This window comes from Xenopus tropicalis, chromosome 7, assembly GCF_000004195.4.
Source record: "Xenopus tropicalis strain Nigerian chromosome 7, UCB_Xtro_10.0, whole genome shotgun sequence".
Lineage (NCBI taxonomy): Eukaryota > Metazoa > Chordata > Amphibia > Anura > Pipidae > Xenopus > Xenopus tropicalis.
The window spans coordinates 49,564,653-49,708,831 of NC_030683.2; the positions used below are offsets into that span (position 1 = coordinate 49,564,653).

Below are 144,179 nucleotides of genomic sequence, written 5' to 3' on the forward strand. Positions count from 1 at the left end.
GTTGGGATTTTTTTCAAGCGGAGAAGAGGCATTAAATTAAAATGTACCTTCTCCAAATGAAATACATTTTTCCATGTGGACAATGTAAGTTCAGAAGCCAGTTTTCACATGAGCTGGTGACCTTGAAGCTGCCAGCACATTTCTCTACCAGCAGTGAAGCACCCAATACCCTATCTCTTTGCCTCCTGTCAGAGACAGCAAGGAGGCTTCTATTCATGTAACCGACAGAATGAAAGGGGAGTATTCTGTAGGAGAAGCACTACTACAATTAGACTAACCAAGGAGAATTTTCATGAGCTATAGGTCTAAAGGTTAAATTTCACTATATTAAGGATGATTGACTGACGTTAATTCTTGAATACTTTTTTAATGTGTATATTGGTAAATCTAATCAACTGATGAAAACAAACATTACATCTTTACCAGCTTTACCAGAACTGAACTCTGTGAAACTTGCAAAAAGATTGTACATGTATCTGTCTTTCTTGTGGCTAGTGTGCACCACCATGCATTTTGTCAAATGTATTCCAAAAATTAAAGAAATGTGGGGCACAAGTGGATAGTCTGGTACATTCCTTCCAGTATCCAATAAACTGGAAGCTTGTGAGCAAAAAGTGAGTATTTATTCCATGAGCCTTTGTATGACACAATTCACACTGATTACAATGTTTTGGGGAGGTGTGTTACCCAATCCCTTCCTCATGTGTGGAAGGGGAAGGGATTGGGCAACACACCTCCCTTTAATGTATCAGTGTGAATTGTGTCTTGCAAAAACATTTGGTTCATAAACCACGTAGGAACTGAATACCTTAGCTTGCTACCAATGTTTTTTTTTCTCCCCGAGTGGGTTTTTACAAGTAAAAATGAAAAAATTGGTATTCGGATGCAGAAACCACACATGGCTCATGCATGCAGGAACCGAATGCTTGAGCCCAGAGACTTAATAAAGCATTAATAAATCCGCCCCAGAGAGAACATCTGTGTTGCCATCTTTTGGTTAGATGTCCAAATATTTACATTAAACTAGATCAGTATATGTGTATTTTGGCTTTGTTTCTCTTAAAACTGTATAACTACTATTAAAATGATGCTTATTGATGTTACAGCTAATCCCTGTCTGCAAAGCCAAGGTGGAGGAAGTTTCATTAGTGGTGGTGGATCAAGCTATGGAGGAGGCTGTGGGGGCCAGATTGGTGGATCAAGCTATGGAGTAGGCTGTGGAGGCCAGACCGGTGGATCCCAGATTAGTGGATCAAGCTGTGGAGGAGGCTGTGGAGGGCAGACTGGTGGATCAGGTTATGGAGGAGGCTGTGGAGGCCAGACTGGTGGCTCAGGTTATGGAGGAGGCTGTGGAGGCCAGACTGGTGGAGGTTCAGCCAAAAAGTGATCCGGGAAAAAAAATCCTCTGATTGCTAACTAAAACATTGAAAAATGAATCATTTGAATCCAGTATCTACAATAATTATTATTTTACTGTCAAACATTACCTAACTTTGATTAAACAATTAATTTGATTAAATGAATTCAGATTAAAGTAGATGTCTCAAGTGTTGTCTTTAATTCCATAGTACGGTCACAAACATTTGATGGTGTCATGGGTTTGTATTACATTATACTAATATATTATATATACTTATTATATTATTCTAAGGCCAGGAGTTATACTGCTAAGTAGGGCTGTCCCCCTTGGCCAAATAAGACCCTTCAGTCAATTTTTTTGTCAGGCAGTCATGTCATGAGCCTCATACATATATCTGTAGTGCATTTTACTTCTAGTAGTAAGCCAGGTTCATGGATGAACTTACCAACACTGCTTTATATGATTAATAAATAGACAGCACACAAATAATTCTATATAATGATAAAACTATAAAATAATATAAATAATTTATATGGTCACTATTCCCAAAGTGATATTAAAGCATCTAAGATGTCTTAAGATTATATGTACATCCTACAATATTTTAAAGCTTTTAAGGCTTGTGCCAGGCATATTCTTAAGAAATTTGCAAAATCATTCTATCATGTTACTTATTTCAGTAACTGAGAGATTCTTTGCAAATATTATCATCAACATTATAAAATACTCATTGTAGTATTGTTGGGAAAATCATAGAAGGAAAGTATATCCCTCCCAGAATTCTCTATGAAGCAGCACAAAGGGCTGTGAAATTAAGGGTCTGTGCAGCTGTGAGGACTGATTAGCCTCACCTGTACTTAAAGCCTGCTCCAAGAGTAGTGTGGGGGCTGCTCTCTCCTGGGAGAGAGGTGAGACACTGGAGCTGCAGTGTGGAACTTTTCCTGTTTGGGGAAAAGTGTGTTGGGAACTGTTTTCCTCTGAGAGCCGGAGGAATATTTATCCACAGAGGTGGATGGCCTAGTAGCAAGGACCAGCTACTGTATGCTGCTCTAAAGACTGAGGGACTGAAGTGCAGTTGCTTCTGAGGAAGCAAAGGAATACTTTTTTTTTTGAGTTTCAGCAAGACTGCTACTTTTGATTGTATTTTGGAGATCAGCTGTATGAACTTTTATTTGCTGTCAAGCCTGCTGTATTAAATAAATTCACACCAGAATTCATCTGAAATCCCTGTGTACCTGTCTCTTACCTGTGTGAAAAGACCCCTACCTAAAGAGCTAAATCCCTACAACATGCATAATACTGGTATGGGACCTGTTATCCAGAATGCTCGGGACCTGGGATTTTTCCCAGATAAGGGGTCTTTCTGCAATTTGGATTTCCTACCTTAAGTCTGCTAAAAAAAAATATTTAAACAGTAATTAAACCCAATAGGATTGTTTTGGTTCCAATAAGGATTAATTATATCTTAGTTGGGATTAAATCCAAGGTACTGTTTTATTATTACAGAAATAAAGGAAACCATTTTTAAAAATGGGAATTATTTGATTAAAATGGAGTCTATGGGAGACAACCTTTCCATAATTCAGAACTTTCTGGATAATGGGTTTACAGATAAGGTGTCTGATACCTGTAATTACAATTCTATTTACATACAGCATAATGACCACAGCAAATATGCTATACAGATTTTTTAGTCTTCTCAAAATATATAACATTATATGAATTTTTAGCAGGCAAACCAAATTTCACCGCTTGTGGCTTCTTCATTCCCATAGGTACAAAGAAAGCTAGATCTATACTTAATCTATACTTAAACAGGCATATTCTTGTGCTTCATATTTATTTATAAGTAATTAATATCCAAAAATGTAATTTGCACACTTCTATTATTATTTACATCTTTTTGGAACTATATATTTTATTTTCAAAATAAACAGGTTAAGACATTATACAGTCATTGTAGTGGTACATTATTCGTTCTTAAGTTTAATTAAGTACATTTGTTCCCGGAAATTATATTAGCTATGTGCATCAGGCAGTGGAGAGAAAAAGAAGAAAAAAGCAGAATATGTACATGTTTACTTTCGTTATTTATGGGTAATGTTGCCAAGGGTTCCGCATTTTTACTTAACACATATTCAACAGGTGGCAGTGGTCGACCTCAGGGTCTATGGTCTTGTTGATGCTACTCTGTGCCCAAGCTGTAGGTCAAATTGTATCTACATGGTTGTGTAATTGTCCATAATATGAGTCCCATAGGAACCAGTCTTCTGCGAAGGGTAGTGCCTTATCATGTAATATAGCCGTGAGATAGTCCATACTCCGTATGAATTGTATCTTTCTGATCAGTTCGGGTATGGGTGGCATTGTTATTATTTACATCTTTAAATAACAAATTACTCAACAAAATAAGTACTGCATATAAATTGCCAGTAGTGCATTTTGCTTACCAGCAATGGATTCAAAGGAAACCAGCAAGGAGCACTTATCTTTCTATGCTGCTCATTTAACTATACTACAAACAAAAGTTAATGATAGATTTCATAGACACTTGGTTATCAGTTTCTGTTTTACTAATTCAGCAGTGAATAATGCTGACATGGGTACACGTGGATGTATTTATTTTTTAATTTGTGGGATAAAATATCTACTTACATATAGAAATGATCATTAGGAAAGGCTCACCTTCCCTTTTATTAAGCCTTGATGCAGAGAAGGCTTTCGACCACCTACAATGGCCCTACTACTTCACCCTTTTAAAGCATCTTAATCTTTCAAGTCCCATTCTAACATCGTTGTATAACAATTATAACAATCCTCGAACCCATCTGAAATGACCAAGCAAAACTTAAGACCCTATTACAATTACAAATGGTACAAGACAGGGCTGCCCTTTATCTCCCCTTCTCTGCGCCTTTAGTATAGAACCCCTAGCAGCTGCCATCAGATGCGACCCCAGTATCACAGGTATCACTGTACATTCTATGCAATTCAAAATAGCTCTCTTTGCAGACGATGTTTTGTTAACACTATATAACCCAATAATTTCACTCACTAACCTGCATGCTTTATTGTACAATTATGGTTTAATTTCTGGCTACAAGGTAAAGGTAAGCAAAACAGAAGCTCTCCCATTATATATCACTGCTACAACTTTGCACGCTCTTAAAAAGACTTTCAATTATAGCTGGAAAACGGATGCACTCTCATACTTGACACAAATAACAGCAGACTACCATCAATTGTATAACTTCAACTTTAAACCCTAGATACATCATACAAAGACAACACTTCTTAAATGGTCCACACAATCCATCTCATGGTTCGGAAGGATAGCAGCAGTAAAGATGTCTATCCTCCCAAAATTCCTTTACTTATTTGAAACGCTACCAGTCAAAATTCTACCTAAAACATTCAATTTACTACAAAAAACTCTCCATAGATTTATCAGTAAAATGTCCCCACTCCAATATGGAGGGCTAGTGGTACCTGTGCTTAAATAATACTACAAAGCCCCGCACCTAAGACAGTTACTGGCCTGGTCCCATTGGACCCCACAAACTACCTGGGGCCATATAGAAAATGCCATGGCAGGGGACATTCACGTAAACTCACTTATTTGGTTTACAAATGAAAATTTTAAAATATTCTCAACTTTACTAAATTCGACACAACTGACATTGCACCTATGGAACAAGCTTCAATGACAGTATAACCTAAAATCAACGCACCCCGGAATTACAATGCATCTTAAAAATTCAGCCTTTGAACCAGGCACCGCATCCTCATTCTACAACAGGTGGTCATTGATGACTTGATACATCCACAAATGTGATCTACACTTTCCCAAAACTAAAAGAAAGCACCAACTGTTAAATTACTGTTCTTTGCATACCTTCAACTTTGAAACTTTGTAACCACATATATTAAAACAACAGCACCCATCTTATCTACAGCATTTGAAATAGTAGCAAAATGAGGCCTTCCTTTAAAAAAGCCTGATATCAATCATATATTAGATGCTAGTCCAACCACTCCTGGATCAATCCCCTCATCATTCCTATATGACCAAATGGAACTCCATACTCCAGACGCCTCTTTCCCAACCAGGCTGGGATTCCATATGGTCCAATCAAAAAATGTGCTATATATACAAGCAGAACCTGGAAAATATAAAAAGGAAAAGTCCCAATGACCCTGTAGGCCACTCTGACACTAAGGCCTATTACATCTTTATGGGGACTCCCATCTCAAATAACCATGCCCAGCAATTCAAAAAAAGATAAAAATAAATGACCCCAGCAGAAGTTTGCATGTACAGAGACAGTATTTCTATCCGTTATTTTAAAAGAGTTAGGTATAATACATCTTCTAGGCAAAGGGAGCAGCCCTCAAAGGATGTATTAGGTCAAAATCTCATGTTAACACCAACATTAAAGAAAGATGAGATTGCTGAGAGGGAGATAGTAAAGAATAAGTTGACTATTTTTAAAAGTGGTACAGAATTTTGTAATGCATTTCATTCAGAATATTCAAAATATAGAATTTTTAGATGCATGGGTCAGCCTACTCATTGGCAAGGCTACCAAAAGAGCAGATCTTCGCCTGAACTGGTCACCCAAGTGGAAGGCCAAATTGGACTAATCACATGGAGATTTATGCATATTAGTGAAGAGAGCACTGCCTGCCCAGCCTAATGCTGTCTTCACCCAACAGGATGTTCCAGTATTTCCAGATTTCCAAATTATACCTGACCAAGATCTTGTTCAGATATTGATTCAGGCAGAAAGGAAAGCTTTGACTATCAACAGACATACAGAAGTATAAATGAGACTTTTACGGCAGTGCCATCCAACTTCTGTGGTACCAAGGGCCAGAGTTTTTCCGGCCTACATGGTGGAAGGCTGATAATGGAATCCAGTTTTTACCACTACCCTATTTTAAACTGCAAACCACATCCATCTTTTAAGACCATACCCACATCAATAGTGGTAGAGCAACAAAAACCCAATGGTTGGTGCTCACTGTAGGGATATCACCCTTCATTCATATGTGAAAGAATGATATTATGTCATATAAGCCGCACCCTTAAACCCCTATGCCTACTCTCCTGTGGATAGCACACCAACCCCCAGCATATTATTACAGATCTTAGGGACCATATAATAACTATTTCCAAATGCTAACAAACTCCCAGAACAAACCCCTGCCAGGTTCACCTCCCACAGACAGCATAGGGCAGGCAGAGTATGGCACACATGGGAAACATAGGGTAGGCAGAGTATGGCACACAACACACAGGCAGTAAAGGGCAGGCAAATTATGGCACACACAGGCAGCAATGGGCAGGCAGAGTATGGCATACACAGGCAGCAATGGGCAGGCAGAGTATGGCACACACAGGGAGCATAGGGCAGGCAGAGTATGGCACACACAGGAGCATAGGGCAGGCAGAGTATGGCACACACAGACACTATAGGGCAGGCAGAGTATGGCACACACAGGCACACACAAGTATCAGTGTTTTATATAAGGTCAATTTGAAGTAAAAAAATACAAGAGGGACTTTGGCACAAGAAACAATTGGATTTATTTATAAACACTGGGCAAATTTGCACCTGGGCAGTTAGTTTTGGCAACCTATCACAATTTTGCTTTTATCCATTTACTAGCAGCTGAATGAAAAAAGCTGATCAGTGATTGGTTGCTATGAGTTACTACCCAGGTGCAAATATGCCCAGTGATAACCCCCACTACATTTTGCAGAGTAATTTCAGAGTTTGAAGCGTGTGGAGTGGAGACTTTTAACCAACAATGTGCTAGGTCAGTCAGAGAGTTCTCCCATGCTTGTAGTAGTGACACATTACTGTAAATTACAACATATGTTTCCACCTCACTATTAGAATAACTGGTATATTTTATTTGTGTCTACCTATTTCGCTACCTCTTTCTATCAGCTCCAACTTTTATCTTGCTTCATCCTTGCAATCCATATTGTATAACCTTACTTTACCTAAGCTGTTCTATATTAAATCAGTTTAAAAATATTGTTTGATATGGCTTATTATTCATATTCTCTGCCCTTCACAAAATCACTTCTTTGCTATATTAAGAAGACTATTGTAACTGTGCGTTATTCTATTTTTGAGACCGTACACTATTAACTGATGTAAGAAATGTCTTTCAGCCTTATAATAATCTGGACCTATTTATCACGCAGGATTTTTCTCTTTCTATTCAAAACATCAGTTATATGGAGATCAGATTATTATTAAGTCAGGGTCTCTATCACAAAGTTAAATGAAGCCCTCTGACTGGGTTTATCAGTCCCTAACACTTGCTATATTAATGGTGATAGATTTTAAGACATTGCCCTGATGGAATTCAATGACTATTATGTTCTTTGAAATTACAATTTACATAGACATTTACTCAGCAGAGCAGAACAGCAGAGCAGAAATAGACTGCCAGTTATACTTCACTTTAGAGTTGGCACCTTGTTTAAGCAAAGAACACCCTATACAACATATATGTCAAACACAAGGCCCGAGGGCCAAACCTGGCCCACCTGGCTGTTTTATGTGGCCCTTGGTGAGTGTGTCTGACCATCCAGCCTGATCAATTTCCATTCTCCTCACATAGTAACTAAGACTAAGGGGTATATTTAACATGATGTGTAAAAAGTAGAGTGAAGCATTACCAGTAATGTTGCCCAAGGCATAGAATCAGTAATCAGATTTCAACAGTAGCAAAGCTACTATCTATTGGCTGCTATGAGTAACATCACCGGTAATGTCTTACTCCACTTTTTACACATTGTGATAAATATACCCCTTAGTATCTTACTAAGTATATTAATAAAAAATTTGGCCCGCGGCTTAGCCTGTGTTTTAGATTTCGGCCCCCTTATGTGATTGAGTTTGACACCGCTGCTATACAATAAAGCCTGTTATAACTACTTCAGCATCTTGTAACAGTTCTATCAGATACAATATTGTTGCCAGGACAGACCATTTTATTGCTACAAATAAAAAAAGGGAAAATTTGAAATATCACTATAAATTCATGCTAAAGTTCAGGCATGGTATTACCTGAGAGCTGTTCAAATATTCTTTGTCTATTGCCAATGCAATTATTCTCATTTCAACTGACTCAGGTATTATTAGAATACAATAACCATACTACTCATTGGTATTCTGCTGAATTCTTACAGAGTTGGTAGCAATAAGGTACACCCTGAAGTTATAAATAACATAAAATGTACTGAATCATTAACCACCAATAACCTCATTATCATCATCATCATCATAATATTTGGGATTTTACAGAGATCTCATTGGTTCCTAGAATCTTGACAGTCAGACTGTAAATAGTATATAAATGCAGTACAAATGATCACTGTTAGCAGATCCATACCAACCTACTCCTTCAGTTCTTATCCAGTTTGTTGAGAAATCATGTCTGGAGTCAAAGGTGGTTGTGGTGGAGGGGGTGGATATTATGGCAGTGGAGGCAGTGGAATAGGAGGATCCTCACAACAATACATAAGTACTAACCGTAAGTATGGGTCTAACAGTCAGTGGTTTATTTTTAAATACAAAAGTACTAAAAATAAGATGTTGATGCTGATATTATTGGTCTTTAATGAATATATTTTATAAAGCTTATGAACAGGTGATGTAAGGTTGTATTTGATTTAGGTTGTGCTGCTATTCGCATATTGGAGGCAATCATGTTTGCGGTGCCTACCTCATTTCCTGCCCTTCTTTAACAAAGTTTTTAGTGTATAAGTGCAGTATATCCAATATCCCAAAATAGCAGTATTGTTCAAATTCTGTTATGAAACTAATAAAATGGGCTCAGTTTGGGTATTGTGGCATCATAGTTTTTCTTTACTTTTTTTTTATTTTTTTTATTTTGGTAATCACACCAAAGGGTCAGTAATAAATTATAGCAATAATAATGCCATGTTTAATTTAGAGCTAAAAACATTAAACCTACAGGCATGTTTTAAACAAATACTTTTTCTTCACAGCATGTGCACCAGTTCAGCAACTCCAAGGTAACCAGGGATGCGCAGGTAGGAATATTGTTTTTTGGAAAGGATTTTTTACTGTGAGAGCTGTGAAGTTGTGGAATTCCCTCCCCGAATCAGTCGTACTGGCTGATACATTATATAGCTTTAAGAAGGGGCTGGGTGGATTCTTAGCAAGTGAGGGAATACAGGGTTATGGGAGATAGCTCTTAGTACAAGTGAGGGAATACAGGGGTAGGGGAGATAGCTCTCAGTACAAGTGAGGGAATACAGGGGTAGGGGAGATAGCTCTCAGTACAAGTGAGGGAATACAGGGGTAGGGGAGATAGCTCTCAGTACAAGTGAGGGAATACAGGGTTATTGGAGATAGCTCTCAGTACAAGTGAGGGAATACAGGGGTAGGGGAGATAGCTCTCAGTACAAGTGAGGGAATACAGGGGTATGGGAGATAGCTCTCAGTACAAGTGAGGGAATACAGGGGTATGGGAGATAGCTCTCAGTACAAGTGAGGGAATACAGGGGTATGGGAGATAGCTCTCAGTACAAGTGAGGGAATACAGGGGTATGGGAGATAGCTCTCAGTACAAGTGAGGGAATACAGGGGTATGGGGGATAGCTCTCAGTACAAGTGAGGGAATACAGGGGTATGGGAGATAGCTCTTAGTACTAGTTGATCCAGGGACTGGTCTGATTGCCATCTTGGAGACAGGAAGGAATTTTTTCCCCTCTGCGGCAAATTAGAGAGGCTTCAGATGGGGTTTTTTGCCTTCCTCTGGATCAACTAGCAGTTAGGCAGGTTATATATAGGCATTATGGATGAACGTGATGGACCCTTGTCCAAAGGTGGATATCCTCTTTAATAATCATGTTTGCCATCCCAGTTCAGTCAATGTTATTATAATATTTGGGTCTAACGTTAAGCTTTGCAAGTAAATATGATCATAATTGGGAATTAACTGCATTCAGAGCATAGGTAGTTTGATATTTTTAAATACTTTTAATTTTATTTTTAAATCTTAAATTTTTTTTAACAGGCACTGTTACCACTTGCCAACAAGGTCAGGTTGGTCAGATAAGTGGAGGTTGCGCAGGAGGTGCTGGAGGAACTTATGGAGCAAGTAATATCAGCCAGATTAGTGGAACTGGCATTTGTGGAAGTGGAGCAGGTGGCATCAGCCAGATTAGTGGAAGTGGCATCAGTGGATGCGGAGCAGGTGGCATCAGCCAGATTAGTGGAAGTGGCATCAGTGGATGCGGAGCAGGTGGCATCGGCCAGATTAGTGGAAGTGGCATTGGTGGAAGCGGAGCAGGTGGCATCAGCCAGATTAGCGGAAGTGGCATTTGCGGAAGCGGAGCAGGTGGCATCAGCCAGATTAGTGGAAGCGGAGGCTGCAGCAGCAGCCAGACAAGTGGAAGCTACAATGTAGGAGGAAGCTATGGATCAGGCTGTGGAGGAGGAGTCAAAAAATGAAGATTAGAATCAAGATTAGAATTTTACATTTGATTGGAGAAATCTTGTAATTTTGCTGTTGAACATAATGTAAAGTTCATTTTTTAATCTGAATAAACAAATTGATTAAAGTAACTATGGAATCATAATGACTAATAGGGACACACACCAAAATTCATTCTATTATAACATAAAAAAAGAATCAGGCAAGTTACATTTATTTGTAAAGTAAACATTATGAACATATAAGTTAAGCTATTTGCAGATGATTACTATACAAATGGTACATTTCATAGAGTGTGGCTGAGAATGTGGTTTCATTAATTAATGGTAATATGGTTATAAAAGATCAGTGGTTAATTCAAGATATGGTACATAAGGTTTACTCAAAATTAATAACAACGCACCAGGGCCAGACTGAATACACCCCCAGGTACTGAGAGAGCATAGTTCAGTATTAGACAGGCCCCTATTTCTTTCTCAGACTTGCTTCCCTATGATATGGTGTATATGGATTGGAGGAAAGCTGATGTAATATCTACTTTACTATACTTGACCAATCCATAATGGAGAATGATATTGGGGTCCTTGTAGCTCATAAACTCGGCTGTAGCAAGCAACACCAGTCAGCAGCTCCAAGGGAAAACAAGGTTCTAAGCTGCATTAAAAGGGTCACATATTCGCAGTAGGAGGGGTTCTCCGCATCCACTTTACAGAGTGCTAGCATGTCCCATCCAGAATATGCCATGCTGGAGAAGAGGTGTTTATGGGGGAGGGATATGATAACTATGTTTAAATACATCAAGGGAACCATATAATAATCTCTCTACTGCTTTATTTACAAGTAGATACTTCCAGCAGACATGAGGGTATCCATTCCAATTAGAAGAAAGGAGGTTAAATCTATATATTCCGAAAAGGTTTTTTTTTTAGCGAGAGCTATGAGGCTGTGGAAACTTCTCTCTGAATTATTTGTAATAGAAGATACATTGGATAGCTTCAAGAATGGGTTTGATAGAGCTTTTGGAGAGGCTTTAGAGTGGTTGGGATTTTTTTTGCCTTTCTCTGGATCATTTAGCAGTTAGACAGGTTTCATACAGACATAAAAGATTAAACTTACCTCACAATGTTACTATTTAAAAAAAAAAAAAAATAGGAGGAGTGATTTGCAAATCATCTTAAACTATGAGGTGAGACTGTCGAGGTTGGGGTTGTTTTCTCTGGAAAAGAGGCGCTTGCGAGGGGACATGATTACTCTGTACAAGTACATTAGAGGGGATTATAGGCAGATGGGGGATGTCCTTTTTTCCCAACGCACCAGAGGCCATCCCTTTAGATTAGAGGAATGGAGCTTCCATTTGAAACAGCGTAGGTGGTTTTTCACAGTGAGGGCAGTGAGGTTGGGGAATGCCCTTCCTAGAGATGTGGTAATGGCAGATTTTGTTAATGCCTTTAAGAGGGGCCTGGATGAGTTCTTGAACAATCAGAATATCCAAGGCTATTGTTATACTAATATCTACAGTTAGTACTAGTGGTTGTATTTATAGTTTATGTATGTGAGTGTATAGATTGGTAGGTGTGGGTTAGGTGTGCTGGGTTTACTTGGATGGGTTGAACTTGATGGACACTGGTCTTTTTTCAACCCTATGTAACTATGTAACTATAAGAGTTAAGATCTGTTTGTCTAAAGCTGATTCTCATGCCCAGGGCTGCTGTCAGTTAGCTTTATAATATAAGGTTGATTAATAATTCATTTGGATTAATAATATATGTCAGAATAAAAATATTACATTTTGGGTGGACTCCATTTGTTGAGAATATAATTAACAATTTGTGTCTGTCAGTCATACTATAGTAACCTTGGGCTTACTAGGAAACTGTTAAATGCAGCCCAAAAATTTGGCTGAAATGGAGCACATTTTATTCTATTAAAAACCAAGTATGCTAAATACAGACTTCAAGGGATGTGGTCAGAGAGACATTACTACATAATTGGGTCCTCTTGTAATGTGTGAACTAGTGAATAAGGGACTAGCTGGTGTTAGTAACAGAATAATAATAGGTGGAGTTGCTCTAGGAGACTAAAGAGGTCATTGGTTAGGGATCAATCGAAAGGGCAAATAAAAACTCAAATACATATACCCATTCCAGCTCATCCTCCTTCTTTATACAATAGGATCTCAATCTGTCAGGTAATTCTGTTCCCACTTGTGTCCGTTCAACACAACATTTACTAACAGGAAATTGTCAGCAACTCAGGAAAAATATTAAACTTATGGAAAACCCTCTAGATTCCTCAGTTAAATATTTAAACAATAAACCCCTTTTATTTCAATAACTTCAGCACTGAGATTTAATGTGTCAATAGTTTTTGTAAGGTCAAAATCTTAACTCAGTGTTTTTATATAGCTCTAAGAAAGGAAACACTATGAAAGATGTTCTAAATAAATCAGATGGCAAAGGTTTAAAACACAGCTAACTGGAGCTCTTTGTCTGCTTTCTGGTATAGGACAGTCCCAGTCAAATACAGAGCAGTCGCCAGACTGTAGGTTTCAGGGTAATAGCATAAGGTGCCAAATACAAAGGATAGAGATTTTTTAATTGCTTTATATTGCAAATGTATTTCATTTGGTTCAAATAACACACACAAGGATAATATTTTTTTGACTATACATCCCCTTTAGCCACAAATATACATTTGTTGAAAAATTTACCGCTTTGCGTTAATTAGCGCACAAAAATAATAATAACGCATGATTCACAAACACTTAGACGCGCTAAATATCGCATTTGTCTGTGCGAAAAATAACACCTGCTTGAGGCAGGCGGTAATTATAGAAAAATACAGTTAATGAGCTTTTGGCAATAAAATATGGACTTTGCAGTGTTATTTATTCAAGTATGTGTTGGCCCTAGAGCGACTATTTGTGCGTTCCATCAAATACCGCACAAAAAGTCTTCGTGACTTAAATAACGCAAGCAGCATCGCGTCAAAATTAACGCAAATATACTTTTAGTGAATCGTGTGTTCAGACGCAAAATATTAGATGCGATAAAATTTTTAACGCATGCTATAAATAACGTACGTTTTAACGCACTTTAGTTAATCAGCCCTAATGTCTTTTATGAAAAGTCCGAAAATCATCACAAAGCTTGCACTTTGCCCCAATATGTACCCCACATTTTGTAATGTATTATTATTATTATTAGATTCTACATTCTGTGGCACTTAAAGGGTTAATATACCCTAGAAGGCACTATTTTTGCCCAATAAATGGCAGTTCTCTGATGTTTATCATTCATAGATATATCACAGCAACTAGTGAGGCAGCTTCCAGAGAGATATACTAAGGACTAATTCTATGTGGGCAGCTGTGCTCTCCTGTGTGTTCTGCATTATTGTGCACATATAGTGCAAGCTGTGTAAGAGCATGGAGCAATACAGTGGGTACAGACAGACTGCATAGGAGAGCACAGAGAGAGGGTAGAACATCTTTGCACGTGGGCAGTTACTTATGGTGACGAGCAAATCTGCAAAATGTAGTGAGGTTTATCACTGGACATATTTCTGATAGGTCACCATCAATGATGAGCCAATTTTTTCAGCAGGCAGAGAAATTCCGCATTTCGCCATTGGCTAATTAATTTGCAAAACTTCAGCTGCGTAAAAATTAGTCGCGCCTCGCAAAAACTTCGGGTGTGTGCAACAAAAAAAGACGTGGCCAACAAAAAGACGCAGGCATCAAAATAGTTGTGGGAGAAACGCTTTTCGTGGATTTTCTGCTGTTTTGCGAATTTTCCAAATGTTCCGCCAATTGGTTGAGAACCAAAATGGGCCAGATTTGCTCATCACTCATTATTAGCCATATTGTCTGCTCTTTACAAAATCATGTCTTTGCTGTGTTAAGTAGACTGTGGTAACTGTGCCATAGACTGTTTTTCAAAACCTGCATTATTCTATTTGTAAGACTGTATTCTATTAACTGATGTGATAAAAGTCTTTCAGCCTTTAATTTTTATTTGTAGTGAAGAGATTATCCAATACACCAATTATATGGATATCAAATTATTAGAAAGTCAGGGTCTCTATCACAAAGGTAAATGAAGCCCTCTGACTGGGTTTATCACACCCTAACACTTGTTATATTAATGGGGATAGATCCATGATTTTAAGATATTGCCCTGATGAAATTCAATGACTATTATGTTCTTTGAAATTACAATTTACATAGACATTTACTCCTGTAACAGCAGAGCAGAAATAGACTGCCAGTTATACTTGATTTAGAGTTTTTTCAGCATCTTGTAACAGTTTAGATTGAACATTTTTATAAAGTTTATGAACAGGTGATGTAAGGTTGTATTTGATTTAGGTTGTGCTGCTATTCGCATATTGGAGGCAATCATGTTTGCGGTGCCTACCTCATTTCCTGCCCTTCTTTAACAAAGTTTTAGTGTATAAGTGCAGTATATCCAATATCCCAAAATAGCAGTATTGTTCAAATTCTGTTATGAAACTAATAAAATGGGCTCAGTTTGGGTATTGTGGCATCATAGTTTTTCTTTACTTTAACTTTTTTTTATATATTGGTAATCACACCAAAGGGTCTGTAATAACTTATAGCAATAATAATGCCATGTTTCATTTAGAGCTAGAAACATTAAACCTACAGGCATGTTTTAAACAGCAGTACAAATGTTTTTTCTTTACAGCATGTGCACCAGTTCAGCAACTCCAAGGTAACCAGGGATGTGCAGGTAGGAATATTGGTTTGTTCTTTCCTACAGCTTTATGGAATTGTATGTAGAAAATACACTTGATAGATCTTTTATGTAGCATAGGAGTTAAACAATGAGGCTTATAATCTGCATTGACATGAATTTATGTCCACATTTTTGTACACTATATTACCATGTATGCAATGTATATATCAGTATCATGGATTTATAATAAGCATCTAATGTTTATATAAAGTGACAATGGCATTTTTCAGCGGTAAAAAATGATTTAAAAAAGCATGGTGCTTGTATGTTCTGCATAGCGTCTTTTACTTGAGAAGATATACAGAAGGTGTACAGGTTACATTTTGAAAAATATTTTGTTGTCAAGAAAATTACCACTAATGCTTTGTATTCCCAGTCCAAATATCCTCTATCTCCCTCCCCCTCCCCCCATGCAGAGGGATCACCAACCTCGCCTGAGTCAGTGTGCAGGAAATAAAAAATGAAGTGCAGGCATGAAAAACCACTGAGCATATCTCTTCCAATCAGTTGAATTTGCATATCTTTGATATGACTGGCTGAATCATGCCAGCCAATCGTATCAAAGATATGCATCTTGTACAGTAGCGTTTCATGTTTGCACTTCATTTTTTATCAGATAGGGAATGGAAGGGGGATGCAAGAAATACCAAGAAGCTGAAACATCAGCAATGTACTCCTTCACCGGTAATTATCTGGAGAGCTGAATATTTTACAAAATTAAATCAATTAAAAAATTTTTTTAGACAGGAGCTGTTTATATTCAGACTCTTGTCCAAAGGTGGATATCCTCTTTAATAATCATGCTTGCCATCCCAGTTTAGTCAATGTTATTATAATATTTGGGTCTAACGTTAAGCTTTGCAAGTAAATATGATCATAATTGGGAATTAACTGCATTCAAAAGCATAGGTAGTTCGATATTTTTTCATTTCATTTTTAAATCTTTAATTTTTCTTAACAGGCACTGTTACCACTTGCCAACAAGGTCAGGTTGGCCAGATAAGTGGAGGTTGCGCAGGAGGTGCTGGAGGAACTTATGGAGCAAGTAATATCAGCCAGATTAGTGGCATCGGTGGATGCGGAGCAGGTGGCATCAGCCAGATTAGTGGAAGTGGCATCAGTGGAAGCGGAGTAGGCATCAGCCAGATTAGTGGAAGTGGCATCAGTGGATGCGGAGCAGGTGGCATCAGCCAGATTAGTGGAAGTGGCATCAGTGGATGCGGAGCAGGTGGCATCAGCCAGATTAGTGGAAGCGGAGGCTGCTGCAGCAGCCAGACGAGTGGAAGCTACAATGTTGGAAGAAGCTATAGATCAGGCTGTGGAGGAGGAGTTAAAAAATGAAGATTAGAATCAAGATTAGAATTGTAAAGCATAATTAAAAAAATCTTTGTTAAAACAACATTGGAAAAGATTGGAAAATTCTTTCATATAGTAATTTTGCTGTTGAACATAAAGTAAAGTTCACTTTATTAATCATAATAAACATATTGATTAAAGTAACTATGGAATCATAATGATTACTAGGGACACACACTAAAATTCATTCCATTATAACAAACAAAAAAACCAGGCAAGTTACATTTATTTTTAAGGTAAACATTATGAACATATAAGGTATGCTATTTGCAGATGATTACTATACAAATGGTACATTTCATAGAGTGTGGCTGAGAATGTGGCTTCATTAAATAATGGTAATATTATGGTTATAAAAGATACAGAAAAAGCAAATGTGATAAATCTGCAAGACCCACCTTATAGGGACGCTGATGGCTCAGCTCAATCTAGTCAGTGGTTAATTCAGGATATGGTACAGAAAGGCTTAATCAAAATTAATTACAAGGCACCAGGGTCAGATTGAATACATCCCCAGGTACTGAGAAAACATAGTTCAGTATTAGACAGGCCCCTATTTCTGAATCTCAGACTTGCTTTCCTATGCTATCCATAATGGAGAAGGACATTGGGGTCCTTGTAATTCATAAACTCGGCTGTAGCAAGCAACACCAGTCAACAGCTCCAAGGGAAAACAAGGTTCTGCGCTGCATTAAAAGGGTCACAGATTCGCAGTAGGAGGGGTTCATTTTTCCACTTTACAGAGCACTAGTATGTCCCATCCAAAATATGTCAGAAAGAAAGACGGTTAAATCGAAATATTCAGAAAGGGTTTTTTACAGCGAGAGCTGTGAGGCTGTGGAAACTTCTCTCTGAATTATTTGTAATGGAAGATACGTTGGATAGCTTCAAGAAGGGGTTTGAAAGAGGTTTTGGAGAGGCTTCAGAAGGGTTGGCATTTCTGGTCACCCACGTCTTTTTTTTTTTTTGGCGCGCACGTCTTTTTTTTTCTGTCGCCTGCACGTTTTGACACAACCGCGCCCTTTTTTGACGCGACCATGCCATAGTTTTACGTGGCCACACCCTTTTTAATGAGATTGCACCAAATTTGACACGCGACAAAAAGAAATTGACGTGCAGCGAATTTTCATGGAAGTTTCGTGAAAAAAATTGGCAATGGCGAAATGCGGAAATTCGCTGCGAATCCATGCCTGCCAAAAAAAATTTGTTCATCACTACTAGTGAAAGATGGAATAGCTGGTGTTAGTAAAAGAATAATAATAATAAGTGGAGTAGCTCTAGGAGACTAAAGGGGTCATTGGTTAGGGATCAATCTAAAGAGCAAATATTAACTCAAATACATATACCCATTCCAGCATGCCCTCCTTCTTTATACAATAGGATCTCAATCTGTCAGGTAATTCTGTTCCCACTTGTGTCTGTTCAACACAACATTTACTGACAGGAAGTTGTCAGCAACTCAGGATGAATATTAAACTTTTGGAAAACCCTCTATATTCCTCAGTTAAATATTTAAACAATAAGCCCCTTTCATTTTAATAACTGCAGCACTGTGATGTAATGTTTTAATAGTTTTTGTAAACTTTTCCTCATTAGGGATGTAGCGAACCTCAAAAAAAAAGTTTGCGAACGTGTTCGTGAACTTACGCCAAAAAGCGAGAATATTTGCAAACTTTGCAAACCCAATAGACTTCAATGGGAAGGCCAACTTTAAAACCTAGAAAAGCCATTTCTCGCCAGGAAACTGATTTTAAAGTTGTTTAAAGGGTGCCACGACCTGGACAGTGACATGCAGGAGGGGGATCAAGGGCAAAAATGTCTCTTAAAAATACTTTGTTGACACATCGTTGCGTAAAAACGGGCAAACCTAGCGGAAATACGCGGCGTTTTTTGCTATTTCGCACTATTAGCACCATGGAAACCGGATTTGCTTAAACCAGTACTAGGCTGAAAAACGCCATGTGTGGTTGTGCGGCATTTTTAGGCTGAGAAAAAACGCAGCGGAAAAAAAACGCGGCGAACCCAAATTGCGAACATACGCAGAAAGTTCGCGAACTTCCGAATTTGCGAACACACGATGTTCGCGCGAATTAGTTCGCCAGCGAACAGTTCGCTACATCTCTATTCCTCATACACCCATGTTTAAAAGGGATGTAAAGTCAAAATCTTAACTGTGTTTATATATAACCCTATGATAGGAAAGCACTATGAAAGATGTTGTTCTAAATAAATCAGATGACAAAGGTTTAAAACACAGCTAACTGGAGCTCTTTGTCTCCTTTTGTTTCACTTCCTTATCTGTGCCTGACTTGATCCTATCAGCAACTGACCAATGACAATCTAGTAAAGAAACTTCTGTGCTTTCTGGTATAGGACAGTTCCATGTTTTGTTTTCTTTTTCCACTCTGATACAAAGCAGTCACCAGCTTCTTTTTTTTCCACATCAGGACGTTGTAATTATTGCCAGGAACCCAACAGAAGTGTTTAGGCCCAAATACGTTATTTGTCTACCCCCTTATAAACAAAAGCACCTAGTTAAAAAAGACATGTTCCTATAGGTGATAGCTCATATAATTCAGTTAATAGATGACAGTATAAACAGCAATGCATGGAATGATAAAAGGGTTTTTTTGATTATTACTATTCTATGAAGATTCTCATTCATCCAGGTCATGATATACAGTATCTAGTAGAATTAAGTCTAAAACAACTGGACTTTTCTGAGTTTTTCTTGAAAATGGGAGGGGAAAGGGAGGAACACAGCAGGCGAAACAACATAGTCATTCCATATGTTGCTGGAACATCAGAAAAACTTAGGAGAATTTTCAACAAACATCGCATTCCTGTGTTTTTCAAACCCAGCAACACCCTGAGACAAAAGCTGGTGCACCCTAAAGACCCTACACCCAAGCACATGAAAAGTAATGTGGTCTATGTTGTCCAGTGTAGTGAAGAGTGCTCAGACTTATACATTGGGGAGACAAAACAACCTCTCTGTAAGAGAATGGCCCAACATAGGCGGGCGAACTCCTCAGGACAAGACTCAGCAGTCTATCTACACCTCAAAGAAAAAGGTCACTCCTTTGAGGAGAGTAACGTATGCACCGAGAGGACAGATGGTTCGAAAGAGGTGTGAAAGAGGCCATTTATGCATGCTTGGAAAAACCATCCCTGAGAGGGGGCCTGAGACACCGCTTGTCACCAACATACAATGGCGCGTTGACATCCTTACCCCGGCAGTTTCACAACAGTTCACACTTCCAGTCATGTACTTTGAAGGATTAACACCTTCATCAATGAGAATCTTGGTACCATTGTGATTGGATCATACCTTCTTACACCTGTCAGTTTCAGCTAACACCTAACTGAACAAGTTCAATGGAACCATTGTGATTGGATGTCTGTGACTCTACTACCATCAAGAGTTTAAATACCGGGGAATTCCCTACCAGTTATTTGAACTGAAGAAGCCACTTGGATGAGTGGTGAAACTTTTCAAGAAAAACTCAGAAAAGTCCAGTTTTAGACTTAATTCTACTAGATATTATTACCAATTGTTTAGATTTAAGAATAATGAGTTATGATTTTGAAATGAGAAAATATATATATAATTTAGTCCATTATTTTATGGGTAATTGCTCACAGTTCTCTACCTTAGCATTGAGAGTTTTTACCTCACTTCAGTGAATAAGAGGCCCCTACATTTATATACTGAAACTTTTTTGAACTAGGAGCTGTTATCACTCAGCAGTTTCCCATTTATTACAGTTTTCTATTCACAGATGACAGTAAATACACACATGCAGGCAAGGTAGACTGTACTAGAAAGTATCTACATGTCTAACTTTTTTGGAGTAATTTTTTTCAGCAGTTATCACATTTATGCATTTACATTTTGTCCTTTATTTCTCTTTCAATTTATATGCAGAGGTGTTCTCTACTTTGTCATTTTCACATTATATAATAAACAGGTACATACTAACAACTGCTAAAATGTACTAATTCCATAGTTAACATTCCATTTTAAATAAAAGAGTGTTAAGGCTGAAACAAGTTATTTGTCTACCCCCTTATAAACACAAGCGCCTAGTTAAAAAAAAATGTGTTCCTATAGGTGATATTAATTCAGTTAATAGATGACAATATAAACAGCAATGCATGGAATGATAAAAGGGTTTTTTGATTATTACCAATTGTTTAGATTTAAGAATAATGAGTTATGATTTTGAAATTAGAAAATATAGATATAATTTAGTCCATTATTTTATGGGTAATTGCTCACAGTTCTCTACCTTACATTTATATACTGAAACTTTTTTGAACTAGGAGCTGTTATCACTCAGCAGTTTCCCATTTATTACAGTTTTCTATTCACAGATGACAGTAAATACACACATGCAGGCAAGGTAGACTGTACTAGAAAGTATCTACATGTCTAACTTTTTTGGAGTGATTTTTTTCAGCATTTACACTGTGTCCTTTATTTCTCTTTCAATTTAAATGCAGAGGTGCTCTCTACATACTAACAACTGCTAAAATTTACTAATTCCATAGTTAACATTCCATTTTAAATAAAAAGGAAATTAAAAAGATAGTTGATATTTTAGCAATCCAAATCTGCCAGTGTGAATAAAAAGCAAGACGTAGGAAAATGGCAAGCACTTGTATAGGTCTTGTCTTGGTGCCTACAGCCCACAGTACAGCAGGCCTTTGCTTGCTGGTGTATGTTTACCAGTAGAGAAACACCCATTACACCCATCACTACTGATGATCAACCTATCATTGCTGGTATCAAGCAGCTGCCATTCAGGCAGGCCAAGCTGTAACAAGGGGTAACACGTGGGGCAGATTTATTAAAGTGTGAAATTAGAGCTCACCACGATAAAATCCCTTTACTCTCTATTCATTTCTGTGGGATTTTAGAGGTTTATGGGTGAAAGTTAGAGTTTACCAATTGATATATACTGTATATGCCTCTAAAACTCCCATAAGAATAAATAATGAGTGCTGGGATTTTAATGTGATGAGCTCTATTTCACACTTTAATTAATTTCACACTTTAATAAAGTGTGCCATGAACCTAAGGCTCAAATCATATGGGTCATGTAGCCACTAGTATCTGAAATGCCTGAAATTGTTCTGGTGAATGTTATCAGGCCAAGAAACACTCACAACTGCACTTCCCAGAGAGCAATCATGGATGATTTTTATCCTCGTAGAACATGTTGGCTTATAAAATCTCCCATTGTTGGCTTAAGGCCAATGGTTATGGTTATGGTGCTAAAATAGATAAAAGTATCTTTCCATTTTAGATGAAACTATCCAACAAATGGTTAATTAACCACCTTGTGGCACTGCACTGAGCAATTGGTAAATACAAATTTGTCATAGCTCCAGGATTAAATATGACCAACCTGCATTAATAAAGCAGTCCAACAGCATTTTATTTGTGTGATCCATGCTGTCACTACTTACTATAGAATAAGAAGCCTATAGTCAGCTCACTTTTAATGGGAAAAGCAGGTTATTAAATCTTAAAGGAGAAGGAAAGGTAAAAACTAAGTAAACTTTTTCAGAAAGTTCTATGTAAATACAGCCATAAGCACTCACAGAAACGCTGCACTGAGTCCTCTATCAAAAGAAACAAGATTTCTTGTCTCCTTTCTTGTCTCTGTAATTCCTGTGCCAGAGTCTCTCCCTTCTCCTGCCCCCCCCCTGCTAAGAATACTCTCCCCTCCCTTAGGAATGAGTGATCTGAGCCAATCAGCAGAAAGCTGCTCATAGTTTTACAAACTGCTCATGTACAGGGGTCTTGGTTTTGGTGCAGGAGTAAGACATTATGGGAATTTTGTTTACAGCGCTCAGCTGTTTTTTTTTACTATAAGGCTTCTCATCTTCTGAACAGGAGAAATATGGGGAGACCTAAGGGCACTATTGAGAGAACTGAAGGTATGCCTGCAGCTTGAGATTAACTCTTTATTGGCCTTTCCTAATAGTGTTACATTGCAAAAATGAAATTCTAATAAATGCATCATTTCACAGAAACATGAAACTTTCTAAATATAATCAGTTACAAATTCTGTACTGTTCCTGAAATAATCATCTTACTCTTTACTAGCAAAATGTCTCTTCATTCCTTTTCTTGCAGAAGTTGGGGGGGGGGTCACATTTTGATTGACAGACTGGGACATCAAGGGCCTACCAGTGAACCTGATATCCAGGGCATTTACTGGGTGGTGGGGGTTGTTTAGGTAGGAAAAGTATATATTGTTTTTTTAGGAGAACCTGAGCTTTTCAAATCTGAGTTTTTTTGTGTATTTCCACTTCTGGAACAGGATTGAGAGCTCTAAATAAAAAAAAAAAAAAAAGAAAATAATGTATAGTTTTCACGATATAGGGATTTATACCAGAAACATATTTCAGGTGAATTCAAAATGGTCACCCATGTCTTTCTACTCCAAACTACCGAGTGACAATGCTTTCCAAAAATTGGCAATTTTGATGAAATACCTGAAAATTGCATCAAGCACCAAGCACATTATCTCCCACATAACATTAGGTACCAAGACACAACATTCTAAATATGAAAGCCAAGGGTCCACTGAACAGTTTGATGCTCATTGTGCATAGGATTACCAAAGTATGTGGCATACAGAGGCACCCAAATGAAAATAGTGTATATGAATTTTCATGCCTGATGCTCTGGCTGGTGCAATTTTAGCACCCAGTATGTGTATTATGTACCATAAGACCCCCTAACAATATGGAGACCTTGTAAAACCATATATTTTCCAATTGTACACATTCTGACAAAACAAAAATGGGTAAATACAGCACATCTTTCTACTTCAAACTACCAAACTACAAACCTATGCTGAACATAATGGTTTTTATGAAATGTCTGAATATCATCACAAAGCTTGCATTTTGCCCCAATATGTACCCCACATTTTGTAACATATTATTATTATTAGATTCTACATTCTTTGGCACTTAAAGGGTTAATATACCCTAGAAGCCACTATTTTTGCCCACTAAATGGCAGTTCTCTAATATTTTTTATTCATTGATATATCACAGCAACCAGTGAGGCAGAAAGATATGCTAAGGACTAATTCTATGTGGGCAGCTGTGCTCTCCTGTGTGTTCTGCATTATTGCTAGTACAAGTTGTGTAAGAGCATGGAGCAATACAGTGGGTACAGACAGACTGCATAGGAGAGCACAGAGAGAGGGTAGAACATCTTTGCATGTGGGCAGTTACTTATGGTGATGAGCGAATCTGTAAAATGTAGTGGGGTTTATCACTGGGCATATTTGTGTCACCATCAGTGATGAGCCAATTTTTTCAGCAGGCAGCGAAATTCCGCATTTCGCCATTGGCTAATTGATTTGCAAAACTTCAGCTGCGTAAAAGTTCGGGTGTGTTGACGCGGTCGCAACAAAAAAAGACGTTGCCAACAAAAAGAGGCAGGCATCAAAAAAAACAGCGAGAGACGTTTTTCATGGATTTTCTGCCGTTTTGCAAATTTTCCAAATGTTACACAACTTTTTGGTGAACCAAAATGGGCAAGATTCGCTCATCACTCATTATTAGCCATATTGTCTGCTCTTTACAAAATCATTTCTTTGCTGTGTTAAGTAGACTGTTGTAACTGTGCCAAAACCTGCATTATTCTACAAACCGGATTCCAAAAAAGTTGGGACACTAAACAAATTGTGAATAAAAACTGAACGCAATGATGTGGAGGTGCCAACTTCTAATATTTTATTCAGAATAGAACATAAATCACGGAACAAAAGTTTAAACTGAGAAAATGTACCATTTTAAGGGAAAAATATGTTGATTCAGAATTTCATGGTGTCAACAAATCCCAAAAAAGTTGGGACAAGTAGCAATAAGAGGCTGGAAAAAGTAAATTTGAGCATAACGAAGAGCTGGAAGACCAAATTAGGTCAATTGGCAACATGACTGGGTATAAAAAGAGCTTCTCAGAGTGGCAGTGTCTCTCAGAAGCCAAGATGGGTAGAGGATCACCAATTCCCACAATGTTGCGCAGAAAGATAGTGGAGCAATATCAGAAAGGTGTTACCCAGCGAAAAATTGCGAAGATTTTGCATCTATCATCATCAACTGTGCATAACATCATCCGAAGATTCAGAGAATCTGGAACAATCTCTGTGCGTAAGGGTCAAGGCCGTAAAACCATACTGGATGCCCTTAAACGACACTGCACCACAAATAGGAATGCTACTGTAAAGGAAATCACAGAATGGGCTCAGGAATACTTCCAGAAACCATTGTCAGTGAACACAATCCATCGTGCCATCCGCCGTTGCCAGCTGAAACTCTACAGTGCAAAGAAGAAGCCATTTCTAAGCAAGATCCACAAGCTCAGGCATTTTCACTCGGCCAGGGATCATTTAAAATGGAGTGTGGCAAAATGGAAGACTGTTCTGTGGTCAGATGAGTCACGATTCGAAGTTCTTTTTGGAAATCTAGGAAGCCATGTCATCCGGACCAAAAAGGACAAGGACAACCCAAGTTGTTATCAACGCTCAGTTCAGAAGCCTGCATCTCTGATGGTATGGGGTTGCATGAGTGTGTGTGGCATGGGCAGCTTGCATGTCTGGAAAGGCAGCATCAATGCAGAAAAATATATTCAGGTTCTAGAACAACATATGCTCCCATCTCTTTCAGGGAAGACCCTGCATTTTTCAACAAGATAATGCCAGACCACATTCTGCATCAGTCACAACATCATGGCTGCGTAGGAGAAGGATCCGGGTACTGAAATGGCCAGTCTGCAGTCCAGATCTTTCACCTATAGAGAACATTTGGCGCATCATAAAGAGGAAGGTGCGACAAAGAAGGCCCAAGTCGATTGAACAGTTAGAGGCCTGTATTAGACAAGAATGGGAGAGCATTCCTATTCCTAAACTTGAGAAACTGGCCTCCTCGGTCCCCAGATGTCTGTTAAGTGCTGTAAGAAGAAGGGGAGATGCCACACAGTGGTGAAAATGGCCTTGTCCCAACTTTTTTGGGATTTGTTGACACCATGAAATTCTGAATCAACATATTTTTCCCTTAATACGGTACATTTTCTCAGTTTAAACTTTTGTTCCATGATTTATGTTCTATTCTGAATAAAATATTAGAAGTTGGCACCTCCACATCATTGCGTTCAGTTTTTATTCACAATTTGTTTAGTGTCCCAACTTTTTTGGAATCCGGTTTGTATTTTTGAGACTGTACACTATTAACTGATGTGAGAAAAGTCTTTCAGCCTTTTTTTTTTTTATTTGTATGGAGGAGATTATCCAATACACCAGTTATATGGACATCACATTATTAGAAAGTCAGGGTCTCTATCACAAAGGTAAATGAAGCCCTCTGACAGGTTTTATCACACCCTAACACTTGTTATATAAATGGGGATAGATACATGATTTTAAGATATTGCCCTGATAAAATTCAATGACTATTACGTTCTTTGAAATTACAATTTACATAGACATTTACTCCTGTAACAGCAGAAAGACTGCCAGTTATACTTGATTTTAGAGTTGGCATCTTGTTTAAGCAAAGAACACCCTATACAATAAAGCCTGTTATACCTACTTCAGCATCTTGTAACAATTCAGATCAGATACAATATTGTTGTCACAAGGACAGACCATTTTTACATTTACACAGCAACAAAAAAGTAGTATATACCTGTATACATAGCTTAAAAGGTTACATTTTATTGCTATAAATAAAAAAAGAGAGAACCTTTGAAATATCTTTAGATTCTGTTTTTGCCTAATTCATAAGCTGATATATTGCACTATAAATTCTTGCCAAAATTCAGGCATGGTATTACCAGACAACTGTTCAGATATTCTTTGTCTATTACCAATGCAATTATCCTCATTTACACTGACTCAGGTATTATTAGAATATAATACCCATACTACTCATTGGTATTCTGCTGAATTCATAGAGACTTTATAGCAATAAGGTACACCCTGAAGTTATAAATAACAAAAAATGTACTGAATCATTAACCACCAATAACTTCATCATCATCATTATCATCATATTTGGAATTTTATAGAGATCTCATTGGTTCCTAAAAACTTGACAGTCAGAATGTAAATAGTATATAAATGCAGTACAATCGATCACTGTTAGCAGATCCATACCAACCTACTCCTTCAGTTCTTATCCAGTTTGTTGAGAAATCATGTCTGGAGTCAAAGGTGGTTGTGGTGGAGGAGGTGGATATTATGGCAGTGGAGGCAGTGGAATAGGAGGATCCTCACAACAATACATAAGTACTAACCGTAAGTATGGGTCTAACAGTCAGTGGTTTATTTTTAAATACAAAAGTACTAAATATAAGATGTTTAGTACTTGACATATTTATAAAGCTTATGAACAGGTGATGTAAGGTTGTATTTGATTTAGGCAATCATGTTTGCGGTGCCTACCTCATTTACTGCCCTTCTTTAACAAAGTTTTTAGTGTATAAGTACAGTATATCCAATATCCCAAAATAGCAGTATTGTTCAAATTCTGTTATGAAACTAATACAATGGGCTCAGTTTGGGTATTGTGGCATCATAGTTTTTCTTTACTTTTATTTTTTTTTTTATATTGGTAATCATACCAAAGGGTGTGTAATAGCAATAATAATGCCATGTTTAATTTAGAGCTAGAAACATTAAACCTGCAGGCATGTTTTAAACAGCAGTACAAATGTTTTTTCTTTACAGCATGTGCACCAGTTCAGCAACTCCAAGGTAACCAGGGATGTGCAGGTAGGAATATTGTTTTGTTCTTTCCTACAGCTTTATGGAATTGTATGTAGAAAATACACTTGATAGATCTTTTATGTAGCATATGAGTTAAACAATGAGGCTTATAATCTGCATTGACATGAATTTATGTCCACATTTTTGTACACTATATTACCATGTATGCAATGTATATATCAGTATCATGGATTTATAATAAGCATCTAATGTTTATATAAAGTGACAATGGCATTTTTCAGCGGTAAATAATGAATCAAACTCAGAATAACTGCTGTTGGGTATAGGGCACTGTAAGCAAATTGCATGGTGCTTGTATGTTCTGCATAGCGTCTTTTACTTGAGAAGATATACAGAAGGTGTACAGGTTACATTTTAAAAAATATTTTGTTGTCAAGAAAATTACCACTAATGCTTTGTATTCCCAGTCCAAATATCCTCTATCACCCTCCCCCCCCCCCCCCCCATCCCATGCAGAGGGATCACCAACCTCTTCCCTGTGTCAGTGTGCAGGAAATAAAAAATGAAGTGCAGGCATGGAAAACCACTGAGCATGTCTCTTCCATTCAGTTGAATTTGCATATCTTTGAAATGACTGGCTGAATCATGCCAGCCAATCGTATCAAAGATATGCATCTTGTACAGTAGCGTTTCATGTTTGCACTTCATTTTTTATCAGATAGAGAATGGATTGGGGGATGCAAGAAATACCAAGGAGCTGAAACATCAGCAATGCACTCCTTCACCGGTAATTATCTGGAGAGCTGAATATTTTACAAAATTAAAACAATTAAAAAATTTTTTTTTTAGACAGGAGCTGTTTATATTCAGACTCTTGTCCAAAGGTGGATATCCTCTTTAATAATCATGCTTGCCATCCCAGTTTAGTCAATGTTATTATAATATTTGGGTCTAATGTTAAGCTTTGCAAGTAAATATGATCACAATTGGGAATTAACTGCATTCAAAAGCATAGGTAGTTCGATATTTTTTCATTTCATTTTTAAATCTTTAATTTTTCTTAACAGGCACTGTTACCACTTGCCAACAAAGTCAGGTTGGCCAGATAAGTGGAGGTTGCGCAGGAGGTGCTGGAGGAACTTATGGAGCAAGCAATATCAGCCAGATTAGTGGCATCGGTGGATGCGGAGCAGGTGGCATCAGCCAGATTAGTGGAAGTGGCATCAGTGGAAGCGGAGTAGGCATGAGCCAGATAAGTGGAAGTGGCATCAGTGGATGCGGAGCAGGTGGCATCAGCCAGATTAGTGGAAGTGGCATCAGTGGATGCGGAGCAGGTGGCATCAGCCAGATTAGTGGAAGTGGCATCAGTGGATGCGGAGCAGGTGGCATCAGCCAGATTAGTGGAAGTGGCATTGGTGGAAGTGGAGCAGGTGGCATCAGCCAGATTAGTGGAAGTGGAGGCTGCTGCAGCAGCCAGACGAGTGGAAGCTACAATGTTGGAAGAAGCTATGGATCAGGCTGTGGAGGAGGAGTTAAAAAATGAAGATTAGAATCAAGATTAGAATTGTAAAGCATAATTAAAAAAATCTTTGTTAAAACAACATTGGAAAAGATTGGAAAATTCTTTCATATAGTAATTTTGCTGTTGAACATAAAGTAAAGTTCACTTTATTAATCTGAATAAACATATTGATTAAAATAACTATGGAATCATAATGATTACTAGGGACACACACTAAAATTCATTCCATTATAACAAACAAAAAAACCAGGCAAGTTACATTTATTTGTAAGGTAAACATTATGAACATATAAGTTAAGCTATTTGCAGATGATTACTATACAAATGGTACATTTCATAGAGTGTGGCTGAGAATGTGGTTTCATTAAATAATGGTAATATTATGGTTATAAAAGATACAGAAAAAGCAAATGTGATAAATCTGCAAGACCCACCTTATAGGGATGCTGATGGCTCAGCTCAATCTAGTCAGTGGTTAATTCAGGATATGGTACAGAAAGGCTTAATCAAAATTAATTACAAGGCACCAGGGTCAGATTGAATACACCCCCAGGTACTGAGAAAACATAGTTCAGTATTAGACAGGCCCCTATTTCTGAATCTCAGACTTGCTTTCCTATGCTATCCATTATGGAGAAGGACATTGGGGTCCTTGTAATTCATAAACTCGGCTGTAGCAAGCAACACCAGTCAACAGCTCCAAGGGAAAACAAGGTTCTGCACTGCATTAAAAGGGTCACAGATTCGCAGTAGGAGGGGTTCATTTTTCCACTTTACAGAGCGCTAGTATGTCCCATCCAAAATATGTCAGAAAGAAAGACGGTTAAATCGAAATATTCAGAAAGGGTTTTTTACAGCGAGAGCTGTGAGGCTGTGGAAACTTCTCTCTGAATTATTTGTAATGGAAGATACGTTGGATAGCTTCAAGAAGGGGTTTGAAAGAGGTTTTGGAGAGGCTTCAGAAGGGTTGGCATTTTTTGGTCACCCACGTCTTTATTTTTTTTGGTGCCCACGTCTTTTTTTTTCTGTCGCCTGCACGTTTTGACACAACCGCGCCCTTTTTTGACGCGACCGTGCCATAGTGGCCACGCCCTTTGACGTGCAGCGAATTTTCATGGAAGTTTTGTGAAAAAAATTGCCAATGGCGAAATGCGGAAATTCGCTGCGAATCCATGCCTGCCAAAAAAAATTTGTTCATCACTACTAGTGAATGAGGGAATAGCTGGTTTTAGTAAAAGAATAATAATAATAAGTGGAGTTGCTCTAGGAGACTAAAGGGGTCATTGGTTAGGGATCAATCTAAAGGGCAAATATTAACTCAAATACATATACCCATTCCAGCATGCCCTCCTTCTTTATACAATCAGGTAATTCTGTTCCCACTTGTGTCCGTTCAACACAACATTTACTGACAGGAAGTTGTCAGCAACTCAGGATGAATATTAAACTTCTGGAAAACCCTCTAGATTCCTCAGTTAAATATTTAAACAATAAACCCCTTTCATTTCAATAACTGCAGCACTGTGATGTAATGTTTTAATAGTTTTTGTAAACTTATCCTCATACACCCATGTTTAAAAGGGATGTAAAGTCAAAATCTTAACTGTGTTTATATACAGTATAACCCTATGATAGGAAAACACTATGAAAGATGCTGCTGCTAAAAAGGTTTAAAACAAAGCTAACTGGAGCTCTTTGTCTCCTTTTGTTTCACTTCCTTATCTGTGCCTGACTTGATCCTATCAGTAACTGACCAATGACAATCTACTAAACAAACTTCTGTGCTTTCTGGTATAGGACAGTTCCAGTTTTTGTTTTCTTTTTCCAGTCTGATACAAAGCAGTCACCAGCTTCTTTTTTTCAACATCAGGCGGGTCACTGTCCCAGTAGATTTCAGGGTAATAGCATATTGTGCAAATACAAAGGATAGAGATTTTTTAAATTGCTTTATATTAAAAATGTATTTAATTTGGTTCAAATAACATACACAAGGATTATATTTTTTGACTATACATCCCCTTTAACCACATGTATCGTTGATTTGTCAAAAAACACAGATATAAAATATTTATATATGTTTAGGTATGTTACCAGTATAAGGGCATCTCTGCAATGTGTCAACTGGGAAAGGCTTTTCATAGGGTTAGACACAGAAGGAAAATAGAATATCTTTAATACATTGCTTTGCAAGTATACAGATATTTATATATATACAGTATACAATATCTGTAATTGTATAGAGAACTGGCTGATGGATAGATTACAAAGAGTAGTGGTAAATGGAGCATTTTCTAATTGGGCCAGTGTTGTTAGTGGAGTACCGCAGGGGTCAGCAGGGCCGGATTTCTAAACCGGCTGCTCCTGGGCCGCCCCCAGTCGCACGCCCCCTCCCCCCGAGTGCGCATGCGCAAACAGGAGGGTTGCGTGCGCATGCGCAATGTGCGAAGAGCGCGGGGGGGTAGGGTTGCGCGCACACATGCGCGGTCGGCCAAAGTTGCATACGGAGCAGTGGGGAGATTTTAGTGCGGGGGGGCGGCAAGACGCCCCCAGGTTTCTGCCGCCCTAGGCCCGGGCCTTTGTGGCCTCTCCACAAATCCGGGCCTGGGGGTCAGTCCTTGGTCCTTTGCTTTTTAACTTGTTTATTAATGACCTGGAGGTGGGCATAGAGAGTACTGTTTCTATTTTTGCTGACAACACTAAATTGTGCAAAACTATAAGTTCCATGCAGGATGCTGCCGCTTTACACAGCGATTTGACAAACTTGGAAAACTGGGCAGCAAACTGGAAAATGAGCTTCAATGTGGACAAGTGCAAAGTTATGCATTTTGGTAAAAATAATATAAACACAAGCTATATACTGAATGGTAGTTTGTTGGGGGGATCCTTAATGGAGAAGGATCTGGGGTTTTTTGTAGATAACAAGTTGTCTAATTCCTGGCAATGTTGTTCGGTGGCTACTAAAGCAAATAAAGTGCTGTCTTGTATAAAAAATGGGCATTGACTCATGGGATGAAAACATAATTTTGCCTCCTTATAGGTCTCTGGTAAGGCCTCACCTTGAGTATGCGGTGCAGTTTTGGGCTCCAGTCCTTAAGAAGGATATTAATGAGCTGGAGAGAGTGCAGAGACGTGCAACTAAACTGATAAAGGGAGGGAAGATTTAAGCTATGAGGTTAGACTGTCAAGGTTGGGGTTGTTTTCTCTGGAAAAGAGGCACTTGCGAGGGGACATGATTACTCTGTACAAATACATTAGAGGGGATTATAGGCAGATAAGGGGTGTACTTTTTTTCCAATAAAAACAATTAACGCACCAGAAGCCACCAGAATAGTGGAACGGAGCTTCCATTTGAGTTCTTGAACAAGCATAGTATCCAAGGCTATTGTGATACTAATATCTACAGTTAGTTCTGATATTTGTGTATATATATATAGTTTATGTATGAGAGTGTATAGATTGGTAAGTATAGGTTGTGTGTGCTGGGTTTACTTGGAAGGGTTGAACTTGTGGACCCTGTTCTTTTTTAACCATGTGCAACTATGTAACTATGTAACTATTACATAGAATGTACACATTTGTTTTAAAGCCTTGCAGTGAGCACAAATGCAGTTTTGGGACAAAGTTCACTATAAAGTTGTAATTATTGCCAGGAACCCAACAGAAGTGTTTAGGCCCAAATACGTTATTTGTCTACCCCCTTATAAACAAAAGCACCTAGTTAAAAAAGACATGTTCCTATAGGTGATAGCTTATATAATTAAGTTAATAGATGACAATATAAACAGCAATCCATGGAATGATAAAAGGGTTTTTTTTATTATTACCAATTGTTTAGATTTAAGAATAATGAGTTATGATTTTGAAATGAGAAAATATAGATATAATTTAGTCCATTATTTTATGGGTAATTGCTCACAGTTCTCTACCTTACATTTATATACTGAAACTTTTTTGAACTAGGAGCTGTTATCACTCAGCAGTTTCCCATTTATTACAGTTTTCTATTCACAGATGACAGTAAATACACACATGCAGGCAAGGTAGACTGTACTAGAAAGTATCTACATGTCTAACTTTTTTGGAGTAATTTTTTTCAGCAGTTATCACATTTATGCATTTAAATTTTGTCCTTTATTTCTCTTTCAATTTATATGCAGAGGTGTTCTCTACTTTGTCATTTTCACAATATATAATAAACAGTAACATACTAACAACTGCTAAAATGTACTAATTCCATAGTTAACATTTCATTTTAAATAAAAAAGAAAGTAAAAAGATAGTTGATATTTTAGCAATCCAAATCTGCCAGTGTGAATAAAAAGCAAGACGTAGGAAAACGGCAAGCACTTGTATAGGTCTTGTCTTGGAGCCTACAGCCCACAGTACAGCAGGCCTTTGCTGCCTGGTGTATGTTTACCAGTAGAGAAACACCCATTACACCCATCACTACTGAGCATCCACCTATCATTGCTGGTATCAAGCAGCTGCCATTCAGGCAGGCCAAGGTGTAATAAGGGGCAGATTTATGTGTGAAAAGTGTGAAATTAGAACTCAATATGGTAAAATCCCTTTACTCTCTATTCATTTCTGTGGGATTTTAGAGGTTTATGGGTGAAAGTTAGAGTTTACCATTTGATATATATATGCCTCTAAAACTCCCATAAGAATAAATAATGAGTGCTGGGATTTTAATGTGATGAGCTCTGTTTCACACTTTAATAAATCTGCCTCTGGTGTGCCATGAACCTAAGGCTCAAATCATATGGGTCATGTAGCCACTTGTATCTGAAATGCCTGAAAATGCTCTGGTGAATGTTATCAGGCCAAGAAACACGCACAACTGCACTTCCCAGAGAGCAATCATGGATGATTTTTATCCTCGTAGAACATGTTGGCTTATAAAAGCTCCCATTGTTGGCTTAAGCGGTATGGTGCTAAAATAGGTAAAAGTATCTTTACATTTGAGATGAAACTATCCAACAAATGGTTAATTAACCACCTTGTGGCACTGCACTGAGCAATTGGTAAATACAAATTTGTCATAGCTCCAGGATTAAATACTGTATGACCAACCGGCATTAATATAGCAGTCCAACAGCATTTTATTTGTATGATCCATGCTGTCACTTCATACTAGGTAAGGAACTTATATAGAGTAAGAAGCTCACTTTTAACAGGAAAAGCAGATTGTTAAATCTTAAAGAAGAAAGAAAGGTAAAAACTAAGTTAAAACTAAGTAAGCTTTATCAGAAAGGTCTATGTAAATACAGCCATGAGCACTTACAGAAACGCAGCACTGAGCCCTCTATCAAAAGATTTCTTGTCTCCTTCCTTGTCTCTGTAATTCCTGTGCCAAAGTCTCTCCCCTCTCCTGCTCCCCCTGCTAAGAACGCCCCCCCCCCCCTCTTTAGGAATGAGTAATCTGAGCCAATCAGCAGAAAGCTTTCTCATTGTTTTACAAACTGCTTATGAACAGGGGTCTTGGTGCAGGAGCGAGACATAATGGGAATTTAGTTTACAGAGCTCAGCGTTTTTTTTTCCTATGAGGCTTCTCATCATCTGAACAGGAGAAATATGGGGAGACCTAAGGGCACTATTGAGAGAACTGAAGGTATGCCTGCAGCTTGAGATTAACTCTTTATTAGCCTTTCCTAATAGTGTTACATTGCAAAAATGAAATTCTAATAAATGCTTCATTTCACAGAAACATGAAACTTTCTAAATATAATCAGTTACAAATTCTGTACTGTTCCTGAAATAATCATCTTACTCTTTACTAGCAAAATGTCTCTTCATTCTTTCTTCATTCAGAAGTTGGGGGGGGGGTCACATTTTTGATTGACAGACTGGGACATCAAGGTGCTACCAATGAACCTGATATCCAGGGCATTTAGGTTGTTGTAGGAAAAGTATATATTGTTTTTTTAGGAGAACCTGAGCTTTTCAAATCTGAGTTTTTTGTGTATTTCAACTTCTGGAACAGGATTGAGAACTCTAAATAAAAAAAAGAAAAAAATTTATAGTTTTCACGATATAGGGATTTATACCAGAAACATATTTCGGGTGAATGTCTTTCTACTTCAAACTACCGAGTGACAATGCTTTCCAAAAATTGGCAATTTTGATGAAATACCTGAAAATTGCATCAAGCACCAAGCACATTATCTCCCACGTAACATTAGGTACCAAGACACAACATTCTAAATATGAAAGCCAAGGGTCCACTGAACAGTTTGATGCTCATTGTGCATAGGATTACCAAAGTATGTGGCATACAGAGGCACCCAAATGAAAATAGTGTATATGAATTTTCATTCCTGATGCTCTAGCTGGTGCAATTTTAGCACCCAGTATGCATACTATGTACTATAAGACCCCCGAACAGTATGGAGACCTTGTAAAACCATATATTTTCCAATAGTACACATTCTGACAAAATAAAAATGGGTAAATACAGTACATCTTTCTACTTCAAACTACCAAACTATAAACCTATGCTGAACATAATGGTTTTTATAAAATGTCTGAAAATTGTCACAAAGCTTGCATTTTGACCCAATATGTACCCCACATTTTGTAACATATTATTATTATTATTAGATTCTACATTTTTGGCACTTAAAGGGTTAAAATACCCTAGAAGGCGCTAGGGGGTACAGACAGACTGCATAGGAGAGCACAGAGAGAGGGTAAAACATCTTTGCACGTGGGCAGTTACTTATGGTGACGAGCGAATCTGCAAAATGTAGTGGGGTTTATCACTGCGCATATTTCTGATAGGTCACCATCAGTGATGAGCTAATTTTTTCGGCAGGCAGCGAAATTCCACATTTCGCCATTGGCGAATTGTTTTGCAAAACTTCAGCTGCATAAAAATTAGTCGCGCCTCGAAAAAAGATCGGGTGTGTTGACGTGGTCGCAACAAAAAAAGACGTGGCCAACAAAAAGACACAGGCGTCAAAATAGTTGTGCGAGAAACGCTTTTCGTGGATTTTCTGCCGTTTTGCAAATTTTCCAAATGTTCCGTCAATTTTTGGCGAACCAAAATGGGCCAGATTCACTCATCACTCAATATCAGCCATATTGTCTGCTCTTTACAAAATCATTTCTTTGCTGTGTTAAGTAGACTGTGGTAACTGTGCCATAGACTATTTTTCAAAACCTGCATTATTCTATTTTTGAGACTGTACTCTAATAAAACTGATGTGAGAAAAGTCTTTCAGACTTTTTTTTTTATTTGTAGTGAAGAGATTATCCAATACACCAATTATATGGACATCACATTATTAGAAAGTCAGGGTCTCTATCACAAAGGTAAATGAAGCCCTCTGACTGGGTTTATCACACCCTAACACTTGTTATATGAATGGGGATAGATCCATGATTTTAAGATATTGCCCTGATAAAATTCAATGACTATTATGTTCTTTGAAATTACAATTTACATAGTCATTTACTCCTGTAACAGCAGAGCAGAAATAGACTGCCAGTTATACTTGATTTAGAGTTTTTTCAGCATCTTGTAACAGTTCAGATCAGATACAATATTGTTGCCAGAAGGATAGACCATTTTTACATTTACACAGCAACAAAATGGTAATATATATATATATATAGCTTAAAAGGTTACATTTTATTGCTATAAATACAAAAAGAGAGAACCTTTGAAATATCTTTAGATTCTGTTTTTGCCTCATAAGCTAATATATTGCACTATAAATTCTTGCAAAAGTTCAGGCATGGTATTACCAGAGAGCTGTTCAGATATTCTTTGTCTATTACCAATGCAATTATTATCCTCATTTAAACTGACTCAGGTATTATTAGAATATAATACCCATACTACTCATTGGTATTCTGCTGAATTCATAGAGACTTTATAGCAATAAGGTACACCCTGAAGTTAAAAATAACAAAAAATGTACTGAATCATTAACCACCAATAACTTCATCATCATCATTATCATCATATTTGGGATTTTATAGAGATCTCATTGGCTCCTAAAATCTTGACAGTCAGAATGTAAATAGTATATAAATGCAGTACAAACGATCACTGTTAGCAGATCCATACCAACCTACTCCTTCAGTTCTTATCCAGTTTGTTGAGAAATCATGTCTGGAGTCAAAGGTGGTTGTGGTGGAGGAGGTGGATATTATGGCAGTGGAGGCAGTGGAATAGGAGGATCCTCACAACAATACATAAGTACTAACCGTAAGTATGGGTCTAACAGTCAGTGGTTTATTTTTAAATACAAAAGTACTAAAAATAAGATGTTGATGCTGATATTATTGGTCTTTAATGAACATTTTTATAAAGCTTATGAACAGGTGATGTAGGGTTATATTTGATTTAGGTTGTTCTGCTATTCGCATATTGGTAATCACACCAAAAGGGCTGTAATAAATTATAGCAATAATAATGCCATGTTTAATTTAGAGCTAGAAACATTAAACCTACAGGCATGTTTTAAACAGCAGTACAAATGTTTTTTCTTCACAGCATGTGCACCAGTTCAGCAACTCCAAGGTAACCAGGGATGTGCAGGTAGGAATATTGTTTTGTTCTTTCCTACAGCTTTATGGAATTGTATGTAGAAAATACACTTGATTGATCTTTTATGTAGCATATGAGTTAAACAATGAGGCTTATAATCTGCATTGACATGAATTTATGTCCACATTTTTGTACACTATATTACCATGTATGCAATGTATATATCAGTATCATGGATTTATAATAAGCATCTAATGTTTAAATAAAGTGACAATGGCATTTTTCAGCGGTAAATAATGAATCAAACTCAGAATAACTGCTGTTGGGTATAGGGCACTGTAAGCAAATTGCATGGTGCTTGTATGTTCTGCATAGCGTCTTTTACTTGAGAAGATATACAGAAGGTGTACAGGTTACATTTTGAAAAATATTTTGTTGTCAAGAAAATTACCACTAATGCTTTGTATTCCCAGTCCAAATATCCTCTATCACCCTCCCCCCCGCCCCCCTCCCCCATGCAGAGGGATCACCAACCTCGCCTGTGTCAGTGTGCAGGAAATAAAAAATGAAGTGCAGGCATGAAAAACCACTGAGCATGTCTCTTCCATTCAGTTGAATTTGCATATCTTTGAATCTGCCAGCCAATCGTATCAAAGATATGCATCTTGTACAGTAGCGCTTCATGTTTGCATTTCATTTTTTATCAGATAGGGAATGGATGGGGGATGCAAGAAATACCAAGAAGCTGAAACATCAGCAATGTACTCCTTCACCGGTAATTATCTGGAGAGCTGAATATTTTATAAAATGTTTTTTTAGACAGGAGATGTTCATATTCAGACTCTTGTCCAAAGGTGGATATCCTCTTTTATGATCATGCTTGCCATCCCAGTTCAGTCAATGTTATTATAATATGTGGGTCTAACGTTAAGCTTTGCAAGTAAATATGACCATAATTGGGAATTAACTGCATTCAAAAGCATAGGTAGTTCGATATTTTTAAATACTTTTTAATTTCATTTTTAAATCTTTAATTTTTCTTAACAGGCACTTGCCAACAAGGTCAGGTTGGCCAGATAAGTGGAGGTTGCGCAGGAGGTGCTGGAGGAACTTATGGAGCAAGTAATATTAGCCAGATTAGTGGCATCGGTGGAAGCGGACTAGGTGGCATCAACCAGATTAGTGGAAGTGGCATCAGTGGATGCGGAGCAGGCATCAGCCAGATTAGTGGAAGTGGCATCAGTGGATGCGGAGCAGGCATCAGCCAGATTAGTGGAAGTGGCATCAGTGGATGCGGAGCAGGTGGCATCAGCCAGATTAGTGGAAGTGGCATTGGCGGATGTGGAACAGGTGGCATCAGCCAGATTAGTGGAAGTGGCATTTGTGGAAGCGGAGCAGGTGGCATCAGCCAGATTAGTGGAAGCGGAGGCTGCTGCAGCAGCCAGACGAGTGGAAGCTACAATGTTGGAGGAAGCTATGGATCAGGCTGTGGAGGAGGAGTCAAAAAATGAAGATTAGAATCAAGATTAGAATTGTAAAGCATGATTAAAAAAATCTTTGTTAAAACAACATTGGAAAATGATTGGAAAAAGCTTTCATATAGTAATTTTGCTGTTGAACATAATGTAAAGTTCACTTTAGTAAACTGAATAAACAAATTGATTAAAGTAACTATGGAATCATAAAGATTACTAGGGACACATTATAACATAAAAAAAAACCAAGCAAGTTACATTTATTTGTAAAGTAAACATTATGAACATATAAGTTAAGCTATTTGCAGATGATTACTATACAAATGGTACATTTAATAGAGTGTGGCTGAGAATGTGGTTTCATTAAATAATGGTAATATTATGGTTATAAAAGATACAGAAAAAGCAAATGTGATAAATCTGCAAGACCCACCTTATAGGGACGCTGATGGCTCAGCTCAATCTAGTCAGCGGTTAATTCAGGATATGGTACAGAAAGGTTTAATCAAAATTAATGACAAGGCACCAGGGCCAGACTGAATACACCCCCAGGTACTGAGAAAACATAGTTCAGTATTAGACAGGCCCCTATTTCTGAATCTCAGACTTGCTTTCCTATGCTATCCATAATGGAGAAGGACATTGGGGTCCTTGTAGATCATAAACTCGGCTGTAGCAAGCAACACCAATCAACAGCTCCAAGGGAAAACAAGGTTCTGCGCTGCATTAAAAGGGTCACAGATTCGCAGTAGGAGGGGTTCTTTTTTCTACTTTACAGAGCGCTAGTATGTCCCATCCAGAATATGCCAGAAAGAAAGATGGTTAAATAGAAATATTCAGAAAGGGTTTTTTACAACGAGAGCTGTGAGGCTGTGGAAACTTCTCTCTGAATTATTTGTAATGGAAGATACATTGGATAGCTTCAAGAAGGGGTTTGAAAGAGGTTTTGGAGAGGCTTCAGAAGGGTTGGCATTTTTGGTTGCCCACGTCTTTATTTTTTTTTTGTCGCCTGCACTTTTTGACGCAACTGTGCCATAGTTTTACGTGACCGTCCCCATTTTAATGGGATCGAATCAAAACAAAATTTTACGAGCAGCGAATTTTCACGGAAGTGAAACAATTTGCCAATGGCAAAATGCAGAAATTTGCTGCGAATCCATTCCTGACGAAAAAATTTGTTCATCACTACTAGTGAATGACGGAATAGCTGGTGTTAGTAAAAGAATAATAATAAGTGGAGTTGCTCTAGGAGACTAAAGGGGTCATTGGTTAGGGATCAATCTAAAGGGCAAATATGAACTCAAATACATATACCCATTCCAGCTCATCCTCCTTCTTTATACAATAGGATCTCAATCTGTCAGGTAATTCTGTTCCCACTTGTGTCCGTTCAACACAACATTTACTGACAGGAAGTTGTCAGCAACTCAGGATGAATATTAAACTTCTGGAAAACCCTCTAGATTCCTCAGTTAAATATTTAAACAATAAACCCCTTTCATTTCAATAACTGCAGCACTGTGATGTAATGTTTTAATAGTTTTTGTAAACTTTTCCTCATACACCCATGTTTAAAAGGAATTTGCTCCCACAAACTGTCAGACTTTCTCCCAATCTCTCTGCCTTCAAGTGATCTCTAAAAACGCATTTATTTAGAGAAGCCTACCCTAATTTAGTTTAGCAATACCCTGTGCCACACCTCTCTCAACTCTGGTCATGCCCATTCCCACACCTTGTGTCTCAACCCTTTCTCCTTGTAGATTGTAAGCTCTTTTGGGCAGGGCCCTCTTCACCTCTTGTATCGGTTATTGATTGCTTTATATGTTACTCTGTATGTCCAATGTATGAAACCCACTTATTGTACAGCGCTGCGAATATGTTGGCGCTTTATAAATAAATGTTAATAATAATAATAATATAAAGTCAAAATCTTAACTCTGTGTTTATATATAACCCTATGATAGGAAAGCACTATGAAAGATGTTGTTCTAAATAAATCAGATGACAAAGGTTTAAAACACAGCTAACTGGAGCTCTTTGTCTCCTTTAGTTTTACTTCCTTATCTGTGCCTGATTTGATCCTATCAGATACTGACCAATGACAATCTACTAAACAAACTTCTGTGCCTACACTGGCCCCGTAGGTTTTCAGGGTAATAGTTTCAAGTTTTATTGTCATATACAAATAACAATGAAGCATCATTACTGTAATTAATTTTTTGACCCGTGTTCCTCCCAACTTTACATAGACAAAAAAAATAAATAAATAAAAACAAATATTAAATATAATAAAAGAGAGCAATAAAGGTACAAGTATTTACAATAAAAAAATGCAATGAAATATTTGAAATTGTCCAGTAGTTATGGGGAGTGTGTGTTAGGCAGAATGTCAGCAGTTCAGAAGCCTGATGGCTTGTGGGTAGAAACTGTCTCTGTATCTGCTGGTGCGGGTCTGGATGCTCCTGTACCGCCTGCCTGATGGTAGGAGTGTGAAAAGACTGTGGCTGGGGTCAGAGAGGATCCGCTGCATCTTCCTCCTGCAGCGCTGTCTGTACAGGTCCTGCATGGCCGGCAGTTCAATCCTGGTGATGCGCTGTGCTGATCTCACCACCCTCTGCAGAGCTTTGCGGTCAAAGCATTACAGCTGCCATACCAGGTGGTGATACAGCTGGATAGAATACTCTCAATGGTGCAGCAATAGAAGTTTGTGAGTATTCTGGAGTCCATGCCGAACCTCCTCATGTGCCGCAGAAAGAAGAGCCGCTGTCTTGCCGCTTTTGTGATCACACCAACGTGGTGAGATCAACTCAGATCCTCACTGATATTGATGCCCAGGAATCTGTAGCAGATGACTCTTTCCACTTCTGCTCCCTCAATGTGAATGGGGGTATGGCCTCCTCCCTGCAGTCTCCTGTAATCCACAATGAGCTCCTTAGTTTTGCTGACGTTGAGCAGCAGGTTGTTGTCCCGGCACCATGATGTCAGGGCTCTCACCTCTGCCCTGTATGCCGACTCATCTCCATTAGAAATGCAGCCGATGGTGGTGGTGTCATCTGCAAATTTGATGATAGTATTGGAGCTGTGTGTTGCTGTACAGTCGTGGGTGAAGAGGGTGTACAGCAGGGGGCTGAGCACACATCCCTGGGGGGCACCGGTGCTAAGTGTCAGTGTGGATTAGGGATGTAGCGAACCTAAAAAAAAAAGTTCGCTAACGCTTTCGCGAACTTACGCCAAAAAGCACGAATATTCGCGAACTTTGCGAACCCCATAGACTTCAATGGGAAGGCGAACTTTAAAACCTAGAAAAGCCATTTCTGGCCAGAAAACTGATTTTAAATTTGTTTAAAGGGTGCCACGACCTGGACAGTGGCATGCAGGAGGAAGATCAAGGGCAAAAATTTCTCTAAAAAATACTTTGTTGAAAAAGCGTTGCGTAAAAACGGGCGGTTTTTGCTATTTCGCGCTATTGGCACCATGGAAACGGGATTTGCTTACACCAGTACTAGGCTGAAAAACGCCATGTGTGGTTGTGCGGCGTTTTTTTAGGCTGAGAAAAAATGCAGCGAAAAAAAACGCGGCGAACCCAAATTGCGAAGATACGCGGAAAGTTCGCGAACTTGCGCGTTCGCGAACACCCGATGTTCGCGCGAATTAGTTCGCCGGCGAACAGTTCGCTACATCTCTAGTGTGGATGAGGTGATGTTGACGATCTATACCACCTGAGATTTGTCAGGAAGTCCAGGATCCAGCTGCACAGGGAGGAACCGATGTTCAGGTCACGGAGTTTCATGACAAGTCTGGATGGTACGACGGTGTTGAAAGCGAAGCTGTAGTCAATGAACAGCATCCGCATGTATGTGTTTCTCTGGTCCAGGTGGGAGAGGGCAGTGTGAAGTGCAATTGCTATGGCATCGTCTGTAGATCTATTTGGCCTGTAGGCAAACTGGAGCGGATCAAGTGAATAATATTGTGCAAATACAAAGGATAGAGATTTTTTAAATTGCTTTATATTGCAAATGTATTTCATTTGGTTCAAATAACACACACAAGGATTATATTTTTTGACTATACATCCCCTTTAACCACATGTAGCGTTCATTTGTCAAAAAACACAGATATAAAATATTTATATATGTTTAGGTATGTTACCAGTATAAGGCCATCTCTGCCATGTGTCAACTGGTAAAGGCTTTTCATAGGGTTAGACACAGAAGGAAAATGGAACATCTTTAAAACATTGCTTTGCAGGTATACAGATCAGTATATTCCCCTTGTAAGCAAGGAGAGGCATCGCAAAAATAGTATATGAATAAAAGTGTTAGTGTCAAGGTTAGTAATAAAAAACATGCTTTTAAAGCATTCACATTAGCTGGGACAGCTGAAACTTTCATCAGGTACAAGGAAGCAAATAAAGCATGCAAAAAAGCTATCAGGCAAGCTAAAATAGAGATGGAAAGGGATATTGCAGCTAGGAGTAAAATGAATCCAAAATTATTTTTTAATTATGTGAATAGTAAAAAAAAAAGAAGCAAGAAGGGGTGGAAAACTTATTATCAAGGGGGGGTAAGTTGGTTGATGAGAACTGGGAAAAAGCGGTAATTTTGAACTTTTATTTTTCTTCTGTCTATACATCTGAGGAGCCAGATAATGAAGGCTTCCCTTTTAATATGCCCAGTACTAGTAAATTAGCTACTGACGCATGGGTCACTCGGGAGGAAATTCAAAAGAGACTTGAACATGTAAAGGTAAACAAAGGTCCAGGACCGGATGGGATTCATCCCAGGGTATTAAATGAGCTGAGCGCTGTGATTGCCAAACCTCTTCACTTAATTTTTAAGAATTCGTTAAGGTCTGGCATGGTGCTGTCAGACTGGCAAATTGCTAATGGTGGTGCCGTTATTTAAAAAGGGATCCCATTCAGTAGTAGGAAAGCTTTAGGAAGGTGTAATAAGGGATAGGGTACTTGAATACATTGCAGTTCACAATACTATAAGTTTGTGCCAGCATGGTTTTATGTGTAACAGATCTTGCCAGACTAATTTAGTCGCCTTTTATGAGGAGGTGAGCAGGAACCTTGATGCTGGAATGGCAGTTGATGTCATCTACTTAGACTTTGCTAAAGCGTTTGATACAGTACCTAACAAAAGATTAATGATTAAACTGAGGAATATTGGCCTAGAACATAATGGGGCCGATTCACTAAAGTGCATTTTAACGTGCGCTATTTATAGCGTGCGTTAAAAATTTTATCACTTCTAAATTTTCGCGACTTAGCGCACGATTCACTATTAGCACACACGCTATTTTACGCGCGGTACTGCATGCGATAGTTTTGTCGCGATAAATAGTGGGCGCGGTATTTTTCGCATGCACGCTATTTATCGCAAGCGCTAATTGTCGTGACATTACGCACGTGACAATCGGCAGCATAAAACTGGTGACATTTTGCCCTGGGAGAGCACAGAGTGCTAGAGAGGTGCTGTATAAATGTTTATTTGCCCAAAACCCCCCCAAAAAACAATAAAAATCTAAGTAAGAAAAAAAAAGAAGTGCTAGAGATAATAAAATGGGGGGGGGGGGGGCAATTAAGAATATTTATCCAAATACTTAGGGGTCCGTTTGCTAAAGTGGCTTAAATTAAGTGGGAGATTTTAGACACAGGATAAATGGCAAATATGTTATGGGCACTTTATTAAACGGGGACAAATATAATATTGCAATTATTCTGGCAACAAAACATTGGATTGGCAGCTATCACACTCGCCAGAAAATATGCTACGTACTAATTAACGCAAGTTTTACTATTCAGCAAAATGGGCTAAAGACAAAATTGTTGGCAGAATATTTGCAAACATTTAAACCATATGGCATTTTGATGCTGTTAATTTAACAAATAAAGGGGAAAAAATAGGGAAAATAAAACTTAGGGCTTGATGCCCTTGAGTTCTCGCATGTCCCTCTTTAATTCGTCCACTTCCCCCCGGAGCTGGGCCAGCTCAGCCTTGATGTTGGCCAGGTCCTCCTGCACTGATGGTCCCTCGTGTGCAGGAGAACCTGGCGCCTGCGCTTGGCTTGGGGGGAGTCCGGGGCCTGGGGGGAGAACTCAAGGGCCTGGGGGGAAACTGGGGGAGGAATCAAGGGGCCTCGGGGGCCTCTTCAGCCTCTGGGGCCAGTGGTCGGGCCTCTGGGGCCGGTGGTGGGTCCTCTGGGTCCGGTGGCCGGGCCTCTGGGGCCGGTGGTGGGGCCTCTGGGGCCGGTGGTGGGGCCTCTGGGGCATGTGGTCGGGCGCCTCTGGGGCCGGTGGAGGTCGGGCCTCGGGGGCCGGTGGAGGTCAGGCCTCGGGGGCCGGTGGAGCCTGGTGGGCCACAGGAGCCTGGAGGGCCTGGGATTGTGCCTGGGGATGAGGTGCCAGCTGAAGTTCTGTGAGATAGTATTGCAAGATGTTATTTTGTGTAATATATTATACGTATATATATATATACGTGGTTTGTCCCTGAGGAAGAGCACAGTTGGTGCTCGAAACGTTGGATCGTTTTCATTAAAAAAAATTTTGTTTTCTAACAAAGTCCCTGTGTGTGCGGCTCATTGTCTTGCTATATACATGGTTTTTGCAAGCACCTGGGGCATTTGATTACTATTAGGGTGTGCTCTGTTCTTTTCTGTATATATATATATATATACATTCATACACCATCATAAATAACAGGGACTCTTACAACAACATTTTTTGGGCCCCCCTCCTCCCACGCCCCCAATGGCCCCTCCCCTTGTGAACCCTCACATCAATACAAAGGACACACAGACATTGTTAGCCAGGGCCCCCTAAAACATTTGTGGCCCTTCCCGAAATGACTGATACTATGGGCCGCTCCCTGCTGCTTCCCCCCTGCTTTAAAATTATTTATGCATATGTATTTGAAAATAGATGTGTATATATATATACAATACTAAGTGCTGGGAATCTGCACACCATAAGGAACAATAATACCTGGGTGCCTGTGGCAAAACAAAATCTAGACAGGCATGGGATGACGGCACACAAAGGATTTTCACAAAGAGTGAAATAATATTCAGAGGTTTATTGTGACCAACGTTTCACTTCCTCACTGGCATTATGGTTGAACGTGATGGACGTATGTCTTTTTTCAACCCAACTTACTATGTTACTATGTTACTTTCGTCATCCCTGACATTTCTTACATTTGTACCTTTAGTTCAAATTACTTGCTAAATCTTTTACTGAACATACACTGTAAAAGCATAATAAAGTACAATAATTACCTTCCGCAATTTCAGCCACCAGGTCTGAATTCCTACGCTTCAGGTCAGACCATAGGCGCTGGAGCTGGCAGAGGTCCACATCAAGGGCAAACCCGGCGAGCAAACCTTCTCTTAGCTCGCGCAGGATTGCCCTCTTCCTCTCGTGGACCCCTAAGGGCCCCAGCGGCAGGTCGTCATATCCTGAGCGCAGGAGCATGCTGATAATATAGCGCCTCTCCCCTGGTAGCAGATAAGAAACCCCAGGCATGATCCTCTCTGTAGTGTGACTGCAGGCTCAATGACACAAAATGAGATTACAAAATGAGATTACAAAATCGCTACAAAATGTCCGCAAGTCGCGACAAAAAAAAATTGCCAAAATATACATAGTAATGTATTTTGTGCGACTAAATATTTACCGCTATAGTACTGTATATTATCGCGACAACATATTCACGGCTATAGTACTGTATATTATCGCGACAACATATTCACCGCTATAGTACTGTATATTATCGCGACAACTTATTCACCGCTATAGTACTGTATATTATTGCAACAACATATTCACCGCTATAGTACTGTATATTTTGGCGACGAAATATTTACCGCTATAGTACTGTATATTAGAAGCAAAATTACATACATGCCAAGACTTTAGTAAAATTGAGTAAAAAGACACAGACTTGAATAAATAACACTGTAAGTCCATATTTTATTGCCAAAAACTCATTTACTGTATTTTTCTATAATTTTTCGCCTGCCTGTAGTAGGTGTTTGTGAATCATGCGATCGTATTCTTTTCAGCGAGGAAATTAATGCATGCGTTAAAACTACTGCATGCGAAAATGACGACTTAACACACGCGATAATACTTTGGTGAATCGCACGCTAATTTTTGCGTCTTTTTTAACGCAAAAAAGCGTGCGATAATTTTTATCGCACTATAGTGAATCGGCCCCAATGTGTGTAATTGGATAGAGAACTGGCTGACGGATAGATTACAAAGAGTGGGGGTAAATGGAACATTTTCTAATTGGGCCAGTGTGGTTAGTGGAGTACCGCAGGGTTCAGTCCTTGGTCCTTTGCTTTTTAACTTGTTTAACTCTTTTACTGCCAAGCACGTATGGCATACGTGCTGGCAGTAAAAGGGCTTAAACGCCAACGACGTGTCTCATACGTCGTTGGCGTTTAAGCGCTGCTCTCTGCAGCGGCGGCATGTGCCGCCGCTGCAGAGGGCTTCTAACAATGACAGCCCCCCTGGGCAATGTGCCAGGGGGGCTGTCATCAGGGTCCTGCGAGCCGATCGCTCGCAGGACCCTCCAGGAAGCAGCAGACGCGATCGCATCGCGTCTGCTGCTTCCTGCTTCCTCTCTCTCCCCCAGCGCCGGCGCCACTGAAGGAGGAGGAGATCGGTCTTCAGGACAGGTAAGGAGTATTATTTTTTTTTTGCATTTATACACTTACACACACTTTTACATACATTTATACACACTTACATACATTTACACACACTTACAGCACACATTTTAGCATTTTTTTATTTATTTTTTTTTTTTTTTTCATTTTTCACACTTTTATACACTTATTTACACTCATATACACACTTACACACTATCACACAACTTTTACACATGTACACACATGTATACACAAACACTTTGGGTTTTTTTTGTTTTGCTTTTTTTTTTTTTTTTTTTCATTTTACCACTTTGTTTTTATTTTCTTTTACCTAAAAACTGTTTATTTTGACAGCGTAACTATTGGATCAGATATTCTGGCCACTAATTACACTGTCATGTAACTTATTTTGTTGTTTCACTGATTTGCACAATTTTTGTGGTTTTATCACATTTTATCCCTATATAAGTGTTCCTGATCTGTTTTTAGCGTAGCTTTGCCAGGTGTAACTTTGGTGTACAAAAATAACTTTACCTATTTTGAATTCATCAGAATGTGTACTTTCCAAAAATATATGGTTTTCTGGGGGTCACTGTATAGTTAGGGGGGGTTACTGCACATAATACACTGACAGGGGGCTCTGTGTGCAAAAGCTGAGCTGGCAGGCGAGAAATCCTTATGCGCTATTTTCATTTAGGGTTCAGTACATACCGCAGACTTTGGTATATCTATGCATATTGGGCATCAAACTGTTCAGTAGGCCTCTGGTGTTCCTATTTGGGGTGACTTGCCTTTGTACGCAAGAAATTGTGTGAGATAAATGCGGCAAATTGCAACATTTTTAGGCGATTTTCTGAAATGTCATAAAAACCGATAACTTTAGGAAAGCTTTGCGGCTTGGTACTTTGGTGTAGAAAGGACTCTTTACCCTTGTTGGATTTGTCAGAATTTGTACTTTCCAAAAATATATGGTTTTGTGGGGGTCTCTGTATAGTTAGGGGAAGTTTTGGCACATAATACACTGACAGGGGGCTCTGTGTGCAAAAGCTGAGCTGGCAGGCGAGAAATCCTTATGCGCTATTTTCATTTAGGGTTCAGTACATACTGCAGACTTTGGTATATCTATGCATATTGGGCATCAAACTGTTCAGTAGGCCTCTGGTGTTCCTATTTGGGGTGACTTGCCTTTGTACGCAAGAAATTGTGTGAGATAAATGCGACAAATTGCAACATTTTTAGGCGATTTTCTGAAATGTCATAAAAACCAATAACTTTAGGAAAGCTCTGCAGATTGGTACTTTTGTGTAGAAAGGACTCTTTACCCTTGTTGGATTTGTCAGAATGTGTACTTTCCAAAAATATATGGTTTTGTGGGGGATCTGTATAGTTAGGGGAAGTTTTGGCACATAATACACTGACAGGGGGCTCTGTGTGCAAAAGCTGAGCTGGCAGGCGAGAAATCCTTATGCGCTATTTTCATTTAGGGTTCAGTACATACCGCAGACTTTGGTATATCTATGCATATTGGGCATCAATCTGTTCAGTAGGCCTCTGGTGTTCCTATTTGGGGTGACTTGCCTTTGTACGCAAGAAATTGTGTGAGATAAATGCGGCAAATTGCAACATTTTTAGGCAATTTTCTGAAATGTCATAAAAACCGATAACTTTAGGAAAGCTTTGCGGCTTGGTACTTTGGTGTAGAAAGGACTCTTTACCCTTGTTGGATTTGTCAGAATGTGTACTTTCCAAAAATATATGGTTTTGTGGGGGTCTCTGTATAGTTAGGGGAAGTTTTGGCACATAATACACTGACAGGGGGCTCTGTGTGCAAAAGCTGAGCTGGCAGGCGAGAAATCCTTATGCGCTATTTTCATTTAGGGTTCAGTACATACTGCAGACTTTGGTATATCTATGCATATTGGGCATCAAACTGTTCAGTAGGCCTCTGGTGTTCCTATTTGGGGTGACTTGCCTTTGTACGCAAGAAATTGTGTGAGATGAATGCGACAAATTGCAACATTTTTAGGCGATTTTCTGAAATGTCATAAAAACCAATAACTTTAGGAAAGCTCTGCAGATTGGTACTTTGGTGTAGAAAGGACTCTTTACCCTTGTTGGATTTGTCAGAATGTGTACTTTCCAAAAATATATGGTTTTGTGGGGGATCTGTATAGTTAGGGGAAGTTTTGGCACATAATACACTGACAGGGGGCTCTGTGTGCAAAAGCTGAGCTGGCAGGCGAGAAATCCTTATGCGCTATTTTCATTTAGGGTTCAGTACATACCGCAGACTTTGGTATATCTATGCATATTGGGCATCAAACTGTTCAGTAGACCTCTGGTGTTCCTTTTTGGGGTGATTTGTCTTTATCTGATCTTTATCAAGAAATTGTGAGAGATAAATGCGGCAAATTGCAACATTTTTATGCGATTTTCGAAATGTCATATAAATCTGCAAACTTAGGAAAGCTTTACAGCTTGGTACTTTGTAGCAATAAGAAATATTTACCCATTATAGATTCGGGGGGATGTGTATTTTCCAAAAATATATGGCTTTCTGGGGTGAATGTACTTTTTTTGTAGCATTATCCCACATATAATGATGTAAATGTGTTGATTTTGCAGGAGCTGAAATGATAGATCATATGGGGGTATGTTCCCATTGGGGCCCCTACATGCCACATACTTAGGTAAACCTATACATATTGGGCATCAAACTGTTCAGTGGACCCCTGGCGTTCAAATTTAGGGTGTTTTATCTTGGTACCTAACACTATGTGGGAGATAAGATGCTGCAAAGTGGAAGCTTTGAGGGGATTTTTGGAAATGTCATCAAAATTGCTAACTTTAGAAAAGCTGTGCGGCTTGGTACTTTGGAGTAGAAAGACATGGGTACCCATTTTAGATTCGGGGGAATGTGTACTTTCCAAAAATATATGACTTTCTGGGGTGAGCGTACTTTTTTGTAGCTTTATCCCACATATAATGATGTAAATGTGTTGATTTTGCATGAGCTGAAATGACAGAAATGACAGTATATATGGGGGTATGTTCACATTGGGGCCCCTACATGCCACATACTTAGGTAAACCTATACATATTGGGCATCAAACTGTTCAGTGGACCCCTGGCGTTCAAATTCAGGGTGTTTTATCTTGGTACCTAATGCTATGTGGGAGATAAGATGCTTCAAAATGGAAGCTTTGAGGGGATTTTTGGAAATGTCATCAAAATTGCTAACTTTAGAAAAGCTGTGCGGCTTGGTACTTTGGAGTAGAAAGACATGGGTACCCATTTTAGATTCGGGGGAATGTGTACTTTCCAAAAATATATGGCTTTCTGGGGTGAGCGTACTTTTTTGTAGCTTTATCTCACATATAATGATGTAAATGTGTTGATTTTGCAGGAGCTGAAATGACAGAAATGACAGTATATATGGGGGTATGTTCATATTCGGGCCCCTACATGCCACATACTTGGGTAAACCTATACATATTGGGCATCAAACTGTTCAGTGGACCCCTGGTGTTCAAATTCAGGGTGTTTTATCTTGGTACCTAATGCTATGTGGGAGATAAGATGCTGCAAAGTGGAAGCTTTGAGGGGATTTTTGGAAATGTCATCAAAATTGCTAACTTTAGAAAAGCTGTGCGGCTTGGTACTTTGGAGTAGAAAGACATGGGTACCCATTTTAGATTCGGGGGAATGTGTACTTTCCAAAAATATATGACTTTCTGGGGTGAGCGTACTTTTTTGTAGCTTTATCCCACATATAATGATGTAAATGTGTTGATTTTGCAGGAGCTGAAATGACAGAAATGACAGTATATATGGGGGTATGTTCACATTGGGGCCCCTACATGCCACATACTTAGGTAAACCTATAAATATTGGGCATCAAACTGTTCAGTGGACCCCTGGCATTCAAATTCAGGGTGTTTTATCTTGGTACCTAATGCTATGTGGGAGATAAGATGCTTCAAAATGGAAGCTTTGAGGGGATTTTTGGAAATGTCATCAAAATTGCTAACTTTAGAAAAGCTGTGCGGCTTGGTACTTTGGAGTAGAAAGACATGGGTACCCATTTTAGATTCGGGGGAATGTGTACTTTCCAAAAATATATGGCTTTCTGGGGTGAGCGTACTTTTTTGTAGCTTTATCTCACATATAATAATGTAAATGTGTTGATTTTGCAGGAGCTGAAATGACAGAAATGACAGTATATATGGGGGTATGTTCACATTCGGGCCCCTACATGCCACATACTTGGGTAAACCTATACATATTGGGCATCAAACTGTTCAGTGGACCCCTGGTGTTCAAATTTAGGGTGTTTTATCTTGGTACCTAACACTATGTGGGAGATAAGATGCTGCAAAGTGGAAGCTTTGAGGGGATTTTTGGAAATGTCATCAAAATTGCTAACTTTAGAAAAGCTGTGCGGCTTGGTACTTTGGAGTAGAAAGACATGGGTACCCATTTTAGATTCAGGGGAATGTGTACTTTCCAAAAATATATGACTTTCTGGGGTGAGCATACTTTTTACTAGCTTTATCCCACATATAATGATGTAAATGTGTTGATTTTGCAGAAGCTGAAATGACAGAAATGACAGTTCATATGGGGGTATGTTCACATTGGGGCCCCTACATGCCACATACTTAGGTAAACCTATACATATTGGGCATCAAACTGTTCAGTGGACCCCTGGCGTTCAAATTCAGGGTGTTTTATCTTGGTACCTAATGCTATGTGGGAGATAAGATGCTTCAAAGTGGAAGCTTTGAGGGGATTTTTGGAAATGTCATCAAAATTGCTAACTTTAGAAAAGCTGTGCGGCTTGGTACTTTGGAGTAGAAAGACATGGGTACCCATTTTAGATTCGGGGGAATGTGTACTTTCCAAAAATATATGGCTTTCTGGGGTGAGCGTACTTTTTTGTAGCTTTATCTCACATATAATAATGTAAATGTGTTGATTTTGCAGGAGCTGAAATGACAGAAATGACAGTATATATGGGGGTATGTTCACATTCGGGCCCCTACATGCCACATACTTGGGTAAACCTATACATATTGGGCATCAAACTGTTCAGTGGACCCCTGGTGTTCAAATTTAGGGTGTTTTATCTTGGTACCTAACACTATGTGGGAGATAAGATGCTGCAAAGTGGAAGCTTTGAGGGGATTTTTGGAAATGTCATCAAAATTGCTAACTTTAGAAAAGCTGTGCGGCTTGGTACTTTGGAGTAGAAAGACATGGGTACCCATTTTAGATTCAGGGGAATGTGTACTTTCCAAAAATATATGACTTTCTGGGGTGAGCATACTTTTTACTAGCTTTATCCCACATATAATGATGTAAATGTGTTGATTTTGCAGAAGCTGAAATGACAGAAATGACAGTTCATATGGGGGTATGTTCACATTGGGGCCCCTACATGCCACATACTTAGGTAAACCTATACATATTGGGCACCAAACTGTTCAGTGGACCCCTGGCGTTCAAATTCAGGGTGTTTTATCTTGGTACCTAATGCTATGTGGGAGATAAGATGCTTCAAAGTGGAAGCTTTGAGGGGATTTTTGGAAATGTCATCAAAATTGCTAACTTTAGAAAAGCTGTGCGGCTTGGTACTTTGGAGTAGAAAGACATGGGTACCCATTTTAGATTCGGGGGAATGTGTACTTTCCAAAAATATATGACTTTCTGGGGTGAGCATACTTTTTACTAGCTTTATCCCACATATAATGATGTAAATGTGTTGATTTTGCAGAAGCTGAAATGACAGAAATGACAGTTCATATGGGGTATGTTCACATTGGGGCCCCTACATGCCACATACTTAGGTAAACCTATACATATTGGGCATCAAACTGTTCAGTGGACCCCAGGCATTCATATTTAGGGTGTTTTATTTGGTTACTTTATGACCTGTAGGAGATAAGATACTATAGACTGGAAGCTTTGAAGCGATTTTTAAAAAAAATCACAAATTTTGATAAAAACCAATAACTTTAGGAAAGCATTGCGACTTGATAGTTTGGAGTAGACAGACAGTTGTGCCTATTCTGTATTCCCCAGAATCTGTTCTTTCCAAAAATGTACAATTTTCTGGGATAAACCTTCTGTTAGTGGAATTTTGGCCTTGAAATCCAAAGTATGCAGTTTTTTTGGAGCAGTGCTTTGGGAATTTGGTAGTGTACTGTTGGGAGTTTTTGACCTATACAAGTGAGAAATCTCCATAAAACTATATATATTTGGTATTGGCACGTTCAGGAGACATGGGACTTTCCAAATCAGTTGTATATTCGTGCATAAAATAATTTTTGTTTCTAGTATGTGTGATTATATTATGGAAAATTTGATTTTTTTTGCATTTTTAGACATTTAGAAGCCTATATCTTGTTACAGAATTGGAATTACACAAAAATTCTACCATATTTTGAAAGCTTAGGTTGTTCTGAAAAAAACGATATATTGTTTTCCTTGGTAAACTAAAAGTCCCCCCGAGGAAAGGCCCCTAAAGTGAAACAGTGCAAAATGTTCAAAAACTGTCTGGCAATACAAGTTCCGCTTTGACCAAAATGGCTGGCAGTAAAAGGGTTAATAATGACCTGGAGGTGGAGAAAGTACTGTTTCTATTTTTGCTGACAACACTAAATTGGGCAAAACAATAAGTTCCATGCAGGATGCTGCCACTTTACACAGCGATTTGACAAACTTGGAAAACTGGGCAGCACACTGGAAAATGAGATTCAATGTGGACAAGTGCAAAGTTATGCACTTTAGTAGAAATAATATAAACACAAGCTATCTACTGAATGGTAGTTTGTTGGGGGGATCCTTAATGGAGAAGGATATGGGGGTTTTTTGTAGATAACAAGTTATTTAATTCCTGGCAATGTTATTCGGTGGCTACTAAAGCAAATAAAGGGCTGTCTTGTATAAAAAATGGGCATTGACTCATGGGATGAAAACATAATTTTGCCCTTTATAGGTCTCTGGTAAGGCCTCACCTTGAGCATGTGATGCACTTTTGGGCTCCACTCCTCAAAAAGGATATTCATGAGCTGGAGAGAGTGCAGAGACGTGCTAAACTAAACTGGTAAAGGGGGTGGAAGATTTAAGCTATGAGGTTAGACTGTCAAGGTTGGGGTTGGGGGAAAAGAGGCACTTGCGAGCGGACATGATTACTCTGTACAAATACATTAGAGGGGATTATAGGCAGATAAGGGATGTACTTTTTTCCAATAAAAACAATTAATGCACCAGAGGCAACCCCTTTAGAATAGTGGAACGGAGCTTCTATTTGAGTTCTTGAACAAGCATAGTATCCAAGGCTATTGTGATGCTAATATCTAGAGTTAGTATTGATATTTGTATATATATGTTTATGTATGTGTTAGTATAGATTGGTAAGTACAGGTTGTGTGTGCTGGGTTTACTTGGAATGGTTGAACTTGTGGACCCTAGTCTTTTTTTTTTTTTTGTAACTTACAATTTTTATTAGGAAAATTAGGGGGGTACAGAAAGGAAAAAAGGGAGGGGGGGGGGGTTAGCATTTCACTTCCATAGGAGGGCATAGCATTGTAGAACATGTTATATCCTTAAATTATACATTTGTCGTCTGTTACAATCATATATTGAAGTGAGAGGAAAGGAAGAAAGAGGGAGAGAAAACGAGAGGTATAAAGGTGTATGAAATTTAGGTAGGGTAGAGAGGGGAGGGGGAAGAAAACAATAACTGTCAGCCTTAATAGTTTTTAAGGTATATAGTGATTGAACCAGAAAGTTTATAACTTAAGTATGTTAGCTCCATAAAGATTGTTCTATACATTGCTGAGTGGTTAGTTGGAGTGGCCCCTGAGCTCCCAAATTGACCAGATCTTTTGGAAGGCAGCAGATTTATTTTGTATAAAAGCTATCCTATCTTCAAATCGTCTGTTGCTGTTTACTCTAGCTACAATTTCAGGTATAGTGGGAGGATCTATGATTTTCCAATTGGCTGCTATAGCTATTCGAGTAGCTGTTAGAACATGGTTGGCTAAGATCTGGGAGTATTTAGGAAGTCCAGGGAATGGCCTCCCCAGCAGGTATGTGATTGGATCTTTCGGCAGAGTTTGGGTAGTTAGATTGGTTAGTAGGTTTGCAATATTGTCCCAAAGAGTCTGTATTTTCGGACAGGTCCAGAAGATGTGGTATAGGGTACCTTCCTCCCCGCAGAGTCTCCAGCAGGTGTTGGGATGGTCTGGAAAGAGAGCATGTAGTCTGTCCGGAGTGTAGTACCAGAACATTAATATTTTATAAATGTTCTCCTTTTGTCTGGTACAGGTGACCATTTTCCTGGAGTTGGCCCAGATCTCGTCCCAGTCTTCTCTCGTGGGTGGGGTTGGTAGCCAATTGGCCCATTTGTTAACATACCTGTGATTGGGTTGTTCATCTGGGGGTGGGTCTGTTAGCAATTTATATATCTTTGATATTAAGCCTTTCTGTGGTAGGCCCTGCAACGCCAGGGACTCAAAAGGCAAGGGGAGTGATGATTTTGTTTGTTGGATATATGGTTGTAGGAAATGTCGCACTTGGAAATATTCAAACTGTCTCAATTGAGCATCTGGATTTTTGTTTATTAAATCAAGGTACGGTAGGGGAGAATATGTGGGTTTGTTTAGGAGATCTCTTATCGTATGGAGGCCAGTCTTTTGCCATCTATTATGGAAGTCCTGATGTAATCCAGGTGTAAAATCTGGGTTGTTCAGATAGATTGTATTTAAAGGGTATGCTGATTTCAGCTTGAGTTTGGTTTTAAGTTTGTTCCATATGTTCAGGGTGTGTTGGGTGGTTCGGAGGAGGCATGAGATGGACATTGTAGGCTTACTGGAGGACCAAATTCGGGCGTTGAGGTGGCCTTCCAGGGACTGTGTACTTTCAATTTGACTCCATATTGTGGGGGGTTCCCAATGAGACCAGGCCAATAGTTGGCGGAGATGGGTTGCCTCGTAGTATTTCTGTAGTTGTGGGACTCCTAGGCCTCCATGTCTGGTGGATGTTGTCAAAGTAGTCTTGCCTATTCTGTGGCTTTTGTTTCCCCAAATAAACTTGTGGAACATGACTTGCATATCTTTAAGTATCTTAGGGGAGATGGGTATGGGCAATGTTTCAAACAGATATAAGAATTTTGGGAGAATGTTCATTTTGAGCGCTGCTATTTTCCCGAACCATGAAATCGTAGTCTTTGACCAGCGTTGTAGGGTCAATTTAGTCTGATTGAGTAGTGGGGTGAAGTTGTGATCATATAGTTTGTTGTATTCCGGGGAGATTTTTGTTCCCAAATAGGTGATGTAGTTTGGCTTCCAATTGTATTTGAATTTGGCTTGCAGGATGTCTGAGATGGTGGAAGGTAAATTAACTGATAGAGCCTCAGTTTTGTTGAGGTTGATCTTATAGCCTGATAGAGTACTATATTCATTTAAAGTTTTGTGCAGAGTGGGTAGGGATATCAGAGGGTTAGTTATTGTTAGTAACACATCATCAGCAAATAATGATACCTTGTACTGGTTTTCAGATATGTTGACCCCTGTGATGTCTGGGTTATTTCTGATTGCTGCTGCCAGCGGTTCGATACTGAGTGCATATAGTAAGAGGGAGAGTGGACACCCCTGCCTGGTACCATTTGAAATCGGTATGGGTTTCTGAGTTTGGCTTGGGAGTTTTAAATATGTGCGTGGGGTGCTGTATAGGCTGGTGAGTGCCTTCAGATAGGGCCCGGATAGGTTCAGGTGTTGTAGTAGGGCAAACAGGAAGGGCCAGCTTAGGCGGTCGAATGCTTTTTCGGCATCGAGTCCCAGGAGAAGTGTTGGCTGCTTTGACTTTTGGGCTATTTCTAGGAGGTTTATGACCCTTCTGGTGTTGTCCCCAGCTTGTCGGCCTAGAATGAAACCTACTTGGTCCTTATGTATCAGGCGGGGGAGGATAGGGGCTAAGCGGTTAGCTAAAATTTTTGAAAAAAGCTTCAGGTCTGAATTTAATAGGGCTATTGGCCTATAATTTGTACATAGTGTTATGTCTTTGCCTTCTTTAGGAAGTAGGGACAGGTAGGAAGTGAGGGTAGTGTCAGGGATGGGTGTCCCCTGAAGGTAACCATTAAACAGTTCCGTTAAAAATGGCGAGAGAATGTGGAGATATGTCTTATAGTACTTGTATGGAAGTCCATCAGGACCCGGGGTTTTGGCGCTAGGCATTGATTTAAGTGTAACTGCTATCTCTTCCGGGGTGATTGGATTATTAAGGGTCTGGAGATCTAAGTCCGAGAATTTAGGAAGTTTAGCTTCATTGAGAAATTTAGTTAGTGGGTCAGGTCCTGGGCCCTTGTGTAATGGTAAGCTTAAGTCAAGGTTGTAGAGTTTGTGATAATAGTCATGAAATATTTGCCCAATTTGGTTCGGATTGTGTGTTAGTTGGCCTGTGGGGGATTGGATGGATGTTATTCTGGTAGCAGCTTTCTGCTCTTTTAGTTTCCTTGCTAGTAGTGTGTGTTGCTTATCTCCTTTTTCATAGTACACTTGTTTTGTCCAAATTATGGATTTTTCGGCTTCTTTGTATTTAAGTGCTTTCAGCTTTCGCCGTAGTTGTATGATTTGAGTTAATACTGATTCCGATTGATTGGTGGTGTAAGTTTGTTCTAAGGTTCGGAGTTGGGTGCATAGGTTCCTATAGGCTGTGGAGTGTTGGGATTTATTATAGGCTGTCATTGCAATAAAGTGTCCTCTTATGGTGGCCTTATGTGCCTCCCAGAGAGTAGATAGAGCTTGCACGGAGCCTTTATTTAGCTGGAAGTAATCTATTAGGGCCTGTTCTGTTTGCTTGACTGAGTCTGGATTGTGGAGAACTGTCTCATTGAGGCGCCAGTGTGGTTCCCTGGGGGGGGGCATAGCGAGCAATATTCGTAGAGTTAAGGGTGCATGGTCTGACCATGTGATTGGATGAATATCAGTGGAGAAATCTAAAGTTAAGCATGGTTGCGAGACCAAAAAGTAATCAATACGCGTATGTAGTTTGTGAGGGTTGGAGAAGAAGGTGTATTGTTTCTCCTGGGGGTGGTTGATTCGCCATGTGTCAAATAGTGAATTTTGCCTCATAAATTGTCTGAAGCCTATGGAGTTGGTGTGTGGGGCGCGATCTGGGGTTTGATGTGAGCGGTCCATAGTTTGGGAATATACCATGTTGAAGTCACCTCCCATGATCAGGTAGGGGTGGAAGTAGGTTGATAGTTTGTTCAGTGTTTTACGTAAAAATGCGTTTTGTCGCTTATTAGGGGAGTAAATATTTAGTAGACTTACTGGAATTCCCAAAAGGGTTGCTGATAATAATAGGTAGTGGCCTTCAGGATCTGCAATGACTTGGTTTACCATAAGCGGGCAGTCTTTGTGGATTAGTGTTGCTACCCCTGCTTTTTTATGGGCATTGGATGCATAGTAGCTCGTGGGAAAGTATCTGGAGCTTAGTTTGTGGGGTCTATTTGCGTCAAAATGTGTTTCCTGGATAAAGGCTACTTCTGCTTTCTGGGCTTTTAATTCCTTTAGGGCCAAATATCTCTTAGTGATACTGTTAAGCCCTTTGACATTCAGTGATATTAACTTAATCATGATAGTCCAGGATATTTAGGGCTAGACTGAAAGAGGAGGGCGAGTCCTCTGGTTAGTTGGGGGCCTGTAGCAGGATTATGGAGCATGTGTAGTTGCATAGTACATATAGTGGTTATGATATCCCAGGTGTCCCTAGGGTCATTACTAGTGTAGAGCATACATATTAAACATTCAAATAAAACATATATTAAGGCTGAAACTGAAATTAAAATTGAAATTAAAATTGAAATTGAAATAGGGGGAATCAATAACATACATAACTGTAAAAACATTCCAGTAAGTTGAAGTGCAAAAGAGTCGCCTTTTTGGCGGCGCGACAGTCTGGAAAACTGTGGTTTCGGCTCATGTGAGCTAGTCATTCATGAGCCTGGAAGAGCCTTTAGCTCTATATTTTGGGAGGTGAGGAGCCGGTAGGGATAGCACTCACCGGTCAGGCATCTCGCCAGAGGACTTTCAAGGCAGGTCGATAAGCGAGAGATTGGTAGAAATGTTGGCGTGGTACAGATTGCAAGGTCTCCGTCAGCCTGTCGTTGGGGGAGAAGGGCTTAGTGCAAGTCGTGTTTCTCGAGCTGTTGCCGGAGTTTTGGTCCACTGGGGAGTTGGAGCTAGTTTATGTGGAGAGTTTCGTGTAGGTGGTGGACGGACTCCCGGTTGAAGGCCTAGTGCAGCCAGCAATTTATTCCCTTTAGCGGGATTGAGTAAAGTGTGGGTGGTACCCCGGTGGCTGACAATTAGTTTGAAAGGGAACCCCCAGCGATACGGAATTTTACATTCTCTCAGTTTTTCAGTTACTTGTTTGAGTTCCCTTCGTTTAGCCAGGGTGACCGGTGACAAATCAGCAAATATTTGTATTTTATGGTTATGGAAGTCTACGGCCGATGTAGATCGTGTCATTGAAAGTAGCTTCTCTTTCCCTTCATAATAGTGGAAGCGTACAATGATGTCCCTTGGTGGTTTATTGTCTGGGGGTTTTGATGTCAGGGATCTATGCGCTCTATCTAGACGCCATAGATCTATAGGAGTATTTGGGCACAAGTGGGTGAATAAGTCCAGGAGGTATTTTGGGATTTCTGAGTTTCCTATGACTTCAGGTATACCTCTGAATCTTAGATTCTGCCTTCTGGACCTGTTTTCCAGGTCTTCACATGTGTCTCTAAGGTGTGCCATTTCTTCTCTCAGGGTGTAATTTTCATCTTCTAGCGATGCTAGTCTTTGGGCTATGTCGTCAGTGAAAGTCTCAAGTTTGTCTGTGCGTTCCCCTAGATCGTTTAGGTCTCTTTGAATTTCTCTGATAGCAGTTGTTACCGCTAGAGAGACTGTTTGTGTAATGGTGGCCTGCAGTGAGTCTTGCAGCTGTGTAAGCTGCTGTGCCAAAATTTGGGCCGTGACTGGCTGTGCCAGGTCTGTGTCGGTGTCTAGGGGATCAAACTGACCTGTGCCCATAAATGGAGGACTGTCTGGGTCCGGCGGCAGGGAAGAAGGCGAAGCACTCGGTGATTCTGCTCTTTGGTGTGCAGCGTGTCTAATGGCGCCATCTTGGGATGCGGCCTGCGTTTGTGAGCGTTGCAGGTATGGAGACATCGTGGGGATCTGCTCTTTAGGTTTTCTTTTCCCCATTGTTTGCAGCGGGTTGGTCTCTCTATTATGTCAGCCCGATCGGATGTAAGAAAAAGAGGATTATGGCTTATGTTCGGGTGGATTTAGTCCTCTATAGCGCGGAGCTCTTACTCAGTGCGTGCGCTCTCCATCCAGGTCAGCCACGCCCCCCCGGACCCTAGTCTTTTTTAACCATATGTAAGTATGTAACTATTTAACTATGTTACATAGAATGTACACATTCTTTTAAAGCCTTGCAGTGAGCACAAATGCAGTTTTGGGACAAAGTTCACTATAAAGTTGTAATTATTGCCAGGAACCCAACAGAAGTTTTCAGGCCCAAATACGTTATTTGTCTACCCCCTTATAAACACAAGCACCTAGTTAAAAAAGACATGTTCCTATAGGTGATAGCTCATATAATTCAGTTAATAGATGACAATATAAACAGCAATGCACGGAATGATAATAATTCATATATAATTTAGTCCATTATTTTATGGGCAATTGCTCACAGTTCTCTACCTTAGCATTGAGAGTTTTTACCTCACTTCAGTGAATAAGAGGCCCCTATATTTATATACTGAAACTTGTTTGAACTAGGAGCTGTTATCACTCAGCAGTTTCCCATTTATTACAGTTTTCTATTCACAGATGACAGTAAATACACACATGCAGGCAAGGTAGACTGTACTAGAAAGTATCTACATGTCTAACTTTTTTGGAGCAATTTTTTTCAGCAGTTATCACATTTATGCATTTACATTTTGTCCTTTATTTCTCTTTCAATTTATATGCAGGGGTGTTCTCTGCTTTGTCATTTTCACAATATATAATAAACAGGTACATACTAACAACTGCTAAAATTTACCGGTACTAATTCCATAGTTATCATTCCATCTTAAATAAAAAGGAAATTAAAAAGATAGTAGATATTTTAGCAATCCAAATCTGCCAGTGTGAATTAAAAGCAAGACGTAGGAAAATGGCAAGCACTTGTATAGGTCTTGTCTTGGTGCCTACAGCCCACAGTACAGCAGGCCTTTGCTTGCTGGTGTATGTTTACCAGTAGAGAAACACCCATTACACCCATCACTACTGAGCATCCACCTATCATTGCTGGTATCAAGCAGCTGCCATTCAGGCAGGCCAAGCTGTAACAAGGGGTAACATGTCGGGACAGATTTATTAAAGTGTGAAATTAGAACTCACCATGGTAAAATCCCTTTACTCTCTATTCATTTTTGAGGGATTTTAGAGGTTTATGGGTGAAAGTTAGAGTTTACCATTTGATATATATATGCCTCTAAAACTCCCATAAGAATAAATAATGAGTGTTGGGGTTTTAATGTGATGAGCTCTATTTCACACTTTAATAAATCTGCATCTGGTGTGCCATGAACCTAAGGCTCAAATCATATGGGTCATGTAGCCACTTGTATCTGAAATGCCTGAAAATGCTCTGGTGAATGTTATCAGGCCAAGAAACACTCACAACTGCACTTCCCAGAGAGCAATCATGGATGATTTTTATCCTGGCAGAACATGTTGGCTTATAAAAGCTCCCATTGTTGGCTTAAGCGGTATGGTGCTAAAATAGGTAAAAGTATCTTTACATTTGAGATTAAACTATCCAACAAATGGTTAATTAACCACCTTGTGGCACTGCACTGAGCAACTGGTAAATACAAATTTGTCATAGCTCCAGGATTAAATATGACCAACCTGCATTAATATAGCAGTCCAACAGCATTTTATTTGTATGATCCATGCTGTCACTTCATACAAGATAAGGAACTTATATAGAGTAAGAAGCTCACTTTTAATGGGAAAAGCAGATTCTTAAATCTTAAAGAAGAAAGAAAGGTAAAAACTAAGTTAAAACTAAGTAAGCTTTATCAGAAAGGTCTATGTAAATACAGCCATAAGCACTTACAGAAACGCTGCACTGAGCCCTCTATCAAAAGATTTCTTGTCTCCTTCCTTGTCTCTGTAATTCCTGTGCCAAAATCTCTCCTCTCTCCTGCTCCCCCTGCTAAGAAGCCCCCCCACCCTCTTTAGGAATGAGTAATCTGAGCCAATCAGCAGAAAGCTTTCTCATTGTTTTACAAACTGCTTATGAACAGGGGTCTTAGTGCAGGAGCGAGGCATAATGGGAATTTAGTTTACAGAGCTCAGCAGTTTTTTTTCCTATGAGGCTTCTCATCATCTGAACAGGAGAAATATGGGGAGACCTAAGGGCACTATTGATAGAATTGAAGGTATGCCTGCAGCTTGAGATTAACTTTATACTAGCCTTTCCTAATAGTGTTACATTGCAAAAATGAAATTCTAATAAATGCTTCATTTCACAGAAACATGAAACTTTCTAAATATAATCAGTTACAAATTCTGTACTGTTCCTGAAATAATCATCTTACTCTTTACTAGCAATATATCTCTTCATTCTTTCTTCTTGCAGAAGTTGGGGGGGGGGGGTCACATTTTGATTGACAGACTGGGACATCAAGGTGCTACCAGTGAACCTGATATCCAGGGCATTTAGGTTGTTGTAGGAAAAGTATATATTGTTTTTTTAAGAGAACCTGAGCTTTTCAAATCTGAGTTTTTTGTGTATTTCAACTTCTGGAACAGGATTGAGAGCTCTAAATAAAAAAAAGAAAAAAATGTATAGTTTTCACAATATAGGGATTTATACCAGAAACATATTTCGGGTGAATTCAAAATGGTCACCCATGTCTTTCTACTCCAAACTACACACAAACTAGTCACAATGCTTTCCAAAAATTGGCAGTTTTGATGAAATACCTGAAAATTGCATCAAGCACCAAGCACATTATCTCCCACGTAACATTAGGTACCAAGACACAACATTCTAAATATGAAAGCCAAGGGTCCACTGAACAGTTTGATGCTCATTGTGCATAGGATTACCAAAGTATGTGGCATACAGAGGCACCCAAATGAAAATAGTGTATATGAATTTTCATTCCTGATGCTCTAGCTGGTGCAATTTTAGCACCCAGTATGTGTATTATGTACTATAAGACCCCCGAACAGTATGGAGACCTTGTAAAACCATATATTTTCCAATAGTACACATTCTGACAAAATAAAAATGGGTAAATACAGTACATCTTTCTACTTCAAACTACCAAACTACAAACCTATGCTGAACATAATGGTTTTTATAAAATGTCTGAAAATCGTCACAAAGCTTGCATTTTGACCCAATATGTACCCCACATTTTGTAATATATTATTATTATTATTATTATTAGATTCTACATTTTTGGCACTTAAAGGGTTAAAATACCCTAGAAGGCGCTAGGGGGTACAGACAGACTGCATAGGAGAGCACAGAGAGAGGGTAGAACATCTTGGCACGTGGGCAGTTACTTATCGTGACGAGTGAATCTGCAAAATGTAGTGGGGTTTATCACTGCGCATATTTCTGATAGGTCAGCATCAGTGATGAGCTAATTTTTTCGGCAGGCAGCGAAATTCCACATTTCACCATTGGCGAATTGTTTTGCAAAACTTCAGCTGCATAAAAATTAGTCGCGCCTCAAAAAAAGATCGGGTGTGTTGACGTGGTCGCAACAAAAAAAGACGTGGCCAACAAAATGAAAAACTGATGTGAGAAAAGTCTTTCAGACTTTTTTTTTATTTGTAGTGAAGAGATTACCAATACACCAGTTATATGGACATCACATTATTAGAAAGTCAGGGTCTCTATCACAAAGGTAAATGAAGCCCTCTGACTGGGTTTATCACACCCTAACACTTGTTATAGTAATGGGGATAGATCCATGATTTTAAGATATTGCCCTGATAAAATTCAATGACTATTATGTTCTTGGAAATTACAATTTACATAGACATTTACTCCTGTAACAGCAGAGCAGAAATAGACTGCCAAATACTTGATTTAGAGTTTTTTCAGCATCTTGTAACAGTTCAGATCAGATACAATATTGTTGCCAGAAGGACAGACCATTTTTACATTTACACAGCAACAAAATGGTAATATATATATATATATATATAGCTTAAAAGGTTACATTTTATTGCTATAAATACAAAAAGAGAGAACCTTTGAAATATCTTTAGATTCTGTTTTTGCCTCATAAGCTAATATATTGCACTATAAATTCTTGCAAAAGTTCAGGCATGGTATTACTAGAGAGCTGTTCAGATATTCTTTGTCTATTACCAATGCAATTATTATCCTCATTTAAACTGACTCAGGTATTATTAGAATATAATACCCATACTACTCATTGGTATTCTGCTGAATTCATAGAGACTTTATAGCAATAAGGTACACCCTGAAGTTATAAATAACAAAAAATGTACTGAATCATTAACCACCAATTACTTCATCATCATCATTATCATCATATTTAGGATTTTATAGAGATCTCATTGGCTCCTAAAATCTTGACAGTCAGAATGTAAATAGTATATAAATGCAGTACAAACGATCACTGTTAGCAGATCCATACCAACCTACTCCTTCAGTTCTTATCCAGTTTGTTGAGAAATCATGTCTGGAGTCAAAGGTGGTTGTGGTGGAGGAGGTGGATATTATGGCAGTGGAGGCAGTGGAATAGGAGGATCCTCACAACAATACATAAGTACTAACCGTAAGTATGGGTCTAACAGTCAGTGGTTTATTTTTAAATACAAAAGTACTAAAAATAAGATGTTGATGCTGATATTATTGGTCTTTAATGAACATTTTTATAAAGCTTATGAACAGGTGATGTAGGGTTATATTTGATTTAGGTTGTTCTGCTATTCGCATATTGGTAATCACACCAAAAGGGCTGTAATAAATTATAGCAATAATAATGCCATGTTTAATTTAGAGCTAGAAACATTAAACCTATAAGAATGTTTTAAACAGCAGTACAAATGTTTTTTCTTTACAGCATGTGCACCAGTTCAGCAACTCCAAGGTAACCAGGGATGTGCAGGTAGGAATATTGTTTTGTTCTTTCCTACAGCTTTATGGAATTGTATGTAGAAAATACACTTGATAGATCTTTTATGTAGCATATGAGTTAAACAATGAGGCTTATAATCTGCATTGACATGAATTTATGTCAACATTTTTGTACACTTTATTACCATGTATGCAATGTATATATCAGTATCATGGATTTATAATAAGCATCTAATGTTTATATAAAGTGACAATGGCATTTTTCAGCGGTAAATAATGAATCAAAATCAGAATAACTGCTGTTGGGTATAGGGCACTGTAAGCAAATTGCATGGTGCTTGTATGTTCTGCATAGCGTCTTTTACTTGAGAGGATATACAGAAGGTGTACAGGTTACATATTGAAAAATGTTTTGTTGTCAAGAAAATTACCACTAATGCTTTGAATTCCCAGTCCAAATATCCTCTATCACCCCCCCCCCCCATGCAGAGGGATCACCAACCTCTTCCCTGTGTCAGTGTGCAGGAAATAAAAAATCAAGTACAGGCATGAACAACCACTGAGCATGTCTCTTCCAATCAGTTGAATTTACATATCTGGCATTTGATATGACTGGCTGAATCATGCCAGCCAATTGTATCAAAGATATGCATCTTGTACAGTAGCGTTTCATGTTTGCACTTCATTTTTTATCAGATAGGGAATGGATGGGGGGATGCAAGAAATACCAAGGAGGTGAAACATCAGCAATGCACTCCTTCACCAGTAATTATCTGGAGAGCTGAATATTTTACAAAATAAAAAAAATTAAGAAAATGTTTTTTTAGACAGGAGCTGTTTATATTCAGACTCTTGTCCAAAGCAGGATATCCTCTTTAATAATCATGCTTGCCATCCCAGTTCAGTCAATGTTATTATAATATTTGGGTCTAACGTTAAGCTTTGCAAGTAAATATGATCATAATTGGGAATTAACTGCATTCAAAAGCATAGGTAGTTCGATATTTTTATACTTTTTAATTTCATTTTTAAATCTTTAAATTTTTCTTAACAGGCACTGTTACCACTTGCCAACAAGGTCAGGTTGGCCAGATAAGTGGAGGTTGCACAGGAGGTGCTGGAGGAACTTATGGAGCAAGTAATATCAGCCAGATTAGTGGCATCGGTGGAAGCGGAGTAGGCATCAGCCAGATTAGTGGAAGTGGCATCAGTGGATGCGGAGCAGGTGGCATCAGCCAGATTAGTGGAAGTGGCATCAGTGGATGCGGAGCAGGTGGCATCAGCCAGATTAGTGGAAGTGGCATTGGCGGATGCGGAACAGGTGGCATCAGCCAGATTAGTGGAAGTGGCATTGGCGGATGTGGAACAGGTGGCATCAGCCAGATTAGTGGAAGCGGAGGCTGCTGCAGCAGCCAGACGAGTGGAAGCTACAATATTGGAGGAAGCTATGGCTCAGGCTGTGGAGGAGGAGTCAAAAAATGAAGATCTCAAGATCAAGATTAGAATTGTAAAGCATAATTAAAAAAATCTTTGTTAAAACAACATTGGAAAAGATTGGAAAAATCTTTCATATAGTAATTTTGCTGTTGAACATAATGTAAAGTTCACTTTATTAATCTGAATAAACATATTGATTAAAGTAACTATGGAATCATAATGATTAATAGGGACACACACCAAAATCCATTCCATTATAACAAACAAAAAAAACCAGGCAAGTTACATTTATTTGTAAAGTAAACATTATGAACATATAAGGTAAGCTATTTGCAGATGATTACTATACAAATGGTACATTTAATAGAGTGTGGCCGAGAATGTGGTTTCATTAAATAATGGTAATATTATGGTTATAAAAGATACAGAAAAAGCAAATGTGATAAATCTGCAAGACCCACCTTATAGGGACGCTGATGGCTCAGCTCAATCTAGTCAGTGGTTAATTCAGGATATGGTACAGAAAGGCTTAATCAAAATTAATAACAAGGCACCAGGGCCAGATTGAATACACCCCCAGGTACTGAGAGAGCATAGTTCAGTATTAGACAGGCCCCTATTTCTGAATCTCAGACTTGCTTTCCTATGCTATCCATAATGGAGAAGGACATTGGGTCCTTGTAGATCATAAACTCGGCTGTAGCAAGCAACACCAGTCAACAGCTCCAAGGGAAAACAAGGTTCTGCACTGCATTAAAAGGGTCACAGATTCGCAGTAGGAGGGGTTCATTTTTCTACTTTACAGAGTGCTAGTATGTCCCATCCAGAATATGCCAGAAAGAAAGACGGTTAAATCGAAATATTCAGAAAGTGTCTTTTACAGCGAGAGCTGTGAGGCTTTGGAAACTTCTCTCTGAATTATTTGTAATGGAAGATACATTGGATAGCTTCAAGAAGGGGTTTAAAAGAGGTTTTGGAGAGGCTTCAGAAGGGTTGGCATTTTTTGGTCACCCACGTCACAGCAGAAAGGAACTTGGCTGCATTATCCTTCCTTTTCCAGCTGTTTCAGTGGAAGAATATCACAAAGGAATTTGTGGTTAATAAAAGTACTGAAGGGTTGGAAATGCAGTGTTAAGGGTAGGGATGTCAGGCGCCCAATTAGCTTTCACATGTTGTCCCAGCTAATCTCCTCGGTGCATACTATTTGCCATTCAGCATATGAATCACATCTGTTCCGCTTAGCCTTTTCTATTGCTTTTTTCGGGGCCTTCCGCATTGAGGAGTTAGTATCCTCATCCAAAAACAGGCCGGGAGGGATTCAGTTTTCTGATGTGCACATCGGTGACAGATTCTTATCTATACTGCTCAGGCAGTCAAAAACCGACCAACAGGGAAAAGGGCGAATGGTCACACTGTGTGGGACAGGGGGAGTGGCCTGCCCAGTAAGTTTAGCCCACCAATACTTGGCGTTGAAATTGGGTATTCCTGGTCTGCTACTACTCCATGCCGACGGCACCCCACTGACACAATTCCAGTTCCTAGCTATTTTCCGATTAAAACACTGGGCATAGCCCCCTTCTCCTTCCATACCCATTCCTTCCGAATAGGGGCGGCAACCGAGGCTTGCAGGCATGGGTTCAGAGAGGAAGAATTTAAGCGCATAGGCAGATGGGAGTCCAGGAGATTCCAGCTTTATGTACGCCCTCATTTGTTGTAATTTTTTACCCCCAGGTATGCCCAAAGCTACAGTGTTGATCTTGGGCCATTCTTATGTTTATTGGGCAGCAAGACGGGCATCCATGCGCAGTTACGGCAGACAGCTTGGTTTCCCTGAAAGTACAGTACGTGTTCGTTGGAGGGGCATTAGGGGTCTTTTGTGGCAACAGATCTTACTGGAATTTCTTCAGCTTCAAGAGATAACAACAGGTCCAAAGGTAATAATGATCCATGCGGGGGGGAATGATATTGGGATGGGCAAGAATGTGGACCTCATACATTCCATTAGGCAGGATCTGGAGCGTTGCTCCAATTTTTTAAGATCCTGCGTTCTGGTTTGGTCTGAGATCATATACAGCGCTGTCGATGTTGGGGCACCAATCTGGCTAGGAGTAGCCGAATTGTTGGTGGCGGATGGCAACATCTGACAGCGTAGTCTGGAGATAAATTTGGTGAGTTAAGCGGCTGGTCTGCAGCTTACGGCTGGGGCCAGCTGCAGGAGACTCCGGGTTCAATTCGTGCCTGCCGGGCCCCCCAGCAGTTGGCATATTTTGTTAATGTTGTTTTTCATATATATGTTTAATAAAAGCTGTGGCCGCTAATTTATCCTCACAAATGTTGTTGTGTCGTTATTACGAATGTTTGAGTGGCCACAGTGGCACTCCCAGCTCATTTGGCCTTTTGGCAGCCAAGGCTGCCCAGCAACCACCCAAGTGGGGGGTGGTGGGCCATGGCTGCCGGCCAGTGAGCTGAGAGCGTGCCTGGTTACTAGGCAACCCCTGAACCTATCACCATCCCTCCTCTAGTACCTCATGTCAGAAGAAAGTGATTCCTGTCAGGGAAGAAAAGCTCTACAACTTAGAAAAGTTTCCCACCCACTCTTCTTCAAGTGTTGATTTTGTTATTATTGTGATATGTTCTGTTTATGTTTATCTCATGCCTAGGTTCTTTATTGTCACAGCTTTTATTTGGTGGATGGCAACATCTGACAGCGTAGTCTGGAGACTACGTTAAGCGGCTGGTCTGCAGCTTACAGCTGGGGCCAGCTGCAGGAGACTCCTGGTACAGCGGGGTTCAAGTCGTGCCTGCCGGGCCCCCCAGCAGTTGGCATATTTTGTTAATGTTGTTTTTTCATATATATGTTTAATAAAAGCTGTGGCCGCTAATTTATCCACACAAATGTTGTTGTGTCGTTATTACAAATGTTTGAGCGGCCACAGTGACACTCCCAGCTCATCTGGCCTTTTGGCAGCCAAGGCTTTTCATAGGGTTAGACACAGAAGGAAAATGGAACATCTTTAAAACATTGCTTTGCAGGTATACACAACAGTATATTCCCCTTGTAAGCAAGGAGAGGCATCGCAAAGCAAAACCTTTATGGCTGAATAAAAGTGTTAGTGTCGAGGTTGGTAAGAAAAAACGTGCTTTTAAAGCATTCAAGTTATTTTTTAATTTTGTGAATAGTAAAAAAAAAAAGAAGCAAGAAGGGGTGGGAACCTTATTATCATGGGGGGTAAGTTGGTTGATGAGAACTGGGAAAAAGTGGTAATTTTGAACCTTTATTTTTCTTCTGTCTATATATCTGAGGAGCCAGCTAATGAAGGCTTCCCTTTTAATATGCCCAGTTCTAGTAATTTAGCTACTGACGCATGGGTCACTCGGGAGGAAATTCAAAAGAGACTTCAACATGTAAAGGTAAACAAAGGTCCAGGGCCGGATGGGATTCATCCCAGGGTATTAAATGAGCTTAGCGCTGTGATTGCCAAGCCTCTTCACTTAATTTTTCAGAATTCGTTGAGGTCTGGCATGGTGCTGAGAGACTGGCTAATTGCTAATGTGGTGCCGTTATTTAAAATGGGATCCCGTTCTCAGCCTGAAAACTATAGGCCTGTAAGTCTGGAAAAAAGTAGTTTGCCTATGATTGGGTGCGGGCACGCACAAAATGCGTCAGGCGTTCTGGGTTTTTAAGAATGTAAATAAAGTTCAAGTTTTATCCATTCTCTGGCTGACCATGGTGCTTTGCGAGCCGCTTTCTTCAGAGATTTGAGTTTGCTCCCTTGGGCTACGGGTTCGGGGCTCCAAGCACCCGAACCAAATTTCGGCATCGGTGAGTGCGTGTATATTTATGTGATCTTCCCTGCATGTGTACTAGCATTTGAAATATTTGCCGAGGGACCTGGGGTAGGTAAAGATTTTTGTCTTTAACTTTGATCTCTTTTATAAATTGTCTAATTATAGTAGTTACATAGTTACATAGGGTTGAAAAAAGACCAGTGTCCATCAAGTTCAACCCATCCAAGTAAACCCAGCAGACCTAACCCACACCTACCAATCTATACACTCACATACATAAACTATAATTACAACCACTAGTACTAACTGTAGATATTAGTATCACAATAGCCTTGGATATTCTGATTGATCAAGAACTCATCCAGGCCCCTCTTAAAGGCATTAACAGAATCTGCCATTACCACATCTCTAGGAAGGGCATTCCACAACCTCACTGCCCTCACCGTGAAAAACCACCTACGCTGCTTCAAATGGAAGCTCCGTTCCTCTAATCTATAGGGGTGACCTCTGGTGCGTTGATTGTTTTTATGGGAAAAAAGAACATCCCCCAACTGCCTATAATCCCCTCTAATGTACTTGTACAGAGTAATCATGTCCCCTCGCAAGCGCTTTTTTTCCAGAGAAAACAACCTCAACCTCGACAGTCTCACCTCATAGTTTAAATCTTCCATCCCCTTAACCAGTTTAGTTGCACGTCTCTGCACTTTCTCCAGCTCATTAATATCCCTCTTAAGGACTGTAGCCCAAAACTGCACCGCATACTCAAGGTGAGGCCTTACCAGGGACCTATAAAGGGGCAAAATTATGTTCTCATCCCTTGAGTCAATGCCCTTTTTATTGACTCAGTTTATTAAACTGTGTTAGCATACTATATATATAGATTTTACTGAATTGGGTGTATTCTTTGAGGATTTTGGAAAAAAGTAGTAGGAAAACTTTTGGAAGGGGTAATAAGGGATAGGGTACTTGAATACATTGTAGTTCACAGTACTATAAGTTTGTGCCAGCATGGTTTTATGTATAACAGCAAAAATCCAAAAAGTAGGAAAAAAGCTTCAGCAGATTTACTGCAAACCATTTATTGTGGGTAGTGGTAACACAGTGTACCTACAGCCCACAGTACAGCAGGCCTTTGCTGCCTGGTGTATGTTTACCAGTAGAGAAACACCCATTACACCCATCACTACTGAGCTATCATTGCTGGTATCAAGCAGCTGCCATTCAGGCAGGCCAAGCTGTAACAGGGGGTAACATGTGGGGGCAGATTTATTAAAGTGTGAAATTAGAGCTCACCATGATAAAATCCCTTTACTCTCTATTCATTTCTGTGGGATTTTAGAGGTTTATGGGTGAAAGTTAGAGTTTACCATTTGATATATATATGCCTCTAAAACTCCCATAAGAATAAATAATAAGTGTTGGGATTTTAATGTGATGAGCTCTATTTCACACTTTAATAAATCTGCCTCTGGTGTGCCATGAACCTAAGGCTCAAATCATATGGGTCATGTAGCCACTTGTATCTGAAATGTCTGAAAATGCTCTGGTGAATGTTATCAGGCCAAGAAACACTCACAACTGCACTTCCCAGAGAGCAATCATGGATGATTTTTATCCTGGTAGAACATGTTGGGTTATAAAAGCTCCCATTGTTGGCTTAAGCGTTATGGTGCTAAAATAGGTAAATGTATCTTTACATTTTAGATGAAACTATCCAACAAATGGTTAATTAACCACCTTGTGGCACTGCACTGAGCAATTGGTAAATACAAATTTGTCATAGCTCCAGGATTAAATATGACCAACCGGCATTAATAAAGCAGTCCAACAGCATTTTATTTGTATGATCCATGCTGTCACTACTTACTATAGAGTAAGAAGCCTATAGTCAGCTCATTTTAATGGGAAAAGCAGGTTATTAAATCTTAAAGGAGAAGGAAAGGTAAAAACTCAGTAAAATTTTTCAGAAAGGTCTATGTAAATACCACCATAAGCACTCACAGAAACGCTGCACTGAGCCCTCTATCAAAAGAAACAAGATTTCTTGTCTCTGTAATTCCTATGCCAGAGTCTCTCTTCTCTCCTGCTCCCCCCTGCTAAGAACGCCCACGCCCCCTTAGGAATGAGTGATCAGAGCCAATCAGCAGGAAGCTTCCTCATAGTTTTACAAACTGCTCATGTACAGAGGTCTTGGTCTTGGTGCAGAAGTGAGGCATTATGGGAATTTTTTTTACAGAGCTCAGCAGTTTTTTCTGCTCATCTGAACAGGAGAAATATGGGGAGACTTAAGGGCACTATTAAGAGAACTGAAGGTATGCCTGCAGCTTGAGATTACCATTGTATTATGTCTGCTTTGTTTAAGACAAATGTATACATCTTATAGCGTTACATTGCAAAAGTGAAATTCTATTAAATTCTTTATTTCACAGAAACATGAAACTTTCTAAATATAATCAGTTACAAATTCTGTACTGTTCCTGAAATAATCATCTTACTCTTTACTAGCAAAATGTCTCTTCATTCTTTTTCTTGCAGAAGTTGGGGGGGGGGTCACATTTTGATTGACAGACTGGGACATCAAGAGGCTACCAGTGAACCTGATATCCAGGGCTCACCAGGCAGAGCCTGGTGTCTTCATATTTAAGAAAAAGAAACTTACTGTTCATATTATTATTATTATCATAATCATTATTATTATTATCACAATCATTATTATTGCTGTTGTTGTTTAAAAATAAATAAAGTTAAAAAAAAAATAAAGTAAAAAAAAGTAACTCTTTAACACTTTAAGTGCCAGTAGAATTTCACAATTCAGTTCCACTCAGTGCCAGACATTTTGTAAACATTCTGTGCTTTCTTATTTTATGGGTATTTTCTGGAGGGGGGGGGGGGGTTGTTTAGGTAGGAAAACTATATATCTTTTTTTAGGAGAACCTGAGCTTTCCAAATCTTTTTGTGTATTTCCACTTTTGGAACAGGATTGAGAGAAAAATGTATAGTTTTCACGGTACAGGGATTTGTACCAGAAACATATTTCATTTTTAATCGGGTGAATTAAAAATGGGCATACATGTCTTTCTACTCCAAACTACAGAGTCACAATGCTTTCCCAAAATTTTTAATTTTTGATAAAATACCTGAAAATTGCATCAAGCACCAAACACCTTATCTCCTACATAACATTAGGTACCAAGACACAACAAATATGAAAGCCAAGGGTCCACTGAGCAGTTTGATGCCCATTGTGCATAGGATCACCACTGTATCTGGCCCCAAAAAGAAGTTGGTGCATACATATTTCATGGAATAAAAATCAGGCAGTGTATTTTTTGGTATTAGAAATATATGTGGAAAAGGAGTGAAGTAAGTAAGTTGACCCCAGAAAACCTCATATTTTCATAAAGTACATAATTTTTGAATGTAGAATGGGTAAATATGTTTTTGTATGGCGATGCGCCAAACAGCAAAGCTAAGCTAAATGTAGGCATGTTACCTTTTATTTATGTAATTTCTGAAATTTGTCTCAAAGCTTGCATTTTATCCTATTCTGTATCCCACATTTTGTAACATACCAACATAAAACATTCGAAATATGAACGCCACGGGTCTACTGAACAGTTTGATGCCCAATATGCATAGATTTACCAAACTATGTGGCATACAGAGGCACCCAAGTGAAAAAAAGTGTATATGAATTTTCATGCCTGATGCTCTGGCTTGTGCAATTTTAGCACTTAGTATGTGTATTTTGTACCATAAGACCCCCGAACAGTATGGAGACCCTGTAAAACCATATATTTTCCAAAAGTACACATTCTGACAAAACAAAAATAGGTAAATACAGTACAGGAATGGGACCTGTTATCCAGAATGCTCAGGACCTGGATTTTTCCGAATAAGGGATCTTTCCATATTTTGGATCTCCATAACTTGTCTGCTAAAAATCATTTAAATATTAAATAAACCCAATAGGATTGTATTGCCTCCAATAAGGATTCAATATACCTTAGTTGGGATCAATTACAAAGTACTGTTTAATTATTACAGCGAAAAAGGAAATCATTTTTAAAAATTAGAATAATTTGCTTATAATGGAGTCTATGTGAAAAGGCCTTTCCATAATTACGGGAAACGGGAAACGGATAACGGGTTTCAGGATAAGAGATCCCATACCTGTACATTTTTTCTGCTTCAAACTACCAAACTACAAACCTATGCTGAATATAATGGTTTTTATGAAAAGTCTGAAAATCGTCACAAAGCTTGCACTTTGCCCCAATATGGGGCAATTTTGTAACATATTATTATTATTATTATTATTATTATTAGATTCTACATTCTGTGGCACTTAAAGGGTTAATATACCCTAGAAGGCACTATTTTTGCCCACTAAATGGCAGTTCTCTGATGTTTATTATTCATAGATATATCACAGCAACTAGTGAGGCAGCTTCCAGAAAGATATACTAAGGACTAATTCTATGTGGGCAGCTGTGCTCTCCTGTGTGTTCTGCATTATTGTTAGTGCAAGCTGTGTAAGAGCATGGAGCAATACAGTGGGGACAGACTGCATAGAGAGCACAGAGAAAGGGTAGAACATCTTTGCATGCGGGCAGTTACGTATGGTGATGAGTGAATCACCATAAAGTTGCGGGTGCAGTGATGTCGCTACAAAAACAGACATGGCCAACAAAAAGACGCAGGCATCAAAAAATTGCGCGAGAAACGCATTTCGTGGATTTTCTGCTGTTTCGCAAATTTTCCAATCGTTTCACAAATTTTTGAGCGAACCACAACGGGACAGATTCGCTCATCACTCATTATTAGCCATATTGCCTGCTCTTTACAAAATCATTTCTTTCCTGTGTTAAGCAGACTGTTGTAACTGTGCCATAGCCTGTTTTTCAAAACCTGCATTATTCTATTTTTGAGACTGTACTCTATTAACTGATGTGAGAAAAGTCTTTCAGCCTTATAATAATGTGGACCTATTTATTACACAGGATCTTTCTCTTTCTATTATCTAATTTTTTATTTGTAGTGAAGAGATTATCCAATACACCAGTTATATGGACATCAGATTATTAGAAAGTCAGGGTCTCTATCACAAAGGTAAATGAAGCCCTCTGACTGGGTTTATCACACCCTAAGACTTGCTATATTAATGGGGATAGATCCATAATTTTAAGATATTGCCCTGATGGAATTCAACAACTATTATGTTCTTTGAAATTACAGTTTACATAGACATTTACTCCTGTAACAGCAGAGCAGAAATAGACTGCCAATTATACTTGATTTTAGAGTTGGCATCTTGTTTAAGCAAAGAACACCCTATATAATAAAGCCTGTTATAACTACTTCAGCATCTTGTAGCAGTTCTATCAGATACAATATTGTTGCCAGAAGGACAGACAATTTTTACATTTACACAGCAACAAAATGGTAGTAAATATACATAGCTTAAAAGGTTACATTTTATTGCTATAAATAAAAAAAGAGAGAACATTTGAAAAATCTTTAGATTCTGTTTTTGCCTAATTCATAAGCTGATATATTGCACTTTAAATTCTTGCCAGAGTTCAGGCATGGTATTAGAGAATATTAGAGAGCTGTTCAAATATTCTTTGTCTATAACCAATGCAATTATCCTCATTTAAACTGACTCAGGTATTATTAGAATATAATACCCATACTACTCATTGGTATTCTGTTGAATTCAGAGACTTTATAGCAATAAGGTACACCCTGAAGTTATAAATAACAAAAAATGTACTGAATCATTAACCAACAATACCTACATCATCATCATTATGATCATATTTGGGATTTTATAGAGATCTCATTGGTTTCTAAAATCTTGACAGTCAGAATGTAAATAGTATATAAATGCAGTACAAACTATCAGTGTTAGCAGATCCGTACCAACCTACTCCTTCAGTTCTTATCCAGTTTGTTGAGAAATCATGTCTGGAGTCAAAGGTGGTTGTGGTGGAGGAGGTGGATATTATGGCAGTGGAGGCAGTGGAATAGGAGGATCCTCACAACAATACATAAATACTAACCGTAAGTATGGGTCTAACAGTCAGTGGTTTATTTTTAAAAACAAAAGTACTAAATATAAGATGTTGATGCTGATATTATTGGTCTTTAATGAACATATTTTATAAAGCTTATGAACAGGTGATGTAAGGTTGTATTTGATTTAGGTTGTGCTGCTATTCGCATATTGGAGGCAATCACGTTTGCGGTGCCTACCTCATTTCCTGCCCTTCTTTAAAACAGTTTTAGTGTATAAGTACAGTATATCCCATATCCCAAAATAGCAGTATTGTTCAAATTCTGTTATGAAACTAATAAAATGGGCTCAGGTTGGGTATTGTGGTATCATAGTTTTTCTTTACTTTTATTTATTTTTTTTAATTTTGGTAATCACACCAAAGGGTCAGTAATAACTTATAGCAATAATAATGCCATGTTTAATTTAGAGCTAAAAACATTAAACCTACAGGCATGTTTTAAACAGCAGTACAAATATTTTTTCTTCACAGCATGTGCACCAGTTCAGAAACTCCAAGGTAACCAGGGATGTGCAGGTAGGAATATTGTTTTGTTGTTTCCTACAGCTTTATGGAATTGTATGTAGAAAATACACTTGATAGATCTTGTATGTAGCATGTGAGTTAAACAATGAGGCTTATAATCTGTGTATGCAATGTATATATCCGTATCATGGATTTATAATAAGCATCTAATGTTTATATAAATTGACAGTGCCAATTTTTAGCAGTAAATAATGAATCAAACTCAGAAAAACTGCTGTTAGGTATAGGGCACTGTAAGCAACTTACATGTTGCTTGTATGTACTGCATAGTATCTTTTACTTGAGAAGATATACAAAAGATGTACCATTTGAAAAATGTTTTGTTTTCAAGGTAATTACCACTGATGCTTTGTATTCCCAGTCATAATATCCTCTATCAACCCCCCCCCCCCCCATAAGCAGGGGGTCACCAACCTCTTCCCTGTGCCAGTGTGCAGGAAATAAAAAATGAAGTGCAGGCATGAAGAACCACTGAGCATGTCTCTTCCATTCAGCTGAATTTGAATATCTTTTATATGAATGGCTGAATCATTCCAGCCAATCGTATTGCAAATTAAGCATCTTGTACAGTAGCACTTTATGTTTGCACTTAATATTTTATCAGATGGGGAAAGGATGGAGGGATGCAAGAAATACTGAGGAGGTGAAACATCAGCAATGTACTGCTTCACCAGTAATTATCTGGAGAGTTAAATATTTTACAAAATTAAAGCAGGAGCTGTTCATATTTAGACCCTTGGATATCCTTTGCAAGTAAATATGATCATAATTGAGAAATAAGACTGGATTCAAGAGCAAAGCTAGTTCAATATTTTTAAATACTTTTTAATTTTATTTTAAATCTTTGATTTTTCTTAACAGGCACTGTCACCACTTGCCAACAAGGTCAGATTGGCCAAATAAGTGGAGGTTGCGCAGGTGGTGCTGGAGGAACATATGGAGCAAGTAATATCAGCCAGATTAGTGGCATCGGGGGAAGTGGAGTAGGCATCAGCCAGATTAGTGGAAGTGGCATCAGTGGATGCGGAGCAGGTGGCATCAGCCAGATTAGTGGAAGTGGCATCAGTGGATGCGGAGCAGGTGGCATCAGCCAGATTAGTGGAAGTGGCATCAGTGGATGCGGAGCAGGTGGCATCAGCCAGATTAGTGGAAGTGGCATCAGTGGATGCGGAGCAGGTGGCATCACCCAGATTAGTGGAAATGGCATTGGTGGATGTGGAAGCGGAGGCTGCTCCTGCAACAGCCAGACGAGTGGAAGCTACAATGTTTGCGGAAGCTATGGATCAGGCTGTGGAGGAGGAGTCAGAAAATGAAGATTAAAATCAAGTTTAGAATTGTAAAGCATAATTATAAAAATCTTTGTTAACACAATGGAAAATGATTGAAAATAAAATCTTTCAAATTTTCATTTTGCTGTTGAACATAATGTAAAGTTCACTTTTCTGAATTTGAATAAACAAGCTGATTAAAGTAACTATGGGATCATAATGATTAATAGGGACAAACAACCACATTCATTGCATTATAACATTAAAAAAAAAACAGGCCAGTTACATTTATTTGTAAAGTAAACATTATGAACAAATAAGTTAAGCTATTTGCAGATGCTTACTATACAAATGGTACATTTCATAGAGTGTGGCTGAGAATGTGGTTTCATTTAATATTGGTAATATTATGATTATAAAAGATACAGGAAATGCAAATGTTATAAACCAGTTCTTTTCTTCAAGACCCACCTTATAGGGATGCTGATGGCTCAGCTCAATCTAGTCAGTGGTTAATTCAGGATATGATACAGAAAGGTTTACTCAAAGTAATTAACAAGGCATCAGGTACTGAGAGAGCATAGTTCAGTATTAGACAGGCCCCTATTTCTGATTTTCTCAGACTTGCTTTCCTATGATCATATTCCTAACTGTTAAATGCAGCAAACAATTTGAAATGGAGGACATTTTATTGTACTAATAACCAAGCATGCTAAATACAGACTTCAAGGGATGCGGTCAGAGAGACATTACTACATAATTGGTTTATCTTGTAGTAATGTGCGAACTAGTGAATGAGGGACTAGCTGGTGTCTTTATTCAGGAGGATCTTTATCTGCCAGGTAATTCTGTTCCCCATTTCAGATAAACACAACATTTACTGACAGGAAATCTTCAGCAACTCCAGATAAATATTAAATTTCTGGAAAACCCTCTAGATTTCTCAGTTTAATATTTTAACAATCAACCCCTTACATTTCAATAACTGCAGCACTTTTAATTAATCCTGTTGGTTTTCCAGCAATACCTGATAAACTTTTCCTCACACATAGTTGCATAGGGTTGAAATAAAAATTTAGTATCGTCACCAAAAATAGAAAAAGTACTTTGTTGCTCACCTCCAGGTCATTAATAATAAACAAGTTAAAAAGCAAAGGACCAAGGACTGACCCCTACGGTACTCCACTAACAACACTGGCTCAATTAGAAAATGTTCCATTTACCACCACTCTTTGCAATCTATCCTTCAGCCAGTTATCTATCCAATTATAAATATTATATTCTAGGCTAATATTCCTCAGTTTTATTATTAACTTTCTGTGAGGTACTGTATAAAATGCTGTAGCAAAGTCTAAGTAAATAACATCCACTGCCATTTCAGCATCGAGGTTCCTGCTCACCTCCTCATAAAAGGCATCTAAATTAGTCTGGCAAGATCTGTTGCACATTAAACCATGCTAGCACAAACTTATAGTATTGTAATTTGCAATGTATTCCTATAGTTTCAGGCTTAGAACAGCCCAAGCAATTCGTCAGTCTCTCTGCACCATGCCAGACCTCAATGAATCCTGAAAAATTAAGTGAAAAGGTTTGGCAATCACAGCGCTAAGATCGTTTAATACGCTGGGATGAATCCCATCTAGTCCTGGACCTCTGTTTACTTTAACATGTCCAAGTCTCTTTTGAATTTACTTTAGCATTGAGAATATTTACCTTACTTCAGTGAATAAGAGGCCCTTACATTTATATACTAAAACGTTTTTAACTATGAACTTATTAGCTGTTATTACTCAGCAATTTCCCATTTATTACATTTTTCTATTTACAGATGTAGGCACGCTAAACTATACTAGAAAATATTATTACTCTCTAAATGTATATGCACAGGAGTTCTCTACTTTGACGTTTTTACATTATACAATAAACAGGTATTAATAACTACTAAAATGTACTTCTGTAATTCTATGTAATTCTATATTCTATTCTATACACACACACACACATCTGACTACAGATTACACGAGGCAAAAAAAAAAAAACCCCAGCGATTTTAGTGGTTTTTTTTGGATTTTAGCAATTTTATTGCATTTCACATTGTTCTTTGTTACTTGTCATTGCCCATGGAAATTGTATCTGCTATATATTGATTTGAGTGCCTCTGTTCACCACATAGTTTGGTAAATCTATGCATATTGGGCATTAAATTGTTTAGTAGAATGTTTTATGTTGATACATTACAAAATGTGGGGTAAAATGTAAGCTTTGTGATGATTTTCAGAAATTTTATAGCTATGTTTAACATAGCTTTGTAGTTTGGTAGTTTGCAGTAAAAAGATGTATTTACTCATTTTTGTTTTGTCAGAATGTGTACTTTCGGAAAATATATGGTTTTTTTAGGGTCTCCATACTGTTAGGGGGTCTTATGGCACATAATACACATACCTGGTGCTAAAATTGCACCGGCCGGAACGCTAGACGTGAAAATTATATGCACTATTTTCATCTGGGTGCCTCTGTACACCACATAGTTTGGTAAATCTATGCATATTGGGCATCAAACTGTTTAGTAGACTCCTGACATTCATATTTAGAATGTTTTATGTTGATACGCTACAAAGTGTGGGATATATAATGGAGTAAAATGCAAGCTTTGTGACAATTTTCAGAAATTTCTTAAAAACTGCTAGGTTTAGCATTGCTTTTTAGTTTGGTAATTTGCAGTAGAAATATGTATTTTAAATGGTTTGGGGGGGGGGGTCAACATATTTTTTTTGTGTTTTTACCCCACAAAAAATGCTGTAAATGTGTTGACTTTTGGGGTCTCTAAATGCCAGATACTTTGGTAATCCTATGCACAATGGCCATCAAACTGTTCAGTGAACCCTTGGCTTTCATATTTAGGATGTTTTGCCTTGGTAACAATGCTATGTGGGAGATAAGGTGCTCGAAAGTGGAAGATTTGATGCGATTTTCAGATATTTCATCAAAACCAAATTTGTGAAACCATTGTGTCTCTGCAGTTTGGAGTAAAAAGACTTGGGTGCCCATTTTGAATTCACTAGAATGTGTTCTTTCCAAAAACATGTAGTTTTGGGGGTGGGGGGGGTCAGCAAAATTTTTGTGTTTAACCACACAAAAATATAGTAAATGTGTTGACTTTTCAGTAGCCAAAGAGATCTCCGGGCCAATTCGTATGCACTAACTTCCTTTTGGTGATCCTATGCACAATAGGCATCAAACTATTCAGTGGACCCTTGGCTTTCATATTTAGGATGTTTTTTCTTGGTACCTAGTGTTATGTGGCAGATAAGGTGCTTGAAAGTGTAAGGTTTGATGTGATTTTCAGGTATTTTATTAAAACTGCCAATTTTGGGAAAGCATTGTGTAGTTTGGAGTAGAAAGACAGGGGTTCCTATATTGAATTCACCCGAATGTGTACTTTCCAAAAATATATGGTTTTGGGGGGGACACACAATTTTTTTGTGTTTTTACCTCACAAAAAATGCAGTAAACCTTTGAGAAGTGGAAATATAAAAAAAGCAGCCAGATTTGGAAAGTTTGGGTTTTCCTGAAAAAAAAAAAATATAGTTTGCCTACCTAAACTAAGCCTCCCCCCCAGTAAATGCCCCTAAAATAAGAGAGCACAGAATGTTTACAAAACGTCTGGCACTGAGGAGAACTGAAATGTGAAATTCTGCTAGCACTTTAAGAGTTAAAGATGTTTTTTAACAAAACCTCTTTGGTTAAAAATTTCTGAGGGTGCCAAACAGGTCAATGCACGAGGCAAAAAGTTAGATCAACACATTGGAATAAGTAAACTTATTCCTATGTGTTGCGGTTCCTCTAGATGCATTTCATGCAATTATTTACAAAAAACACAAACATTTAGTTCTTTCACATCTGGTATAAACTATATGTTTAGCCAATGTATAAACTGTAACCCTAAGAATATTATTCATTTGATTACTTGTAAAAAATGTAAATATTGGGCAGACAAGCTGCACTCTCAAGGAAAGAAAAAGGGTGAAATCACTGTAGCTAAATAATAAATAAATATACTACATAAGCTAACTAAAATTAATGTATAGGTAGATCTTTTGACTATTTTGTAGTAATAGGTATTGAAAGAATTGCACAAAATCAAAGAAAAAGGAAATAGTATAATGTTTCCTGTCTAGTAGAATAAGTTTACTAGGACCGGACATTGCCTGAATTTTAAATAATTTATTTTTAAAAAGCAATAATCTCAGTTGATATGTTTGATTTGCTTATCAACCATGATTCATGATTGGTGTTTTTTTAACTTTAAATACTGTAACATGTTCTGTGCTTCTTTAGCCTATGATTAAGTGCCCCTTTAGGCATGGGATGGCTAAGGCTTTTGTTTTTTTGGGTTATATTTTCTTAAAATAAATATTTTTACTAGTGACGAGCGAATCTGTTCCATTTTGCTTTTGCCGAAAAATTTGCGAATCTTTCAAAAGATTCGCGAAATGGCGAAAAATTTGTGAAACGCCGAAAATGTAGTGCGGCATAAAATTGTTGCCCGCGACTATTCTTTTGTTGCCCGCAGCTATTCTTTTGATGCCCGCAGCTATTCTTTTGTCGCGCGGCTATTATTTTGTCACCCGCGGCTATTATTTTGTCGCCCATGGCTATTATTTCGTTGCGCGGCTATTCTTTTGATGCCTGCGACTATTCTTTTTTGACGCCGGCGACAATTTTTGGATGTGCGGCAAATTTTTTCATCCATTTCGCGAAACGCGGAAATTCGCCGCAAATCCATGCCTGCCGAAACATTTCGCCCATCACTAATTGTTACCTGCCTTACTTTAGGTCCAGCTTGTTCTAGCCTATTTAATTATAAAGAAAAGTTTCTGCAACTTCCCTTAAGCTGAAGGTCTGGGGCATGTGCACCTGGACCCCCATTTAATTTGGTGTGTTTACCCCATAACATTTAACTGGATCCTTTATGTACTATATGTTTCCATTTTATCTTTACTATAGTTTATATATTTTATTTGTGTCTTCCTATTTAGCTACTGCTTTCCATTCCCTCCAACTCTTAGTTTGCTTCACTCTTGCAATGTAAACCATAACCTTACTTTACATAAGCAGTACTATATCAAATCATCTAAAAAATGTTGCTTAATTAGGCTTCTTGTACATGTTGTGTTATTGTTATAAAATCACTTTTTTGCTGTATTAAGTAAAAATATTGTAACTGTGCCATAGACTGCTCTTCAAAACTTGCATTATTCTGTTTTTGCAGAGACTGCACATGTCTTTCAGCCCTCTAATAATCTGGGCCTAGTTATCATGCAGGATATTTTCTCTTTCTTTTTTTGTGCAGGGATTATCCAGTACACCAATTATGTGGAGATCAGATTATTATAAAATGAGGATCTCAGACATAAGTGTTTTTGAAGCCCTCTGGTTGTATCAGACCCTAACACTTGCTATATTAACAGGGATAGATCTATGATTACTTGCCCTGATGGAATTCAATGACTATAATTCACTTAAATTTAGCTTTTACATATTACTCCTGTAACAGCAGAGAAGTAATAGACTGCCATCCATACTTGGGGGCTGATTTACTTACCCACGAACGGGTCGAAATGAGTCCGATTGCGTTTTTTTTTGTAATGATCGGTATTTTGCGGTTTTTTTCGTATGTTTTGCGATTTTTTCGGATTCTTTACGAATTTTTCGTTACCAATACGATTTTTGCGTAAAAACGCGAGTTTTTCGTAGCCATTACGAAAGTTGCGTAAAATCTGGCGATTTTTCGTAGCGTTAAAACTTGCGCAAAAAGTTGCGCTTTTTTAGTAGCGTTAAAACTTACGCGAAACTTTGCACCTTTTAAGTTTTAACGCTACGAAAAATGCGCAACTTTTCGCGTAAGTTTTAACGCTACGAAAAATGCGCAACTTTTTACGCAACTTTCGTAATGGATACGAAAAACTCGCGTTTTTACGCAAAAATCGTATTGGTAACGAAAAATTCGTAAAGAATCCGAAAAAATCGCAAAACATACGAAAAAGTCGCAAAATGTTCGTTTTCAAGTCGGAACTTTTCCAATTCGGGTCGGATTCGTGGGTTAGTAAATCAGCCCCTTGGTTTTGGAGTTGGCATCTTGTTTTAGCAAAGAACACCCTATACAATAAAGTCTGATTTCACGCCTTCACTATCTTGTGACAATTCTATCAGATACAATATTGCTGCCATAAGGACATACCCTACTTATATTTACACAGTCACAAATCTTTAGTGTATATACATTGTTTTGAAATGATACATTTTATTGAAAAAAAAAATGAAACATTTTATGCAAAAGAGAAAATCTGATAAATTGTTGGATTCCCTTGTCTGCTTCTTCTTATTGCTTAATTCATTCATTTGATTTATTGTACTGCAGATTCTTGCCAAAGTGCAGACATTGTAGACCTCTCCAAATATTCTTTTCTTATTACCAATGCAATTATTCTCTTTTAAACTGACTTAGGTATTATCAGAATGGTATTAACTGAGACCTCTCCAAATATTCTTTTCTTATTACCAATGCAGTTATTCTCTTTAAAACTGACTCAGGTATTATCAGAATGGTATTAACTGAGACCTCTCCAAATATTCTTTTCTTATTACCAATGCAGTTATTCTCTTTAAAACTGACTCAGGTATTATCAGAATGGTATTAACTGAGACATCTCCAAATATTCTTTTCTTATTACCAATGCAGTTATTCTCTTTAAAACTGACTCAGGTATTATCAGAATGGTATTAACTGAGACATCTCCAAATATTCTTTTCTTATTACCAATGCAGTTATTCTCTTTAAAACTGACTCAGGTATTATTAGAATGGTATTACCTGAGACCTCTCGGAATAGCATTTGCTTATTACCTGACTCAGGTATGATTAGAATAAAATAATCACAGTACTCATCGGTTTTCTGCTGAACTCATAGAAAATTGACAACAATAAAGTACATTCTGAAGTTATATATAACAAAAAAAATTTAATGAATCATCAACCATCAACTACCTCATCATCTTAATAATAATATTTAGGGTTTTACAGAGATTTCATTGGTCCCTAAAATTCTTGACAGTCAAAATGTAAATAGTATATAAATGCAGTACAATCAATCACTGTTGGCAGATCCATACCAACCTACTCATTGATTTATTATCCTGTTTGTTGAGCGATCATGTCTGGAGTCAAGGGTGGTTGTGGTGGAGGTGGATATTATGGCAGTGGAGGCAGTGGAATTGGAGGATCATCAGCACAATACATACATACTAATCGTAAGTATGGATATAGCAGTCAGTTTGCTTTATTTATTGACACAAAAATACTAAATGTAAGATGTTATAATTGATCTTTATATAATTAGTCTTTAATAAACATATTTTTATAAAGCGTATGAACAGCTAAAGTAATGTTGTATTTGACGTAGCTTGCGCTGCTATTAGCATATTGGAGGCAATCATGTTTGTGATGTCCTTCTTTCCTGCCTTTCTTTAACAAAGTTGTTAGCATATAAGTTAAGTACAGTATATCCAATATACCAAAATAGTAGTATTATTTAAATATTGTCATAAAACTGGTAAAATGGGCTCAGTTTATGGCTCATATTTCTTTATTTCTTTTTTTTTTATTTTGTCACACTAAAGGGTCTGTTATAAATTATAGCAATAATACTGCCATGTTTAATTAAGTGCTAGAAACATGCAGAAATATGTAAAACAGTTGTGTATTTATTTATTTATTTTGTTTTTGCAGCATATGTACCAGTTCAGCAATACCAAGGTAACAACACAGGATGCGCAGGTAGAAATCTTGTTTTGTTCTATCCTACAGCTTTATGGAATTTTAAGTAGAAAAGGCACTTAATAGATATTTTATGTAGGACATGAATTAAGCAATTAGGTTTAAATAAATTGCCAATGGCATTTTTAATCTGTGAATAATAAACTCAAAAACTGATGTTGGGTATTGGGCACTGTGAGCATATATGTACTGTCTTTTATACATGAAGATGTCCTTGGGGATTTATAAATAATTATGCTTTCTGTTCCAATTAAGTAAAACCAAGAGCATAGCTAGTTCAAAATTTTTAAATACATTTAATTTATTTTTAAATCTTTAATTTTTTTTGCAGGCACTGTCAACACTTGCCAGCGAGGTCAGGTTGGCCAGATGAGTGGAGGTTACGCAGGAGGTGCTGGGGGAACCTATGGAGCTGGTTATATTAGCCAGATTAGTGGAAGTGGCATTGGTGGAAGCGGAATAGGTGGCATCAGCCAGATTAGTCGAAGTGGCATTGTTGGAAGTGGAGTAGTTGGCATCAATCATATTGGTGGAATTGGCATCGGTGGAAGTGGAGGAGGTTACATCAGCCAGATTAGTGGAAGTGGAGGCTGCAGTAGCCAGACTTGTGGGTGTTGCAGTGTTGGAGGAAGGTATGGATCAGGATGTGGAAGAGGAGCCAATAAATGAAGATGAAGAAATCAAGATTAGAATTGTAAAACATAATTATAAAAATCTTTGCTAATCCAACTTTGGGAAATGATTGAAAAAATCTTTCAAAATTTTCATTTTGCAGTTGAACATAATGTTAAATTCACTTTTTGAATCTGAATAAACAACCTGATTAAAGTAACTATAAAATCATAATGATTAATATGGACACCTGAATTCATTGCATTATAAAAAACAACAACCAGGCAAGTTACAGTGAGTTGTAAAGTAACAATCAGGAACATAGAACCTTAATCCATTTATGTGCAGATAATTACTATAAAAATAGTACAGTGTCAATGCTATTATTGATAGCACACACAGCCATTAAAGAGAAAGTTAAAATAAACAGTATGGATGACCACTAGAGACTCAAAAGAAAGAAATCGGTGGGTTGCAGACATTTAACTTCTTTCCTTATTGAAACCGAGCCAACAGAATCTGCACTCATTAATGATGGTGCAGCTGCTTGGGGAAATAGAATGGCTATAAGTTTGGAGGAGAATTTATACTAGGCATGGGGGGGCCAAATATGCAGTGGATAAATTTGTGGAAAATATGTTAGATGAGGCTGTGGGCATAGTAAAGAAAAATGGGGATGGAGACCTGGTTCAAGGCATTAATTATGGCAGGGAGGACCACAAGTTATATATTCAAAATGTAAAAGCAGGTACCAGTATTAAATGTATATTTAACTGGTAAAATGGAGTGTGCTAGTGGAACTGGTGTTGGAGGAGAAATATGACGCTATGGCATTGCTGAAACATGACTAAATGGGTCACATGCCTGGGCAGTAAATATGGGAGGCTAGAATTTTTTCAAAGAGACAGGAAAAATAGAAGGAAGTTAGTCAGTATTTTGAAAGTGGGGTTGCAGTAGACCTTATCTATTTGGGTTTTGCCAAAGCATTTGATACAGTGCCAGGTGGGCGGTGCCTGATGCCTAATGAATTACTTTGCCCATCACTAGTGTGAACTACTAAATGACTAGCTGGTATTACATAGTAAGTTAGGTTGAAAAAAGATGTACGCCCATCACGTTCAACCATAAAATTAGTATTAGTATTAGTAGCAGAATTCTAAGTGGAGTTGCTCTAAAATTAGCTAGCAGCCAGAAACTCCAGTAAGGAGACTAAGGGGGACATTATGTTCATTATCAACAGAGTGGAAACCTAAGTGTCTTGGGTAGAGATCAATCTAAAAAGCAAATGTAAACTCAAGTACATATATCTCTTCCAGCTCACTCACCTTCTTTTTCTGCCAAGTAATTCTGTTCTCACTTGAGTCAATTCAGCTAAACACAATATATCCTGACAGGAAATAATCAGTAACTCAGGACCAATATTAAACTTCTGGAAAACCTCAGTTGAATGAACAATCAACTCCTTTAATTTCAATAATTGCAGGACTGCTAAATAGACTATATAATCCTTTGATTATACTTAGATTCCCAATATATCTGTTAAAGTTGTCCTCAAAGTTGTCGCTACTTTTTCGTAGCCGTTACGACTTGCGTGAATTGTCGCTACTTTTTTGTAGCCGTTACGACTTGCGCGAATTGTCACGACTTTTTCGTAGCCGTTACGACTTGCGCAAATTGTCGCGACTTTTTCGTATTGAGCGCTAGTAAACGGCGGCCAAAGCTTTTCGATTTTTTCGTGATGGCTACGAAAAAGTCGCGACAATTCGCGCAAGTCGTAACGGCTACGAAAAAGTTGCAACAATTTACGAAAAAGTCGCAATGGCGGCGAAAAAATTGCAAAATACCGATCATTACGAAAAAAAATGCATTCGGACGCTTTCAATCCGTTCGTGGATTAGTAAATCGGCCCCTAATTGTTCCTTTAATTTTCCAAAGTAACAGAAACAGAAAAAATAGGTAAAAACACAGATATTAAATATTTTTATATGTTTATCCTGTGGCAGTTCACAGAAGGCCCTTGAAGGCAAGCAAATGCATGGAAATATTAGCAGTAGAACAAAGCAATAGAGTTCCCCAGTGCAGGGATAATTTTAGCCTCTGCTGGGAGCCAAGTAGGAGCTTATTTATGAATGCAGGCGTAAAGCATGATGTTAAATTGGTACCAAGTCTTTTGGTTCAACCATTAAGACATGACTTCATGCAGGGAATCCATCACTATCGTCGCCGTACCATTAAGAATTAGTGTATCCTCCCCAGAGGACACTGAAGTTTGCTGGCCTCACCTACACCTGCCACAAAGTAAAACAGTCACTGAAGGTAGAAACAGGACTGATACCTGTGGAGGAGAGGCAGGAGTGCAGTAGGAAAATCCCGGCATAGAAAAAGAATCGGCAGGCAACGGGTCCAGGCAGCAGAGAAGCAGAATCGGAGGTCAGGCAAAGGTCAGGTACACAATCAATAAGGTAACAATGCTCAGTGTCAGTTGCAAGCAACAGCGATCACTTCGCAAAGTGACTAGGCCGCCGCGTCCTTTTAATGGCAATGCGCATGCACTGCGTCAAGGCGCGTGCACAGCGGCGGTTTGCTGCACTATGGCGCCGCCGCGGGCCACGGACCAAACGGGCCTGACATTGCCCCCCCCCCCCGAGGTGCATTCTCTGAACCGCTGAAGTAGGTTTGTTAGGAAACCGCCTATGAAACAGTCTTACCAATCGAGGAGCGTGAACATTAGCAGTTGGTTCCCAAGAATTGTCCTCAGGGGGAAAGTTCTTCCACTGTGCCAAATACTGCAGATGACTTTGCGAGATTTTGGAGTCAAGAATAGCCTGAACCTCAAACTCCTCTGTCCCTTGAACAACAACTGGATCTTGTGGAGGATTTGTTCAGCCCGGAAACGGATTTTGTACCACTGTCTTCAGGAGAGCCACATAGAAGACTGGATGGATCCGAAGACTCCTGGGCAGTTTCAACTTAAAAGCCACAGCATTATAGGAAAAGGACTAAGAAATCTTTATCTCAACTTCTTAGAAGGGCAGGAAAGTTTCAGGTTATGAGAAGATAACCTTGAAACATGAGAGTTTTGACGTCTTCTGGCAGCAAAGGTCTTAAAATTCTCTTGGGCGCATCGAACCATTTGTCGCAGAGCCTTTAAATTTTCATTCAAAAATAAAAGTCTGTCTTGTACAGCCGAAACGGAAATGTCAAACAAATCAGGTAGGGAAGCCGGATGAAAACCATAATTAGCAAAAAAGGGTGTCTGCTTAGTTGAAGAGTGTACAGAATTATTATAGGCGAACTCTGCCACCGGAAGCAAAGTGGTCCAATTATCCTGCATATAGGAAGAAAAGCAACGGATATACTGTTCCCTTGAACAGTCCGTTCAGACTGACCATTAGTTTGTGGATGAAAAGCTGTGGGGGTCTTTGTTTAGTTAGGGGGTGTTATGGCACATAATACGCTGACAGGGGGCTCTGTATGCAAACGCTGAGTTGGCAGGTGAGAAATCCTTATGTGCTATTTTCATTTTGGGTTCAGTACATACCACAGACTTTGGTATATCTATGCATATTGGGCATCAAACTGTTCAGTAGACCATAGGTGTTCCTATTTGGGGGGATTTGCCTTTATCTGATCTTTATCAAGAAATTGTGAAAGATAGATGTGGCAAATTGCAACATTTTTATGCGATTTTCTGAAATGTCATAAAAATCTGCAAACTTAGGAAAGCTTGGTACTTTGGAGCAGAAATATTTACCCATTATAGATTCGGGGGAATGTGTACTTTCCAAAAATATATGGCTTTCTGGGGTGTGTGTACTTTTTTGTAGCATTATCCCACATAAACGGTGTAAATGTGTTGATTTTGCAGGAGCTGAAATGATAAATCATATGGGGGTATGTTCCCATTGGGGCCCCTACATGCCACATATTTAGGTAAACGTATACATATTTGGTATTAAACTGTTCAGTGGACCCCCGGAGTTCAAATTTAGGGTGTTTATCTTGGTACCTAACACTATGTAAGAGATAAGATGCTACAAATTGGAATGTTTGAGGGCTTTTTGGATATGTCATCAAAATTGCTAAATTTAGAAAGCTTTGCGGCTTGGTACTTTGGAGTATAAAAACACAGGTACCCATTTTAGATTCTGGGGAATGTGTAATTTCCAAAAATATATGACTTTCTGGGGTGAGCATACTTTTTACTAGCTTTATCCCACATATAATGATGTAAATGTGTTGATTTTGCTGGAGCTGAAATAACATAAATGATTGATCATATGGGGGTATGTTCACATTGGGGCCCCTACATGCCACATACTTAGGTAAACCTATACATATTGGACATCAAACTGTTCAGTGGACCCCTGGTGTTCATATTTAGGGTGTGTTATTTGGTTACTTTATGACCTACAGGAGATAAGATACTATAGACTTGAAGCTTTAAAGCGATTTTTTAAAAATTTCACAAATTTTGATAAAAACCAATAACTTTAGGTAACCACTGCGACTTGATAGTTTGGAGTAGACAGACAGTTGTGCCTATTCTGGATTCCCCAGAATCTGTTCTTTCAAAAAATGTACAATTTTCTGGTATAAACCTTCTGTTAGTGGAATTTTTGTCCTTGTAATCTAAAGTATTTTGGTAGTGTACTGTTGGGAGTTTTTGAGAGAAATCTCCATAAAACCATATATATTTGGTATTGGCACGTTCAGGAGACATGGGACTTTCCAAATCAGTTGTATATTCATGCATAAAATTATTTTTGTTTCTAGTATGTGTGTTTATATTATGGAAAATTTGACTTTTTTTTTCATTTTTAGACATTTAGAAGTCTATATCTTGTTACAGAATGAAACATTGCAAAATGTTCAAAAACTGTCTGGCAATGCATGTTCCAAATAAAGTGTGCCATTTTAGTGTCAACAATCACAAAAACCCTCCGAGAAAGGAAGATCCACGATGAAGTCCATAGAAATACTTTCCTAAAGCCTCTCAGGAACAGGAAGAGGCTGAAGTAGACCTAAGGGATGAGAACGAGGCCCCTTGAAGCCAGCTCAAGTGTCACAGGAGAGAACATACAGTAATGTTGACAGTCCTTAATCAATCCGGGCCAGAAAAAATATCATCTAATTAATTCTAAAGTCTTGTGAAGACCAAAATGTCCAGACAGAGGATGATCGTGACAAAACTTCGATACTTCTAGCCGTAATTCCTTGGGAACTAAAATCTTGTCTTTATAAAAAAAAAGGTCTCCAGAAATCACAAGACCATCAGCTTCAGTACCAGGAACCTTAGAAGCTTCTTTGAGTCTAGTAAATAGTTCACAGTGTAAGAGGAGAAAATAAGTAGGTCTAAGGATAGCCTCATGTGAAATGCCCTCTTTCCCAGCATCGGTCCACATACGAGAAAGAGCATCTGCTTTTATATTTTTCGAACCAGGTCTAAAAGTAACATGGAAATTAAATCTTGAAAAAAAGTGCCCATCTCGCTTGTCGGGGGCACAGTCTCTTGGCTGTCTGTCGGTACTCTAAGTTCTTATGGTCAGAGAAAACTAAAATAGGATGATTTGCCCCTTTTAGAAGATGGCGCCATTCTTCAAAAGCGGATTTAATAGCAAGCAATTCACGATCCCCCACATCGTAATTCTGTTCTGAGGGAGATAGTTTCCTAGAGAAGAAAGCAGTTGGATGAAGAAGTACCCCCTCAGCCGGTTTCTGAGAAAGCACCGCACCGCTGGCAGACTCGGAAGCATCCACTTCCAGTCTAAGGATGGGTGCTGAAGAAAATCTTTTTTTAATTCATCAAAAGCGGACTGTGCTTCAGAGGACCAATGGAATCTCTTACGGGAACTAGTAAGGTCCGGGATGGGGGAGATTATCTTAGAAAAGTCTTTAATACATTTACGGTAAAAATTTGCAAACCCGATAAATCGCTGAACTGCTCCATAGCAACACCTCCAGTAGAAATCACAAAGCCCAGGAACTCAATGGAGGACTTCTCAAACTCACACTTCTCAAGTTTGGCAAAAAGTTTATGGGTTCTAAGTCTGGAAAAGACCTTCCTCATGTGTACCCAATGTTCTTCAATAGAAGAATAGAAAACAAGAATATCATCTAGGTACACTATGACAAAGAGGTCAAGAAATCACGGAAGATGTCATTACAAAATGCTGAAACGTGGTGGATGCATTACAAAGTCCAAAAGGAATTACAGTGTATTCAAAATGTCCGTAACGGGTGCAGAAAGCTGTCTTCCATTTGTCTCCCTCATGAATACAAACCAGATTATAAGCCCCACGAAGGTTCAATTTAGAGAAGTCTTTGGAATAATTCCAGCACAAGTGGAAGTGGGTACCTGTTCTTACCAGTGATCTTGTTTAAGTCCCGATAATCAATGTACGGACGAAGAGTACCATCCCTCTTTTCCATGAAGAAAATTCCTGCTCCTGCAGGACACTTTGACGAACGAATGAACCCGTTAGCCAGATTGTCATCGATGTACTCCTTAAGGAATCTTAACTCAGGCTCAGACAAGGGATAGATTCTCCCAAAAGGAACAGAAGAGCCTGGTAAGAGGTCGACAGGACAATCATAAATATGATGCGGAGGTAACCTGTCCGCCCCTTTCTCATCAAAGACATCAATGAAATCGTGGTATGGCGAAGGAATGAGTTTAAGTCGAGGATCACAAGAAAAAAAAGGCTGACCGTGGAGACACAAGGAGGGGAAGTTTTGGACCGGAATGAAACTTGTTTATTGAACCAGTCAACAGAGGGGTTATGAAACTTGAACCATAGGTAACCGAGCCATGGGTAACCGAGGGTAACTTGCTTTTGTCCCCAGTGAAGCATTCGGGAAGTGGTACCTTGGGTTTGGGCATGGAAATCGCAATTGGAGGAGATGGGTTTGGGTCAGGGGCCACAGCGGTCGGAGCAGGAGGACCCCCAGCAGCAGTGAAAGCCTGGAGCTGGGCTTGAACCTGATGATCAGTGTATCCTCCCCAGAGGAAACTGAAGTTTGCTGGCCTCACCTACACCTCCCACAGAGTAAAACAGTCACTGTAGGTAGAAACAGGACTGGTATCTGTGAAGGAGTGGAAGGAGTGGCAGGAGTGTGTAAGAAAATCCAGGCATAGAAACAGAATCGGCAGACAAAAGCATAGTCGGGCAGGCAACGGGTCGGTCCAGGCAGCAGAGAAGCAGAATCGGAGATCAGGCAAAGGTCAGGGACACAGGACAATCAATAAGGTAACAACGCTCAGTGTCAGTTGCAAGCAACAGCGATCACTTCGCAAAGTGACTAGGCCGCAGCATCCTTTTAATGGCAATGCACATGCGCTGTGTCAAGGCGCGCGCATGGCGACGCAGGACAGTCGCGCACACACTATGGCGCCGACACGGGCTGCAGCCAAATGGGCCTGACAGGGAAAAAGTTGTATTTAAAAATGAACACCAGTTCAGAATTACAATTGTTTAGCTCTAAGAATAGTGAGTAATTATAATTCTGAAATGACTGCTCTCGGGCTTCTGCTTGTCTCTGGAACTCTCTACCTCGAGGCATCATACTCGCCCCTTCCTTTAAAATTTCAAACATTCCCTAAAGACACATTTATTTAGGGAAGCATTGTCAATGCAACTTGATTAATCAGACATTTATGTATCATAATAATTTACGTATCATCATCAGTTTCTATATTCCTTTTATTTATAATGCAGACTCTTGCTCTTGCGAGTAGGGCCCTCTGATCCTATTATTTCTCTGTAAACCCTTGTTCGCCAAATTATTGTACAATCCCTGTTCTTTATAAAACAATGTTTTGCATTAATTTAATATTGCTGGCGCTATATAAATAAATGATAATGATGGCTCTTTATTCCATTATTTTAATGGGTAATTACCCTCAGTTCCTGCATTAAGAATACTTACCTCACTTTTGTGAAAAAGAGGTCTCTAGGATAACATATTAAAACTTCTTTAAACCACAAACTCATTAGCTGTTATCACTCAGCAGCTTCCCATTTATTACAGTCTTTCATTTACAGATGACACTGAATACACTGAATACACACATGCAGCCAAGGTAGAATGTACTAGAAAATATGGTGTAATTTTTTTTTAACAATCATCACATTAAGGAATATATGTTTTGTCCTTTTATTGTGTTGGGTTGAAAACCCCAATATACTGTTCTTCGACATTGGCTTATTCTTCCGCTTCTTCTTCTTCATCTTCTTCTTATTCTTATTCTTAGCGCCCCCCATTTTCTAAACACTACTCCTCCTTTTAGGGGTACAACACCCAAACTCCCCACACTTCTTCGCCCTATAGTCGAGCAGGTTGCTTGTGCTTTTCTAAGCAATCCAGCCCGCTCCGAACCCCCCAATTTTCCCATTGACTTTGACAGGGAAGATTTTCAAACTGCTGCCACACTTACAGCTTTGAAGCTACACCCCCCAAACTTGAATAACATAATAATAGGGTCACCCCGAATGAAACAGCGACATTTGTTGGATGACCCCAAAGTGGGAGGGGCCAACAACAGCCAATCAAAGTTTACCCATTGACTTTTATGGGGAAATTGAACCTGCTGCCAATCTTACAGCTTTGAGGCTACACTCCCCAAACTTGAATCATATAGTCATGGGGTCAGCCTGAATGAAAATATGATGATTGCTGGATTTCACCTATTGATTTTTATTGGTTTCCTAAACTTTGCATAGTCGTCACTGGGTGACTACGCATTTAAGGTTTTTTTTGTATTTTTTGGTGGGTGGGTGGAGCCACCAACAGTCAATCAGATTTTACCTATTGACTTTCAGTGGGGAAATTTAACCTGCTGCTATTTGCACAGTAATAACACCAGGGTCCCCAAACTTTTCACAGTTGGTCATTAGGGAACTGCAGTTTTACTTTTGAAAAGTGGGCAGAGCCACCAACAACCAATCATATTTCACCTATTGATTTTTATTGGTTTGTTGCCAGGTTTCCTAAACTTTGCATAGTCGTCAATGGGTGACTACGCATTTAAGGTTTTTTTGTATTTTTTTAAGTGGGTGGAGCCACCAACAGCCAATCAACTTTTACCTATTGACTTTCAGTGGGGAAATTTAACCTGCTGCCATTCTCACAGTATTAACACCAGGGTCCCCAAACTTTTCACAGTTGGTCACTAGAGGACTGCAGTTTCAGTTTTGAAAAATTGGGCATCAACAGCCAATCAGATTTCACCTATTGAATTTTATTGGTTTGATGCCAGGGTTCCCAAACTTTGCATATTCAGTCACTGGGTGACCTCATACTCAAGGTTAGAAAAAGTGGGCAGGGTCACCAAAAGCCAATCACATATCTTTCATTGTTTTCAGTGGGGACATTTTAACTAATGCCATTCTCACATGTTTAATGTCAGGGTTCCCAAACTTTGCACAGTTTGTCACTGGGTGACTATGTTCCAAGTTTAGAAAAGTGGGCGGGGCCAACAACAGCCAATCAGATTTCACCTTTAGACTTCATATGTTTAAATTTAAACTGCTGCCATTCTTTAAATATCAATACTAAGGTCCTAAAACTTTGCAGAGCTAGTCACCAGGTAACTGTGGTTCAGAGTTGGGAAAAGTGGGTGGAGCCACCAGCAGCCAATCAGATTTTCAATGGGGAAATTCAACCTGATGCTATTCTCACAGTATTAACACCAGGGCCACTAGGGGACTGCATTTTTAGGTTTTAAAAGTGGGTGGAGCCACCAACAGCCAATCAGACTTCACCTGTTGATTTTTTTTTGTTTAAATTTAAAATGCTGCCTTTATCACACTATTTATGTCAGGGTTCCCAAACTTTGCACAGTCAGTCGCTGACTGACTACATATTCAGGGTTAGACCAAGTGGGCGGAGCCACCAACAGCCAATCCATTTCCACTCATAAAATTTCATTGGTTTATATTTAACTGATGCCATTATTTAAGTATTAATTCCAGAATTGTTAAACTTTCCAGAGTTACTCACTGGGTATTAGCCATTCAAAGTTAGAAAAAAGTGGGCGGAGACACCAACAGCCAATCACATTTCACCTATTTACATTAACTTTAAACTTAAACTGCTGCTGTTCTGTAACTATTAATCCTAGGGCCCCTAAACTTTGCAGAGTTAGTCACTGGGTAACTGCAGTTCCAGGTTAGAAAAAGTGGGCAGGGCCACCAATCAGATGTCACTCATTGACTTTCAGTAGAAATTTATATTGCTGCCATTCAGACACTATTAAAACTAGGGTCCCCAAACTTTGCGCAGTGTTTTTTTACTATATAACTGTGGTCCAAGGTTAGAAAAAGTGGGTGGAGCCAACAACAGATCAGATTTCATTCAGTGACTTCACATTTTTCAACCCAACATGAAGTTTGTTCTCAAACTTCCCTTTCTAGTTACTTACATTATACAATAGATAGGTACTTGCTAACAACTGTTAAAATGTGCTAATTCCATAGTAAACATTCTATTTTAGTAAAATAAGGACATTAAAAGATAATTTATATTCTAGCAATCCTAAATCTGCCAGTTTGAATAAATGGCAAGCACATGTATAGGTCTTGCCTTGGTGCCTACAGCCAACAGTACAGCAGGGCATGCTCCCTGATGTATGTTTGCCAGTAGAGCAAACACCCATCACTTCTGAGCATCCACCTATCATTGATGGTATCAAGCATTGATGGTATCATTGATGGTATTCAGGCAGTCCAAGCTGTAGCAAGGGGCAACACGTGGGGGCAGATTTAGCAAAGATTATGGCTCACCACAGTAAAGTCCCCTCACTCTGCATAAATTTTCTGTAGGATTTGAGATGTTTATCAATGGTTTAGTATTAGAGTTTACCATTTGATAAGTATGCCTCTAAAAATCCTAGAATTTTACTGTGGTGAGCAGTAATTTGAAACTTTAATCTGCCGCTGGTGTGCCATGAACCGAAGGCTCAAATCACATGGGTCATGCAGCCACTTTTATATGAAAGACCAAATATGCTCTGGAGAAAGTTATCAGGCAAAAAAGACGCTACTGCCTAGGGTGTAATGATGGGGGCACTAGGCAGGTCTTCTTCCCCTACTCCATGATCTTTTGCCCCCTGCAGCCTTGACACAATGTGCTCTCCTCCAAAAACGTCATCACAGCTGCTTGTGCACACGAGAGCGCCCAGTCCGCTTGGCCCATCCATGGTCTGGAGATCTCAGTATATTAGAAGGATTGAGCACAGTTGCTATTGTGATTGCCAGCTGAATTTTTATTTCCTGTATACACTTAAAAAAATCAATTGTGGATGATTTTTTTCTTGGTAGAACATGCCGGATTATAAAAGCTCCCATTGTTGGCTTAAATGGTCTGTTTGTTAAAATAGGTAAAGGTATCTTAACATTTTAGATGTAATTATTTAAAAAATGGTTATGTACAAATAATGTGGTACTGCACCAATTAACTAAGAAATGACCAACCTGCATTAATAAAGCAGTCCATGATGTCACTACATACAAGCTGAGGACTCTATATAGAGTAAGAAGCCTAAAAAGCCAACTCACTTTTAAGAGGATAAGCAAATTATCAAATTGTAAGTTAAATCCCTTATAAAGTTCTGTTTTAAGAATGGTTGCTTATTACCTACTTAGATATATGCATATGTCTGCTTTGTTATGACCAGATGTGTTACAGTACAGTGTTACATTATCATTAGTACAGGTTGTGTAAGAGCACAGAGCAATACAGTGGGTTCAGACAGATTATGGATTATATTCCTATAAACAAAGACTTTTAAGATGCATGGGTCATGGAATAATGTTAAAAGGACTGCCTTTCACCTTAATGCTGTCCTCACCCAACATGATGTTGCAGCGTTCCCAAGTAATACCGACCAAGACTTGATTAGATACTGATTCAAGCAGAAAGGACAAAATAGGACAAAATGTAGTTGTAAAAAGTAAATGTTTTAGAGTAAAGGATAACTGATCCCTCTCTTTGTTTTTTCAATATATGTTCTCCAAGCCTAATTGTACAGTATATCTAGATTTCCAGCCATAATATTAAGGCAAGGTTGCAGTTTTTGCCAGAAAGAAATTAGAAACTGTCAAGTGAGTACCAGGGAATATACATCCCCATACCACTACATACCTGGTGTTTAGCTTGAAGTTCGGTAAAGGTATGTTGTTTGCCTGTGATGGGGTTAAAAAAATCATATATTCAAAATAGGTTGAGTGAGCCCCAGTATTCTCTAATCATGATGAAGAGGCCTGGGGAAAAAGAGAGAGTTGGCAATGATATTTAGCAGAAAGGGAGAAGGGCTGGTCAAGGGAGTCCTTTTGTGGCACTTTACCCAAATTCCAGGTGTAAATTTGATAGCCTAGAGGCTATTGAGGGGGAGCTTTACAGGCCTCTGGGCTAGAGAGAGGAATTTGGGTGTGTGAGGGCCAGAGAGAGATGTTCAATAAGGGCCCATTTGGAGGTAGGTTTATAGGATGTCCAACCTAAAACTTGGTGCAAATGTGCAGCTTCATAGTATTTTTGTCAGGTTCACCTTGTGATTTATTAGACAGCATGACTGATTTAGGTGTGCAGTGTCTGGACAAATGAATTTAAAAAAACATCTTCTGCAGTTCTCTCACAATATGATTTGGGATAGGGAAGGTCTCAAAAAGATTAGTCAAAGAGTAGTTTTGTCAGGATTGCTTTTTTCAAGGTGGTGATTCTGCCCAGCCACAATATAATATATGCATACAATTTATCTAGCATGGATTTAATTTTCTGAATCAATGGAGGGAAAATATGTTTGTAGAGGTGAAAATATGATTTAGTTAAGTAAATCCAAAGATATTTAATGGCGTGGTCCTTTGATTTATAGCTAAATCTAGAGTTGAAGACTTCTTGTTTATCAAAGGGCAGGTTTAGACAGAGTGCCCCTCTTTTCTGGATGTTGAATTTATATCCAGGGATGAGGCTATAGCACATGATAAGGTTGTAAAAGTTTGGCAAGAAAACCGTGGGGTTTGTGATAGATAGTAATATGTCATCAGCAAACAGTGAGATGAGAAACTCAAAGTTTCCATTTTTTAAACCCTGTTTGTCTTGGTGGTCCCTAATAGCAGTGACTAATGGCTCTATGCTTAGAGCAAATAGGAGGGGGGAGAGAGGACACCCCCTGTCTAGTACCATTGGATATTGAAATACGTGTATTGGGGGCACCTGGTAGTTTTAGGGTGGCAGTCAGAGTGGAATTGATGGTTAGAGATGTAGCGAACCTCACAAAAAAAGTTTGCGAACCCGTTCGCGAACTTCTGCCAAAAAGTGCGAACTTTTGCGAACTTTGCGAACCCCATAGACTTCAATGGGAAGGCGAACTTTAAAAACTAGAAAAGCCATTTCTGGCCAGAAAACTGATTTTAAAGTTGTTTAAAGGGTGCCACGACCTGGACAGTGGCATGCAGGAGGGGGATCAAGGGCAAAAATGTCTCTGAAAAATACGTTGTTGACACAGCGTTGCGTTTTGTGCTGTAAAGGGCAGAAATCACACTACATTTCTAAACTTGTGTAATAAACTGCTTTAAAATGTCCGGCGTCTACATGCCAATCAAGTCGTGTAAAGGTTACAGCCGTTTCACACCCAAAGACAAAACGTTGCAGTAGTGGATACGGAATATATTATTGCTGGTGGAAAAACATCGCTCAGCGACAGCAAACAGCACTGGACACATTAAAGAACAGTAACTTAAATTTCTGGTTGGTGCTGGGGGTGAACTACTAGGAACAGCACACCAGTCCCCAACACAGCTAGACTAATAGCACTGGGCTCTATAAATTACAGTAGCAAACACACACAGATGGAGCTGCAGTACACAATGAAAAGAAGAGTAACAGTAATCAGAAAATAAAAGCAGTCCTTACAAGGACTATTGGGTTACAGCAGATGATCAGCAGGACAGCTGCCCACAGCAGCTACATACAGAGCAGTAGAAAGTAGATTACTAGTCAGCAAAGCTACCTTAACTGTCCCTCAAACCCCTGCACAGCTCTCTCCCTATGCTAACTCATCAAGCACACACAGGCAGAATGTAAAATGGCTGCTGGGCTTCGGTTTATATATGGAAGGGAGTGGTCCGGGGGTGGTCCAGGAGGGAGAGCTGCCTGATTGGCTGCCATGTATCTGCTGGCTCTGGGGTGAGAGGTCAAAATTTGGCTCCAGCTAAGGCGAACCCAAAATTGCGAACTTTGCTAAAAGTTCGCGAACTTGCGAACTTGCGAACACCCGATTTTCGTGCGAATTAGTTCTCCGGCGAACAGTTCGCTACATCTCTATTGATGGTCCAGTCTTGTGCCAGCCTACTTAGTTATGAATAAAAGTTTCTGGAACCTCCTTTAAGTTGGAGGTCCAAGGTATGTGCACTTGGACTGTCACTAGATTTTGTGTGTTCACCCCAAAACATATAACTGGACCCTTTATGTACAATATGCTTTACATCAGGTCTAACTCTGAGCTTGCATTATCCTTGCAATGTTTAGCATAATCTTACTTTACATACGCATTACAGCTGAAAAATATTGCTTGATATGGCTTCTTGTCCATATTGTCTGCTCTTTATAAAATCCCTTCTTTGCTGTATTAAGTAAACTATTGTAACTGTGCCATAGACTGCTCTTCAAAACCTGCATTACTATATTTTTGCAGAGACTGCACATTATTAACTGATGTCAGAGATGTCTTTCAGCTTTATAATAATCTGGACCTATTTATGATACAGAATCTTTCTCTTTCTACTCTCTTTCTGTTTTCTTTCTTGTGCAGGGATTATCCAGTACTAATTATGTGGAGATCAGATTATAAGAATCTCAGTCATAAGTGTTTATGAAGCCCTCTGGTTGTATCAGACCCGAAACGTGGAAATTTGCTGCAAATCCATGCCTGTCGAAAAATTACGCTCAACACTAATGGGCACCGCTGACGGGCCTGACATCTGGTCTGAAATTTCAATAACATTTTAGAAAAAGTTAAAATCTGAAATATCTTTGGATAACTTGTTATGCTTCTTGTTATTGTCTAATTCATAAGCTGATATATCATACTACAAATTCTTGCCAAAGTTCAGGCATTGTATTACCTGAGACCTCTTCAAATATTATTTTCTTATTACCAATGCAGTTATTCACTTTAAAACGGACTCAGGTATTTTTAGAATGGTATTCACTGAGACCTCGCCAAATATTCTTTTCTCATTACCAGTGCAATTATTCTCTTTAAAAATGGATTCAGGTATTATTAGAATAGTGTTACCTGAGACCTCTCCAAATATTCTTTACTTATTACCAGTGCAGTTATTCTCTTTTAAACTGACTCAGGTATTATTAGAATAAAATAACCACACTACTCATTGGTTCTTATGAATTCATAGAAAATTGACAGCAATATGTACACTCAGAAGTTATAAATAACAAAAAAATGAATTTAATCATCAACCATCAAGTACATGATCATCATCAATCAACGCACCAGAGCCCATCCCTTTAGATTAGAGGAACGGAGCTTCCATTTGAAGCAGCATAGGTGGTTTTTCACGGTGAGGGCTGTGAGGTTGGGGAATGCCCTTCCTAGAGATGTGGTAATGGCAGATTCTGTTAATGCCTTTAAGAGGGGCCTGGATGAGTTCTTGAACAATCAGAATATCCAAGGCTATTGTGATACTAATATCTACAGTTAGTATTAGTGGTTGTATATATAGTTTATGTATGTAAGTGTATAAATTGGTAGGTGTGGGTTGTGTGTGCTGGGTTTACTTGGATGGGTTGAACTTGATGGACTCTGGTCTTTTTTCAACCCTATGTAACTATGTAACTATCATTATCATTATATATTGGGATTTTACAGAGATCCCATTGGTCCTTAAAAATCTTGACAGTCAAAATGTAAATAGTATATAAATGCAGTACAATCAATCACTGTTAGCAGATCCAAACCAACCTACTCCTTCAGTTCTTATCCAGTTATACAGAAATCATGTCTGGAGTCAAAGGTGGTTGTGGTGGAGGTGGATATTATGGCAGTGGAGGCAGTGGAATAGGCGGATCCTCACAGCACTACATAAATACTAACCGTAAGTATGAGTATAACTGTCAGTTTATTTTATTTGTAAATACTAAGTATAACATCTTTTTGCTGATATTATTGGTCTTTAATAAACACATTTTTTTTTAATAAAACTTATAAATAGTTGATGTAATGTTGTATTTGACTTTGCATATTATAAGGCCTGCTGTAAATCAAACTCAAAAAAACTGATGCTGGGTATAGATAGGGCACTGTAAGCAACTTGTATGTATTTCAAATAGCCTTTTACTGGTAAAGACATCCTTAGAGATATATTAATAATTAAGCCATTCCAATTCAATCAATGGTTGGGTCTGATGTTTATCTATGGAAATCAATATGATCATAAGTGAGAAGTAAGACTGTATCTAAAAATGTAGCCAGTTCTTTATTTTTAAATTCTTTTTTTTTTTAATTTTTAATTTTTGATTTTTTTTTTTAACTAGGCATTGTTGACACTTGCCAGCAAGGTCAGGTTGGCCAGATAAGTGGAGGTTATGCAGGTGGTATTGGAGGAAGCTATGGAACAGGTGACATCAGCCAGATTAGTGGAAGTGGCATCGGTGGAAGCAGACTAGGTGGCATCAGCCAGATTAGTGGAAGTGGCATTGGTGGAAGTGGACTAGGTGGCATCAGCCAGATTAGCGGAAGTGGGATCAGCGGATGCAGACTAGGTGGCATCAGACAGATTAGCGGAAGTGGCATCGGTGGAAGTGGACTAGGTGGCATCAGACAGATTAGCGGAAGTGGCATTGGTGGAAGTGGACTAGGTGGCATCAGACAGATTAGCGGAAGTGGCATCGCTGGAATCGGACTAGGTGGCATCAACCAGATTAGTGGCATTGGTGGAAGTGCAGGAGGTTACCTCAACCAGATTAGTGGAAGAGGAGGCTGTAGCAGTAGTGGAGGAAGCTATGGATTAGACTGTGGAGGAATCAAAAAATGAAGAGCAATACCAAGATTTCAATTGTAAAACACACTTATAAAAAGTATTGTTACCCTACATTGGGCTATGATTGAAAAAAAAAAAAATCTTTAAAATTTTCATTTTTCTGAAAATTTCACTCATTGAATATGAATAAACAAACAGATTAAAGCAATTATGGCATCAAAATGATTAACAGGGACACACACCTGAATTCATTACATTATAAAAACCAACAGTTATATTTATTTGTTATGTGAACAACAGGACCATAGAAGGTAATTCATGTATATACCAATGACAATAATATTCAAATGGTACATTTTATATGTGGTCAAAATGCTGTTACTGATACTGCACACAGTCATTTCAGGGTATATTAAGGAGGAGGTTGAAATAAACAGTATGGACTCACTTCAAGAGAACAGAATGGGATGATTGAAGACATTTAGCTTCTCTCCCTACTAAAAGCATTCAGCAGAACCTGAACATGATCCACCATATTGTACATTACATTATTGTAGGTCTGTTTATTAAACTGTAAAGGTTTACACTCCTAAAATGTTAGTAAAAATTTGAGAAGTAACCATATACACAGTGAAAACTAAAAAGTTGTATACATTTATGGCATCCATTATCCATTAACTTGTTTTTCAGAAATCTCCCATAGACTCCATTTTAAGGAAATAATTTAAATTTTTAAAAATAATTTCCTATTTTCGGTAATAATCAAACAGTACCTTGTACCCATCCTCCTTATTAGAGGCAAACCCATCCTATTTGGTTTGGGTTTCATTAATGTTGATATGATTTTTTTACTAAACTTAAGGTATGGAGATTTAAATTACAGAAAGACCCCTTCTCCAGAATAACAGGTCCCATACCTGTAATAAGCTTATTTAGACAACTGAAATAAATTACCCTCACCTAGCCAAAAGAGACCTATTGCTATAGATCACTATACAAGGAAAATCTTTTATCACAAGCACCTTATAGCTAACATTAAGTTCATTATTTAAAAAGAAAAATACCTTTGTAAGAAAAAAAGTGGGAAAAGCATTTTAGAAGTCTTGTATTTAATTCCTAGTCAAATGAATTGTTGTGGAGCCAAGGTTACAAAAAATGAGGCTAGAAATGCTGCATCTTATATTTTGGACCTCAGTACAAGCACAAAATTGTGACACATGCTTTCTTACCAGCATCCTTGTTAGAATAGAATTACTTCCAGCAAATGGCATTAACTTCCACCTCATTTGCTGCAAGTCAGTTAGGGCATTTGACAAAACTGGCAAAGGGTACTCAACACAGAAAGGGAACCCTGGAGTTACCAGCAGGTACCAGCAGGTTCAGGCTGACACTAACCCAACAGGTTCAGGCAGACAGTAATTCAGTTGTTCCCTTAAATTAATGCATGTGCTTTGAAGTAATTTATCAGAGGAGGCTGGGCATGTTATTTGGCACTCTCTGCAAAATACAATATACAGCAACGAGCATGGCTATTATGTATACATTGCAAATTGTTTGATCTCTTGAGCATGAAGAAAATTATAATTCAAAGAAATTACGTGGCATAGCTGACATTTGCCAGCAAGACCAGATAAGTGGTAGTTACATAGGTGGAACTTTAGATTTTATTTTAGTAAGGGTGCTCCCAGAAATCCCTTGTATTTGTTAACACATTATATGATTAAAGGTCAGTCTGGAGCAAGGCTGCCCAGTTCCCATTTTAAAATAAACCTGCCCACAACCACAAATATATGAAAAGACAAATAATGTAGAGTCTACAAATTCTTACACTGTAACATTCCACAGCCATGTTATTATGCATGTATATACTGTATGACTCTTAAGATGCATAGGCAGGCCTTCATTGGCAAGATCACCAAAAACAGATCTTTTTTTTCGGACTAATCACATAAGGACCTTCCTTCCCAGCCTGATGCTGTTCTCACCTAACAAGATGTTGCAGCCTTCCTAAATGCGATATGACTAAACCCTGATCAGATATTGATTCAGGCAGAAAGGAAAGTTGTGACCATCACTGTTGTCAAAACAGCATGCATACATAGGCCTAAATTAGTTTTTCAGGCTAATCGTAAAGGGTAATGGTCAAATTGTTCAGAGTAAAGGGTAACTGATCCCTCTCATTGTCTTTTTAATATAAGTTCTCAAAACCTTAATAACATTATATCAAGACTTTTAACCATAATGCAAGACAAGGTTGATGCTTTTCCAGATCGAAATTCAAAATAGTCCCACAAATACCAGGAAATACACAACCCAGTAGCATAAGTATACATTAGTGGAACCCATAGCATAATGATTGTAAGGCTCATCTAAACTTTAAGCATAACCTAAAAACTTAGTAGAAGTTTGTGAGCCCTGCAGAAAATCATTTTAAGGCCCACTAAATATTGGGAGTAATAATTTTTTTTCCATAAATATGGAGTACATTGGAACTACAGTGCCCTCATAAGTCCCCCAGCAGTATCGGGTCTGCTTCCTTCCTGCCAGTAGCATGTCATCACTAATTAGACATAAAGTCATGTTTTTTTAATATTTTATTCAGGTATTGGTCCTTTATGGGGCCAAATCCCCCAAAACTCACTTCAGCAGTTTTAAGCAGAATTAACTAACAATGGCAAGTGCTTGTACTTTCAGATAATTTTCATCCAGGCTAACTACAGAGGAAGCAGACCCTGCGGGGGATGGGGGGGGACCAACTTACAAACGTTTTCGGCTAAGCGAAATGGGACAGATTCGCTAATCACTACAGATTAGTACTTAATGGTTCACCTTGCAATCATGTTTTTATAACTGACAGGAATATGTTACAACCTCGAGTAAAAAAAGGACTGCCTGTTTATTTAAAAAATCTCCCCATAACATACCCCCCATACAATACTCTGGCTTGTTAAAGGATCATGCTGCTACCAGTCCAGCATCATTAACTGATTCCCCATGTTCCTCTATGAGGGGGCTGCAATATTTGTGCAGCAGCAGTCCATTAGCATTAGAAACTATAACTGAAAATCTGAGAAGGGACAGTCAGGTTTAGGAACTTCAAGTAACAATTACTTGCTAAAGCAAACCTATCAGCGAAAAATGATCCACGTGACCAAATGGAAACTTTTAATATACACTAATATTTTGAAGATTAGATTTTTAGTGTCAGTATCCCTTTAAGATTTGTGCATATGTTTCAACATCACCATAACTATAATTGGTATATTTTATATGTGTCAAACTTTTAGCTACCTCTTTCCTCTGGCTCCAACTTTTTATTTGCTTCATACTTGTATGCATAATCTTACTTTACATAAACAGCCCTATATTAAATCAGTTGAAAAATATTGCTTGACATGGCTCCATTTTTCTGCATGACCTTATTGTCTGTACTGAGAGCTGTCTTTCAGCCTACTAATAATCTGGGCCTAGTTATCATGCAGGATCTTTTTCTATTCTCTTATGGTTTCTTTGTAGTGTAGGGAATGTCCAATACACCAATTATCTGGAGATCAGATTATCAGAAAGTTAGGATCTCTATCAAATGTTTATGAATTCCTTTGAATGGTTGTATCAGACCCTGGTGGCCATACACGGGCCGATTTTAGCTGCTGATATTGGCCCTTTAGACAGGCTTATCTAAGGATGGGCCTCCTGACCAACATCTGGCCTAAAATTGTCCAAAACTCGACCAGGCAGGTTTGATTTATCTATTGGATCAGGGACCGCATTGGCTTATTGATGTGGTCCCCAAACTGGTGGTGCCTATGCCCACTGTTTTTATTCGGTCCTTTGACCCTAGGATCAAATGATTGAATTAGCCCGATATCGCCCACCTATATGCGGGCATATCAGGAGAGGATCTTACAGTGTATGGCCACCTTTACACTTGCTATATTATCAGTGATAGATCTAGGATTTCAGACATTGCCGTGATGGAATTCAATGACTATTATTCCCTTGACATAGTAATGTACTTGTGTAAAAGCGGAGAAGAAATAGACTGCCAGCCATGCTTGATTTTTTAGTTTTGGCATCTTGTTTTTGGCTACATTTCATTGCAAAATGTTTTTATATTTTAGGGAAATCTGAAACATATCTTTTTTTCCTGCATCTTTTTATTGTCCAGTTCATTAATTTAATAATATATTGTACCAAACATTCTTGCCAAATTTCAGGCATGGTATTACCTGCAACCTCTCCAAATATTCTTTGCTTATTACCAATGCAATTATATTCTTTTAAACTGACTCAGGTATTATTAAAATAAAATAACCACACTACTCATTGGTGTTCTGCTGAATTCATAGAAAATTGACAGCAGTAAGATACACCCTGTTCAAGTTATAAATAACCAAAAGAAATGAAAAAGATACTGAATCATCAGCCATTGATTACATAATCAACATAATAATAATATTTGGAATTTTACAGAGATCCCATTGGTCCCTAAAAATCTTGACAATCAAAATGTAAATAGTATATAAAGGCAGTACAGTAGATCACTGTTAGCAGATCCATACCAACCTACTCCTTTAGTTCTTATCCTGTTTGTTGAGAGATCATGTCTGGAGTCAAGGGTGGTGGAGGTGGAAAAAGAGGATCATTTGACAAGGGCAAAAATACTAACCGTAAGTACGTCAGTTTGCTTTATTTATCAGTACAGAAATACTAAATTTAAGATGTTAATGCTGATATTATTGGTCTATAATAAACATATTTTATAAAACTTATAAAAAATTGATGTAATGTTGTATTTGAATTTGCTTGTGCTACTAATAGCATAGTGATTGCAAATCATGTCTGTTGTATGTACCTCACTCTACTTCCTGCACTGCTTTCATAAAGTTTTTAGTGGATTTTATACAGTATATCCAATATCCCTAAATATCAGTATTGTTTAAATTCTGTTATAAGAATTATAAAATAGGCTTAGCTTCGGTATTGTGGTATTGTATTCAATTCTTTTTCTGGGAGGTGGTTAATGATACTGAAAAGGGCTGAAATTAATTATAGCAATAATACTGCCTTTAAATTTACAGGCATGTGTTAAACAGTAGTGTGTATATTTTTTTTTCACAGCATGTGTACCTGATCAGCCATACCAAGGTAGCAACACTGCCCAGGCATGCACAGGTAGGAATATTGTTTTGTTTCATCCTACAGTTTATGGCATTATATGTAAAGAAAATAGATCTGTTATGTAGGTTATGAGCTAAGCATGAGGTTTATACTCTTTATACTGCATTGGCATGAATTATATTCACATGATCTTTTGTACATAGGTGTATAATGTACACTATGGGGCTGATTTACTAAGACACGATTTCGAATCCGAATTGGAAAAATTCCAATTGGAAACGAACATTTTGCGACTTTTTCGTATTTTTTGCGATTTTTTCGGCGTCTTTACGATTTTTGCGTAAAAACGCAAGTTTTTCATAGCCATTACGAAAGTTGCGCAAAGTCGCGATTTTTTCGTAGCGTTAACACTTGCACGCAAAGTCGCGCCTTTTCCGTAGCGTTAAAACTTAAAAGGCGCAACGTTTCGCGCAAGTTTTAACGCTACGAAAAAATCGCGACTTTGCGCAACTTTCGTAATGGCTACGAAAAACTCGCGTTTTTACGCAAAAATCGTAAAGACGCCGAAAAACTCGCGTTTTTACGCAAAAATCGTAAAGACGCCGAAAAAATCGCAAAATTACCGATCATTACGAAAAAAACGCAATCGGACACATTCGGCCCGTTCGTGGGTTAGTAAATGTGCCCCTATATATATATATATATATATATATATATATATATATATATATATCAAAATGTGAATGTATATTAAGTGTGAAAGCTTATAGCTTGTCAATAGCATTTAAATAGATAATAATAAACTCCCAACTGATATTAGGTATAAGGCACTATAAGCGACTTGCTTATGACTTGAAGATAGTTTTAGGGATAAACTAATAATTATGCTTTCCACTACAAGTCAATCTATGTAATTACAATGTTTGGTCTGATGTTTAACTTTGGAAGTAAATATTCATAAATGGAAATTAAAACTGCATCCAAATATATAGATAGTTGTTTATATTTAAAGCTATTTTTTTTTGTTTTTTTAGCAGGCCCTGTTGAGACTTTCCAGCAAGGCCAGGTTGGCCAGATAAGTGGCGGTTACACAAGTGCTGGAGGAAGCTATGGAGCAGACTTTGGAAGAGATGATATAAGCCAGATTAGTGGAAGTGGCATCAGCCAGATTACTGGAAGTAGCATCAGTGGAAGTGGAGGAAGTGATGTCATCCAGATTAGTGGAAGTGGCAACAGTGGATATGGAGGAAGTGATATCAGCCAGATAAGTGGAAGTGGCATCAGTGGATATGGAGGAAGTGGCATCAGCCAGATTAGTGGAAGTGGCATCAGTGGATGTGGAGGAAGTGATATCAGCCAGATTAGTGGAAGCAGCATCGGTGGAAGTGCAGGAAGTAATATCAGCCAGATTAGTGGAAGCGGCATCGGTGGAAGTGCAGGAAGTAATATCAGCCAGATTAGTGGAAGTGGCATCAGTGGATGTGGAGGAAGTGATATCAGCCAGATTAGTGGAAGCGGCATCGGTGGAAGTGCAGGAAGTAATATCAGCCAGATTAGTGGAAGTGGCATCAGTGGATGTGGAGGAAGTGATATCAGCCAGATTAGTGGAAGCGGCATCAGTGGAAGTGCAGGAAGTAATATTAGCCAGATTAGTGGAAGTGGAGGCTGCAGCAGCCAAATTAGTGGGAGTTACAGCAGTGGAGGAAGCTATGGATCTGGCAGTGGAGGAACGAAAAAATGAAGATCAAAATCAAGATTAGAATTGTAAAGCACATTTTTAAAAATCTTTGTTAACCCAACAGGGGCAAATGATTGGAAAAAAAAAATCTTTACTTTTTTTCTTTTTTCTAAAAAGTTCACTCTTTAAATCCGAATAAACAAGCAGATTAAAGCAACTATGGCATCATAATGATTAATATGGACACATCTGAATTCATTGCATTATGAAAACTAAGTTATATTTATGTGTGACATGTAAGCAACAAGACCACAGAAGGTAATCCGTTTATGTACAGATTATTACTATCCTGATTACTGCTGAACACAATGCAAAGTTCACTTTTTAAATCTGAGGTCTTTTGGGGGAATTGAGACTTGCAGCTTAAAGGGCAATTTCACCTTTTTAACAAAACTGTAACAGCACATAAAACTACCCCAAAACCCCCAGAAATGTGTTCATACTTTAAATAACCTGCCAAATTTAGTAAAATGTGAGTGGTATTTAGAGGGTGTGGCCTCATAAATGGGTGTGGTCAAAACATTTTCGGCATTTCTTTTGTGACTCTTGCCATTTTTCAAATGTTGGGAGGTATGTTATTAGCAGCAGTATATACACACTAACTCCTCACATTACTGCTGCTTTGGGGGTAGAACTATTTGGACAGGCTGCTTGTTAGTCTCTTGCAGTTTATTTGCTGTTTTACAGAACTTAATCTCACTGTAGTCACTCAGGCAGCATGGAAATCATGCTAATTGCAGCTCATTAGAGTATACAGAGAGCTGTAATTAGAGTACACAGAGAGAGCTGTTAGGCAAAGACTAAATACATTAACAGGCCTGCACATTGCTTTATGAAGTCTGCCAATTGTATGATATTTCCATAGGTATAGTTACTTAATTCAGCATCCTGTCAGATTTTCAACTTTATTTTAATGGGCTTTTCTTAATTATGTTGGTTTCAAAGTTTGCGCAGGGCAATTTTGGCAAATTTGCAGATGTTTTCCACTATGCCACTGCTGTGCCTGTCTTTCCTTTTTTTGCAAATATAACAGCGTTTTTCTCTTTGCGAAGTCAGTTTAGCGAATATTTTCTCTGCCACTAAAGTTGTGGCATAAATACTGCGCACACTCTGTGCTCCGTGGGGAAATTTTAACTGCTGCCATGTTCTCACATGTTCCAAGTTAAAGAGAAGTGGGCGAGCCAACAACAGCCAATCAGATTTCACTTATAGAGTTTCATTGGTTTAAATTTAAACTGCTGCTATTCTTTAAATATTAATACTAAGGTTCCCAAAGTTTGCAGAGTTAGTCACCAGGTAACTGTGGTTCATGGTTACATAGTTAGTTACATAGGGTTGAAAAAAACCCAGAGTCCATCAAGTTCAATCCTTCCAAGTAAACCCAGCACACACAACCTACAGTATACTTCAATCTATACACTCACATATATAAACTATAAATACAACCACTAATACTAACTGTAGATATTAGTATCACAATAGCCTTGGATATAATGCTTGTTCAAAAACTTATCCAGGCCCCTCTTAAAGGCATTAACAGAATCTGCCATTACCACATCACTAGGAAGGGCATTCCCCAAACTCACTGCCCTCACCGTGAAAAACCACCAAATGGAAGCTCCGTTCCTCTAATCTAAAGGGGTGACCTCTGGTGCGTTGATTGTTTTTATGGGAAAAAAGAACATCCCCCATCTGCCTATAATCCCCTCTAATGTACTTGTACAGAGTAATCATGTCCCCTCGCAAGCGCCTCTTTTCCAGAGAAAACAACCCCAACCTCGACAGTCTAACCTCATAGCTTAAATCTTCCATCCCCTTAACCAGTTTAGTTGCACGTCTCTGCACTCTCTCCAGCTCATTAATATCCTTCTTAAGGACTGGAGCCCAAAACTGCACTGCATACTCAAGGTGAGGCCTTACCAGGGACCTATAAAGCGGCAAAAATATGTTCTCATCCCTTGAGTCAATGCCCTTTTTTATACAAGACAGCACTTTATTTGCTGTAGTAGCCACAGAATGACACTGCCTGGAATTAGACAACTTGTGATCTACAAAAACCCCTAGATCCTTCTCCATTAAGGATGCCCCCAACACACTACCATTCAGTAGATAGTTTGCGTTTATATTATTCCTACCAAAGTGCATAACTTTGCACTTGTCAACATTGAACCTCATTTTCCAGTTTGCTGCCCAGTTTTCCAATTTTGTCAAATCGCTCTGCAAAGCGGCAGCATCCTGCATGGAACTTATAGTTTTGCACAATTTAGTGTCATCAGCAAAAATAGAAACAGTACTCTCTATGCCCACCTCCAGGTCATTAATAAACAAGTTAAAAAGCAAAGGACCAAGGACTGACCCCTGCGGTACTCCACTAACCACACTGGCCCAATTAGAAAATGTTCCATTTACCACCACTCTTTGTACTCTATCCTTCAGCCAGTTTTCTATCCAATTACAAATATTATGTTCTAGGCCAATATTCCTCAATTTGATCATTAACCTTCTGTGCGGTACTGTATCAAACGCTTTAGCAAAATCTAAGTAGATGACATCAACTGCCATTCCAGCATCAAGGTTCCTGCTCACCTCCTCATAAAAGGCAACTAAATTAGTCTGGCAAGATCTGTTACGCATAAAACCATGCTGGCACAAACTAATAGTATTGTGAACTGCAATGTATTCAACTATCCTATCCCTTATTACCCCTTCCAGAAGCTTTCCTACTACTGATGTCAGACTAACAGGCCTATAGTTTTCAGGCTGAGAACGAGATCCCTTTTTAAATAACGGCACCACATTAGCAATCCGCCAGTCTCTCGGCACCATGCCAAACCTCAACGAATCCTGAAAAATTATGTGAAGAGGCTTGGCAATCACAGCGCTCAGCTCATTTAATACCCTGGGATGAATCCCATCCGGTCCTGGACCTTTGTTTACCTTTACATGTTCAAGTCTCTTTTGAATTTCCTCCCGAGTGACCCATGCGCCAGTAGCTAAATTACTAGCACTGGGTATATTAAAAGGGAAGCCTTCATTATCTGGCTCCTCAGATGTATAGACAGATGAAAAATAAGAGTTCAAAATTTCAGCTTTTTCCCCGTTCTCATCAACCAACGTACCTCCCCGTGTCTATACACATTCCTAAAAGCCTTGCAGTGAGCACAAATTAAGTTTTGGGACAATATACACTATAGAGTTGTAATCATTACCATGGACACCATAAAAAGTATTAAGGCCCAAACAAGTTATTTGTCTGTTCCCTTATAAACACAAGGATGTTGTACAAACATTTTATAGGGTGCTCAGTTTATGCAAAAATGCTTATGGAAAATGTTCTATTCCCAAAGTAACCATTCCATTCCTGAAATGTTCATATAGGTGATAACTCATATAATTCAGTAAAATGATGACAATAAACAGTTGATGTTACTAAGTAATTTATATAAATAGTAACAACAACATTTTATTTGTATGATCCATGCTGTCACTACATACAAGCTGAGGAATCTATATAGCGTAAGAAGCCTATAAAACCTGCTCACTTTTAATTGGAGAAGCAGATTATTAAATCTTAAACTCAGTCCCCTACAAAGTCCTGTTTACTGCACATGAAACAGAACTATGGAGAGCTAAAAATCCTGCATTTACATGTCTACAAGGAATCAGTAGATATGTGTTCCTTTAACTGATTTGCTTATTATTTTCAAGATTTTCTGTACAATTACCTAAGCACAAATTTGCCTAACAATTGCTATTTTGAAATAGAAGTGCGAGTTGTAGTTCAGTGCTACAGGGTCACCAGCGCATTTTCATTTAATCATTACCTCTACTATCACATACACTTGGGGGCTGATTTACTAAGACACGAATTCGAATCCGAATTGGAAAAAATCCGATTGGAAACGAACATTTTGCGTCTTTTTCGTATTTTTTGCGATTTTTTTTGGCGCCTTTACGACTTTTCGGAAATTGTCGCGAATTTTTCGTTACCAATACGATTTTCGAGAAAAAACGCGAGTTTTTCGTAGCCATTACGATTCGCTCGTATCTTGTCGCGACTTTTTCGTATTGAGCGCTCGTAAGCGGCAGCCGAAACTTTCAGACTTAGCATGATTTTGGAAGCCTCCCATAGGACTCAATGGCACCCTGCAGCTCCAACCTGGCCCAAGAAAAGTCACCATACTGAAGCTTGAATGAATCCGAACGCTACGAAAAAATCGCAACATTTTGCGCAACTTTCGGAATGGCTACGAAAGAGGCGCGACTTTTCACGCAAGTTTTAACGCTACGAAAAAAATCGCCAAATACCAATCATTACGAAAAAAACGCAATCGGACGCATTCGGCCGGTTCGTGAGTAAGTAAATGGGCCCCTTGGTGTTTTCTCTTTACAGCTTGATACTCCTTTTCACTTTTTTTACTTTACATTTTATATGTTGTTTTCTGTTGGTATGTTTACTATACAACACTCCCACTGTATGACGTCACTCTACAGTTGGCACCACTATTGGGTTTATTAGGGGGGATTTGTTTGTCACGTTTGCACTTTGAAATAGGCTGCATAGACAGCTGAAACGTTAGTCACCTTTTCAATAAAAAACTTTTTTATTATAAGTCCTGTGAGCGCGGAATATCCTTTTTAGATACAGATGATTCTTTTGTATACTGCACCCAGGCAAACTATATACTTATAGACGCGAGTGCCTGCTTTCATAGATTTATATATTTATTTAGATTATATATATATATATATATATATATATAAATGCCTGAATTCAGCTCCTTGAGAGGTCAGCTCTGTGTGAGAAGACAATTATAATATTGGTATTCTGGTTATGGCAAGAAAGGGTGCGTCATGAGAACACTGGCTTAATGGCAAGTTATGTAAGCATAGCTTAAAACTGTGGAAACACCCAGTGTGATTTAATCTGATGTAGCTTCATTATTTCTAAATTATACACATCTCACCCTTGTAAAATTTACATTTGGATTAGTATATGAAACATTTATAAAATACATTTATTATACTGGTATGGGATATATGTGGAATGCTTGGGACTTGAGGTTTTCTAGATCAGAGGGGTTGTCTGTAATTTAGATGACCATAAATTAAGTCTACTTAAAATTACGTAAACATTAAATAAATAAAACCAGTAGGATCATTTTGTCACCAATATGTATTCCTGCACTAGTTACCATCAAATAGAAGGTAATGTTTTTGTTATAACAGAGAAAGGGAAATAGTAAAAAAAAAAAAAAATTGTATAATTTGCTTCAATGCACTCAAAGAGACTAAGAGAGATGGTCTTTCCCTATCTCAGACCTTTCTGAAAAATACGTTTCCAGTAAAAAAAAAAAAAAAAGCAGAAATACATGTCACAAGTTCCTGTTATGTAGAGCATTTGAAATCAGAATTTAGGAAAAGAGCTTCACCAAAAGTTTATAACATGAGTGTTAACCAAGATAACTGATGGCAGGCACAGTCTTTAGGACACACTAAGGGGCAGATTTATCAAAATGTGAATTTAGAGTTTAATACATAAAAAATCAAGCAACATTCTATTGATTCCTATGGGATATTTAGAGTTTTAACTTTCACTCATTGATAAATAGAATGTGGATGAGTTTTTATGTTTTAAGTTCTAAACTCAGATTTTGATAAATAAGCCCCTAAGTTTCATGATTTTGTCATAACAGCAAAGTTGCAAGTGACTGGACTATGTCTATGACAGGTGCAAATGCTGCCAGGCAGAGATCACTTGAGAATACTAACTTGCATTCCTGATAATGCCAGCATCTGCCATTGGCAATGAGTCACCCTTACAAGAAAATGGGATGGGATTCCTACTAGCAGGAAAGCAAAAAGTCAAAATAGTAGGGAGATAATTCCAAATAATTCACAAGCAGGCCTCCCCTAGCAATCTGTGGATTCTGGCAAATACCAGAGAGGCTGCTATAGGGTTCCATAAATAATCACTATTTATTGGATCTGTGGGGGGCTCTGTGTACTTGAAATTGCAGGGCCTTTCTTGAAACACTGCTCAGACCTGGCCATAGATGATATCAAAGTCTCGAGTAGTAAAAGAATAAAGGGAAGTGGAAAAAGCATAAAAAATTAGAAAACGTACTAGAGAATCAATCAATTTTGCCTAATGTAAAAAAAATGTAATTCTATGCACCCCTACAATATTCAGGGCCAGCGTAAGGGCCTAAATACACCTACAACTGCACATTTGTAAGTGCCTTATTCTTGAGAAACTAAAATGCTGTGCCCCAAACATAAATTGTCTTCATAAATTGCCCACTTTTAAAGACATCACCATAAAATGCCAGTGAGCTCCAGAATGTGGCAGTGTGTCCTCCAGCATTAAGAGGCACAATATATTCCCCTCATATATCAGTGGCACAATGTTTTCCATAGTATTAAAGAGACAGTGGGAGTCATAACGTTCGTGCAGCGCATATTTTTTTCGCAAATGGTTGTTTGCACATGTTTTCCCCTAAAGCACACAAAAATTTGCAAATGCGATTGCAATGAGCATGCCCTCTGTGCGCATTTATTATGCACAAATATAGCGCCAATTTTCTCTTTGCGAATAGCAAATATTTTCTCTGCCACTAAAGCTGTGGCATAGCTCGGATGCAGATTGTGCGCATAAATATTTGGAATTTGCAAATGCGCCATATTTAAAGACATTCGCATTGTGAATAAAAATTTTGGAATTATGTTTGCCCATTAAATGCACCAGTCTTGTCCAGCTTTATACATATAAACATGGGCAGGGCAAATATGTGTTGTGTGAATTGTGTGAATAATTCTGCGCTGCGGAAATTGTATAAATGACCCCCAGTATATGCCCTTGTTCAACATGAGTTCAACATGAATAAGGCTTGTGCTGAACATATTGTTTGCATGCTGTTTTAACTAAAAAAAAAAAAAAGAATGGATTTTGGAATGCCCCTGTAAACAGGGAAAATTAAGCTACTCTATGTTTAAAGTAACTTCAATTTCCTTGTTTTTACTGTTTAGCGTAAGAAATAATATAAACCATACATTTTTGTGGGATTAAAACAAGTATGTTCAGTCCTATTCATGTTGAAAATAGGGTTTACTGCCCCTTAAAGTGGGCCACAATGTTTACCATAGCTTTAAGTGAGCCATTGCATTAAACTGTGATGTGACTTAAAGGAGAAGGAAAGGCTAAGTCACTTGGGGGTGCCAAAATGTTAGGCTCCCTCAAGTAACTTAGATCGCTTACCTTGTACCCCGGGCTGGTGCCCCTGTTAGGAGAAAACAGTACCAGCCCAGGGTACCTGTAGCGATGTGCTTCCTTCTTCCTTTTTCTTCTGCCGGCGAAATCCGTGGGCCGGCGCATGCGCAGTAGAGTGAAAAGCCGACTTTCTTGTTTAAGTTCGGCTTTTCACTCTACTGCGCATGCGCGTGCAAGCGAATAGGAAGTAGGAAGCGCTCGCTGCTACCCCGGGCTGGTGCTGTTCTCTTCGTACAGGGGCACCAGCCCAGGGTAAAAGGTAAGCGATCTAAGTCACTTGGGGGTGCCTAACATTTTGGCCCCCTCAAGTGACTTAGCCTTTCCGTCTCCTTTAAAGGAAAACTACATCTCCAAAAGAATACTTAACTAACATTTTTGTAATTCATCTTTATTATTTAATATGTTTAGTTTTGAAGCTACAGACCAGGATCACCACTGCTAAAACTCGCACCAATCTGCTCTCTGCTATCTCTGTAGGATTTCCCAGACCAGGACTTGGCAGGCAGCTAAATAAAAAAAGTTGACACTTACCGTAACTGGCTCTACACATGCCTTCCCTCAGTAAATATTACTCTTTTACATCTTTCACCTTTAGCCACCATTAAGTGATGGGCTGTGTGTTCCCTTAGAGAGGAAACAATGCAGCTGTACCTGTAACTGGAAAAAGTATGGGAGTAAAAGACAGATGTTTAGCCTAGTAATTGGCAGATGTTACCTAACATGTATGTATGCCCTTGGTTTGTTTGTGTGCACTGTGAATTGTATGATCCCAGCAGGCAGCCCTTTGAAATTAAAATGTCAGTTTTCTATTATGATCACCCAATGGGATATACTTCTAAAAAGTATATTTTTCATGGTTTATTTAGGTGATGCAGGGTTTTACATATGAGCTATTTTATGTGATATATTTGTATATGGGGGTATATATTTCCTTTATAGCAGGAAGTTGTATGGCATTCCCAGCATTTAACAGTATGGAGTTCTCCAGCATTTAATGGTATGGTGTTCTCCAGTATAAAATGGTAAGCAGTAATTGCTGTAGCGCAGTGACCCACAACATTAAATACTGATTCACTGCAGAAAAAGGTACATAAATAACCCATAGCAGTAAATGGCACATTGAAACACCCAATTAAATGGTAAAGACCCACAGCAAAAAATAGTACAGAGTTCCCCATGATAAAACAATACAGTAACCCAAAGCATTAAATGGCATTGAAATAATTTTTACGGAAATCTTACTATAATATATTATTCTTTTTTTATATAGTGCCAACATTTACATCAGGACTTGCCCAGTGGTGCTTTTTATCTACAGGCCTTATCAAATGCACATACAAAAGTCACATTTATAAAAATGTTTTTGGATTGTAGGAGGAAACCCAGCACATGCACAGGGAGAACATAACTTATTAAAGCTAGTAGCCTGGCTGGAATTGAACTTAGTACCCCAACACTGCAGTCAGAACCACTGGTACTTGAACTTCTGACCAACTTATAAAACCTCTTAATCTTTTGAATCACTATCTGTTTCTCTATTTACTACTTGCCCTGCTTACAACTCACAATTCTCCTTCTCTAATATCATACTGAAAAAGTCTGTCATTGAAAAAAATATCAAAGATCTCTAGTGGCAGTATGTAAGGAGTATACATAGTATTTATATAAATAATGTTATATCAGTTACTGCCACTAGATGGCATTGTTAGGTAGAAGATCCCCTTAGGAAGATTCAATATCAGGTTTTCCTCTGTGGCACTTGGAGGGATTTTCATCAGGGAAGTTATATAAGGAAGAGAGGAAGTTACTGCTTCATTTTTAGCCCATGAAAAGAGGATAGTGCACGACACCAGTGAGCCCAAGGTAGGCCACCTTAGAAAGATATCCTGTAGGATTAGTTAGGCTAGATAGTTTTAGGGTAGATTTGTTGGAGCTCACTGCAGGTGATAAGAGACAGTGGTAGGTTAGGTAGACAAGCAGTTAAAGCTCCAACAAGAAGGAACAGAAGGACTAGTGTCTCAGCAGAACCTTGGCCAGTTAGGGACCCAGTGAAAGAGGGACTAGGTGAGATAGGGCCTAGTGTGCCTCGAACACAAGGTTGAACGTCTGTAAGAAGGTTCTGTAAGAAGGTACAGCATCTCTGGTGAGAACGAAGAAGCAGCAAATTAGGCAGAATGTTGGGGCCTAGTAGCTTAGAGAACCTTAAGTGACAAGATTGTGGAAATTGTGCTGGTTGTTGTTAATAAACTGTTCCTGAGTTCAATGGTAACATGTGTGAACCTCCAGTTTATTTGTTTCGTTATTCATGTTACTTGGCCATGGATCCCAGAGAGGGCACAGGATACCACGTTACATTCTTATGAGACATTAGGAAAGCCCACGAGCAACGGTATTTTAAAGTGTTTAGATAACTTAAAGGGGATATATACCATACATTTTTACAATGCACTAAACCATGTAAAATAATGTAAAATAGAAGTACTGTAAGTGCTTATTCAAATATGTCCATAACTGCTTGAAAACTGTGTTCTACCCAGCCATTTTGCAAGCTTCCGGTTTAGACTCTTCAGTATGTGGCTCTGGGCCGCCCGCCCCATAGACTTCAATGGCACAACCTCTCTTACTTAAAGTGCAGTGAATATGCATAGGGTGGGCAGGGCTTATCGATGTCACAGGCAGTCCCTTCCTGCTCTACTCTCTCCCCCACCACCAGCATCAGGACAAGCAGAGAGACACAGAAGGAAGGAGGGGTTTTCCCTGCTACTGTTGAGTTAAGCCTGTCAGTCAGTGCTGTGACCACTTGCTGTGGGAGACTGATGTAACATTCCCATGTTTCATTTGGCTCTGACTTCTAACTGGAGAGCTTGTGTATAATGACAGTTTTAGGAGGTAAAATGCTTTCAAAACATCTTTCTTTCTGCATCATTTCACATTTTGAGGGAGGATGAATATTATAACTGAATATGAACTTTATATAAAATGTCTCATTTAACATTGTAATCATGTCTGATCAGACTGATCCAAATAAATTTCACTGACCGGAACATACTATAGATGGCCACTAGGGCACCACAGAGGGGTCTCACGGGACACTGATCTTAATGTTTGGTGTAGAGACATAGGAGGAGGCTGGCTGGGAGACAGGAAGGCGGGAGATAACAACAACATTGCTTTTATTCAGCAGAACAATTATGAAAGGCAGGAATAGGCACTGGATGGGTTTACTGAAAGAAGGCACTGGCACAGTAAGGCAAGGCAGGGAAAAAGTCCAAGTCACAACAATGGTAACACACAAGTACAAAGTACAGGTAGCAGGTTAGGAAGAGAAAAGTTTAGGTTAGGTCAGATAGGCAAGTGTTAATGCAGAAACAGCAAGGGAGTCCCTACTATAGTCAGAGTGACCAGCATTGGGACCTCAACTATACACATTGGCATCAATGGGCTTTAGAGAATTGAATCTTGCGCAAAATGCATGCTAACATCACATCCAGGAATCCCCAATAATGTATAGATGGCATGCACTAGTTCTCAGTGTGTTGGCACTGGTGTCTTGGAGCCATGCCAGCTCAGTGACATCACCTCCAGGCCCAGTTCCTTGTAAGACTATGTAGACATACTTGCTACCTTTATCTGGAATTGTGTCCATTTCTTAGTACTTTAAATGGCAATAAAAACTAAATAATGAAAACTAAATTGAGCCAAAGTAAAATGATTTAATGTAAATTTCTGTAATATTCACAGAACAGGTAAATTCAGGAGACAAGCAATTTGATAATAACAGCTATGGCAGAATCAGATAACAGAAGAGTACTGGAAGTATTAAGCGATGGGAATACTCAGTACTTTCCATAGCATTGGCAAGGATGGCAGGGATGGCAAGGGTCACAGTGAACTGTTGGTAAATAAAACACAATTTAGGACACAATACAAAGCACATACATCTGTTCTTTAATGTTTCAGAAATATAGTGCTGGTCAGTCATTTTTACTGCATTATCCATGAAGTACAAATTTATGTTTACATTCACGAAAATGTATACAAAAACATTCCATATTTTGCAACCCCCTTCGAAAAAACTTTCTGATGTCCACTTTGGAATTTAATAGTAGTAAAATCTAGTCTTTCAAGTATATATCTAGCCATAAGTGGAAAATAGTTACCTTTTTGTGGACAGTGCCCAGTCTGGCAGTGGAAATACTGGGTAGGTTGGCAGGCTGGCAGAAAAAAGACAAAACAGATTTTATTGAGATTTTGATTTCATTCCAACCTTATCTAACCTACTGTGTGGTGCTCCAGCATATCATTTCTTTTATTACATGTTATAGAGAATTGTGAAAAGAAATACAGAAAACTGTTGCAAATCGTATTACAGGTATAGGACCCATTATCCAGAGGACCAAGGGTATTCCGGATAAGGGGTCTTTCTGTAATTTGTAATTAAGTCTACTAAAAAATCAATAAACCATTAATCAAACCCAATAGGACTGTTTTGCCTCCAATAAGGATTAATTATATCTAGTTGGAAACAAGTACAAGGTACTGTTTTATTAGAGATAAGGGAAATCAATCTTAAAAATCTGAATTATTTGATTGAAATGGAGTCTATGGGAGACAGGCTTTCTGTAATTCGGAGCTTTATGGATAATGGGTTTCCAGATAAGGGATCCCATACCTGTATTAAGAAGCAGTCATATAAATAAAGAGTGAAATATTTATATTTGCAGCATCAGACCACTTTGATAATAACAAAAAAAATATTCGCCCATTGATTGCACAAGATAGGTACAAGTCCATGGGAAGGGAAATACTGGTACATGCTTAATTGCCATTACTTTACCAGATGAGATAGGTACAGGCAATTATTATTAAGTTTAAAATGCTTAATGCTATATTCATCTTGCAGTCAGCCTATAGTAAAAAGTCATCCTGATATGCCTGTATTATCCCCATTGTGCGTAGTGGATTTAAAGATCAAAATGTATGCACAAGGCTCCACCACTGCCTTATTCTGACACTGAATAGTAGAACAGGATTGGACAGGACAGAAGAGTGAAGAGGGCAGAGAGGGAAGAAAAAGTGGAGGGGCAGAGAGGAAAGAAAGGGAAGGACACTCCTTTAAACTGTAATAATAAACCCAGTCCTAAATCTATACAATTATCTAACATGGTAAGTTAGTTAGGTTGAAAAAAGACATACGTTTAACAAGCTCAACTTTAATGCCTTCGTATAACCTGCCTAACTGCTCGTTGATTTATAGAAAGACAAAAAACCCATCTGATGGCACTCTAATTTGTCGCAAAGGGGGAAGAATGACTTCCTGACTCCAAGATGGCAATCGGACCAGAATCTGACCAAGCACTGGCATTTTGTTGGTTCTAGCAGCTGTGAATATGGTATAATCTGAATTGCAGTCTTAAAGAAACAGTTCAGTGTAAAAATAAAACTGGGTATAGATAGGCTGTGCAAAATAAAAAAAATAGTTCTTTGGGGGAGTGGAGCACATGGAACATAACTTTTCACTTAGCTTGCTTTTGCTCCTTAGCATGCAGGTCAGATTCAAAACACTTAAGTCCCATATTGTCCCTCATAAATTGGAAAAAGTCTCATAAACTTCAACTCACCACTTGGAATGGTGGGTCCGGGAATCACAACTTCATCTTGACAAACGGGCTGGCAACAAAACCAGACTGACATAAATATGCTATTTATTAAAGAATTTAATACATCATAGTACATTTAAGCCCAAATGTACTATGATGTATTTAATTCTTACATAAATAGCATATTTTAAGCAGCATATCTACGCGAGTCTGGTTTTGTTGCCAATCCATTTGTCAAGATGAAGTTGTCATATTGCCCCCCTCAAGTCACTGATTGGTTACTGACTTTTAAAGGCTTAGAGAGCAAAGGAGGAAGTTCTGGCTATTATGTTAGACATCTGCTCACTCCAATCTTTATAGATTACATTTTTTTTTAGATTTACTATTTTTTCATAATTTTGAGCATCCTAACTATTTACCTCATTTTATTGTTATGCTGAACTATTCTGTTAAAGAGGGCCTTCTTTACCTTTACCAATTATCGCTTGTTTTTTTTTGGCCCCAGCCAAAAATGATCCTCCAAAGGATTTTTTTCAGACCCCATTCTGCTCAAAGGCTCCATAAATTTTATTGTATGACATATACTAAATTGGACAATATTGTATTATATCATTATAATAACTTATGGTAATATAATAATAAATTATGCTATACTTTCCTAGTCTTAAAATGGGTCACTTATTATTGACCACAAATATTTAAACCATTCTAACCTAATAGTGATCATGAAAATTAATATGAAATACATGTTCTTTGGTTGATTATTAGGCCCAAATATTACTAACTGACCTTCCCATTCTATGAAGGGGATGTGAAAGTACTACTTACGGTCATGGCATACTGTAAGTTTGCAAGGATCTTTGCAGACAACTTGTGACTGGCATGGATCTTTACAGACAACTTGCGGCTGGCAAGGATCTTTACAGACAACTTGTGGGTGGCATGGATCTTTGCAGACGACTTGTGGCTGGCATGGATCTGGGCAGTAAGTCTTCTGATGGCAGTGGCTGCGGCCTCCTTTGACTCCAGACATGACTGGTGTTTTGTTCAGTAGTATCTTCTGAGACACTCTGAGATTCCCTAAGATATGTTTGTTTGATCTGAAGTGGCTTCTTTTATATATTAAAATATACACATTCTTCAGCTGTCTGTAAAATGAATCACTCAATTTATAGCATCATGTGCATTTGTATGTGTAATTGTTTTACAAGAGAAATAAAAATATCAGTAGTTATTGAAACAAAAACATGATTCAATATTAAAAGATGAGAGGACACATACCAAAATTCTTGGTTGAATATATCAGTTGCTTGGTTGAAATATTGTGTAATGAGAAACATAAAAAAAAACGAAGTTAATAATATTTATAAGTTAAATAATAAGTTAAAACAAAGGAATGCTCCAAATCATCTGTAAACTATAAATAAACAGGGGTGTAACTATAGAAGAAGCAGACCCCCATGCTTGGGGGGGCAGGGGGGCTTGGACCACGGGGTCTGTTGCACAAAAATGTCCCTCCTCTGGAGCTTTAAAACTGTAAAATTAGTGCATCTGCCACAGCCGGCGGGCGCACACCTACATGAGAAAGAGGGGGACTGGGGTTGCTGGGTTGGGCTGGGCCTGTCTGAAGTTTTTTTTGCAGGGAGGCCCGGTGACTTATTGGTACGCCACTGTAAATAAGGTTAGCTAAAAGGCAAAAATGATGTAATGATGTTATCACGTAAACTACATTTAGATATGGTATGTATTATTGAGAATCTATGGTTTTGCTGGACACAGTGTTTTGCAATAATGTGGAAAATGCCATGGCTTAAAAAATTTTAAATTGGCATTTCATTATTACAGAGAAAAAGCAAGTTAATATTCTATTGTTTAAATAGAAGTTAATAGGAAATGCCAATGCCATATTGAAGACCTGTTATTAAAATGCTCAGGACCTGGGGTTTCTTGATAAGGGGTCTTGCACCATAATTCAAGTGTAAATCATTTTAACATTAAAAAACCTAATAGGATTGTTTTGTCTCCAATAAGGAATAAATATATTATAGTTAGGCCAAGGATTCCATTGGAGAAGGCTTTCTTGATAACAGGTTTCAGATTCCATAATTATACTACTAAGAGAAGTAGTAACTACTGTAATACAGTTTTGGTACATACATTGCTCCTTATAGCAGAACAAGGGTAACATCCCTGCCCACTTAAACTTAGTAATACAGTATGTTGGAAACCACAAGTCAAGGTGAGAACCTTGCCACAGACAACACTTTACTATACCATGCTTTGTAAAAGTAATCAAGTGACTGGCCCATCACATGACTGCTTGTGGCAGGTACAGGGATCATCTGATAATTACTTTTTGCATTACTGAATGATCAAAGCAAAATAATGCCAGCATCAACCATATGTAGGGAGTCACCCATCCACGTGAATGTTCCTTGGGCATATTACATTTTTTTACTGGCATAATCTAAAAACGAATAAATAAAACACATTGGAAAAGAATGTTGCAAATGCACCAAGCAAACACAACTCAGCCAATTAATGCACATAATCTGGTACTGACATCATGTCCCTTCATAGAGAATGAAAAAAGATTTATAAGAAAGAGGTTAGCACAAATTTTCACAAACTATTTTCACAAAACAAGCAAGACAACAAACAAGAAAAGGTTTTCCAGTCTCTACTTAAAGAACAAGCAAAACATATTGGATATATTAGAGACGAGTACACGCGAAAACTTATGTTGCTTTTGGTGTAATGTCTGTTTTTAATGATAAGATGAATGACAAAGCAGTTCTTTTATGCAGCTGATTCAAATGAATACCCAGGTAAGATTAATATAGAGAGTGTATTATATGTTTTACTTTCTGACCCTATTTGCCACATTGCTACCCTTTATATTGCCCTTTATATGCACGGCATATAAGTGGATGCACTTTATACATAATTATTTGTACAACAGTGCCTATAGATCCACAGTAATGTACCTTACTCCTATAGATTTATTGTTCCTGCAATTTTTAGAAATTAGGTGGATATTTGATAGGGCTAGGAAGTCAGGGAGGCAGCAGGGTTCAGAGAAGGATCACAGATAGGGGGAGAAGACATACCTTTGGTTGAAAGGAGACTACAGTCAAGCTGTACCCCTCCTAGCACAGTCCAGCCCTGCTTCCCTACTATGCGCTATGGGTCATTGGACCTCATGAAAAAGTGGAAGTGTTGGGATATTTGTGGTGCTTGGGAAGTTTAGGTTTCTTTCAGTTGGCTATTAGGTTAGTCACAGCTGTTAGTTAGTGGGAAGAAAGCTTGCCAGGCTAGTATCCCCTTGTGTAATTGAGATCAATTTAACCTCCTTGGTGCCAAGAGGTAGGGGCTTGGTGTGAGGCCTACCATGTTTTCACATGCTCATGTTAGAACAGTGCAGCTTGGGGGCTTGGATGGCAGGTGGCCTGTTACTCCAGTGGAGTAGGCAAGCACCCCTGGCCTGGATGATTGCTTATGAGGTCATTGTACTGTTTTGAATTTCTGGCAAGGAGGCAAGTTTTGGTTGCATAAAAACCAAGTATAATGTCAAACAGAGCCATCTCTAGGTTGCCAGCCCTCATAGGGGCTATTAAGTAGCCAATTATAGCTCTTATTGGCACCACCAGGAACCTTTCTCATGCTTGTGTTGCTCCCCAACACTTTTTCCATTTGAATGTGGCTCATGAGTATCAAAGGCTGTGGATCCCTGCTGTAACTAGTACACACCAAGTACAGGAGACAGGGTAGGCCTTAGAATGCATACAGTTCTTATAACAATTAACCTCCAGCTACTAACAGCTAAGGGTAAATGTATAAATATAACCTTGAATAAATGTGGAGTGATAGGTGTTATTTGGGGAAGACTAATTATTTTGTTATCCTTACAGGACAGAGTTTGAAATAAACATTTTTATGCACACACATAGATATAATATATATAAATATAGCATATATAACATAGGATTGAGTCTTTTGAGTTCAGTACATCATAGGAATTTGCCTGCTGAAATAGACAAGGTGTACCAGCATGTAGGCTATTGTTAGACTACATGGCAAGTTCTTCAAGTAGTGAATCTATGTGTGCAGTAACACCTTCTACATACATGGATGTGCTGATACAAAGCAATGTCCATAGTAAGTAAGCAATCCATAACAATATTCTAAATATTACTGGCAAATGGGTGGGTTTCAGTGAAATATGATGTTAAAACATTAGGTCACGTAAGATAATAGGCCAGGCAACTTGGAAAAATTTATTTATGTGCCAAGTTACGAGCTGTATTTTATTGGTTGTATTCCATCAATGCCTAAAGGATTAAAAGGATTAAAAAACTCATGTTTATTTGTGGATTTTTCACCTGGCAATCTTCCAGATAAATATAATATATTAATTATGAAATAATAATAATAATTATTGCACTTTGTTACAAGAATTAGGCAGGTTATATGTTGATCCAATAAACCAATGCAGACTCTTCTCACAGAATTCATGGGGCAGAGCACCAATTGTCGACCAGAATTTTTTAGTTACATAATAAATACTGTGTGGAAGATCCTCTATCGCCTTCAGGCACACCAGGTTCTATCTCTCTTTCTGTCTACAAGCCTCCAATACTAATGTCTTGTGAAAATGCACTAGCAAAATTCCATTAACTGTTGAGTTTTCTCTCGAGCCATCTCACTACAGCTTCACCAGGTTGACACTAACCTAATTCTACACACTCCAGTTCCCTAACTGGTGCACTATCGCCTGGGGGCTCTTCCCCAAATACTTACTTCTCATTACGACACAGGCTATCCTTGCTTGCTACCCTAAGGGGCATATTTCTAAGCTGTGTAAAATGAATTCGCTGAAAAAACGGAATAAAAAGCTGTGTAAAATTAACAGAGTAGATCACTATCCGAACGCCAGATTTTATGCTGTTTTTTTATACTCCTAGAGTGAGCTCATACCAGTTTTCCATCTCTCTGTCTAGCCCTGACAAGATACAACTTACTATCTGGTCTGGCTCTGTATTTTCTGTCTCTCCTGTTGGTGATTGTAGGTCAAACATAAGGTACCCAGCTCTTGTACTTCCTTATATAGGCTTCTGTAGGGAATCCTCCCTACAGGCCAACCAAATAAATAAAGCCTATAACTATTTACACTGTTCAAATAAAACATATTTTACCTCCTAAAAGGTAGCTGAAGGGTAAGGGAGCTAACTGACCATATGTCTTGATGCTGCCCTGATCAATCTCAGTACAGCCTTAGAGCACTTGTGAAAGCTCTATCCACTGCTGTAAGTATTTTCTTTTTATGGCGGTGCACCTACCGCCCAAAATAGGGTTAAGAATAAAGGCATGAAATAGCATCCCATTCCTGAGAGGAGGAATTTGGAAAGGCAATGTGCATGTTATTGAGCATGTTGTGAGAGTGGATGTAAATGTATCCAATCCTGTAAATGGGTCCTAAAATCCTTAAGGAAAATTAACCATTCTTCAATACTGAGAAGCCCTGAAACCAACATTTCTCCCATTAATGCTTTTTGACATGGTTACACATGCACTATGTGTGAAAGATGAATCTTTCTGGCTAGTGGCCCAATGGTATAAACCAATTTTTAAATGGAACCACCTTCTTGTGCTGATTGCTGAAGTAAGCGAATGATGACAGACGCCAGATGGACTTCTGATTTACTATAAAATTTGCACATTCTTGCGTTAATTTTTCCAAATTGAATACAATTGTGCCAGACACAGCACATTGCTACTTTACAACTACAATGCTGCTGGAATTCTGGGAAACTGCATTGTGGGAATAAAACATGTCTTGAAATTGCATTTAGCTCACTGTACTTGTTGACGTAATTGTGCCCTTTTATTTCCCTACTCTAATTTCCCTTCCCTAATAAATAAAGCATTTGTGGTATATTTATGGAGTGAGTTGGACTCAGGGAGTATGGAGTTTTATAGGAGTTTTGAAGCAAACAAACCTATAATTATGTGAAATGCCAAGTCTAACAGAAATGTCTGGGTTTAGCAGATAACAAAAGAATACTAGCCGTCTGAATGCATGAAGTAGTAATATTTTGGTGGGAGAGGAATAATGCTGTAGGACTAACTTTCATGGTTTGGGTTAGGGCCCATGGATTGATGGAAAGCAAACTTTAAGACTACAATGTACAATTACATTCACAATTCTGTGCTTTCTACTTTGGGAAGGATCTTTTCCCCATGAACAAAGCGACGTCTGTACAGAATAGGTTTTCTGAGATGGCAGTAGAAGAACGTGACTGGCCTGTGCAGAACCCTAACTTTAACCCAACTAAACACTTGTAGGATGAATTGTGATGCTGACTGTAAGCCAGGTCTGACTGTACATCAGTACCTGATCTCACTAATGCTCTTGTGCTGAAGCAAATCTTATTAACAATGTCTGAAAATCTAGTAAAAATCCTTCTCAAATGAATAGAGACTGTTTTACCCACAAAGGGAGAACCAATTCCTTATTAATACTCATGGCGTGGGAATGAAATGTTTGCAGTTAAATTATTGTATTGTATTATTGTGTATAAACAAGCTTTAATAGCCAAGCTATAGCAAAACTGCCTTTTGCTTGAACGTCTTTTGATTAGGTTTTCAACGTTTTGCTCCAAATGCTAACAAATGCCATTCAGTTTGTTTTGCCTCTTTAATAAAAGAAATTATATTTTCAATTTCAGTTTATTTGCTTTTTTTCTATATTTCTAAACGCCCATATTTTACTCGGTAAAATGGGCCTTTCTTAGAGAAACTGCAGGTTTATACGGCCCAAATCAATAAATCACTCTTTGGGTACTATAGAAGACCGAGCTTTTAGGCTGAGGGGGATTATGCAATCAGCCACACACTAGCGTCAACATTCAACCAGAAATACTGGAAATTCAAATTACCTGGCCAAAAATGAATTCACTTTGCAGTCTGCTTTCTTAAAACATACAGAACAAGAGGCACATGAGAAATGTACCCCCAAATATACAGTATTTATGCTCAAACTGTCCTGATTTTCTAAACTAAACTAATCACTCTAAATCAGACATTGACAGAGCAGCTAAACAAAGTTGTCTAAATTAGGATAAAATCTGCATTTTGTTTCTTGCTATTATTACTCGCTATCTTTGTCTGGAAGTTGGTCCATTCTCATATTACTATAAATAAAAAAATGCAAACCAAATTGTGCCAAAGTGAGATAATTTAATGTAATTAATATTAACTACACAATAGATAAATCCAGAAGACAAGCAATTTGGTAGCAGGGCAACTATGGCAGGATAAGCAAACTGTAGAGAACTGGAAGAATTGAAGACATTTGTTGGACTGATGAAATACTCAGGTCCTGCTCAAAAGGTTGAGGTACTCAGCGCTTTCCATAGCATTGGCTAGGATTGCAGGGATTGCATGGGTCATAGTACACTGTTGAGAAAGAAAACATGATTTACACTATACATAGTGCATAAATGTTTGCATATACAGGTATGGGATCCGTTATCTGGAAACCCATTATTCAGAAAGGTCTGAATGACTTCATTATAAGAAAATAAATCTAATTTTTAAAAATGATTTAATTTTACATGTAATAATAAAACAGGACAGTGTACTTGATATAAAGCATTCTGGTAAGTTCCCATACCTGTACAGGAATTGAGCTATATCTGCTATTGAACAAAACAAAAATATATATATATATATATATATCACTGGCAGTGAATACCTTAATAATCTCCAGTGTTGATTAGCTGGTATTTTATTGGTGCCAAATTGACTCATAATAGTTTTTATCACTTCAATTCCTGAATAATATACAGTATAAATGAACAGTTTCTGTTCCTTTTGTCAAAGTAATTGAAACTTCTGCATTTTGTAGAAATGTCTTGATAGACCTCTAATGAAAAATCCAGTATTCAGGTTGTATAGGGGTGCTTTTATATTAGGCCTCATAGGGTCTTTAAAAACAATATTTGCAAGACTTTAGAGTTTGAAATTAGAAACACTTCTTATATAGTGCTGGACAGTAGAATGTATTTTACTATGTTATCCTTGATGGACATATTTATATTTACAACAATCGCTTATATGCTGCTGAAAAATATTTAGAAATATGCAAATATATTTTTACAATTGGCCTTTATTTTCTAGGTTTTTTGTGAAAAAAAATTCAGCTTTGGAATTTAAAAACAGTAAAGCCAAGTCTTTGCCGCTAGTTTTATTTGTCTGAAGTATACTGTAAATCTAGCCAAGGTTTTATCCTGTATACTGAAAAATACATACATGAAAAATATTTACCTTTTTGAAAAGAGTGCACAGTTTGGCAGTGCAAATGCTGGGTAGGTTGGCAGGCTGGCAGAAAAAAAGACAGTATAACATTTTTTTATTGAGATTACAATTCAGCCTTAGTCTATTAGCTAAACTACTGTGTACCTTATGTACTCATTGATTACACAGGAACACAGGATAAGTCTATGGATTACACGGGCACATAACTTGGAAATACTGGCAAATGCTTAATTGCCATTCATTTACTAGATGGATAGATAGATGATAGAAGTCTGATGACAAAAAAATTGTGTGTAGGGGCTTTCCAAGAGAATAACAATAAAAACTCATGCAAAAGGCCCCACCGTTGCCTTTTTTGACACAGAATAGCAAAACAAGAAACATGGCGAAAGATTAAGGATGGCAGAAAGGGAAAAGAAGACAGCATAAAATTGTTGTAATAAACCCAGCCCTGACCAAGGCAATAATTTGGCCAATCACCGGCATCATGTTGTTCTAGCAGCTGGTTACTATTACAGCATGGTTTGTATTTGCAAACATGAAATTATTTGCAATAAACTACAATTTTAAAGAGGTCCCCTTTTACCTTTTATATCAGTTATCTCTTTTGTGTTTTTTTGGTATGTGCGCACTGTATACACACATTTATAGAACAACGTTGTGAAATATGTTGCTGCATTATAAATAAGTGCTAATTATAATGAAGAGTATTATGCTATAGTTTCCAAGTCTTTACAGGGGTCATTTTTTTATTGACCAGAAGTATTTAACATACTCTCACCTAACAGAGATTGTAAATATTGATATGAAATGAATCTTCCTTGGTTGATTCTTAGGCCCAAGTAGTACTAATTTAACTTCCCACTAGTACTATATATATTACTTACGGTCATAGCATACGGTTTGTTGGCAAGGATCTTTGCAGACAACTAGTGGTTGGCATGGATCTTTGCAGACGACGTGTGGGTGGCATGGATCTTTGCAGACGACTTGTGGGTGGCATGGATCTTTGCAGACAACTTGTGGGTGGCATGGATCTTTGCAGACGACTTGTGGATGGCATGGATCTGGGCAGTAAGTCTTCTGGCAGTGGCTGCGGCCTCCCTTGACTCCAGACATGACTGGTGTTTTGTTTAGTAGTATCTTCTGAGACACTTGGAGATTCCCTGATATGTTTGTTTGATCTGAAGTGGTTCCTTTTATATATAAACATATACACATTCTTCAGCTGTCTGTATTATTAATCACTCCATTTACAGCATCATGTGCATCTGTATGTGTAATTATTTTACAAGAGAAATAAATGGAATAACTTCAGAGTAGTTATTGAAACAAAACCATGACTCGGTATTAAAAGACAAAAGACACATACCAAAATTCCTGGATGAATATATCAGTTGTTTTGGTTAAAATATTATGTAGTGAAAAGACTGGGGCCTAATTTATGATTCCTAGAAGCTTCAGGCTCAAGGAATCCTAAAGAAAACCCTGTGTGACTTTGCTAACTTAAGCTGGGTTTTGAGTGGAAAAAGCTGGACAATTTCCGAAATTTTCTCAGAATGGGCTTGAAGGCTCAAGCGATCATAAAGGCCCTGTTATCCCATAAACTACATCAATGTATGGGATGTACTAACCAGATTTTTTAGGAACTAGGCATTTCTAAATACAGTGTTCTTCCATAATGTGGGGCACCATGCCTTAAATATCACAAAAAGAAAAATAAAAAAATAAATAAAAACAGGACTTATTTATTACAGGGAAAAAGCTACAAACAATATATTGTTTAAATCGGATTTAAAATGGCAATTCCATATTTGAGAGTTTTACAGCCAAGGTGAGAACCTTGACACAGACATCACTTTACCAAGGGCAGAAAAGAGCAAGAGGTAACTTTAAGAGCCTAAGCACAACTCTGTCATAAATTGAAATTGATTTAATTGTGGTTTAAAAAACTATAAGCCATGAGAATCTGAATGTTAATTACCCCCACCCTCCGCTGTTGACATAATTGCCCATAAAATTTATAAGAAATAAAAAATAAATTAATGGAAAAAGATCTCACCTCTCTTTTGGTCACAAAATGTTTTCTTAAAAACAATTTAAGAAAATATGTAATTGCATAAAGATAAATATACAAAAATCAATAGCATGTAGTAAAATATACATAAATATATATTGAATGCATTAGAAAAGAACACACATATAAACTAATTGCTTTTATTGTAATGTCTGTTTAATTACAAAAAATACATTTTAACATGGTTATTTTAAGCAGTTGTTTTAAATTAATTCCTAAGTAGGAACAATGTAGAGAGCATATTATTAGTGATGGGCGAAATGTTTTGCCAGGTATGGATTCACGGTAATTTACGCATTTCGCCATTGGTGGATTGTTTCATGAAACGGATGAAAAAATTAGCTGCGGAAAAATTCGCCGCGCGTCCAAAAATTGTCGCAAGAATAGTTACGCGTCCAAAAATTGTTGCAAGAATAGTCACAGCCCTGATTGCCCATCATACAATTCATATATAATTTCTTATACAGCAGTGCCTTTAGGAACATCTTCAGTAATTTATCCACCCAAAATGATTTCATTATTTACACTGGTTCCTGATTTTATAGGTGGTCAGTAGTGATGAGCGAATATGTCCCGTTTCACTTCGCCAAAAATTTCACGAAACGACAGGAAAATTCATGAAACGGCAAAAATCAGCGAAACACGTTTGTTGCATGAATATTTTGTCGCTTGTGTTTTTTTTGACTCGTCGTGCCTATTTTGCCGCGACTATGCCCATGTTGACGCTTCTATTTTGACACGCCCGCACCAATTTTTTTTGACGCGCAACAAATTTTTCTGAGGTGAATTTTCATAGAAGTTTTGCAGAACAATTTGCCAATGACGAAATGCGGAAATTGGCTGTGAATCCATGCCTGACCACCAGCTCATCACTAATGTTTCACATTATAGAAGGCCATTATGATCGAAGTATTCATGTCCCTAATGCTTAGTGCTTTTTATACTGTTATGGTTATATTTATTATGTGTATGTTTGGGAGTTTAAAATATTAACAGGGTTATTTTTATATCAGGGATTGACCACAATGACCTTTTTATTCTTTTGTGCAATTTTGATATTGTACAGGTATAGCGTCCCTTATCTAGAAACCCATTATACAGAAAACTCCAAATTATGGGATGGACATCTCCCACAGGGCCCATTTAAGCAAATACAGCTAAATTGTAAAAATAATTTCCTTTTTCTCTGTAATAATAAAACAGTACCTTGTACTCGATCCTAGTTACTGTAAGCTGCATGAATTCATATTGGTAGCAAAATAATCCTATTGAGTTCATTGGGAGGCAGATTTTTTAAAATTCATCAAGGGACACACACAAAAATCACGGTAGCAAAAATGCAGGGAAAAAAGTGCAAATACCTTGAATCGTAAACTTTTAATGTATCACTTTAATAGCCTGATTTGTTCCCCCCCCCAAAATTGAAAAGAATTGAATACCTCTACGCAAAAGAACTGCAAAAAATGCCTATAACAGCTTCTATTAACCTTGAAAGCTTTCAAATGTCGTATTTTTACATTCACGTTGAACACAGTTTTGGAGTACAGGTATTGGATCCCTTATCCAGTGACCCATTATCCAGAAAGTTTGTAATTATGGAAAGGCCATCTCCCATAGACTCCATTAAAAGCAAATAATTCTAATTTTTTTAAAATTATTTCCTTTTACCTTGTAATAACAAAACAGTACCTGTACTTGATCCCAACTAAGATATAATTAATCCTTATTGGAGGCAAAACAAACCTAGGTTTATTCAATATTAAAATAATTTTTAGCAGACTTAAATTATGGAGATCCAAATTATGGAAAGATCTAACTCGGCTAGGAAGTGGAGGGAACAAAGATGTGTAAGATTGGTTGGTTAGTGTAAGCAGGCAAGGAAGGGGTTAGTGGGACAGACAATGGAGCAGGACCTGGTGAACAAGGTCAGGGAAAGATCAGCAGATTGTGACTTTTAGGGTATAATATTTGTCACAGGTTAGAATAATGTTTGGGGGGCCTGGGTTGGGGCGGGGGGCTATGCCCAGGATTGAAATGTAATTGAGAAAATGGTGGGGTATGGTCTCACTTGACAACACTGTGTCAGAAGGTGACAGCATTGCAGGTAGACTATTTGGTTTTGCATTAATACAGGCATACCACCCTTGCCTACAAAATCAGATGCAGATTAATTTTGATGCATAGCACTGGACATGACTAAATGCTGACACTAAGGGGGTGATTTATCAATGGTTGAGTTTGAATTTCTTTCTTGATTCAAGTTTTTTTGCACATCAGAAACTCAAATTTGAGTTATGGTTTGAAAACGTGAATGTCTGGTATTAATTGTAAAGAAAGTCAAGCCATATTCTCAAACTCGAATTTTTCAAATTTTTTGAGTTCTTAGATATCGTAAACTACTTAATAAATAAGTGACCATTCAATTTGAGTTTATACGATTTAGAAAAACAAACTTGAATTCACAAACTCAAAAATTAATAAATAAGCCCATAAGCACCATTGCATTTAATTTGCAATGTACCAAAGTACTGTGATACTTGCTTTTGCATTTGTGCTGTAACCCTGCTGTGTTCCCCCAAAACTTCACACAACATATTACAAATTCTTCAGTTATCTGTAAAATTAATCACTCAATTTATAGCATCATGTGCATCTGTATGTGTAGTATTTTTATGAGAGAAACAAAACTAATAAACATCAGAGTAGTTATTAAACAATACAGTAACTCAGTATTACAAGATGAGAGGACACATACCATAAACACTGTTAAATCATGCGTAAACAGCAAAAAAAAAAAAAAAAAAGCTGAAATGATATTATGAAAGCTTGTAATGTATTTTTATTGTTAGCCAATATAGGTATCATTTCTACAATACTCTTGTATTTGGGTTTTTTTTAAGTGATTTTTTGCAATTTTCATACATTTTTTTAGACACTGCAGAAAGTTCAGAAAGTATTGCTGTTTGGTAATTAGGAGTACAAAGACATAGTTACCCATTTCAAATTCAGCAGAATGTGTAGTTTTCAAAAATATATGGTTTCCTGGGGTCAACCTAATGTCCCTTGATTTTTGGCTTTGGAATCTAAAGTATGCTGTATTCTGCTGTAATGCCTTGAAAATCTGGTTATTTACTGCTGGGAGATTTTGATCTATAAAAGTTAGAAATCTCCATAAAACTTTACATACAGGGGTACATACTATACAAAATTTAACAGTGTTTTGTCATGACGCAACCTGTCAACCATGTATGTTTTTGCTTTTAATAACTAAACTATATTTATTAATTTTATTTTGCTTGTAAAACAATTACACATACAAATGCACATGATGCTATAAATCTAATGATTCATTTTACAGACAGCTGAAGAATGTGTATATGTTGATATATAAAAGAAGCCACTTCAGATCAAACAAACATATCTTAGAGAATCTCCAGGTGTCTCAGAAGATACTACTGAACAAAACACCAGTCATGTCTGGAGTCAAGGGAGGCCGCAGCCACTGCCATCAGAAGACTTACTGCCCAGATCCATGCCAGTCACAAGTTGTCTGCAAAGATCCTTGCCACCCACAAGTTGTCTGCAAAGATCCATGCCATCCACAAGTTGTCTGCAAAGATCCATGCCAGCCACTAGTTGTCTGCAAAGATCCTTGTGAACTAGCAATATGCCAGGACCGTAAGTAGTACTTTCACTTACACAGAATGGGAAGGTCAGTTAGTAATGTTTGGGCCTAACAATCAACAAAGTAACATTAAAACTGTTACATTTGTTAGGTAGGTTTGTTTGATAGGTCCACAAATGGAGAGAGAAATTTAAACCATGCTATAATACAAAACAATTGCTAGAAGCCAGCATGGTTTTATGCGTAACAGATCTTGCCAGACTAATTTAGTTGCCTTTTATGAGGAGGTGAGTAGGAACCTTGATGCTGGAATGGCAGTTGATGTCATCTACTTGGACTTTGCTAAAGCGTTTGATACAGTACCTCACAGAAGGTTAATGATCAAATTAAGGAATATTGGCCTAGAACATAATATTTGTAATTGGATAGAGAACTGGCTGAAGGATAGAGTACAAAGAGTGGTTGTAAATGGAACATTTTCTAATTGGACCAGTGTGGTTAGTGGAGTACCGCAGGGGTCAGTCCTTGGGCCTTTGCTGTTTAACTTGTTTATTAATGACCTGGAGGTGGGCATAGACAGTATTGTTTCTATTTTTGCTGATGACACTAAATTGTGCAAAACTATAAGTTCCATGCAGGATGCTGCCGCTTTGCAGAGCGATTTGACAAAATTAGATAACTGGGCAGCAAACTGGAAAATGAGGTTCAATGTTGATAAGTGCAAAGTTATGCACTTTGGTAGAAATAATATAAACGCAAACTATCTACTGAATGGTAGTGTGTTGGGGGTATCCTTAATGGAGAAGGATCTAGGGGTTTTTGTTGATAACAAGTTGTCTAATTCCAGGCAGTGTCATTCTGTGGCTACTAAAGCAAATAAAGTGCTGTCTTGTATAAAAAAGGGCATTGACTCAAGGGATGAGAACATAATTTTGCCCCTTTATAGGTCCCTGGTAAGGCCTCACCTTGAGTATGCAGTGCAGTTTTGGGCTCCAGTCCTTAAGAAGGATATTAATGAGCTGGAGAGAGTGCAGAGACGTGCAACTAAACTGGTTAAGGGGATGGAAGATTTAAACTATGAGGTTAGACTGTCGAGGTTGGGGTTGTTTTCTCTGGAAAAGAGGCGCTTGCGAGGGGACATGATTACTCTGTACAAGTACATTAGAGGGGATTATAGGCAGTTGGGGGATGTTCTTTTTTCCCATAAAAACAATCAACGCACCAGAGGTCACCCCTTTAGATTAGAGGAACGGAGCTTCCATTTGAAGCAGCGTAGGTGGTTTTTCACGGTGAGGGCAGTGAGGTTATGGAATGCCCTTCCTAGTGATGTGGTAATGGCAGATTCTGTTAATGCCTTTAAGAGGGGCCTGGATGAGTTCTTGATCAATCAGAATATCCAAGGCTATTGTGATACTAATATCTACAGTTAGTACTAGTGGTTGTATTTATAGTTTATGTATGTGAGTGTATAGATTGGTAGGTGTGGGTTAGGTGTGCTGGGTTTACTTGGATGGGTTGAACTTGATGGACACAGGTCTTTTTTCAACCCTATGTAACTATGTAACTATGTAAGAAGCAACAAAAGGTCAATAATTAATCAGTTAATTGCATCAATTAGGACTGAGTTTATTATAACATTTTATGGTGTCTACTTCTCTCTGTTCAGTGTTCTTTGATTCTTCTTCCCTGTGCAGTTTTTGGTCAGAACAAGGTAATGGGGGCCTACTGCTAGAATTTTGATTGGTCCTCCCATTTAAATCCACTACACACAATGGGAATGATATTTAGCACAGCAACATATGGATGATATTTTACTGCAGATTTAATGATGAATACAGTAATACATATTTCAAACCAAACAAACCCCTTAAACTGCATGTCTCTTCTCCTAAAGTAACGCCAATCAAACAAGTCAGAATTTCTCGTTGTGTGCCAGTGTTTGTGCATCTTATTTGTACTTATTCATTGTAATCAATGAACAGATAAATGCATTTTTGATGTGGACAGGTCAGGAATTACAAATATAAATTTTCAAATGCCTAGTTCCTAATAAAATTAACATTTGCAACTGTTTTTTTTTTTAAATAAATTTTATTAAACAGTAATAACAAATGCTCTGAAATTGTAATAAATATAATGATATGCCTGTGCGCATACCCAGTAGTTTAGCTAACAGACTGAGGTAGGATTGTAAGCTTAATAGAATTTTGTTTTGTCTTTTTCCTTCCAGCCTGCCAACCTGCCCAGCATTACCATTGCAACACTGTGCACTGTACCCAAAAAGGTAATTATTTTCCGTGTTTTTTTCTACAAAAGGGATAAAAGCAGAGTCTTTTGAAAAGATTTTTCATTAGGTTAAGTTTTACTGTTTTTAAATTCCAAACTAGACAACTAGAGAAAAAAATAATTATTACTAATACCACAATAAAATAAAGAGCAACAAAATGTCTTGGTATGATTCTGTATTAGTTTCTGCAGCATGTAAAAGGTTAATGAAAATGTAACATTTTAGTCAGTTCAGAAAAGGAACAGGCATTACTGTTCCTGGGATATTGCAAAATCTAAAGTTTTATTTATTTTTTTCTGTAATACTTTATACAGGACTTCATTTTCAGTTAGGTGTACTCTATAATAAAATCTCCAGAAAACATAAAAATTATATTCTAAATTATGTTTTATTTCTCTACAGTTCACTGTGACCCTTGCAACCCCTGCAATCCTTGTCATCGCTATGGAAAGTACTGAGTGTTGCCACCTTTTGAGCAGGACCTGATCATTCATCAGTCCAACAAATGCCTTTAGTTCTTCCAGTCCTCTACTGTTTGCTTATCCTTTCATAGCTGTCTTAGTACCAATTGCTTGTCTTCTGAATGTATCTATTCAGCAATGAATTCAAAAATGAAGAAAACAGCAGCACTCCGGTTGTTTTGAAAAATGTGAATCTTTACTAAATGCCAAAGGCAACGTTTCGGGCTTCACTCCAGCCACATTTCGGGCTTCACTCCAGCCCTTTATCAAGCCTGTGAGGCTTGATAAAGGGCTGGAGTGAAGCCTGAAACGTTGCCTTTGGCACTTAGTAAAGATTCACATTTTTCAAAACAACCGGAGTGCTGCTGTTTTCTTCATTTTTGAATTTATCTGCCCGGGCAGTGGGTACAGTGTGCACCTGGGGCTGCAAGAAGCTATTTTCACTGTGTAAGCACATGTTAACTGATTCTATTCAGCAATGAATGTTACTGTTCCATTAAATTATCTTAATTTGGCACAACTTGGTTTGTATTTTTTACTGATAATTGCTCATTACAGTAACAAGTAAATAAACAAACTTCCAGTTAAAGGAGAAGGAAAGGCTAAGTCACTTGGGGGAGCCAAAATGTTAGGCACCCCAAGTGACTTAAATAGCTTACCTTTTACCCCAGGCTGGTGCCTCTGTTAGGAGAGAACAGCACCAGCCTGGGGTACCTGTAGCGCTTCCTCCTGTTTCGCACGCGCAGTAGAGTGAGAAGCCGAACTTAAACAAGAAAGTCGGCTTTCCACTCTACTGCGCTTGCGCCGGCCCAGGGATTTCGCCGGCAGAGAGAGAGGAATGATGTCCTACAAGGAAACTGTATGTACTGTGAATACATGCAAAGTTGTCATTTCAGCTCACAAAGCAAAATAAAGTAGAAACAAAATGCCGATTTTCTCCTGCTGCTTTCAGCTACTCTTTCAGTGTCTGCTTTAGAGTGAGTAGTTTTAGTTAGAATTGCTACAGTTTATAAGAAATCACTCCTCATAATGTACTTTTATGTATTAAAGGAACAGTAACGCCAAAAAAATGAAAGTGTATAAAAGTAATTAGAATATAATGTACTGCTGCCCTGCACTGGTACAACTGGGGTGTTTTCCCCAGAAACTTATATAAACAAAGTTGCTCTGTAGCCATGGGGGCAGCCATTCAAAGGAGAAAAGGCACAGGCACATAGCAGATAACAGATAAAACACTATTGTATTCTGGAGAGGTTATCTGTTATCTGCTGTGTAACCTGTGCTTTTTCTCCATTTTTCCAGCTTGAATGGCTGCCCCCGTGGCTACACAGCAGCTTATTTATATAAACTATAGTAGCGTTAATGTAGCAAACACACAACTTTTACCAGTTCAGGGCAACAGTACATTATATTTTAACTGATTTAAAAAACTTCCATTTTTGGTGTTACTGTTAAGTTTTTACTTAACTTTAGACGTTTAGTATACGTTTTATCAAGAAAAGCCCACTTTTTTAAATTCTTAGAGTAAAACATAGAAACACTGAGGAAGTATAAAAAAATATATAACTATATTTAAGAAGTGCTATATAAATATAATACATTTTGCCATTTTACATTTTCAAGATTTTCATTCATCCAGGTCATATATAGTATTTATAGTACAATTAAGTCTAAAGCAGCTGGAGTTTTTTTCTAAAACATTTTTCAACTTATCTAAACAGCTTTTAAGAAAATTCAGATAGCCAAGTTGCTTTAGATTTAATTGTACTAGATACCAAAAAAAAAAACCCTTTTTGCCTGACGAAGGGGCCTTAGAGCTCCGAAAGCTTGCAATGTATTTTTATTGTTAGCCAATATACCAATATAGGTATCATTTCTACAATACTCTTGTATTTGTGTGGTTTTTTGTTTTATTATATTTGACACTGGCTAACACAGTACTACAGCTTTTATTTTGTGAAAAAATCACTTCAAAGCTTCCACTTTCAAGCATCTTATCTCTTGGTACCAGCATTAGGTACCAAGAAAAAACATCCTAAATATGAAAGCCAAGGACTCACTGAACAGTTTGATGGCCATTGTGCATAGGATTACCAAAATATCTGGCATTAAGAGACCCCAAAAAGGTAATGCATACAAATTGCCCCAGAGATCAGATCAGCTACTTACACATTTACTCCATTTTTGTGGGATAAAAAACACAAAAAACTACATTGAGCCCCAACCCCCAAAACCATATATTTTTAGAAAGTGCATATTCAGGTGAATCAAAAAACAGCAAAGCTAAGCTATATGTAGTAATTTTTTGTAATTGTCTCAAAGCTTGCATTTTACCCCATTCTATGCCCCACATTTCGTAACATATCAACATAAAACATTCTAAATATGATAATCAGGGGCCTACTGAACAGCTTTATGCCCAATATGCATAGACTTACCAAACTATGGGGCACATTTACTAATCCTCAAATCCGAATCCCGAATGGGACTTTTTTGGCGCCGTCGTGACTGTATTGTATTTCGCACGATTATTTCTGTATTGCGCTATAGTAAAGGGCGAAAAAAACGAAAAATCTGAATTTTTCGCGCTGGTGATGAAAAAGTCGCAGAAAATAGTTGTAACGGCGGCGGAAAATACGAAACAATCGCGACGGCGACAGAAAAAAATCGCAAAAATACCGATCATTACGAAAAACGCATTTGGATGCTTTCGGACGTTCGTGGATTAGTTAATGTGCCATTATGTGCATACCGGGGCACCCAAATGAAAAACGTGTATATGAATTTTCACATCTGACGCTCTGGCTGCTGTAATATAAGCACCCGGTATGTGTATTATGTGCCATAACACCCTCTAACAGTATGGAGACCCTAGAAAACCATATATTTTCTGCAAGCACACATCTGACGAAACAAAAATGGGTAAATATTTCTACCGCGAACTACAAAGCTATGCTAAACAAAACGTCTAATGCTCTGGCCGCTGCAATATAGAAGAGGAAGTTAAAAATACAGTCTCTTCCGTCCTCAAAAGCTCCTGGTCCAGATGGATTTACATACACATA

The 144,179-nt window shown here is 38.3% G+C and overlaps 7 protein-coding genes across 14 annotated transcripts in view; 5 read left to right on the forward strand and 2 right to left on the reverse strand.

Moving 5' to 3' along the window:
- LOC116412218 (glycine-rich cell wall structural protein-like) overlaps positions 1–1,534 on the forward strand; it is a 3,802-nt gene extending 2,268 nt beyond the window's left edge. The window contains exons 3-4 of one of the 3 annotated variants that reach the window (XM_031905954.1): positions 1,107–1,316; positions 1,356–1,534. In XM_031905954.1, the coding sequence (XP_031761814.1) occupies positions 1,107–1,316; positions 1,356–1,387 (242 nt within the window). In that variant the 3' untranslated portion in view covers positions 1,388–1,534. Of the gene's footprint in view, positions 1–1,106 lie in introns of all 3 variants that reach the window. The other 2 variants (XM_031905955.1, XM_031905953.1) reach the window with 2 other exon arrangements.
- Positions 1,535–8,769: 7,235 nt separating this feature from the next.
- On the forward strand, positions 8,770–67,715 carry LOC101732381 (acanthoscurrin-2). Of its 5 annotated transcripts, XM_031906364.1 has the most exons (7): positions 8,770–8,917; positions 15,559–15,603; positions 16,571–16,837; positions 28,919–29,158; positions 38,957–39,142; positions 67,298–67,407; positions 67,456–67,715. In XM_031906364.1, the coding sequence occupies exons 1-7, from the start codon at positions 8,818–8,820 to the stop codon at positions 67,552–67,554; spliced, it is 1,047 nt and encodes a 348-aa protein (XP_031762224.1). In that variant the 5' UTR covers positions 8,770–8,817; the 3' UTR covers positions 67,555–67,715. The 5 variants fall into 5 exon arrangements, with proteins under 5 accessions (XP_031762224.1, XP_031762223.1, XP_031762225.1 ...); XM_031906363.1 differs by having other exon boundaries at positions 67,298–67,715; XM_031906365.1 differs by lacking the exons at positions 67,298–67,407; positions 67,456–67,715 and adding an exon at positions 39,157–39,315 and having other exon boundaries at positions 38,957–39,108.
- A 35,919-nt stretch (positions 67,716–103,634) lies between these two features.
- On the forward strand, positions 103,635–104,670 carry LOC105947830 (acanthoscurrin-2). The gene is made up of 2 exons (XM_012967207.1): positions 103,635–103,731; positions 104,171–104,670. The coding sequence occupies exons 1-2, from the start codon at positions 103,635–103,637 to the stop codon at positions 104,668–104,670; spliced, it is 597 nt and encodes a 198-aa protein (XP_012822661.1).
- Positions 104,671–109,144: 4,474 nt separating this feature from the next.
- LOC100491114 (keratin, type I cytoskeletal 9) lies at positions 109,145–111,633 on the forward strand. The gene is made up of 3 exons (XM_002937566.3): positions 109,145–109,286; positions 109,738–109,791; positions 110,772–111,633. Exons 1-3 carry the CDS (start codon positions 109,220–109,222, stop codon positions 111,476–111,478), a joined length of 828 nt encoding a protein of 275 aa, XP_002937612.2. The 5' UTR covers positions 109,145–109,219; the 3' UTR covers positions 111,479–111,633.
- Positions 111,634–122,438: 10,805 nt separating this feature from the next.
- LOC116412440 (small proline-rich protein 2B-like) lies at positions 122,439–125,415 on the reverse strand. Its single transcript, XM_031906663.1, has 3 exons — positions 125,174–125,415; positions 122,906–122,959; positions 122,439–122,637 (listed from the first exon to the last, which is right to left on the reverse strand). Exons 1-3 carry the CDS (start codon positions 125,376–125,378, stop codon positions 122,582–122,584), a joined length of 315 nt encoding a protein of 104 aa, XP_031762523.1. The 5' UTR covers positions 125,379–125,415; the 3' UTR covers positions 122,439–122,581.
- Positions 125,416–131,564: 6,149 nt separating this feature from the next.
- LOC116412272 (keratin, high-sulfur matrix protein, IIIA3-like) lies at positions 131,565–133,824 on the reverse strand. Of its 2 annotated transcripts, XM_031906144.1 has the most exons (3): positions 133,552–133,824; positions 132,674–132,727; positions 131,565–131,803 (listed from the first exon to the last, which is right to left on the reverse strand). In XM_031906144.1, exons 1-3 carry the CDS (start codon positions 133,781–133,783, stop codon positions 131,748–131,750), a joined length of 342 nt encoding a protein of 113 aa, XP_031762004.1. In that variant the 5' UTR covers positions 133,784–133,824; the 3' UTR covers positions 131,565–131,747. The 2 variants fall into 2 exon arrangements, with proteins under 2 accessions (XP_031762004.1, XP_031762005.1); XM_031906145.1 differs by lacking the exon at positions 132,674–132,727.
- Positions 133,825–138,100: 4,276 nt separating this feature from the next.
- Positions 138,101–141,284, forward strand: LOC116412328 (small proline-rich protein 2B-like). The gene is made up of 3 exons (XM_031906438.1): positions 138,101–138,419; positions 140,597–140,650; positions 141,056–141,284. Exons 1-3 carry the CDS (start codon positions 138,119–138,121, stop codon positions 141,109–141,111), a joined length of 411 nt encoding a protein of 136 aa, XP_031762298.1. The 5' UTR covers positions 138,101–138,118; the 3' UTR covers positions 141,112–141,284.
- Positions 141,285–144,179: the final 2,895 nt, after the last annotated feature.

Excerpts from the sequence above, each read along its gene's own strand:
- LOC105947830 (XM_012967207.1), top strand. The coding sequence starts at position 103,635 with ATGTCTGGAGTCAAAGGTGGTTGTGGTGGAGGTGGATATTATGGCAGT. Across the intron at positions 103,732-104,170 it reads GCACTACATAAATACTAACC|GCATTGTTGACACTTGCCAG; the intron begins GTAAGTATGAGT and ends TTTTTTAACTAG.
- LOC116412440 (XM_031906663.1), bottom strand. The coding sequence starts at position 125,378 with ATGTCTGGAGTCAAAGGAGGCCGCAGCCACTGCCATCAGAAGACTTAC. Across the intron at positions 122,960-125,173 it reads ACTTACAGTATGCCATGACC|CCTGCCAACCTACCCAGTAT; the intron begins GTAAGTAGTACT and ends TTTTTCTGCCAG. Across the intron at positions 122,638-122,905 it reads TGGGCACTGTCCACAAAAAG|TTCACTGTGACCCTTGCCAT; the intron begins GTAACTATTTTC and ends ATTTACCAACAG.
- LOC116412328 (XM_031906438.1), top strand. The coding sequence starts at position 138,119 with ATGTTGATATATAAAAGAAGCCACTTCAGATCAAACAAACATATCTTA. Across the intron at positions 138,420-140,596 it reads ACTAGCAATATGCCAGGACC|CCTGCCAACCTGCCCAGCAT; the intron begins GTAAGTAGTACT and ends TTTTCCTTCCAG. Across the intron at positions 140,651-141,055 it reads TGTGCACTGTACCCAAAAAG|TTCACTGTGACCCTTGCAAC; the intron begins GTAATTATTTTC and ends ATTTCTCTACAG.
- LOC101732381 (XM_031906363.1), top strand. The coding sequence starts at position 8,818 with ATGTCTGGAGTCAAAGGTGGTTGTGGTGGAGGGGGTGGATATTATGGC. Across the intron at positions 8,918-15,558 it reads ACAATACATAAGTACTAACC|CATGTGCACCAGTTCAGCAA; the intron begins GTAAGTATGGGT and ends TTTTCTTTACAG. Across the intron at positions 39,143-67,297 it reads CATTTGTGGAAGCGGAGCAG|GTGGCATCAGCCAGATTAGT; the intron begins GTGGCATCAGCC and ends GATGCGGAGCAG.
- LOC116412272 (XM_031906144.1), bottom strand. The coding sequence starts at position 133,783 with ATGTCTGGAGTCAAGGGAGGCCGCAGCCACTGCCAGAAGACTTACTGC. Across the intron at positions 132,728-133,551 it reads ACAAACCGTATGCTATGACC|CCTGCCAACCTACCCAGCAT; the intron begins GTAAGTAATATA and ends TTTTTCTGCCAG. Across the intron at positions 131,804-132,673 it reads TGTGCACTCTTTTCAAAAAG|TGTACTATGACCCATGCAAT; the intron begins GTAAATATTTTT and ends CTTTCTCAACAG.
- LOC100491114 (XM_002937566.3), top strand. The coding sequence starts at position 109,220 with ATGTCTGGAGTCAAGGGTGGTGGAGGTGGAAAAAGAGGATCATTTGAC. Across the intron at positions 109,287-109,737 it reads CAAGGGCAAAAATACTAACC|CATGTGTACCTGATCAGCCA; the intron begins GTAAGTACGTCA and ends TTTTTTTCACAG. Across the intron at positions 109,792-110,771 it reads CACTGCCCAGGCATGCACAG|CAGGCCCTGTTGAGACTTTC; the intron begins GTAGGAATATTG and ends TTGTTTTTTTAG.